This window comes from Fringilla coelebs (genome assembly GCF_963513975.1).
Source record: "Fringilla coelebs genome assembly, chromosome: 1".
Lineage (NCBI taxonomy): Eukaryota > Metazoa > Chordata > Aves > Passeriformes > Fringillidae > Fringilla > Fringilla coelebs.
Window position 1 is genome coordinate 9,110,746 of NC_140028.1, and position 144,179 is coordinate 9,254,924.

The 144,179-nt window shown below is 39.6% G+C and overlaps 1 protein-coding gene across 5 annotated transcripts; it reads right to left on the reverse strand.

Annotated features, from left to right (window-relative positions):
* Positions 1-1,445: 1,445 nt before the first annotated feature.
* EFR3A (EFR3 homolog A) lies at positions 1,446-76,846 on the reverse strand. 5 transcript variants are annotated; one of them, XM_084200965.1, is made up of 26 exons: positions 76,801-76,845; positions 72,371-72,424; positions 66,744-66,824; positions 54,266-54,342; positions 52,297-52,424; positions 50,826-50,976; positions 42,218-42,339; positions 40,385-40,534; positions 35,831-35,968; positions 31,236-31,314; positions 30,120-30,255; positions 28,770-28,934; positions 26,526-26,640; positions 24,643-24,694; positions 21,782-21,954; positions 21,259-21,334; positions 18,473-18,634; positions 17,129-17,260; positions 16,563-16,630; positions 15,367-15,494; positions 10,783-10,871; positions 7,390-7,438; positions 6,344-6,447; positions 5,689-5,738; positions 4,408-4,502; positions 1,446-2,638 (listed from the first exon to the last, which is right to left on the reverse strand). In XM_084200965.1, exons 3-26 carry the CDS (start codon positions 66,754-66,756, stop codon positions 2,634-2,636), a joined length of 2,457 nt encoding a protein of 818 aa, XP_084057091.1. In that variant the 5' UTR covers positions 66,757-66,824; positions 72,371-72,424; positions 76,801-76,845; the 3' UTR covers positions 1,446-2,633. The 5 variants fall into 5 exon arrangements, with proteins under 5 accessions (XP_084057091.1, XP_084057090.1, XP_084057088.1 ...); XM_084200964.1 differs by having other exon boundaries at positions 1,446-4,502; positions 35,831-35,965; XM_084200962.1 differs by having other exon boundaries at positions 1,446-4,502.
* Positions 76,847-144,179: the final 67,333 nt, after the last annotated feature.

Consider the following 144,179-nt stretch of genomic DNA (forward strand, 5'->3'; position numbering starts at 1 on the left):
ACCTTTATGGTTATGCAAATATTCATTCAACTATGCTGAATTTTCTGACTGCAGAGGTAGGGATGGATCATTTAGTCAATCAGGTAAAAGAGAAATAACAAAATAAATATGAGTTTGTTCAGGCAATGTTGTCATTAATTCCTTTGAGCTTTTTTCTCAGTATCTCTATTTCAGGAATTTTAACACCCAAGATGTGCCCCAATTACTACCACATGAATTGTGATGATAAAGTGAAGTCTTAAATAACCTAGTCATGATTAGCTACATTTATTCATAATCAGAGATCACTGCTAAAATAATTTTTAAAAATGACAAGCAGATCAAAAAGAAACATTCAGCATAGCTTTTTTCTTTCTTCTCTCATTCTTATGGTCACTTAACACCATAGTTTTCATAGATTTGAGGCACAGCTGGCCAAAACCTAGCTGTTTCCCAAAAGTAAACAAATTTATTAACTACTAATAAACAAGTATTTCCTACTTCAATATTTTAACTTTTTAATAATTGAATTCTTTGCCTGCCCCATGGGCACCAACACCTTTCATTATAGCAGGTTGCTCAAAGCCCCTTCCAACCTGGCCATGAACGCTTCCAGGGATGGGGCATCCACAGCTTCTGTGGGCAGCCTGTTCCAGTGCCTCATCACCCTCACAAGAAAGAACTTCTTCCTAACATCTAATCTAAACCTACTCTTTCAATCTGGAGCCATTATTTCTTGTCTTATTTGCATGCCCTTGCCCAAAGTCCCTCCTCAACTCTCCTGAATCCCTTTTGGGTACTACAAAGTGCCATAAGGTTTCCCCAGAGCCAGGGGAAATCATGTTCCTCCAGGATGAACAGCCCCAACTCCATCTGTGTCCACAGCAGAGATGTTCCAGCCCCTTGATCAACTTTGTGGCCCCCTCTGGACAAGTCAACATCTTTCTTGTTTTGAGGGCTCCAGAGTGGGATGCAGGACCTCAGGTGGGGTCTCCCAAGGGCAGAGTAGAGGGGGACAATCCCCTCCCTCGCCCTGCTGCTCATGGGGCACTGGGTGCAGCCCAAGACACGCTTGGTTTCTGGGCTGCCAGAGCACATTGCTGGGACATGCTGAGCTTCTCACCCAGCAACACCCCCAAGTCCTCCCCAGGGCTGCTCTCAATCCATTCCTCCCAGCCTGTGTTTGTGCTTGGGATTGCCCTGAGCACAGGAGCAGGACCTTGCACTTGGCCTTGCTGAACCTCATGAGATTCTCACAGCCACACCTCTCAAGCCTGTCCAGGTTTAATAGTAAATAAATGTAGTAGCTTAATAATGATGCAATGCTGTAATATCTGCAAAAAACAAATGGGTGTGCAAATTGAGGGCTATTTTAAATGCTAAAAAAGTAGGAATTGATATATAAATTGTGAGCAATTAAAATTAACTGACACCTTAGAAAATATTAATTTTTAAATTTTGGTTTATTTTATTGCTTAAATATAGATTGCACAGTGTGTTCTTACATTTATTGAAACTGGTTCATTACATACAGTACAGAATATATTACCGTTGGAACAACAGACAAATTAGCCCTACTCTGATTTTGGACAACAGGCTATTTCTACCTTTTAGTATGACCATGAATTTATCTTAAAGTGACTCACTACCAAAAGCTATATTTTTTTCAAGATGACATAATAGGAAAGAGAACCCCAAGCAACAGCTGGAATACATTTAAACTGGGTACCAATTATAACCATTAAGACAGTGCTCAGTGTGTTGCAGATAACACAGGGCCAGTTTGCATAAGGAGCTTTTAAGTTCTGCAGCTTGTCTGAAGAACACAAAGAGAAGTGAAACAAAGCAGCTTTGTACTGTACAATAAACAGCATTCTAAATTCTTTTGGTTTCATTCATAGGTTCATATAACAATAACTACCAAACCAATACATTTTCCAGTCACTCCCATCTCCCATGTGTCTAGAAAGGCCAGAGTGAACCAATTATCAACTTACAGACTCCTCAGAGTGAACCAATTATCTATCAACTTACAGACTCCCTGAATTTCCATAAAGGAAGAAATTAAAACATCATGTGAACACAGAGTGCTACAAACTCTTCAATCCCTGCGCTACACCTGCACAACACCTGCGTTTCCCAAACGAAACACTGGAAACACAGAAACCTACCATTACCATAAAGGAAAAATACTTCATTAACAGAACAGAAAATGAAATGCTGAATCTAGTTTTTTCACATGCAGCATTCATGCAACAGAATTCAATCACAGAAACAATCCTGTATTTACAGCACAGTCTCCATACTGCACAAGTGCAAACAGAAGTACATTCTGTGTTACTTTGACTCCTTCTTTTTGTACAAAAGTGCCAAGTGTTATTCTTAAAAAAAATTACAGTGTGGGTAGGTTTTTTACATTGTATCCCTATGTTGGATTCACTTTTTAAAAAATTACAGTCTTTATACAGGCCAAAAACTATTAGTCTTACCTTAAAAAAAAAAAAGGAAAAAAAAAGTGAAAACTAAAAGCTAGAGTCCTATTTATGTGTAGACTGTGGTCTGATCAGGCTGACACGCTGCAGCAGTAAAAATCACAACGGAATGCTGTAGATAAGGGGTTGTTTCGTCATCCACTAACAGCTGTGATTGCACTGTTAAACTGAAAAGAAGGTCTCAATTACCTTTTGAGCTTTGTGAATGCTTTCTGAAACTCAGCATGTCATCTCATAGGTTTAAGTAGCTGGTATTTCTCTATGTCATGCCACACCAGGCCTTTAAATGTAGTCCAGTTCAATACTGGACTACTGTTCAAAAAACTTAAAATCCTTTTAACAATGGGTTTGTAAATGCTCCAAACAGTCAGCAAATTAGCAGGGCTAATAATCCTTCAGATCATGAGTTATGCAATCAAAGATTAATTTAGGTTGGGACTTCTGAAAGTCATCTAAACCAAGCTTCTGCTCAAAGCAGGCCGAAATGAAGTTCAGTTACTTCATGTTCACTGTTCATCCAAAACAGTTAATTAAATGTCTACATTTATTCTAGATATTTGAGAGCATTCATTCATGTTTACACTGCCCCAGTCAGATTCAGATAAATCAAGGGACTTTAGATATACTATTCATGGCATCAATGAATGCTGTTTTTCTTTTTTTGCTGGCAGGATTTAGTGAGTCATAAAGACAACCTTGATAATTATCATCAAATGTCCATGATTTACTTTATCAGTCTTACTTTATTTACATTTGAATAATATATGCTCAGATACATAAACCTATGAAATTTACCTTAAAGGTTTGAGAAATGAAACAAAAACAAACACAGAGATGCGTCTAAAAATGCTTTTGCTTGAAAATATATGTAATAAATTCTTGATCTTTAAATGCTTTCATTGAGTTTACTTTCAATTTCTAAAATATCACTGAAAAGCTGTTATAAACTACAGAGAAATGTCTCACAGAATATAGTTTTAGTATCTATGATTTAAAATGCCCTCAGTTTATTTTCTGCTATACTAAATATATCTCTCCTGTATTTATACTAAAGCAGACAGTAAAATACTACAGGGTTTTCAAAAGTACAGTCTGTATACCATACATCGTAAGACATGAAATATATTGCACAATTCTGTGCTTCAAGAGGAGATTTCTCCTCTCTTATGCAAAGCTTAAGATTTAACTTTTAGCAAGAAACACAGTACATATACTGGATGTATCTATCTAAAAAGCATGTTATGTGATGCATCAAAATATAGTTAACAAGTGCCCATTAATTCAGTCACTGTATTTGAACACATGTAAGGTATTGGTTTTTCCATCCATTCCAAACCAAACAAGTTGAGCAGGTATTACAGCAGGAACAAGAGGGAGCTCAGGTAGGGCTACCCTGGTTACATTGAATGAGATGAAGCAAGCCAAAAGCATTCTCGTTTGACATAGAATTGAGGTGGAGAGGAGTAAAAAACCAAACAACCAACAAAACAAAACAAAAAAGAACCCCAAAAAACAAAAAACAAACAAACAAACAAAAAAACCCCCAAAACCCAAATCAAACAAAAAAAAGGCTTTAATAGGTTTTTCAGTTACAATATCTCAAATTAAAGGAATTTGAAGTAATACAAATTCCTAGAGTAACTGAAATATTTACCTATATGGCAAGACAAGTTTTAAATCTGACTTTTAAATGTACTCAAATATGAAAATGAAAAAACATGGTCTGTGCAAAACCTAACTCAAAAGATATTACAGAATAAAACAATTCAAGACAGTTTCATGAATTTGGCTAAAGTAATCTGTATTTGGCTCATGTCCATCATTATATTAAAGTTAGATACAATAAACAATAAAATTTGAAAACTCATCTTGTTCTTTCTATTGTACTCTACTCTAAATAATGTCCAGCAGACTTCAGAAGACACTTAATACACACAAAGATCTGGAAACTTCATCTCATAGACTGGAACAGAATGGTAATGAGGATGTCCAGCAGTCATGGTCATCGCTCCTGAGGGACTAGGCGGAGGACTGTGTGAGAAGCACAACCAATACACAGAATTTACACTTACATGGATTGCTTTTATATAAATTTACACACTTACAGGAGAGAAACAAGATTAAACTGCCCCCCCCATATATCTACCAACAGTATATCATAAAATAATAAAGTACCAACAGCATTTTATCCTAGTCTTGAAATTCTAATTAAATTATCATGCTCTGAGGATTTTTATATTCTTGTCTGCATCATCAATTTCACTGATGTTACAGAACTATCAAAATGCATCTTACTGCTAATAAATACTATTTATCCTGCATAATGATGTGCACAACTCTCTATAATAACACCATGTACTACTTGGGGTGCTCAATATCTAATTACTTTCTCAACCAGATGCAGCATTGGGAAAACAACAGCATCCTGGAATACTATTGATAGACACAGAGATACTGTAAGACACAATGACATGATCTCTGGATATTTTCCACTATCAGGACGATTAAAAGAAGTAATAAAATCGAAAAGTACTCTTTTTCCGTGTGCTGGTTTTGGCTTGGATAATTTTTTCTTACAGTAGTTGGTATAGGGCTTTGTTTTGGATTTGGGCTGGCAACAGTGTTGTTAACACGGAGATGTTTTTGTTACTGCTGAGCAGAGCTGACACAGAGTCAAGGTCTTTTCTGCTCCTCACACTGCTGGGCCAGGGTGTAGACTGCAAGTGGGCAGGAAGTTGGGAGAGGACACAAGTGGGACAGCTGACCCCAAATGACCCATGGGATATCCCATGTCATATGGTGTCATGCTCAGCAGTAACAGCTTTAAGGAAAGAAGTAGGAAAAAAGGGACATTCAGAGTGATGGCATTTGCCTTCTCAAAGAGTCCTGCTTAGCTGGAGATGGCTGAACACCTGCCTATCCATGGGAAGTGAATTAATTTCTTATTTTGAATTGCTAGCATGTGTGACTTTTGCTTTACCTATTAAATAGTTCTTATCTCAACCCATGGTTTTTCTTCTTTTACCCCTCCAATTCTCTTCCTCATCATGCTGAAAATGGTGAAGCCAGTGGCTATATAGAGCTACATGGGGCCTATCAGGGTTAAACCACAGCATTCAGTTAAGGCAATTATTTTCTCCCTATCACCATCTGAAAACAGCCACAATTGCTTTATATCATTTTTCAGGTGTGATGTTCTTCTTGCACAAAGCCTTACCGGATGGTGAGTTCCAGTATCTGTGCCAGCCTATCATGAAGCAAATTTGCCTAGGGAGAAAAAAAAAGTTAAAATTAGATTATTAACTCCTAGATAATGAACTGAGCTTACAATGGGTACACCAGGCCATACTCAGGTGAGTGTGTTCCACACTGCCACGTGTAAATCTAGGCCACATTTCTTAATTTCCTTTCTCATTGCTGCAAGGATTCTGAGCTTTAAAGATGTATTTGAGATTGGGTGAGCATGTCCTGGAGTGCCAAGAATTATAGAGCAAATTTTGCTGTTGCAGACAGGAGTTTAACAAACCTGAAATACATTTAGTATTTAAAACACATAGTGGGTTAAATGCTCCTCCAGTTATCCCAGAATGAAACAGGAATGGACTGTGAACCTGGATTTCAAAGAGAGCAAGGAAGAAGAATGAAGGTGAAGAATGTACTAGTTACCCATTACCTTCCAAATGGTCTAGGAACAAACACAAACACACTTCAAATTACTGGAATCTTCCACCATTGATAGCAGTGGACAAAGAAATGAACTTCTAAACAAGTAATAGCAGCAGTGACACGACAACCTAAATCACCTTCAGTCAGCACAAGCCCACTAATGCCTACACTGATATCCTCAGTGCTAACATTTTGCAGAAACTCACTTTGGTTTCACATTGAGCTGCAATTTCTTCAAATGGTGCTTTTTGGAACTTTTCAATCACGAGACGCCTCTTTTCCTTTTCCTGTTCTTCAAGTCCATTGTTATCTTAACAGAATAATGAAAAAAAATTAAAGACAAATGCAATCTTTGCCTGTGAAGTACAAGAAATATCAAATGTGCACTGCAGAAGTGAACAAGGATTGTGCCTGAAGTGATGCAACCATTCTCAAGTGATCTGTCACCTGGCATTGCTCCTAAAGCAAAACGCAGATAAAGTATCACGAAGATGGTTTGAGGGCCAAATTTTCCCCCCTTCTTACTAAGTCTTTAATTAAAAGTAACATCCGGGCTTCCTTCTGCTTTATTGCCTGCACTTCTCACTTACTGCACACAGGTTCAGATTCAAGAGGAAACAAGACTCTCCCAGTGTCATGCTGACAGGTGGCCAGAGTTTTCTTACTGTTCAGAATATGTCTACCATTCTTAACAACAATGTTTAATCCATATTTTAAACAGAATTTTGGTAGACTGAAAAGCATTAATAAGCAATTACTTTTAGTAATATGAAATAAGGAATCTGGACAATTCTGTGATTCACAGCCAGGTCACTTGTCAAAAAAATATTCTTTTAAAAAATCTTAGTACTTTAAAATCCACAATGCGTAATTTACAACCTCTTTTTGAACGCAGTGAAGAGACCCAAAAATCTTAATACAAAAAAAAATACTCAAGTTATCTCATAAGTAATCACTCAATGTAACTTGAATATCTCACATTTATAGCTTTGTCTGTACTGCAAATGTAATAGATGACAGGCATTTCCAGATGCTTTTCATTCAGCCCCATTAACTTCAGAAAATGAATTCACTACCATTACCAAGATAGCATTTCAGAGATTGAGAAATAAATAACTGGAGTTCTAAATAAATTTACTAGCTGAAAAGAAAAAAAAAGAAATATTTTATGTTTTTCTGGCCTCTCCTTTTTCTTCAGCAATTCCATAGTAATAGCAAACTATGCTGCACAAACACCATTGTAACCACTTACCAATGGCTTTCTTCAAAGCTTCAAAGGTGATTTCTTCAGTATTATCAACCTAAACACATAGAAACAAAACTCCTTAATCATCAAATATAACATATAAGCTTCTAAATAATAAGGAATATGATACAACACAGAAGGCCAAAACAACCAGAACTTTTCTGCCTTACAAGTCTCCAATAACTTCATTTGAACTTTCTGTGACAGCCAAGAGATCACTAGTTCACATTTTTAAGCCACTGCAATTAGTGAGGAAATTTTTATCAAATGAGATGAAGGAAAACTTTCCAAATTGTACTCAAGATACTCTATGGCAACAATATAAATGGATTTGGATTTTGGCAGAGGAGTCCTTTAGGTCAGGAATAAGCTACAGTGTTTCAATACTGTAAAATCTCAGTACTGGTTCTTAGGCATTTGTTGCCAATAACATCAACTGCTTCCTGAGGCTCGCTGAGTGTCTTGGTTTGGGGCAAATTTGGGAGAACCCCCAAAGGGGTTCCTCTAGAAATGCAGATTCAATTGGCCCAACTCACTTATCAGAAACGTGATGCTAAAATGGGAGCTGACAGGGGAGTACAGAGTGGAGAATGGTTACTGCTTTAGGCTAACTTTGTACCATGATGGATCCAAATCATTTGGTGCTTATAAACACTGGAGTTAAAGGGCTCTTCATAACAAGCTATGTCTGATGCACTGAGAAAATCTGTTCATCTACTGCTAGGAATATCCATTTGCTGCTGCAGATGCACTTCACCAAGAATTGCTTGAGGATGCAAAATTACCGAAGTGTTTCAATTTGCTATAAATCCAGTATCTACACCAGTAAATATATTTATAGTGAAGCCACGCTCGTGGCATTAGGGGAGAATGCTTAGATGGCAGAAGTCTTCATCTGAACACAACATGGTTTCTTGGCTTGAATTTCCCCACTTCAATCCTTCCAACATGTGAACAGGCAGCAATTTTATTCTTCCTGATAAACACTAACTCTTTAGAATGGTCCAACATGATTTAAGATAAGGGGTAAGGTAGCAAAAAATTCCTTTATTCAATTCAGAAGATTATGAGTTCTTTCATTTTTTAAATTTATTGCCTTGAACTACTGTTAAGGGAAAAGGAAGTAGCTGTTTCCTTTTTACATTACTTATTTCATGAGTTGCAGCTGTAAATTACATTTTTCTAACAGGTTTTACTCAATAAGCATGTATTCTCTACCTCTGAATAAATAAAAATTAATGATTTTTTTTTTGTCAAATATTTGTGAATATGGCTACGTATCAAGTTTTCAGGTTCTGAAATCATCTTTTATACAAATCACACTTGGTAAATGTTAGTTGTTTATGGCTGCCTTTCATAGTGCTAGTTAACCTCCACATTAGCATTAGTTGCTGATATTACCTAGCACTATACTTGATTAATTAATACTCCAGAAGCACTACCTGCATGTACAAGTGCTTTCACCTTATGAATGGAGATAACTATGGAATAACTCACCTTCCTGAACAAAATTCACTAATAGACTTGGCGCCACAAAAAAAACTTTGTGTCTACTGACAGAAGAATTGCATTTGCATTGTATACAGTAACAGCTATTTTATGGATAAACAGTCTTCTATCTCAGTGCAGAAATGATGTCATACATCATTATGTCCTAAAACTTCCACTAATTAAGTAGGCAATCCTCTCAATCATAAGGATTTATGCCTTTTTTTTTTTTTTTTTTTTTTTTTTTTTTTTTGTAACTGAGTTCTGCTAATGGTTATGGATTGCTATACTGACTAATCTACACAGCAAGAAAATGAGATTTCATATATAGGTATGAAGGTACAGTCAGCTAAATGGAAAATACTGTGTTATCCTTTGCCTTGTAAACAAACCTCATAAAGCAAGTAAAGAAGGAATCTTCCTCTGTTCCTGATGAATAAAATTCACATTTTTAAGAGATAAAAGGGAATTCATTATCTAAGACACTGGACTACATTAAGACCATTAAGCTGAGAATCCATAAAAGATTTCATCTACAACCACTACATCCACCTCAAAACAGTCTATGTATCAGTGCTTGACATAACATCAGCATAACTTGAAATCTGAAATGGAAACTTCTTTCATTTAATTCTATTTAAAAGGGAGTTGTTCAATTACACATAACCATATATAATGAGTGATTTTAAAAAAGAATACTTATGTCAAACAGCCTCAGTCCTGTGAGGAGCATTTACTTGCTTCAGAAAGCTAGAGATCTGATTGTCTCACCTATTTTTCAAACACCTCTTTATTCTTTCTACTTTTATCTGTATCCTTGCTAAAGCACAAAAGCAAGAAGTGAACACAAAAGATCATCTGAGGTACAATGAACACAAAGCAGAAAAGAATAATAATAGAAATAACAGTAATAATAATAATAATGATGTAAAACATATCACTTCTGTCTAAAGTAAAGCTTGCTCCTTTGCTATAGCTTAATACTGAATTTTTAACTAACACTCAGGTTGACTCAGTCCACACATTTTGCTTCGTGTCTCCAGGCAGGTTGTGCTTGAAGATGTCAAAAGTAGGAACCATCTGTACCTCATCTGAGGTACAAACACCTCCATTTCAACAGCTCATCTCCATTGCAGCCAGCAGAAATCTACTTAATAAAAATCAGCAGAGCCTTGAAAAATATTCAGTAGAAGTAGAAATTTATTTTAAGAAATACTTCAAATGAAGTGTCAAACGATGTGGGATAATTTTAATTACAATCTGGTCTTCCTAAGGGATAATTAGCATTAGCTCGTGTACCCTACAGATGAACTTGCTACTTTATACTTCCTGTGCTGCATGTCAAAACTCCTCTGGAGAGGAACAGTGACACTGGTGCACACAGCCTGCCCAGTCTTTGTCTGTCCCACTCAGAGACTGCAGGTCTCCCACCAGGCTATTTCTCCAGGCTTGTATCTCACAGCTCCAGGCTGTTGAACAAGTCTCTCAAATACTTCAAATGATACAGGGATACAGATGCTGAAATTTGTTGTATCTCTCAAAAAGCAAAGGAAACATTTTAAAATGTTTACTTATAAAATACCAATTGTTCAGCGTGTAAATAAATGTATTGCTACACCATAATCTGCAGTACTATCTGTAAAAACTGTAGTGACAAATACTTGACTCTTTTAAACAGTAAGATCGTTATTTTTGTATTTTATTTTTATTTATTTATATTTTATATTTATTTCTACAACAAGAGTGTCTTTGACAACACATTTCTGCAAATGCACAACTTAAAAAAACAAACCCCCAAAATATTTAATATTGCTAGAATAATCAGATATTTGACTTCCTGGGAATACTTAATTATATTCCCCCCTCCCTCCACTCAAGACGCTGCTTTAAAATAATCTGTGATTTTCATACCTTATCCTCGATGCTGCAGCCAGACAGAATATCCACCTGAAGAGACACTGTGTCCACAATACTCTTCCTCCGGGAGAGTCTGTCCTCATCTAGCGTAAGAAGAAATTATTTCACTTTTTGCATAACACTCTTGAAACATGTTCAGTCAAATTTCTATCCATCAGAGGCAGATTTATTTCCATATGCCTGTTTAACCCAAGATCATCTATTTTACCATTTGAATTGTGAAAAATGATACATTTAGAGTTACTGCTCTAAATTACTAAACATGAAGAAAAATAACCTTTTCATAGTCCCTCCCTCTTTTCATTACAGATCTTTTCAACTTTCCCTTGAAAGTCCAGACTTTTAAAAACCAACGTCTTATTCAAATGCATAATAATAACAGAGCACACGATGATATGCAGCTGTAAAATCCTTTACAAAAGCCTGACTTTTTTTTTTTTTTTGGTTGTGAAATTGAAATATTAAGGTCTTAATTTTAAGGTACTCTGAAAGAGAAAAGGGCTTACAGAATATGATTCATTGACAGAAGAAACAAAGATTTCTGAATGGAAATGAACAACAATCCTTCCTTATTCTTGTTGCTACAAGTACCATATTCAGCAAGTCTAAAAATCTACTGGGTGAAAAAAATTCTCTTCATTTCTCACTCCTACAAATATTTTAGCAGGTCCAGCTGGCCTACAAAGTTGTAAGAATAAGACCAACTGTGCTGATACTAGAAGAAGCAAAACAATTTAATTAATGCATAAAGAGATTATGATCAAATGATCCATCAGTTGATGGAATCTCCTTCTGTGACTGCAGTCGTAGGACATTGCACCACTAGTGTTTTCTCATTTTTGACATTTAATGTATTAACAAATGATTTTAATGAACAGTAAAAATACATTTTAAGACTTGTCACAAAGATCCTCTGACAAACAGACACCTGAGTGGCCTAACTTCTGCGTGTGTCATTTACAAAACCATGAATTGCAATGTCACATTTTAGATTTTAGCAAAGATCAAGCCGTTTGGACCTTGCTATTATTATCTCATGACTTGCACTGTACGGTTAGAAGCTGCTACAGGCACTTGATACTGAAAAAAAAGAGAAGAACTGTAAAACTCCCCCATAACAAGGCAATTTATGCTGGTTCTTCTTCAACCTTGGTTTAAACCACTTCTAGCCAAGCAAAGTGCTTTTACAGTGCAAATATTGAGCATGAACAAACAGAATTCATTCCAGCAGAGCTGAACATGCTCAGCTTTTAAAAACCAAGAAATAACTTTCAGAAGTCACATAAATGAAATGTCATTTTAAGATCAAGAGGCAGTGAAAGAGCAAGATTAGCGAAAAACACCTGAATTCTACTAATATTTGCCAGGTTCTCAGAGACCCTGAGCATTTGAAACAGCATTCTGAAGGATTTACTGAATTTTTAATCCCTGATGGCTCACTGGTACATGACCCAATACATTCCAAATCTGAGGAAAGCACCTCAGCCTGCAAGAGAAAACACCCAACAAAACCACATCTCTGCTGCCATCTTGCTGCTCTCTCTATAACTGACACACAAACACCCACCAGGAGATACATTTTAGGGACTACTTTGGACAGAATCATTTTTGTAATGGATGCCTCATTAAACTTGCATATGAAATATGCCCATTTATCTCTAATTTCAACATATTAAGTGGGAAAAAAATTGTGACAATTACCATTTTTTTTTCTTATAAAATACAGTGTTCATCCACACACATGAAGGAGCCCAGGGGCTCGAGGACAGTGGTGGAGCCCCAACACCCACTGGTGCAGCCCCTGCCAAGGCTGTCCCAGAAGCCTTGGCCCCATTGCCTGGACAATGGGACCAGCTCTGTGTGTAACCTCACTGACCAAGGTGGGGTCCATCATTTTTGACAAGGGACAATGGCTCTAAACTGAAAGAGGGTAGATTTAGATTAGACATTAGGAAGAAATTCTTTCCCATGAGGCACTGGCACAGCTTGCCCAAAGAAGCTGTGGCTGCCCCATCCCTGGCAGTGTTCAAGGCCAGGTTCGAAGAGGCTTTGAACAATGTGGGATAGTGAAGGGGTCCCTGCCCATGGCAGATGACCTTTAAGGCACCTCTTTTCCTGGGTGAGGGACTCTGTTCTTTGTGCAGTCGTTATCCTGAATGGTCACTGATTAAGATAAATCATTCTTCGAACAACTGAGAGCTTCTTCCAACTTTACAGGTTTTTGAAATGTCACTCAAAGAGGTAATTAGTACCATCACAAAAATGATACCTATGGCTCTACTACCTGCTCAGGAAAAAAAGCCAGGAAACTACTTTTTGGTAGAGTACAAAGTCATGAGCAAACACAACAGCAAATCCCACAGCAGTTAACATTGCTACAGGCAGGTCAAGGAGAGAAACAAGAAGCGTAAGGAAACACTAAGTCCACTAAGTACAACACAATTTCTGGCCTAAAGGTCTTTAGGCCTTCTAAATGCGTTTTTTGACTGCACATCCTATAGGGACACACCACAGGGCAGGAGAGCAGGCTCACCTACAGCTCATTTTTACCTTTCAACTTGTGTTTGCATTTATGAGGTTTTTTGCCTGATGGAAATAGAGTCGAATTAAATATATATATGTAAAAATATATATAGACAAAAAAGATGACGGAAAGTCTTTTAAATTATTAAGTTTTCTCCCTCCCTCAAGTAAGAAAGAGAAACATGTATAAAAATTTGCAAATAGGAATGTCTTTCTAGTTGTTAAAAAGTATCAAGACATGAAACAATGAGAAAATTATGTTCTATAAGTCACTGTTAAGCATTATAACATTGATATTTGGAAATAGCAGAAATAATTAGGATGAAATATTTACTGGCTTTTTGGGTTCAACCCTAGGTTTCACAGGAATATACAAAAAAGGGATTGTTTCTTTATTAAGATTAATGATCTCTTTTGAAACACTACATTCTAGCATTATAATTTTAATAGCAGAAATGTAACATTTCATTGCAGTAAAAAAAGAAAAGCTTAGGAATTCCAAAATATTCACTTGGTCCTGATTCAGCTAAATGAAAAGCTTGGGAAGCTCAACTGTCCACATGATCAGAGATTAATGAACTTAACTGGCTATGGCAATAGTCAAGAAACAAGCTTTGGTTGCTGCTCTTTATAAAAAAATTACAAAATCCCTGAACCCATCTGATTCACATTCACTAAGGATTAAATATGGCAATTTCTCATCACCTGCAGAGGCAGTTAATCACACTTTCAGCTAAACTCAATTAATGTTGATGTCAGAACTTGCGTCTCTTCCTGTGTGGGAACACATTTTTAGCAAAGTATACAAGAAAATCTTACTGAGGTCACTTTGGTACAAATATATCTGAGTTTCCAGAAGAGGCTTAACATAAATTTCAAACCAGGGTATCTTCCTCACTCCATTCTCATTCACTTCAAGCCGGTAACATTTCCTCACTTGCTGCCCACCTCTTCTGCCCATACTAAAATATAACACTAACTGGTTTTAGGTGCCAGAAGAAATAAGCACAGGAACATTATCCTTTTCAGCAGACAACCTGCAACAGAAAACAGACACTATGGCTGTGCTGGAACATATCACTAATGTGCCTACTTGCATTTGGGACAAAACCACACTTGCTGTCTGGAGAACTCAATTCCTCCCACAATAACTATCCAAAAGAGAGATTCAAGAGCAGGCAGCAATGTCTCTGAATCAGACTGCAAGACACAACCGGCACTCACTATCTGTATGTACTTTGGTTCTTTCTATGTATGAGAAAGAAATCACATTTTACTGCTAGGTACTTTAAAAAGGCCACGCTTTGGGCTGGGGTATCCCCCAATCTATTACAATAGCAATCCATTTATATACAGCCACAAAACACACATGGTTAAGAACACATTCTTCAATCAAATTTTTTTCAGTAATTTGCTCAATTTGCTGTTAAAAATATATTAAAAGCCAAAACCACACAAATGTCACATACTAGCTGGTCCTTCTCACATTATTCACTCAGCCTGTGCAGCAACAACTCCCACAAACCTTCTCAGGCAACACTTTACACTGTTACCTGACACTAAGGTATCTGATACATAGGTATCTGATGGAGGAAAATATCTCATTCTTGCTTAAATTAGCATCTGCTCATTGACAGTTTACCTAAGGCAAATAAATCAGCACAAGACCACATGGCAAAAGGATGAAGTATCTTTCATCCAATGTTTACATGAAAAGGATAAAGCAAGCTGACTTGTATATTCTTTCCTCATTTTCTAGATACGTTAGTACAGGTATTCTTTTGAAGCAAAGACTTCATTAAAAAGAGTCAAAATGTGTTCTAAGACCTTCTGCCTCACTTCCATTCCTTAAGGAAAAAAAAAATCTTTGAAACTTCTTAGCAATAATACAGTAGCTAATGAGAAAAAAAAAACAAACACCACCAAGAGAAGACAAAATTATCTGATTAGGTTTTGTTGCCAAGCAGTCACATTACATTTCATTGGCACACAACACATTAGGAAAACATTCTTAAAAACTGGTACTTAGTGGTGTTGCTACTAATTACCACTTACCTGTTACCTGGGGCACATATGGAACTGACAGTCTTTCCACATTGTATCCACTGCCTCCTAATGATTCTGCAATCTGGTTGGTCAGGAAAAATAGATCTGTTTCATCCTTCTCTAAGGATTTTGGAAGACTGTCAAAACATATATTTTAAGTTATTGTCTACCAATAGATATTTGTTGGTTAAGTACAATATTTTTCTAATGTCTTAGCAAGCAAGAAGGGTCAATGGTAATGATTTGATGGAAATAAATCTTGGTCAGTTTTTTAGGAATGAATAACCACCTAATATTAGTCCACTGAAAACCTCTGCAGTATTTTAGATTACTTTAACACTTCTTGTTTATCTGAAATATGTTCTTCACTTATTCTGCTACATCTTGAGAGAATATGACCTCTGTTAAATAAAAAAACTTGCACAGCAACAGTAATACTAATAGCAATTAATTAATTGTAATATTTGTCATTTGCAGCAGTGTGCCCTTGTGGCAAAAAAAGACTGAGGGTATCCTGGGCTGCATCAGGAGGTGGAGGGAGGAGATCCTTCATTGGAGGACTATCTCCAATGAAGACTGAGAGAGCTGGGCCAGTTCAGCATGGAGGAAAAAGTGGATCTCATAAGTTGTACAGTTCCCTTAAGGGAGGGAAGGTGAAAAGCCTCAGAACTAAGCAGCTCTCAATGCTGTTCTGTGACAGAACCAGAGGCAATGGGCACAAACTGACACACAGAAGGTTCTCTCTGAACATCAGGAAACACTTTTTTTGAGCGAAGGTGAAGGTGACCAAGCACTGGCACAGGTTACCCAGAGAGGCTGTGAAGTCTCCATCCCTGGAGATATTCCAAAGCACCTGGATGTGGACCTGCATAGTCTGTTCTAGGTGACCCTGCTTAAGTAGGGGGCTTGGACCAGATGACCTCGAGATCCCTTCCAGCTTCACCCATTCTGTGATTCAGTGAAAATTTATTTTGCTGCATTAGCACACTGAGCATCCTACTGTGTATAAATGCCTCTGACTACTATAAAAATGTCTGAAGCCCACAAGTTTTCATGCTTTTAAAGCTTGGGATTCTTCTGCCTGTCCAGAACACCATAAAACCTCTGATTTTTTTCACATATGGAACATATCTCAATGATGTATGATTTTTAATAGCAAAATAGGGGCTTCACTGTTCACTAATTCCCATTTTCTATCCACTTACTTGGATTTGTCTTTGAATATTGTTTCTGGTAGAAAATAAGCTGCGTCCACACTTCTGGTTTCAATGACCTGAAAAAAAAAAAAAAACAAAAAAACATGTCAAATAGTACAAATGGAATAGTTCCACAGCTGTTTTCTTCAACACCTAACCTTCACTAACATCAACCTCAACACAAATGACACAATTGGGATTTCTTTTAACCAGCGAAAGAGACTGTGGCTCTCACCCTTTACACTAAAAATCTGGTTCTCATGGTTTTGTGCATATCAATACTATTTTACCAAAGACAGTGGGGCTGTAAAGTCTTATACCAGATAGAGATTTGGCCGTTTATATATGGCACCATAAGCAAAATAAAATGCTATATCTTGAGAATAGATAATTTTGTTTATAATCTTAAGAGTCAGCAAGCAACGCCATGAGAGACTGAAGATCAAGAACAATGTCAGTGGACACAAATAGGGGAGATCAACACAAAAAGCAAGCACCTGACACAAGTTATTTACTGATTTTACAGTAGACTGTGTATTGCTCTAAATGACCTGAAGAATTTAACCATGTCTTACCTTGCTGACATGCTGACAGAAGGCAGGCACTGCAATCATCTGACTCAGGAAATTTAGATAGGCTGCAACCAATGCCATGACTCCACAACGATTAAACATTGGCAGATTATCCTCATTAATGATGGCAAGGTCCTGAAATATAAGGAGTAGCGTGATGTTTTCCAAAGTTAGCAGGCTGTCCTGAATACATGGAAGTCAAAATTATCACTGGTAACACTATCTGACATATGATGTTTATCTGCTATTACTTAACATTTGATATCTCTCATCTTAAAATTCTAGTCTTTTAGCTCACTCCTGAAGCAGGAATATATTGATCTGAAGTTAGAGAGCTTAAAAGATTCAACCATTATGAAGAAAAATATATTTACTCAACTCAAAATTCTACTCGTCAGACAGGAAGTACAGGTTAATGACTGGTAGTCTCTTGTCCTTACCACCTGTTGATCATAACATTTTCTCAGGAAAATCAGAAACAGCAGTTTGATAATAAAGATCACCAGCGTGAATCACAGATACAGCACAATAAAGGGAATTATTTAATGCATATTAGCACTTCTATGTTTATTCAGATTGCATTATTTTTGCTCTAGTAAAACTCCTAATGTCATTCCCACCAAGTAAGGACTTGGTTCAATTACATATTTTAAAATTAAGGATGCAAACTGCATTTCACATGTTTTATAATACAGCTGCACATTTGGGAATAAGGTTAATGACAGAATAAACTAGGAAAAAAAGGTATGATTTCATCAAATTTCCAGGGCACATGTTAGCAGTACTTTATTTTTGATTTCAACACAGATAAACTTAATATGTTATCCAGTTTCCCTGAGGACTGCGTGCAAGTATGAGTAAATATTTGAACCTATTAGGAAATGTCAAGGAATAAAGCTTAAAACACTGACAGAATATTACTCTAAGGTAAGACAAAATAGCCTGGTTTAGTAACTATTCCCAACCAATCAATTAATTATACCGAAGTTTTCATCCTGGGTGCAGACAGTCCATACATTTTATATAGAACACCAGCTCATAGGCTGAGAGAACACCTTGCAATCTGCTAATGAGTATCAGTGATTCTAATAAATGTTTCAACAAGTTTCCATATCTGCTGTTTTTCCTGAACAGCACATGTTGTGGAAGTTTGTTGCAAAACTGATTAGATGCAGTTTCGCCATTAGTAAGTGGTATATACAAAGAGCGCTTCCTCAGGGATCAATCAAGTTCAGACCAATTTATGAGATTTCCATTTTGAAGATCAGTATACAAACCCTCCCAGTTCTTCACATCTCCAAATACACATTTGAATTGTCAGTCAATGAACCCTACATAGACTCATACCTGCAAGGCAATAGCTAATCGAATGAGGTCAATAACCACTTCTTCATTGGCCAGTTCTATTGTGGTAAGAGCTAGAGATGTAAACAGAAGTTCAAAGTTTTTCTGGACATTGTCTTCTTCTTTGCATCCTAGGTAGATGTGTCTGTACAACTGCTGACCATGCTATGAAAGACATAAAAGGGAAAATGGGTATTAAATAATAGAATAATTTAGGTAAGAAAGGATATTTAAAGGTCTTCTGGTCCAACTCTACTCCAAACAGGGCCAACTTTGATGTTAGATCAATTGAAAATAAAAAAAACAAAAAAAGGATAAAATATATGGTGCACACATACAGAAAGAAACAAGTACATGATTAATCAAGTAGACCTCAACTTTCTAATAACAGCTTCTTTATAAAACACTGTACTGTTCTATTTTATGCGCAAATGTACAGATATAGAAGACGATACAGAGAATTGCATGATTACTGCACAGTATCGGATGTTAGAATTAATTTCCTGTTGAAATATTAGGAAAAAACCTGCCCGTTTATGAAAAGGAGAAACCAAAAAGCAATCTTGAAATATTTTTCAGTAACATTTGAGACATTTCAAGAACTCATTTTCAAGAACTGATGAGCTCCAAGTGTTATCCTTATCATCATAAGGATAATTTTTTTTCATTAAGCAACACCTCTCAAACAGCAAACCAAGAAAAAATTCTGCTAGAAGGTGTTTCAGAAGGTGAGCAGGGTTCATTTACTGATATGTGTAGGGAGGCTACAGCTCTAGTGAAGAACACAGGGCATTGGTCACTTAATGAAAGACTCTCCACTTCAAAAGTGAATTTCTTCTCATGACACTGTGCCGAACCAAATCTCAGTAACTAAACTATTACCTCAACACAAAAGAAAAATGCAAACACAAGAAACACACGATAAGCAGCAGGTGTTGTATGGAACTCAGAGCTCAGTAACACCCCAGCTTTCCTCATCTGGAGGGGGGTACAAGTCTGTATCGGCTGACACAAATAATTTTCAAGACCTAAATACTAACTCTAGACATATTAATTCAGCTCTAGGAGGAGGAAGAAAAGTAATTCTCAACCTCTCTTTTTCAAACAGGACATACTTACTTAAGAAATAATGATGGCATTGTTGGTCTTTTCACTACCTCTAACATCAAAAAGTTGCCCAAATATATATTGTATTTAGAAAAGAGGGAAACACAGCTATTAGCAAAGCACAGAAGCTGCTATGAAATAAAGGTTAGCTGTTTAAAGACATGGTATATTGGGAAAATAAAAGTAATGAAATTTTTTATCCCACTGATAATGAATGGCACTCAAATAGGAAAATTAATTATTATGTGGATTTTATCAATATGTATCTTTCTAGAAGACTGGAAAATGCAAGAAGTTAAATATTTCCCTTCAAAGAAAGGATAGATATAAACTGAGCAACTGGTCTGAAACAAAGAGTTTTGTGCCTATGTTTGGTTCCATTCCACCTGGGTGTGATACAGAATTGCCTCAGGATCCCCATGTAGCATCAAGCAAGCCCAAATGGTCATCCAGGTGTTAATGAATCTCTGGAGATGCCTCATCCCTGTCCTTTGATTACGCAGAGCATCTGGGAGGAGCAGGCTGCTAACATGCACATCTACATCAGGTGAGTAACATATAATCACACAGATAATCATTGACTGACTCCATTTCCCAGAGTTAATATATTTTTTAGAAGCCTGTATGCTCTTTTCTTGACCTATGAAGAATCTCTTTTCCTCTTCTGCCCTTTTTTTTCAGATCAATATTAACAATTCAAATATTTAGTTTGACAGCTACAACTTTCATCTAGCAAAATACATCTTATCCAAACTGCTTTAAATCATAGACATTAAATCAATGAATTAAAATTTAATTCACTTTTTAAAAGACACATTACTAATAATCGCCAATGTTGGAATATTTTTTATATTTGTATTATTCCAGTTGAACATGTACTGGAAGAATATTAACTGGACTAACTTATTGCAAGAACCTTTATCTTGCAAAGTTACTTGAATTGCCGTACAACTCCAGTTTGCATACTATTACATGCAGTATTTTGGCCTACTTCAGTATTTTCTGGTTTTTGTTTACATACCTACACAGATAAGCCACAGTCAGGAATGACAGTGCACAGTAACAGCTTTATGTATCTTTCCCACATAAAACCCAAGGTGTCTACTGTAAGCCATTTCACTCCACTTAAGTATTATCTAAAAAAACCCTGTTTTTCATTAGAGCCAAATATACTGAGAAGTCACCTAGTACAAAGTCCTGTGAAAACAATCTTTTAAGAAGATAGCTGTTTTGTGCTAAATTATCTTCCCTTGACATCTTTACCTAAAACATAAGGTATAAGTCTGTGTACCACAGTTATAGAAAGATTTCTAAATACAAAATTGTCTAAAAATACAGCAAAATAAAAGCCAAACCAGTGAAAAACAGCTACTGAGCAAAAATTAAATGCTGTACAGGGATCTAACACTAGGGAGATCTTTTCAGAATCATGGTTTTGACATATGCTGTTCTAAGGTCATGCATATAAAGGTTTTAACTGAAGACATAAATTAAAATTGTATTGCATGGAATCATCTTTCAAGTATCTAGAGAACATCAACACTGAAATCACTGTAACTTGATTACAATAATTTGATACTGATCTTTGTGACTTGTTGCAAAGCCACAGCTGTAGAAGAAAAGCAAAACCACTGGTTCAGTTACTTATTTCTAGATAGAAAAGTGATGTTTCATTCTATTACCTTTTTCATGAAGCTCACATCTTGTCTTGAAATCTTGTCTCGTTTTATCTTTAGATCAGAAACATCTGGTATTATTCTACAAATGAAAGAGATGAGTTGTTTCAGAAAAAAAAAAAAGTTGGAAATTAGGAGAATGTGGAATACAGGAACTATTCAAACAGATCTTGACCCAATTCCCATTTTAATTATATCCATGCCTAACAAGGATATTCAAATTTCAGTTGAAGAGGAAGAGCCAGAAAGAGAATTATGACAATCATGTATTTTTTAATCTACATAAAATTAAAATAACATTCTGTCTTCTACATGGCTAAATTATGATATTTATAATGGTTATCTAAGGTACTGTGCTCTGAGGTTTACCTGTAAAACTCTTGCCATGAATAAATGACACTGAGCACTGTGCATCTACCAAAACAGTACATTAATAATTCATATTAGCAAAAACATTTAAAAAACAACAGTAGTTGTCATTCAGGTAACGCACTGGAATTTCAAACAGGCAAAAAATAAAGAGCAGTACCTGATCCCTCTGAGCTTGGCTCTGTTGTCGTGCCGATCAATGAGGTTGTGCAGGATTTCCAGCACCAGCTGCCTCAGCTCAGAGTCCTCCATGAGTGAAGGAGACAGCAACGGGTCCAGAAAGGGGGCAGGAAGTGCATTACTTATTGTTGTGGCTTTGTATCCTGAAGTCACCTGTTCATTGTTTTAAATAAAATTCATGTGGCATTACTGCATTGTAAGAATTAATTGCAGCTGTCACTCACTTTTTAGTGGGATTGCTTTGGCATCCACAAGGTAGATTCAAATTGAAGTACTGTATTAATTTTGAAAATTCCTGACCTCAGTATGAATTTGGAAGGATGTCAGCACACATTTCCAAATTAAGTCACTCATGCTAAAAGGATTTTTCAGGATCCCTTCTTTACAAACACCCCGAAGCAAAAAATAAAGGTAATGGTTTTTTATATGGTCTATGAAAAGTTGCAGGGCATAAATTGAAGATGATAGGAATTCCAGTCAATAATTACAATAGAGATTTTTTTCATTTCAGGTTATGAGCTGTTCACATACGGTAGAGTAAGCTCATGTGAAATAAAAGAAATTAGGGCCTATATGTACACCTCAAAGATTTATGGATACTATTTTATTGCAAACCATGAAGTAAGCAAATACCACTTTCTTAGAAATCTGGTGCCAAAGTGTTATTTTAAAAATTAATACTACCTCTGACTTGTCTCACTCAGTTACCTTTAACTAAAGCAAATTCTGCAGGTACACAAAGAAAAATAAACTTCTACCTAACTACTAATTCAAATTTTAATTAGCTGAACATCTACAATAGCCAGAAATATTTTAAATTTACCATCCCTTAAAATGGAGGTTACCAGAATATTACAATCTCAAAATATTTTACAAAGTATGTATAACCTGTTGAGGATGAGGGGAGCAAAATTATTCCAAATTTAATTATAATAAATGCAATAGTATTGTCATCCAAGGCTTACATAATAATTTATATATCTTCCATACCCTTACAGTTTTTACATGTGTGCTGTGTTTTACTGGTTTTGGCTGGGATAGGCAATTTTCTTGACAGCAGCACACATGCTACTGTGTTCTGGATTTGTGACTAAAGCAGTGCTGGTAACAGAGATGATTTGGCTACTGCTGAGCAGGGCTTACACACCTCCAGAGGAATATCCCATATTAAAATGTGTCATGTTCAGCAGCAAAACAGGAGGCAATTTGTGAGGGCTGCCATTGCTCAGAGACTGGCTGGCTATCATTTGGCCTCTGGTGAGCAGCTGGGATTTTGTTTTATTTTATTATTCCTTCTTTTTCTCATTTCTTAGTTTTGTTTTTCTTGCTTTCCTTTTTTTACTTATAAACTGTCTTCATCTCAACCCACTTCTCCCACTGGTACTGTCCTGGTTCTCTTCCCATGCCCCTGGGGCAGGGTAAGTGAGTGACTGGGTGGTCCCTGGTGCTCTGGGTTAAACCTGAGCTTAGCTGAGGGCTTCCCAGGGACATGGCTGACAGGAGCACCAGGGAACTAGAAGGTATCTGATCAATCATTCTGAAAATGGAAAATGACTGATATCGCAAGCAGCAAGGCTGCAAATCTAAGTGCACACTTTTAATGAAGTGCCAGATTTCAACTGCCTGTACAGCATTAACCTGTCTGCCTGTGTATGCACGACAACAGACTGTTATGAAATGTTATTCTTGTGCAAAGAACACATGATGTAAAATACTAAGTTTTTTCCACAATATTTATCAATTACTAATTTATTAAGCATCAGAACAATGATTTTCACACCTTTGTGCTGTGATGGGATTTTACTTCCATATTCTAAAAGAGATGCGAACCAAAATGTTAAATCCCTTCCATCTGTACACACACAAAATCATTAGAACAATTCTTACCTGTTTTAATGGAATTTTAATATTGGTGAGATGAATATTATCAAGAACAGTTTAGACATACCTGAATCTATGTTTAATGAAGACAATGTGCAAAATGACCACCTGAGGTCCTTCTTAAGAAGTTCTCTATCCCTAAATTGCAACTGTGAATGCCCAGCTCTTTTGCAAACCAGAGTCTAAGATTTCAGATTTGGATAAGCCAAGAATGGTTTAACCTATTTGCCTAACACCATACACGAGTTTCATGTCAAAGCAGGGACAAAAACTCATTTTCCAGGAGGACATTCTTCTGCTTTAGCTTGTGAAATCATTCCCCTGTTTGAGTCATTAAACAGTTCTCAGCTTATGCAACAAAATGGGCCAGGATTCTACTGGCAAGAGCCTCCTTTACTACCCACCTTCTGATTTTTACCATCTGGGTCTATTTCCAGAAATATTCTTTGAAGATTTACTCTTTGAAATACTCTTTGAAGCTGAAAAATGTATTTGTGATAAAAAATTCAATCACACCTTACAAGAAATTTGGGAAACATTAGGAAGGAAAGAACAACTGCGTCTGAGGTATCCATTCCTATGGTGGTTTTAAAAATACTGGCCATTCTACTAATTACCACTTTTCCAGGCTCAGAGATAAGTGATTTCACTTTGATGTTGCCAGTATTGCCGGCAGAACTCAACCTACTCAAGGATGTTCTTTTGGATCTGCAGATCCAACTATGACTGACATTCACTGAAGTGCTCTAAGAGGTGGAGGCGTATTTCTTGTGCTGCTTTTAATGTAAGTTGGAGAAATGCTTTCACAATATTACACAATAGAATTACAGGTCTATGCAATATGAATGTATGTTTATTTTCATAGTCCAGTGTTGTTATACTGTACTTTTATATGTAATATATACATCAAGTGGAACACTGTGTGTTTATAACATAGTATACTCATCACAGAAGGCTTACCATAAGTAAAGATCTCAATAACATGATTTGAATCCTCCTGGTTCCCAAATCTCTACAATTGGAAAAAAAAACAACAAATTAGGTTTTCTTGAATATCTTTGAAATATTATTCTACTCTAGACATTATTCTCATTTTTGAAAAGTGAATACAGCAGTCTTGGAAGGAATGCTGGATGATAACAGATCATCTCCAACTGAGTTGCAATAATTAAATATTTCTGAAAGACACATTCATAGGAAGGCTTGAAAATTGGAGCACATTCAGTTGAAGAAAAAATTAAATTGTACATGTGAAGCAGGTATAAATCTTCATGTTTTAATCAGAAATCTCTAAAGTGTTTGACCACTATGAGCTTGATGTCATTTTTACAAGAATCAGCACTGAAAATTTCTTCTGGACTAAAATGCAATTGAGTACTTTAATAAATGCGGACATTTCTTCTTTAAGTCACATCCCAAAACTTTGAGACTGGAAAAAAGTTTTCGCAAAATCAGTAAGAAAAACTGAAAGATTCCTCAGCTTTCATATCACAGAAAGGTACATGAAACACTACTTGACCTGTTCGTCATCTGTTTTCATTTCCCTCCTGCAGGTACTAAAAGTAGCCGAATAGCTAAAGATATTTAGTCACTATTCTTGCAAGGTCTTAGGACATAAAAGTGCACTTAGAATAAATTGCTCCATTCACAGAGATACTTTCAGGAAAGTAAAAAAGGTACAAGCCATTTTCTCCATTAAATAGTATAAAGGAAGATCAACACTCTTCACAAAAGCTGGCCTCTATGTAACAGTGGAAACTTCTACCTTAATGGGCTACAATCCTGGCTGTCTGTATCATTCAAATGTCTTGGGCAGCTGAAACCAAAATTCTAAGTAATGCCAGACTTTATAAACAATCAGAAAACCTTCTTTGCTCAGAGTGACATATGCACATCATACTAACACACTGCTCAGGCACATGTTTACACAGAATCTCATAAATGAAAAATTATACAGTTATAAAAAAAACAACCACCACCCACAACTGTTAATCCAAGTAGAAAATTTCATATGGATTGGTTCTTTAAATACCTCCACAATGAGTGACAACTGCCTAGTGCAGACTTGTATCTTCCATGGAATAGCATTCCCATGCTGCAGGGATACTGTATGAAAAGCTATCAAGAAGCTGGAGAATGACAATGACTTCCTACTTAATCTATTAGGGGATCACTTATGTGGTGCAAAGTGTCTGCGCACATCTGGAAAGCACAGCTGCAGCCTTTTCAGTGAATTCCTCATACTGAGGAAATGCAAAACCATAATTTTAAACAAAATTATTCCTGTTACAAGGAAGAGTATTTAGTGTAGGGTGACTTTTAAATTGCATGTTTATTAAGTCTGCCCACTTACAACTTTTTCCTATTTCCAAATACATAGGGAAAATCCAAAATTCCATGGAATTTCTGCAGTTATTTCTTAATCTGAAGTCAACTTGTACAGAATTTAAAAAAAAAAAAAACAGCAAACCTTAAACATAGTTTGTAAATTATGCAATTTATAATTGAATTCCTCTCATTCTCAAAATCCACATATAAAAAGTTATGGAATTAACAACCATAAAATGCATAATTTCAGAAAAAAAATTGTATAAATGCAGGGAGAGCGTTTTAGTGAAAAATAAACTGACTCCAAATCAGGTAATTTTTATCAGTAAAATGTCTGTAGGTTGATTTCATATTGCTGACACTGAGCTTGTCTTGGTTCTGCACATTATTTAATACAGCGCCTAAAGAGTTAGAATTTGCATTTCGCTTTTCTTAATGTTTTTCACGTCTTAAATTATCAGTATTCTAAAATCTCGATTTTTAATTTGAAATTTAAAAATGTAAGATATACAAACCCAAGGTTACTGGGATCCAGCGATTGTGAAGTTGCTCCCAAAACAGGTACTTTGCTCATAATGAACATCATAATCTCTGACCTCTGGTAGTCTGGAAGATTGCTTCCAAAAAATCCTAAATAAAAAGAGAACAAAATCACAGAAGAAAAAGAGATATAGGGCCCTTCTCTTTATAAGAAAACCCTTTAAGGCACAAGGAATGTATTAACAGGTCAAAATAGATGAAGAATAAACATATGAGTTGTTTTAGGGCATAATCTCATATTTATTTTTGCTGAATTATTTTAGTGAGTCTTTTTCATGATACTTTCATCTTTGAATACTAAAACATAATTTCATTCTCCTCTAAATAAACAATTTAAAATTTAAATATCTGCAGTCTATTAACTTGTACCTAGTGAAGAATTGGAAGTGTTTCTCATGGCACACAGCATAGTTACTTTTGCCTGTTAAGTCTCCAATAAATATTGCAAGTGAGGGGACAGAAATCCCAGAGACATAAAAGTATTTTAGGGCGGTCGCTGTTCTTGGGGAGTGATGAGGTGAGCAGCTTCTGTGCCAGCATCATGGGAAGAGGAGCACTCCAGCATGGGGTACAGGGAGGGCTCCTGGACCAGGGGAACCTAATGGGAGCAGAAAGAGCTCAATGGCTCAGGGAACCTGGGCAGGGCCAGGAGTAATGTCAGGCACATATACACCGAGTGCTGGCATCAGCTGGCAGGAAGGGCACTGCAGCTCTGCCAGCTCCACCAGGGAGAAACGGTTTCCACTCAGAGAAGACCCTGTCCTCTCTCAGCTTTGCACCCACCACAAATGAAGCAGCTGCCCAGACACAGCTCCAGTGGGAACAGCTGCCATCCCAGTGCCAGCGCACCTAAAGAACTGAGATAACACCATTACAGCCAACATTCCCCAAGGAAAGAGATTGGGGAGACCGGGTTAATGGCAAGTCCAATGTGAATGAAGTGTACCCTGGCAGCCAAAAGAGCCAACTGTGCCCTGTGGTGCAGCAGGCACAGCATCACCAGCTGGCTGAGGTGACTGTCCCATTCTGCACTGCACCGCTGCAACCCCTCCTTGAGTCCATGCTTTGGGTGCCTCCATCTAAGAACATCAAACACCTTCAAGGGGGGCAGTGAAACAGGAGATGCTGATTTCTCTCTGGTGACCAGTGACAGGACATGAGGAAATAGGATGCAATTGCATCGGGGGAAGTTCAGATGGGACATTAGGAAAAGGTTCTTCACTAAAAGGAAGGCTGGCCACTAGATCAGGCTCCCCGGAGAAGTGGTCACAGCACCAAGCCTGAGAGAGGTCAAGCAATATCTGGACAATGCTCCCAGGCACATGGTTTAGTTGAAGCAGTCCTGGGAGGAGCAGAGAGTTGGACTCAATGATCCTCCTGTGTCCCTTTCAACTCCAGATATTCTATTTAATTACTATGAAATAGTGTAACATTAACTTCAGCAGAAAGAAGCTTCACTTTTAAAAGGTACTGGAGTTTCTGGGATTTTTTTTTTGGTGGGAGTTGAACATTTTAACTTGGAAGCTTTTCTGAAATGGTGAGAAATAATTTATTACATACTTGCTACTGCTCTTCAAGGCAAGCAAAGGTACAGATCAGTGAACAACATTTAAGCTACATCTCCCTTGTTCTTTAAGAAAAGGAATGCATATCATAAATGCACCCCAATATATAACATCACAGTCATAAAGGGAAAATCTGAGAAAGGGGGAGACACTGTTGAGAAAATAATTTCAAGTGCTGCGCATTAATGTATTTCAGCTAAGTCATGGTAGCACAACTGGCCATTAGGTGTCATTGTTGCTACTATGTTTATCATTCATTTCTATCAATTTTAAAGCACTACCTATGAAAAAATGTATTACTGTAAACAACTGTTTGCAGCGATTTTCATAAAAGGACTAATAGCAGTTCTGTACCAAACATAGAGATTTCTACATTTCAAGGGCCACATAATAATATTATTAAAATTAATTTTAAGTCCATCAACATTTTTAGTTTTCATAACCTTCCTGGCTATGTGTTCAGTTAACGCTTAAAAGAAAAACCTTTCAAAAATCAAACACATAAAGCAAGCCTGAGATGAGAGGCAAACACAATCAGAGAAACCACACTTGGTAGTATTCCTTCATGATTCAAGCGGGTCCAATATCATCTCATTGGGGAAGAGTGAAAAGGGGCGAACTTTTAAGTGAGCCTGTGCCAATTGTATTACTCACCAATTGTTTGAATAATTGCATTCTGGACAATCCTCTCATCACTCTCCTTGGAGCTAATGCTTAAAGTGGTGCTTTCACAGGAACTGCGCCTGTCACCCAGCTCAAAGTCAACGCTAATGCGCAGGTGCTTCAGCAAGGTATTAAAAACCTCCAGAACTGTTGGGCCTGGAAACAACAAATAACAGTGATTGCAATTGTCAAGGGGGAGATGTCTGCAGAAAGTGAAAACTGGGCTTTTCAATCCATTTTCACAAGTAATGAGAGTAGGATGGTGAAGAGAACAAAGTGTATTACAGTCTTTGAGGCATCATGACTAGAGAAAAACTTTTGAGGTGTGCCTCCACTTTGATACATTAGAAATTAACTTGGAACCAGGAAATACAGTCAGGAATGTATGCATGATCTGTTATAATCCACTACTGGGTCTGGTCAGGATGGAGGTAACCTGATTTTCATTGTGCTTGCAGCTTTTGCTCCACCCATCAAACTGTCTTTATCTTGATCCATGAAACTTCTCACTTTCTTTCTACATTGTCCCTGTCCTGTGGGAAAGGGGAGTGCAAACAGCCCAGAGTCAACTCACCATGCAAGTTTCAGATACAAAACAGAAGTGGTTGCTGAAATTAAGCATCAGTAATGGATTTAACTGGAGGTATTGCCCCTGAACTTCAGTTATTTCAAAACCTGTAACTAAAATCCAGATTGGATCTAATCATGAGCTCTTTTCGTCAAACACTAAAAGATTTCACAAGTCTGTGCATGCAAGTGGGTCTCATATAAATATGAAGGACACATTCAGGCTCAAGCTAATGAAGCAAAACAATAATATTTCAGCAGGACACCAAAAAACAACAGGAAAAGAGCACTAGAGTGTACATCTCTTCATAACTACTCTTATTTCGAGGAACTATCCTAATTTTAAATGACCTAGTTCACCTTATTTTAGCTGCTTCACAGTCAATAAGGTAACATTTCTCAAAGACCATTCTACTCCTGCAATACTCAGGTCACAGCTGTATCACAAAGCAACAGTGCTCTTGATATTTTGTAGTGACACACAGTTCTCTCAGACTTTATGATTTCTTTCCAAACAGGAATACCTGCCTTTCACAATTTTTTCAATCATTTTTTCAATGCAAAGGATTATATAAGAGTCAAATAACCAAGTGTATATGCTTGGAGTAATTGCAAACCAAGTAAGACTTCAAGCATTTACCAGCACAAAAGAAAAAAAAATTATACACAAAACCTTCTCAAAATATTTCCAATCAGTCTGAAATCAAAGTGAAAATGAGCACTACCCTGCAAATTTATCCTTTGACCAGATGCCTTTAATTTAATACAACTTACCTATTGATCCTTTAGCTGCTATTGCAACTGCTTCCAGAAGAACCTGAATAATGCCAGCACGAACTCGTGGTGAATCCCTTTTGCGGATATCAAGGTGTCCAAGGATTTCTTGTATTACATGATGGGAATATTGTGCCTATTAAGAAAACAGACAGCAAATCTTCATCTGTGACTTTAACAAGAATAAGCTCATACATCACTCAGCTACGGTCATGACCACGTTCCCATTCCGCAACATTTTCATGCAGAAATTTATCAAAATTACAATCAATTCATGACTAAATACAGATTCAAAAAACTGCCATGGCAGATGAAGAAATACAGGTTCATTCAGCCAGCCCAGTGTACAAAAGAGTCCTTTAAAATATCCAGGAACACAGAGGAAGCATGAAATTGACCCTCACTCAGCTAACTGCAGTTCAAAGAATTCAGCACTATTGATGTAAATGGTGAGAAAACTCAGCTGTCTCCCACAAACCTGGAATTTTACACTTTTATCTTCTGGGCATCTGTGTTTGATGCAATCAAAGAATAATACCTTGAGGTTTACAGCAGACAATGAGAGCCATAGAATGGCTTGAGTTGTGAGAGATCTTAAAGACCATCTTGTCCAAAGTCCCCTCAGCTCAAAGCCCCATCCAACCTGGGTTGCTCAAAGCCCCATCCAACCTGGCCTTGAACACTTCCAGGGATGGGGCACCCATAGCTTCCCAGTACAAGCTGTTGCAGTACTTCACTCCTCTTCAGGTAAAGAATTTCTTCCTAATATCCAATCTCTACCTTCCCTCCTTCAGCTTAACGCCATAATACAGGTTTTCCACTATTGAAAATCCTCAGCACAACAGTTGCATGTGAAGTTGGTCTCTTGGGTTGGAAAACCAGAACAGCTGTATTGGCATGGAAAATAACCAACCTGAGATATTTCTTTGTCAGGCATCATGTCCAGCACCCTGCTCCTTGCTCTGGAGAAGAACCACCCCACTACCTTCCCTTGAATCTTTTGGATTCTTTGACTTCATCTACTGTCTACCATTAGCATGGTGAGATAAGCACTGAAACCTCTCTCATGTGCTTGAAACATGTATGCTAGGAAAAAAATCCAGGAGAAAATCCTACCTGTATAGAATACATGATGATTTTAAAGCAGGAAACAGCAAATTCATTAGGATCCCATAGTCTATGATGGTCTAAATGCCTGTAAGCAAAAATTAAGATATAACAAAATAATTACATTCTGCAGATATAGTAAATGGTATTTTATGAATTTTCTCAAAATTCACCTCTAAAGGATTATTTACTAACTTAAAACTTCTATACAATGACTTATGAACCAGGTCGGCAGAAAAGCACATGTTTTCTAGGTTTAGGATATGATCACAAAACATTTGGCTGAAAAGAAATTCCTGTTCTGGAAATTAAAGGAACCTAGAAACATATATAGTTAAGAATACATTGTTTCCACACAGAGCGCTGGGACATTAGATGGTTACCTACATGAAAGGGATCTGCTGAAGGTTGTAACACCTTGAAAATTTATATTTTACAGAGGATAAGTAAAGTTGGTTTGAATTACAAGCTGGAAAATAATTAGGACTGAATGCTCCATCCAGAATAGAAACTATGAAAAATATTTTTGTTTTCATGGTGGTTTCAGAAATAAAATATATGGAAAACAAAAAAGAGGTGTTCTTCGTGTGTATATGCCTTTATACTCTGAAGCATTTCAACATCTACTGCAAGAACGATCAAAACAAAATCTCAATAAAAATGCGCCAGTTTCTCTTTAAATGGAATAGGAACCACAAATGAGAAAAAAAATTATCTGTGTTTCAAGCAAATACAAAACAATCTGCTTAAGCAGAAATGTTGAAAGCTATGAGTAGGGCCCACAGATTTTTGCAAAAAAGAGATCTGTGTCCCTGAAAAAGCATTAAAAAAATAACTGTGTTTTTTCAGTCTAGAAGATTGAAGAAAAAGTAACTTTGAATGCATTTTAATTCATATGATTTAGGTTTTAAAAAAATTTTTAAAATCCACAAACAAATTCACCAGTGAATAGCAAATATACCAAATCAACAAAAAAACTTTGTAACAGAAGATGAATTCAAGTTCTGTTCCTCGACAGGTATCTCAGCTACAGAATCATTACTGCTCTCCCTTTTCTCAAAGAACTTAGGAAACAAAGTTGCTTGAAACAACAAAGTGAAAAGCTCTGGAGGTGAAAGAAGCCAGCACTGTGAACACAGGAGGACTGCCTGGATGCTGTAACTTAGTCTGACTACAATCTGGAGATCTCAATTCCCTCACTGGGCAGCTGCTCCCAGCCCAATCACCTGTACAAAGGTCTCCTTCAAGGCTGATTAAACCAGATGACACAAAGCATCTCCTATGCCCTAAATTATCTTGCACACCATTGCAGAGATTAAAAAAAAATTCTGCCATCTTGACACATCATATACCTTTAACAGAAATCCCTACAGGAAAGAATGTCAGGAATTTTTGCCTGCCAAGACAACAGCAGATTTACATTACTAAATATCCAACTTGAGTGACTCTTGGGAATAGCTGCTTTTCTTGTGCACAGGTGTCACTGAATGGAAAATCCTACTCTTCACTATCTTCCCCTGATTGGAACTTATCCTTTAATCTTTCAGGGCACTGTGTTCTCTGTTATCGTCAACAGTTCCTATTCATCTGCCCCAAAGATCCATTCAGGAAGATTATGGTCAAGCGCATCCCATATCAAACAAACAAAAAATTCCTCTCTAAACAAGACATACAGTTTTATATTGCCAGAAAGGCCAAGTATTAGCTACTTCAGGTAGATGAACTGCTGAGAAGACAGCAGGGGGAAGACGACAGACTTGGCTAAAGCTTTGTGTAACAGCTCAGTGGGCAGCATACTTTGTATACTGGAATTTTCCTCCTAAGGACAGTAGGATTAGATTCCTGTAGATGATGCATTTTACTGACTGTAACAAGTGTATTCAAGGTAGTTTTGTTTTTGCAAAAGACAGTAAAGGGTATTTTTAGCATGGTACATTTACTTCAGTTAAAATCAAGTCACACCTTAACTCTTTTTTTTTTTTTAAATGACATTTCTTTCAATAAAGAATATCTACAGAAGGTTGCAAAACATTCTATTGCTGGATTAACAAATACCAAACTCTGCCTTCCACTGAGATCTTTGTACATATGTGGACAATTAGGTCTCTCAAAGGAACAGCAGAACCAATAATGCAAGTTTCTGGGGAGAGTGCCACTAATGATCCCTGAATTCTTTCTCAGTGCCACACATGCAAGTAATCCTTAAAGCAATCATGATAAATTGGTACCAAGGATCAGAAAGCATAACTGAGTCATGCATGTATGGGAATATATAAAATATTCATCATGTTTGCTGAAAGAATATTGAACACCAGTCTGTTAATATTCCAAACCCCTTCACACGTGATGTGATAACTGACAAGAATGGAAATGCAGTTGTTACACTTGGGAAGTTTCACCAGATTTCTGGATCTCTCTGAATCTGTCTATTCACCATTGCAAATCTATGCTAACTATGTCTCAATAGCTTCTGACTGTTGACACAACAGAAAATTTTTTTTCAGGTAATATTAATGTAACATTTTTTGACTTTCATTAAGCAATTAGTGAGATTGATCTGTAAGATTTTATTGCAAATTATTATTTGAGAGTTTCTAGCTAGTGCATGCTGACATAACTATGGAGATTTTCTGCCTAAGGCAAGGAGAATTAATGTCAATCCAAACCTATACCAGGAGACTGACTGCAGATTTCTATCTTCATTATATTTAAACCCCTCAATCACTAAATAAACCCTGCCTTCATGATGCAAGCAGCACTGCTTTCTCAGTTTTGCAAAGAAGTGGCAGCATGTTGCCTGATATTACAGTGTCACATGAAGCAAGCCTTCAGGTGGAGAACTGAACCTGCACCTTCATGTTAGCATTGTAATAAGAGGCCCTATCTATATTTCCAGTTTCCTTAAAACCTGTGAAAGAGCTGAACATTGTTAGAAGAAACTGTTTTCTAATCAGAAGGTAAGTCAGGTTTTTCAGTCCAATAAAGTGCAATAGAATCTCTATCTCAAACTTTCATTCTAACTGTTCTGTCATTCACAAAGTAAAGCTAATTAGAGCACTCCCTTTTTGTTTAGGAAAAACAGCTTGAAACTGCAGTTTCTGCATCTCTTGTTCTTCAAAAATACTAAACCTTTACAGCAGTCATTTCTAAAAAGACATATTTGGCAATTTGCCCTCAAAGTGGAACACAAAAATGGCGACTACAAAGACTCTCTATTCATAGAGGAGATAACATTCTGAGTAACTGGTCATTATCTACTCATTTCAGTGCACAAATGCAGCACGTGGCACGCTGAGGTGCACACAGACCAACTGGCTCCTTACAGTCACAGCATGTAAGAAATGAAAATAGGCTGGAAATAAACTTTAGAGGCTTTAGGTTTTAGATTAGCCACAGGATAAGCAGCTATGACACCTTCTCAAATCACAAACCAAGAACTACCTCTATCTCTGGAATCAGGAATTATTCATAGGAAATTTCCCTGATACTAAAATGATTCAAAAGACTCAAACCACTGCAAATGATGATAAAGTTTTGAGATAAACCCACTAAAAGAACTAAGAAGTGGTCAGAAAGCAGCTGCAGTGTAGTACCAAGTAGTCCATCCAGACTGTGTAGTAATGAGGTGCTCACTGTGATCATAGGTATTTTGGAAGAATGCAAATTTTAAATCTAGGAAAGAATGTTTTTTTAATAAAACACTCAACTTTGCAACAGAAACTCCTCCCAGGTTGGTATAACATATACATACAGAAATTAAGGGAATGGTACAGCTCTTTGTAGTCAATGTTTTTCAGGATAAACAAGGGGTTACAAAAGTTTTCTGCCTTCAACACCAACCCTATCTTTTTTTTAGTAGTAACTAGTAACTTGAAAATGGCTTTTGATAGATTGAAGGTCATTCAGTGTATAAATAAAATGCTTAATCTCTGTGGGAATAACTAGGCTATCGAAGAGAATGTATTCCTGTACCTGGGATGTACCTTGAAAAATCTACAAGAAGAAGCAAGCAGGCCTCCTCATCACCAGGAAAAGCCAGGGTTTGAAAGTGATATTACTGAGTGTTAATACAAGAGATATAATTTATAGTGTGTGTTTTTGTGCATAATGTGCATACTGTGTACATATCTGCCTCTCACTCCTAAATGAGTTGTTAAAGATATCAATCAAAGAATATTGAAACTGGTCCTGGAAGAAAATGGCAGGAAAACATAAATTTTAACTTTATGGGGCACAGTATTCCTTTGTGCTACTTGTACTTTACTTGGTTTGTCTCTCCACTGATTGCAACACTCATCTATGGGACATTAATAGCCTGGACAAAGTTTCATATTGGGAAAAAAAACGCCAGCTGAAGCAACAACTCATGTAAGCTACTGTATTTCACTTGTAAAAATCAGTAAAACGGGACATGCATTCCTCCATAACTGCCTTCAAGTTTATAGACAGAGGAGAGAGAAGAGGACAGATTAAAAGAGGGGCAATTTTTTAAAGAAACGTGAATGGAAACCTTTGAGCTGAAAAGTAGGAAAAAATTTAACGCAACAGAGTTAAGGATGAAATAAAGAAAACCTCTTAAGATCTTCCACAAATTTTCAACTTACGCAAAAACTGGTCTGACAGCATTGTTCATATTTCCATAGGTTGCTCGTCCTAGTAGTTCCCTGAAACAATTCTCAGCCAGCACAGAGGGATTTTCTTCTTTCACTCCTACTGCAGGAGAGGATGGGGGGCCTATTCTGCTGAAATAAGACAAAATGAATTGATTATACTACTAATATTCACCTTTTCTTTACTGTATCTACCCTTAGTATTAAAACATTCACAAGTCGAGTCACAATCTTGAAATAGGCAAGAACTGCATTTCAAATATGCATCAAACCAGAATTCTGAATAACATATTCTATTCTCTTATAGCAGAACCATAGATCATCATCTGTTCACTCAGTACTGACCACTATATTAGTAAATATTTATATGGCAAACACAAAAGCTGCTAATATTCAGTTAAGTTGTTACCTACCACATTTTGACAAAACACTATGTATTGCTAACAATGACCAAAGGCTGTGAAACCACTAAAAAAATTTAGACAGAATCTTTGTAATATTGCTCAGATTAATGATCTCATTCACCTGCCCACTACTGAGTCCATACTGTGTGGGTGATAATTAAATGAAACTCCAGTACTTCTGCACAAACAGATGGTTGGTGAGTTGAAAAAAAATGTCTGAGTGAACAGATTAGAACATTATCACCCACACAGTTACCTCTAAATAGACACTGTAGAAGTTGGTCACCCTCAGCCTGAGTGTCTTCCATCATTACTATGGACAGGACACTGCTGAGCCCCTCCCTGTGGGCACACAGTGAACACAGGTTTCAGAAAGGAAGCAAACAGCTCCCCCTGAGGTACCTCCATTACTTACCAAGAGTCACTGGACCTACAAATGGCAACCTTTTCCTCTCACAAAATACATTGTAGGAACTTAAGTGAGGATTCATTCATTTACATTAACATTATGCATCTTTAATTTTAGACTGCAGAAACCAGTACACTAAACCCTTAAACATAATTTCAGTTCTGCAGTGCAAGCTTGTGTGTTAAATACATTTGAAAGTGTCAACCAAGAGCATTCAGTTTACTTAAGCATCATAAAAGCTTTAGAGTATTATAGAAAATTGCAAATTGTAATATCAGTAGTCAAATGAACATGCTAACATCATAGTTGTAATTTATCTTTTGATGGCAAATGATTTGAATGAAATCTAAAATTGGCCATATGAAAATCCTGTTGCCTCTGAAAACATCAGTGTTTCAGGAGTTACCACAACAATGCTAGCTTGTCAGATTTTAATAATGGAGGAGCCTCAGGAACCATGTTAGATAAAAGAAATAACTTTACAAGTGCAGCATGATTAGAATTTTAAAAGGTGTGACAATTTGTATATAATCCACCATGAGTACCACAAAACTCCAGCTTTATCAACTGCTGTGCCACTCATGCTCCCTTTTTTTCCTTCCCCTGTACTACCTAGACTCTGATCTAGGGAGATGGGCACCTTTTTCAGCACAGAGAAGGTACAGGAGACAGTGTAGGACTGTCATTTCCATTGCTGTTTTGACACAGATTCCCTAAAATACAACAGCATTGCAAAGGTGGGTGTGTGGGGAGGAAAGATGAAAGCATACTGCACAGCACTCAGAGCTTAGCCTGTCTGAAAGAATTCCAGTTAAAATTAAGTAAAATAAGTAATATTTTAAGTGCTTGTATATGCAAACCCACAGAAGGTGACTTCTCAGCACTGCTTGGGAGTCTTTTTTTAGATGAATCTTCCTAGTATAAAATGTTACTCTTTGACTGCATCAAAATGTCTAAAATTATCCTGTATCATCTGTGGGTGTAACATTTTATTTGAACTTAAACAGCACCTACCTCAAGGTATTTCTCAGTAAGCTTCCTTGGCATTGCAGATAATAGACAATGAATATGGAATATTCTCTTTAGTTTTATAGGAAAGCTTTGTACAGCCTCTTAAGTTTCTAGATTCAAATGAGTATCTCATACTCATTTTGTTTCACTGACTTGGTTTGTACAGAAATATCAGAAAACCTCTGAGAAATCCAACTGCAACAGCTAAGAAAAAAACAGTAGTATTCCTCTGCACCTAAACCTTTTGTACTACCACAAGAGGGCTGAAAATGTGTTTTACAATGAAGTGGGCAAGGACAACTCCCTGCAGCTGCTCTACTGGCTTTTTTCTGGGTAATCTCTATCAGAAGTGGCAACAAGGAACTGGAAAGAGGATGTGTTGAAGTACAGCAGTTTCCATAGCAAACACCTAATCACAGACTTAAACTAGCTCACAGTAACACAGCATGAGACTTCTTAAATGCCAAAAAACCATGACTGGCCAAAGATAGGACAGGACATGTAAGTAAGACCTAAGCATCACTTTTGAAAAGAGTAGGTACAGGAATGTTTGACTATGATTCACACACCCTGAGAAAGAAATAAATTCTAACTTTCCTCTAAAACAGAATTTGTATGAACATTACAGATGTATCAGAAGGATTTGAAGTCAAGTTTACATTAAGTGCTAGGGTCCCTCTGCCTGAAATAAGGCTGGCAGGTTTAGCTCCACAGTTATGAAGAATATGTCACAAAGCAAGGGAATTACTAATTTCATGCATCCCCTCCCTATTTTGGAGATGCACATAAATAGGTATACACATAACATCTGACAGGCACGTAACTAAAACATGCACTCAGATATATGAACAAATGACATCCACAAACACAATAATATTTTTACTTGTTATTTAAATAGTAAATTCTCAACTCCAAGAAGTGTCTCATCTGTCTCATCTCATATGTACTCAAAAGAAGCTTGAATTAAGCTGTGAAGTTCCATAACCTAAAATTACATTACTTCCAAGGTATGTACTTCAGCTTTAATCAAAAATGGTTTTTCTTCTATGGATTTAGGCTGGGGGTATTTTCTGGAATTTCTGCTCTTTCTCAAATAATGCTTTGGCTCCATCTGCCAGAACAATATGCTTCTTACTCCTACTCTTCAAGATGTATCTGTGCTCCACAAATATGAAGTCACACATAAAATAAAATGAGAAATTGTCTGTAACATCATTTAAGACCAGCAGGTAATAATTTACAAACACTGTTTTCAGCTTTTCTGTCATATGCACATCATAAAAGGCTCCTGCTTACCGCTAGGAAAATCATTAGTCTTTTTTTTTTCATGTTCAATAGGACAAGTTTCAAGCACAAGAGTTCAGAAATTTAAGCTGCTTTTTGACAGATTTGTTTTTCTACCACTACTGTTACCTTGCTCCACAGATGATAAAAAACATTACTGCAGTACATATAAACTGATCCACTCTAAGTGGTTAATCCAAATCCTACTTCAATCAGTTTTTCCATCAGTAGTTAATTTACTTCTGCTATAAAAAGGAAAGTGTATGCCCAAGGGCCCTGTAAAGAGTACCAAAGGAAAGGGCCCACCTGCAGTTAGAAGCCCTTTAAGAGTAAGCAAAGACAAACCAGGCTCTCCTTGCTCAAAGAGCAGCTTCAGAAACCTTTCTCTCTTATTCAGTTCACTCTTCAGATGTAAAATTCAAGTGGATATTTCTATAAATATTGTGTGAGTCCTCAGTTTTATACAGTAAATAGATAAGACATGGACAGAGAGACAAGTATTGATTTTAGCTATTTGGTTTGAAAATTTGTTTTAGAGATGGGACAAGCACTGGCAGTCAGAAATAACACAACAAAAATAAAGCTGAGGAATTGAAAAATAAATGCCAGAACTCAAATGAAAAAAGAGAAACTGACAGAGCTAGAAAGCTGAGTGAAAGCATGAAAAGCTCGTTGTTATAGGAAGGCTGCTGAGCCTCTTAGCAGGCAAGTTTTGAAGCAGCCAGAATTGGACATGGAATTAATATTTCATTTGCTTGCACTGCTGGAGTTCATTTTATGGAAATTTCCCAGTGCTACCAATAAACAGTTTTTACACCTACATAGTGTTTAAATAGGGACCAAAAAAAAGTGACTTTTCAATTTTAAGGTGACTGGCATCTCCTCAACCTTAATTGTCACAGAGATCTTTTTGAATATCTTTTTGCAAATGTGGCAAGTAATACGCCTAGGAGTCACTGAAAGCAAAAAAGAGTAAGGTGATCTACATATACATAAAACTTTAATTCCTTACTCTAAGTACTGTTTCAGCCAGGACAAGCAGTTCTTACTAATGGCTAAAGGAATTAAAACCTCAATTTCTAACAAATCTAAGTAGCAAAATCATTTGAGTCACCTAAAAGCCTTTGCTTACTCATCTCTGCATCTGATCCACTAAAACACAGTCTTACAATTTTTATCAAGTCAAAATATGGATATATAATTTTTATAATAACTTGTAGGCCAACAGAATCTTGAACAAGTGGATAAATGAGGTTGAAAAGATTTTAAGACAAGAAACATTAAGAACAATTATGCCAACCAATACTATCAATTTCAAGAAGCCTCAGCTAGGTAAAGGTGAGTTGTTTCTTCAACTGAAAACAAAAAGGATATTCACCATAAACACTTAGCCTAGAGATCGTTTAAAAAAACCACATCAGTGACAAGGAATACACTTACCTGTCAATATCTTCTATTTTCTGCATGTTGAACAGCAGTGATGGCACTATCTTGTCCATGTGCTGAGGTTCCCATATGGTTGCTCGAAGCTCATCATTAACTGCTTTTCGAACCACTCCCTGAATGCCCCTGATTCCAGCAATTCGGATCCTGAGCAAGGAAAAGAGGAGTTACTGAAGCTGAGCAACACAGCACCTCCCAGCAGGGCTCTGGGCAGCAGTAATGAAGTGCTGTGGAATTCCAGTAAGTTCTCACAAGCAGCAACTGGGAAAACTGGCCAACCATTAAGATTGCCCTTGCTTTCTTTGAACACCTTTAAAGCCAGTAAGGAAGCTGACCAAACAAACAACTGAACAGAAGATGGCCTGTAAGGCTAAAGCTGACACTACTCAATGAAAACTCAAACTTTGTGCATCACCTCTGACAAAAGTCCCCTGGATAAAATCCACCAATCTACCACCCATCAGTTGAAACTTCGCACAATCTCAGCGTATTCCAGAGCTGAAGAAAAATGGGAAGCTACCACAACACAGTTGAATTAATATCTAGAAAAGCCATGTGACTGTGCCATTAGAAGTTTTAATAAAGGCTGGCTATGGATTAGTCAGAAAGCATCTTCAAAGATTTCTGAAAGATTCACAAGATGGAAACCAAAGGATTTAAGCCAAATGGATGAAAGGAACCACCACTTTCATTCTAAAACCATTTGAATGAAATCAACTGAGAAGTAATCAACAACAATGAAATAATAAAAAGAAAAAAATTAAATAAGATCAAAAAAAGACTTGGTCTGGCTGCTAGCTGTTGTCATCATTTTATTAAACAAAAATAGCTTGCAGGAGACTCTGTGCAATGACATGAATGGCAAAATACTATTTTTTGAAGTGATAATAGCAAATTATCCATTGTAATAAATGGCAGGAAGAGAATTCACTTCCTGAAAACAAGTAGAAGCTAGTACAGCTATCAAATGAAATAAGCACAAGCCTCACTAAAATTCTGAATTATTTCTCTTAAAATCTACCCCTCATTTTTTAAATCTAGATTCAGGTATGGACAACACTTAACAAGCCCTTGCTCAGTCAAATTCCCTGAATTAAAACACTTCTAAGATGAACTACAGAGGTAACCAAGTTCTGTAATAATTTTTGTTTGCATTTCAATTTGTAAATATCGAAATCTGTAGCTGCTTAGATCTTAGCTATTTCTGAATGAAATTTTGTGCATTCAAGATGAACCCAATTCCATTTTAGATCTTTTGAGATAGTTTCAAAAGGATTACACACAAAGCAGGAGAGAAGAGGGATGAACAAACAAAGAGAACAACTGCTGCTGGGAAGGACACATCCTTCAGGGGGGAGCTGCAGGAAAACAAACTGTAGCACTTACATAAGAATGGGAAAAATAGAATTCCCATTCATGGAGGCTCTTGAGTTTGACACACATGAACATACTTCAGACATTTAAGAAATCACAGTTTTAATGAGTAATTCTCAAAGACCAGACTAAATATATGCTTTTGCTTTTCATATAAGTAGCCTCCTTAATATCTCAAGTAAGTTATGAACTCATGCATTTACAATAATAAGTGGTGCCTTTCTGGAGAAAATCCACATAATCCAATGTGCATTATTAACGTAAAATTACACCTAAATACCCTAGGAGTTCCAGCTACCTAAGATTTGCAATATTTGGTGCTACTCAAAAAGCCAGACTTTCATTTTCTTCATATGGAATGAACTAGTCCAATAAACACCTTAATAAAAGCTGTGTTACAGACGACAGTATTAATGTGTCAACAGTTTTCAGTAATTCCTGCAGAATGACTCTTACTTGTTTTGTATTTCTGGATCGGGGTCACGGGAATGACACATGGCACTGAAGCGGGACACGAAGAAGTCATAGCGTCTGTGATATGAAGGTGTGTCTTCTTCAATGTTGGCAAATTTGACAAACTGGAAAATGAAACACATTAAAAAAAGCTTTTAATACCAATTTCCTAAAATAGAATAATGAATAATAAGCTTAATCTAAGCTTAATTTTACAAGTAACATAAAGTAACTGCATTAAGAACCCAATTTAGACAACACTTTAGAACTTCAGAGAAGAAAAATCTGAATAGGAGGGTTTTCTTTTTAAAGTTTTCCCACAAGAACTTCATTTAGATAGCTATGGAAGCATGAAACTGTATGAAATGCAACATACTCTGCACTATGGAAACATCTAACACTTGAACATTGAGTCATCAACTGGCAGAATAATTTAGGTTGGGAAAGACCCTCAGGATCATCAGGTCCAACCATTTCTCTAACACTGTCAAGTCCACCACAGAACCTTGTTTTACATAACTCCAGGGATGGTGACTCAGCCACTTCCCCAGGCAGCCTGTTCCAATGGCGGTAACTCCTTCAGAGAAGAAATTTTCCCGAATATCAAGTCTAAACCTCCCTCGACACAACTTGAGGTCATTTCCTCTTGGCCTATCTCTTTCAGCTTGGGAGGAGAGCCTCACACCCACCCTGCTACATCCTCTCTTGCGCAGCTGTAGAGAGCAGCCCAAGCAATCAAACACAATCCTGTCACTACCAGGTCACCTAGCAACATTCTGATGTAGCAAAATTCAAGAGAAATAAACTTGGAGGCATTCTGTCAATTCTGACTAGAGAGAAAGGAAAAAGGAGGAGTCAGGGAATTATAATCCAGTCAACTCTAGTCCATTCACAGAAAAACACTGGAAAAAAATGCTAATTTGCCAACATCTACAAAGTCTCAAAAGGGTAACAGTCAACATGGATTTGTCAGCAACAAGTCACATCAATCCATCTTATTCCTACAACAAGTAAAAAACTTCTGTGAATCCAGATGAAGCAGCATCTGTCAAAACTTCAGTGATGCTGTTGACAAAAAAATACACCAAATTCTCAAAGGAAAGCTAGAAAAACATGGTCAAAAGAACACTCCCCATAAGAGAGATGTACAAGAGTTCGGAAAAAAATAAGAAACACTTGTAAATCATCACAGTACAAAAATATGATTTGAGCTTCACTAGAGACTTAGATGAGCAGACTGGGCTCATCAAATTTGCAAATAACACTAAGCTGGCTAGAGCTGCAGGCACACTTGATTTTTGAACAATTGGAAATGGACCTGAAAAACCAGGAAAGCAATTTGGGAATGGTTATTGCAAAACAGCATTTTAGCCAGAAACAGCTGAATGAAGAAAAGGAACTTAGTCAATACCAATACAATGGCATTGTAAATACAACAATATACTAAGACACATCTGCATTACTCATGGCACCTATGAAGAAACTTTTGCTATCTAACTGGGCCAAATAAGCACTTAAATGAACTGGTGCATGCAGCTGAAACAGACCAAAATGGTGACTAACTGATACAGTTCTCAAATTATTCAAGAGATGGACAAAGCTTCAGATAAGCATCTGTAAAGGAAGAACGAAATACACCAAATTACCTTAACTACAGCTGCCTAAAAGGTATCAGTCTTAAAAGGTACAGAAGACAGCTATAAAAACAGAATAAATAGTTTTCTTTGTCCAACGGTAATAAGAAAACCAATAATAGGCTTATATTGAAGCAAAGTCTAAGTTAGCCATTAAAAGTCCTCCTTTCTAAAGTGACCAGACTGCCTAAAGACCTTTTGGATTCTCCATCACTGACACTTCTAAGAATAGACTAGAGAGGGAAATAAAAAGCAAAACAAAACACTGTCAGGAAAGGTCAAACACCGTGCTGGCTCTGCCCTGAAGCAGAGTGATGTTCTATTAAGATCCCTCTGCTTTTACTCACTTCATTTTTACCAATTCCTAAGCACAGGCTGAGGCATTTCCTTTGTATTTTTCATGATGTAAAACTTACTTTCATCAGCACATTACCCATAGACATCCAGACAGGCCCAAAGCCCTTTAGCATAATTTACAACACAGTGATTTGTATTTTTTCTGAAATACACAAAGCTGTGTATTTCAGAAAAAAAAAAAAAAAACTTCATTTTTTTTCTACTCTTTTGTTTAGTCTTTTTTCCTGTTTTCTCTAGAACAGTTATCCCTTCCAGCTGCACTACCAGTTCACCCTCTAAAAGCTACAGGAACAGCTGAAAATTATGTAGTTCATAAAACTACATTCTCAGCTGTTACTGAAAATGGAGCAAAATTGTATAGTACGAGTCCATTTTACAAGTCCTTCTGTTAGGAATATCCTGTATTTCAGGTGGTAAAAAAGTAACAGAAGTCAAAATCTAATTCTGTATGGTCCACTGCGATAAACTGAAAGATGATCTACAAACAGTACCCCTATGTTTTCTCCAGTAGAGTGAGTTATAAAAATGAACATTTCCTTCCCAAGAGACCCTGGCAAGTGCTTCATGTGTACTGTGGCTCCCTAGTTTGTTTCATGAAATTGTTACTAGCAAAACAGAAATAATTTTTTTTTTCAGAGAAGAGTTTTATTAGTCCTTACATCTCAATAAGGTACCAAGACCAAGGATTTAGTAAACCCCAAACAATATTATCTTAATATTTTCTGGATGTTCAAGTGCTCAAGTCGACAAATGATTCACCCAGAAAACCTCCATAAAAGCATGGAAAAGAATGGAAATAAAGTATGAAGAACACAGAACACTGCAGGAGTGGTTTTTGAGAATGAGAATATTAATTCATGTTGCTAATTCATGTTGCATTTAGTATCAGCCTTTAATATTATTATTATCTGCAGTACTAATTATTTGATTGACAGGATCTCCCAACAGGAAAGCTTAATACACTCTAATAACTGTTTTGCTAACAGAAAGATTTATTGTACCAAGAAACTGCTTTGTAAGAGCAAATGATGAATTTAGGCTAAGCAAGTACCAGAGACTCCCTCATCCTGAGTACCTCTCCTGTATCAGGGGGCAGCTTTGCAGCAGGGACACAAACATGTGAAAGTCACACCTTTCAAAATGGCATGCATAGTAAGAGATCCAGAAAAGGCACAGGTTTTTTATGTCCTCATGTGTATAACAAAACACAATTTCACCCAGTGGACATACAGCATTTCTGAAGCACAATCCAGGACTAGCATTCAGATGACTGAGCATTTAGGCCACGGGAAAGCTGTCTATGGTAACAGTTTTGAGTTGTGCACTGTCATTCAGTAAAGTGTAAAATTCCATTCCATCATAGAAATGTTACGTTTTTACAGTAGACATCATTCTGTACTTTGCAGTGGTGGTGTTGTTGTTACAGAATATTTTACTCTTAAGCACATATTTTCAAACAGACCTCAAATATAGCACTTATTCAACCTAAAAAAGGATAAAACTCTTATGAAAGTCCAAACACTTGCCTAGGAATTATTTACAAAGCTTTTATAGATGTAAACATGTCAGTCAGTCACAGTAAATGCTTTCAAGCATCCAATGGTAACTTATGGAAGTTTTACCAGTACAAGCATCTTCTATATTTTATAGTACAGAAGGTACAGAAAGGAACTTACATTGGTAGTACCTTATTTCCATTTATTTTGAAACCAATAAAATTCAATCAGTATAAAAACATATAAATCTACCACAAAATAAAGAAGAAACATATTATTTATTCAGAAGATGTTTGTTCCAGACTGAGTAGAGAAATTTGGATCATATTACCAGGGAGAGAGAGAGAGATTGTGCAAGCCCTGCAAGTAAATCCTACAATTTCTCAAGGACAAAACTTCTTCTATGCATTTATGCTGTTTTATCACTGTTATGTAGTAAATACATGAGGAGAAAAAGCATAACTTTTAATGGTCCCTGTATGTCTTTAAAGAAGGTCAGTTTTATTCAAGAATAATCGCCACGCACCATATTTGAGTTTGAGTCATGTTATTTAAAGTATCTCCCTGTAAGAATACTAAGCTCCACCTGAAAATTTTTTTTTCATATCTGAGCTCCCCAATTTGTCTTCTGCAGCCTGCAATTTTCTCTTGTTTCAAACACAGTGCTGATACTGGCAGTTATCACCTTTCACAGGCCAAGGTACTGTGTTTCATTATTATGAAACTGCCACATGGGAAGTCATGATCTCCTATAAATGTAAGACTCTTACAAACCACACAGCACAGCCTTAATGAGAAGTGTGAATGTTATATGTGCACTACAACAAATAAATGCCAGAAGGACAAGCACTTCAACTTTCCCGCAGAGAAAAGCTTCAAACACTGGATACATTAACTTCACACTGGATACATTAACTTTACAAAGACAGCACGAAAATGATCACAAGGTTCTCAGCAATGAAAACTGGTGATTTAGTTTACTTATTAATACCTGGGATCACCTGACACTTTCAGTTTTATTGGAACAGGATGGATAATGTCATATTCTATTTCAGTTTGTGCCCTGCGGATGAAAATTCTCCTGACCACCACATGTACAGTTGTGTAACAAAATCAGCAATGGAATGTTGGCTTACAGGGTCACAGTAGTGTGGAACTGCAAAGCCAGAGAGCACAAGCACAAGTGGGGGGAAGCAATACTTAACTTTGAGTGACCTAAAGGACTTAAATTCTAGCAGATGCAGATACACAATTTCTAAGATAATTTAATAACCCACAAGATGAGAAAGAGCGTTGTGTGTTAATCTCTCTCCCTGAGATTTAAATCCTTCAAAAAAAGACAGAAGAGGCATCCTAGAAAAGGAATTGTCCCATTGTGTATTAAATCCCTACCAGCACATAATTCTGTATTGGTACATAGAATGAAAGAAGCATCTTGCAATAAGGGTAAGTTTTCATTGCCTGCTTCCAGATTGCCTGCAGACAAGGCAAACAAGTATCCTGCTGGGAATATGAATTCTGACATAGCTTAATTTCAAAGTGTTGACATTTTATACTATTTTTACATACATATGCACTGAATTCTGCCCAAACCAACTGCTTTTAAAAGCCAACACTAACAAATATGAAAGTCTTGTCCCAGGCACTGGTTGATCACTTTTCCACTCGGGAATCTGTCTATCTTCCTTTAAATTACAAATGATGACAAAATTACAAATGATGACAACCAGCAATAACAGCCACCTTCTCATGCACAGGAAACTCAACACTGTCACTGACGGGATCATTACTTCACTGCTCCTACAAAGGAGATGCCTTTATAAAAGGAAGCACCCTATCAACTAAAGAAGAATTTGTGGTACATAATTAAAATGTGGTAATACTGGGTTCCACATATTATCTGCTATTTTTCATACGAAACCCCAATACCTTACTGACAAAACACAGAGAATTCGCCTCATCCGCATTCCAAATTAGCTTACAATGTTTTGTATTTAACAGAGTTTTGTAAATATGGATTAAGATGAAAGTTTTACTAAATTATGTATCCAATTGTTCTTGACCAGCTGCCCACTAAAGAAATTTTCTGAACCTTCTTTAAAAACTTTAGAAATAGGCATAAACTGGATATAGATTTACAGATATAAATTGGATATCTTATTCCAAGAAGTTTTGATCACAAGATGAAAGATTTTAAAGCTTGTCACTTCTGTCCTAGTAATAAACACTACAGACCGAAGAAATACATTTAATTCTTTGTACTTGAGCAATAGAGATGCTTTACATGACACTCAGCTACTGAAATTCTGCAAGAAAATTAGAGAGAGAAATACAGTATTGTCATAAATTTCTAAGGAAACCAGAGAGAGAAATACAGTATTGTCATAAGTTTCTAAGGAAAAGCTTATTGCAATCAGCCTTCAGATCCTTAACACATAAGCCAAGGAGATATCATTTTTTTCCCACCACATTTTTTCAGTTTCCTCACCAGCATATGCTATCCTAGCACATGGTCTATAAAAACATCTTCCATGTGAAAAAAAAAGCTATTTTGAACCTCACAGACATTAGCTGTTTGAAATCTGTCTATATAAAAAAAAAAATCCCAACACCTATTCATTATATCCACTATTGAATTTTACCATTTTTAAGTATATGCCTTATTTAAATAGATTTACAATTATGTTATTAGGAAAATAAAAAAACAATTACTGTAGGAAACAAGTTAACATAATTTATAAATGCAATATAGAAATGCAACAAATGAATTATATGTAACCAGAAGATCAGGCTTAAAAATGCATAAATAAAACCCAAACAATTATTTAACTAAAATAGTCATCTTCAGGTTCACTTTTCAAAAACAAATTGACTTTTTATTATAAATTAAATGAAATTTAAATTCCAAAATTAATTTAAGATGACAAACATCTAAGTAAAAGTTTTGGGGTTTTTCCCTGAAATATAGGGCCAAAATAGAGTAAGTTCTGCATCCAAAACCAAATAACGGAAGTCAGCAAAACACGATCAGAAGGCAGTGGGAGCTTCCAAATCTTTCCAAGCCTTTAACTATCCAAAGATGTTCTGTACAGAGATTTGCTTCATTTGAAACCCTTTTAATCAATCACAAGAGTCCCCACAGCTGAAGCAAAATCTGTGAGGCTGAAAAAACCCTACAGCTCAAGCAAAGAGGTTTGAATTTTACTTCAAAGACATCACTGCTTTTCTGTATCAATGAATCTTTGGGTAGAAAATAATCAAAATCTACTTAGAGCCACAATCATACTCCATATATTTTAAATGTAAGCAGACTATAAATTCATAGGGGCCTTAAAGTGAGTTTCCTAAAAATACTATGTAAAATTTTCCAAAGGTTGTCTGACTTTTCACCAGTTAAAAACATTTACTTCATATACAATCCATTCTTCTCTTCTAGACAATACCAGTTCGCACTCCAAAGTGGTTCATCAGCTAAAGCACATGAATCATTATTCAGTCACCAAACCATCTCCTCTTGCTTTCTGGTTTTTGTTTGTTTGCTTATTTCCTTCTGAAGGAGAGAAAAAAGGCTGAATACAGCAGTAAACTTTCTTTGTTAATGTAATAAAATCTATTTAAGAACACAGTAAGGCAGTGCCCTTGGCAACAGACAAGCTGTTACCCTTATTCCTTCTAAGTCAATACAAATAGACTTGTATCCTTTGTATTCATTAACTCTAGAAGGCACCTAGGGAAATTAGCAGAGTTAGGTTAAAATAAGGTTTTGGAATGCGGTTGAAGAGCCATAAAAATTCTTTCTCCTCACAGAGTTGCTCCTCTCATTTAGGGAAACCTTTTTTTGGTGAGTTTTATAGAAGACAAACTCAAATTATCTCCTAATTCAGGAAGTCTCATAATCTCCTTTACTCACAAAAGACTTAGGAACCAACAGGAATATCAAATAGATTACCCTAAGTGAAGTCCTGTTCAGTAACATGCATTTTGAAGTGACACATGCCTTGCACATCAGAGTGGAGGTTGGCACTAACCAATGATTTTAAACAGCTGGAAAGTGATGCACACCTTGCCACTTGGCAGCCTAGGAAACAATTCCAAAGTCATTTCCCTAAAAGGACTTGCCCAGGCATTATTATACAAGCAGATCAAAAGAAGCAGGGTAGCCTGGCTCAATGATATTTAAATAAATAAGTAAAATATTATATGTATAATGAGATATAGATCTCATTATCCTCAGTAAAGCTGCCCTGCTAGTGGGGGAACTAGGGACACTTCTACCCTACATTACAGAAAAACTTTCTTTATTTCACCATAACAAGAAATCCTGCTCTGGGGTAACATCAGTTTACTACGCCCTCCGGTCTTCCTGAGCTGCAACTCCATTTAATTTCATCAGCTAGGAACCAAACCCAAAAGCTTTACTGATTCCACAAAAAAATCCCCCACTGTTAGCAACGGCAATAATTTACATGACAAGCAAGTACTCTATACTCATGTAAGAGCAGTAACTCTAAGTGAAAACAATCCACATCACAATCCTGGAATTTATGAGATTCTAATTTTACCAGTTGGAAAATACAGTATTTAGAAGGCAAATATAACAGAGCTATACCCTTGATTGCACCCATCATTCTAATTGGAAAACTAGATCACTAAACCTTCATTTTGACACTTTTAGTTATGCACTTCAAGCCTGGACCTGAATCCTGAAATATTTAAGCTGATAACACAGTGAGATTGCAATACGCAAAGCTACTTTTCAGCTAACAAGAATCTTTCTTTGTAGCTTAAGCTGCCAGAAAACAAAATACTGTCCTACCTATATACTGGCTCCAGGAGGCCTGCTTAAAGACCCAAAACATGAACTCACAGCACAGCTTTCCTGTTCCTTCCAGAAGTTATTTTTGGAGGGAATGAGCCCACACATCAAAACAATTTGGGATACTGCAGGGAAACAGTCTATCTGCCTCCAGCTGGTATCCGTTCTGTGTTTTGGCCCAAAGGATACACCCTGCTACAGACAGCATCTTTCAATTTATGTCAATTGGCAGACCCTTTAAGACTTTTCAAACTACTTTTCCAAGCAAAGAGTAACTCTGATTTGATTTAGCATCTGAGCTTACTCACAGAATTAGTCCCAAGGACTTGCAGCTTTGGTTCGCCTGATTCCAGAAGCTTGGCCACCATATGAAGGAAACTTTCCACAAATGGTTTTATGCTTTGAGAATGGCAAGCCATTAGAAGTTGGTCCAGTGCCTCCATGGCAATTAAAACATAACTGAAAAGTAATTAGAGAGACGCATAAAGATGTGTTGCATTTATCATTAACTCAATTAGTTCTACTTAGGATCTTACCATAAAAAACAGAAAGAAAGAACGGAAGGCGTATATTTCCCATTGCATACAAATGACAGTTGGAGCTATTTTCTACATCCATATTTTCTCTCTTTTTTTCTGTTTTTGGGAGGAGATGGGGTGGTGTAGGAGGGAGACCCTTTCTATAAAGTTATAAAAACAGCTTTGGATGCCATGAAGGCCAAAAAATGGTGGTCTGTGATGGATGTTGCTTTTCTTTAACAATTCCTGACATTTCTTAGACTTAATATTTCTCACTTAAATATTTAGCCAAAAGGGCTGATAAGAAAGATAATGCTATATCCTCACTGACATTCAAGGGTTTATTTGGCTTACATAGCCAGGTTTTGTCAGCAAGGAGCTGCAGGGGTGGTTTCTGTCAGAAACCAGATGCCCCCATGACACACAGAGCCAGCTCCAAGACTGACCCCCAATTCCCAAACCTGAGCTCCTCAAGGACACTGGAAGTGCCCACAGGGAAGCAGATATCCACAGTGCAGAGCATGGAGGACCCTCTGCTGGAGCAGGTGGCTGTGCCTTGAAGGAAACTGCTGCCCCCAGAAAGGCCCTGCTGGAACAGGTTTCTGGCAGGCCCCATGGAGAGCAGACCATGCAGGAGCTCTTCTGGCAGGATCTGTGATCCCATGAGGGACCCACGCTAGAGCAGCCTGTTCCTGAAAGACTGCACCCTGAGGAAAGAAGCCATCCCAGAGCAGTTCTTAAAGGAATGCTACAAGGACAGAGCCAAGGCCAGAGAAGGGTAAGAATGTGAGGAAGAAGGAGCAGGAGACATAAGATGGTACGAGCTGACCACCGTCCCCAGTCCTAATCTGCACTGCTTGGTGGGGGTGGAGGAAATGGACTTGGGAGTGAAGTTGAGCCTGGGAAGAAAGATGGCCGGAAAAAAGATGTTTTTAAGCTGTGCTTTAATTTCTCATTATCCTACTCTGTCATTAACTGGCAATAATTAAATCAATCCTCCCCAAGTTAAGTCACTCAGTTCCATCATAGGGAAAAAGAGATCCCCCTGTCCTTATCTCAACCCACAAGCTTTCCATTTTATTTTCTTCTCCATCTGGCAGAGCAGGAGGAGTGAGAGCAGCTGGATGGGGACCTGGCAGTCAGACAAGGGTAACTGACCACAAAGGGACTGGGTCTGTTTTGCTTTCCAGACTTGATTAGAACAAACATGATGAAATTCCATGACTTGTTGGCATCTATTTTTAATGACTTCTCTCCTTACCCATAGCGATGTCTGGCCACATCCCTGGTCAGTCTCTCTGCCAGGTAAGCCCCAATTCGATCCAGCTTCTCTGGTGCAGAAACTGCATAGAAAGTCAGTTTCTCCATGTCAGCTTTAACAAGACCATCCTAGAAACAGAAATACAAAATAGAAAATTAAAGAGTTCATACGATATATAAAGCTTTGCAAGTGTTCTTCCTTTTTTTCTAGTTAATATTTAAAGATCAGAGCAATCAGAGCCATACAAATGGAAATAAGCTACTGAAAAAACTCCAAAACTATTGAGCAAAACTGCCATAACCTTAGCTCAAAAATCAGCAACATGAAACAACTAAAATATTTTTAAAGGAAATGAAGCAACTAGCTTGCTCCACCCTTTTTTTGCGAGGGAATAAGTATTTTAAGAGAAGGTATGTAGCAAGATATGTGACCAGTTCTAAGACACACTTCTTTCCTAATAGCACAATGTAATTTTTTTCTCTTCCCATCCCCCCACCAAGTATATTCAACACATAATTTTGATAAAATATACAAACAAGGTTGTAGTTTGAAAAATTTATTATTGTGGTTTAAATGTTTTATTTCTTCTGTGTCAGCTCTTGAACAAGGCTGACTCCCAGGCATCTGAGGGCTAATTATCAAACAAGATGGAAGATTAAGATATTAGTTCCAGCATGAACTGTAACACAGATCTGCTCAGATGAGGCTATAATCATAATTATCAGGTAAACATGATAAGGCTTTTTGTCTTTTTTTTTCCTCTGGAAGTTCATAAAAACATTTATTTTTCAAATAAATTACTTTAAAGTTTTTAAGACATTCATTATTGGTTTATGAACTTTATCAAGCAAATCTTCTGATACTATAGAGAAGGTGTGCAACTGAAGGGAAACATCATGAACTGGCCTGTGTCCTCCACTGACCCTATAAATAACTAACCAAAGCAGAGACTAAGAAATGCCAACTCAGATTCAGATTTCAACTAAAACACTACAGTTAGTTGTAGCATTTCCAGGTTTTTCCACACCTGTATCAAAAACTAGATTAGAACAAATAAACCTATAAACCCATACTATTCCACTATGCGTTCAATATATTGTATACACAGAAAACATTTCCTTTAAAGCCAGTATTATGCACTTACATAATACCTGGCACTCAGTAACAACATCATTTAAAAAAAAAACCAACATACTTTGTAAACATATAAGCCAAATATTATGCAAATAATGACTGTGCTGCTTACTTCTACTATAACAAAAGACATAAAATTTTGGTAACACACTTAAAAAAGCAGAGCAGCAGAAACATAAGCTCTTGATCAGTCTGAACTGTCAAATGATTATGTACAGACACATGCATTCCTCCATGGTAAAAAGAAGTTATTTATTTTCACAGAGAGTAAGAGTTAGACTTTAATATAGCTCTAAGACTGTTACAGTGAAATGAAAAAATAAAATTGTAGATTAGTACTGGAAAAATTTTAAAAAAACACCAGAAAAATCTTTTTGGGTCACAACTATAGTCTACCAGAACTATAAAAATGATCACAGTCAGTAAGTCAAGAGTTAAAAAATTAAAATCCTGTAGAAAACCAGAAAATGTTGCCACCTGCAACCACAAGAAAGCAATTGTTCGTGTTTCTGAAAAGTGATGAAGTGCTACCTCTGCAGCAGAATACTTTGTTTAATGAAATCTCTGTTTCTCTGAGCAAAACATACTAATTTTATTCTTCAGTGCGCATCCCTGCTTTGGAAATGGAATTAGACGAGATGATCTCCATGGATCACTCTCTAGATAAACTATTCTACTAACCTTTCTTAAAGCTATTAAGCGCTAAAGGAGAATTTATGGTAAAATGTAAAAAGAGAAAAGAAAAAAGGAAATTTTTAAAAAACCTGCTGAATCACAAGGTGTAATCACAGATTTTCAAACATCAATCCCTTAAAATTTTAAAGTCATAACTCACTTTTGGATCTTCAGGAAATATGTTGTCTACCAGACGCTTGTAGCGAGGTCGCAGCGCAGCACAGCAGCAGCAAACTCCTGCAGAGAGATTTACCCAACGGGATTTAGGATGCAGTTCTAGGGACTCATTTGAAGGGACAAGCTGACAAGCATGGAGGAAGAAGATAACACTGAATTCAGCTTGCTATCAGCAAGAAAGCAAAACCAAGGGAATTGAAAGTAAGTACAACTAAGTCAATAAGCAAAATGACTATCACACTGCAATACATGAGAAAATATGCAAGGATCTCGGGTACCAGAAATGCACCTGCCATCCACACTTAAAAACATGCAGAAAAGTCAAGGCATTTTACAACTGAGTCATATTAAAACCAAAGCTACTTCATTTGCAGGCTTATCTTCACTCTGAATGACTGTTTCAAAGCACCGAAATGTGCATTATGTGCATTATTCTAAAAAAAAAGAAAACAAAAATGAAATATATACCATATATACCCATATAAACCAATATAAACCATAATACACAAAACAAGCTCTGCCTTCCTTGTCCCTTATCCTTCCTTTTACTGAACATCAGTGAAATGACAGAGAATGACTTTTTTTGATCTAATTTCTACTCTACTACTAATCCATATAACCAGAATAATGATAACTTCAATTTTATTAATTTTAAAAGTCATACTGCCTGCATTAAAAAGGTAACAAACTTGCAAAACATTGTTTGGTCCTTTTTCTAGCACTAAGAACTAGCAGAAGTTCAGAGTTAGGTTAAAACTCAGCACAAAACCCAAAAAAGTTTCTAGGTCTCTATCCAACTGTTTATCAGGGTAGACTTAATACCTTGTTTTTAATGCAGATCCTGTCTTTCAAGTTGCAACACCTCAAGGATTCAGAGCAGCTAAATACCGTACAAATATCTTATTAAAGTTATCCATTTACATACTCAAAAAAATCTTTTAACACTGCTAAAACCAGTAAAAAAATGCAAACAATAAAGGGTATCTTGGCATAAACTTTTGATGATTACAATTCCTCTGCAGAAGCATCAAGACTTGTACTTCCTTACTTAAGATATTAAGTAATCAGTAGTTTTTAACCACACTTATCAGAACATATGGGAGGTTCATAACAAAGATTTCACCTGCTGTACTTCGTTTTAATTACAAGTCTGTACAGGAACAGACATTCTCCCCCAATCATAACTGTTTTTTGATCCTACTGTCTCTTGGACAAAAAATGCATTCTGCTCATATTTTGACAACTTAATTCTTGCCACTTATTTAATCAAAAACAATTACTGAATATAGATCTATAAATTTAAAACTGTGCCTTAACTCCAAATTCTCCCCAATGGACTTGAATTCTGCCCTCTCTTGAATTAGAGTCCTGTACCACCAGTAACATCAACACTGACTTATGACTTCAATACATAATTATGAAAACAAAAAGCACTCAAGGAATAAACAACTGAAATATTGAGATTTTTTTTGTTAAACAGTACTTTGTTACTACTGTCAAGTTCTTCATATCACTCCTGCTGATGTCTTACTCATGGAGGTCTAACAAATGTAAAAATCAACATTTACATAAAAGCTGCAGGTATAAAGCAGATAAAATCAAAATTCTTTAATATGCTGTAAAATGAAAGGAGGCTATGAAAAGAGGTATGAAAAGAGGCTAAAATCCTACTTGACTTAAAACAGAAATAATTTAGAGAGTTCTACAAAAATATTCTATTGAGAGCAATGCTATGCAACATCTTAGAAGTAAGGAAAACAATAATAAGAAAGGAGTACTGTATTAGTGTCTTGTATACCACCACTCTGTATTGGGAAATTCAACACTCTGGCCAACACTCTTTGTAGTTGGTTTTCTACCTTATGGTTGACCATTACCTCTCGTCCACAGTAAACAGTATATTTGATTACTACTAAATATAACAAAATATTCTAACAATATCTGTAGCATACAACTAGCTAAAACATAACAAAAGCAGGAAAACAATCTAAAATATTCCAAGATAGGCAATTAAAAATACTTTTTAGAATTACTTTCTACCTCTTTAAGTGACAAAAGAAGAAAATCTTTGCAAAAAACTGCAACTGTAATCTTAAAAGGGTGTTTCAAACCTGTGTTAATTACATAAATTTAACATAAAATCTGGATCCAGTTACTTCTTTGAGATGGATAAAAATGATCAGATAACTGTACCAACTCATTTTGACAGCCTTACCAGATGGTTTCACTTAATGGAAACATAATATTGCTCTTTTGAAATATTGCTCTCCAAATGTATGGAACATAGTGAATTTGAACACCAAAAAAAGGCCTAACAGTAAGTATGCATAAGAATTGAAATTTCCTCCTCATCTTGGATTTTGGTTGTATTGCTATGTATTTAATTATGAAACTGTTTACATGGAAAAAAAACCATAAACTTTTCAAAAATTCTTTATCATCAAAGTATAAACTTAAAACTATGATGTTAATACCATCAAAAGAACTTCCTACATTAAACAGAACATTCAAGTATCAGAAAGATACTGTGAGATTTAATCTGTCAAAGTTTTCAGCCTCCAAGCAGAGCACTGTCAGAAATAAAACTGACAGGCACTCCAAACAACACAGAAATAAATGACAACCTAAATCAAAAACCAGAATAGTTAACAGTCATGACACAGATTTTGTGGGAAAACTACGAATCATTGCTCAGTTATATTATTTTGATATAAGCATGAAAGGTTAAAAAAATCATAGGAATAGGTTTAAAGAATGTAAGAATATTTAAAAAACAAACAAACAAAAAAAAAAAAAGACAACAAAATCGCCACAAGATCAAGTCAACAAACTACATTAAAAGTAACCCATAAAATTTAGAAACATTTTACTACACAGACCAAAAAGACGAATCTTGTCAAAGATGGATAGAAGCTGAGTAACTGAAAATGGATTCCCTACTTCTTGGATACCAATTTAACACAGATAAAAATTTATCCAAATAAACACATCTGCTTCACATAAACTGTTTTGTAGGTCTATAGAACACAGTCAGGTAAAAAATACCTGGTCCATTTTATGCAGGTTTATTGAGGAAAAATCCTATGACAATTCCTTTTTAGTGTTAGACAAAATTTACATTTTAATGGCCTCCCCCTTGCACACATATTTACATCATTTTATGTAAGTAAATATAAAGGTTAAAGCAATATCTACAGAGAATTCTGCACTGTAATGTGAAAGTTAATGCATAAGGTTTAAAAAATATTGTTTGCTTCTCCAATAGTGGGATTTTTATCAAGTTTAAACATGCACATTCTCTTCTCCTAAAGAAGTCCGATAATCTGCATTTTTCATGTAATAGCTACACACATTTACCACCTGCACAGGTACTTCTTTTTACACATATTTATTCTACACAAGAGCAGCATGACACAGCCCCCACCATCAGAAAATGGTAATTCACCTACCCAAACACATACACGGCCTCGGCTCAAAAGCAGAATTATAATCATAGGCTTTTTCTTGCTCAACAGTTGGAACTGGCACATACTGCCTCATCCTGGATATGAATTCACTGTCGGGGAACTGTCTCCTTTCCCAGAAATGTGCTCTCTCACATTCTCATAGCTGCGGTTCCTTCCTGCCAGGGCTCTGCAACTCTGTAAGCTTATCTGATCAGCTCAGTGACATCTGCATAAAGCCACCAAACACGTGAAAAACCTCAGTATCAAATTCTGTTAACAAGGCCAGGCACAGGAAAAGAGCAAAGAATAAAAGATATATTGTCAATTCAAACACATTCCTCCAATGAAACTGCACAGACAGTTTCATTTCTTCAACTTCCCTGGAACACACAGCTCATCATTTCTCAGACAAGAAGCAAAAAATCTATAGTTTCAGGTAAAACTATCCTCAGATAGCCACATACCACTGTAGAGTGATAAATATTTTAGCAAAACCTACTGTAAACAGAAAGGTTTACATCTAAGATTAAAGGAACAATCTAAAAAAAAATGAAATTAACATTATCTCTAATAATGCTTCCTAGTTTAGGAAGCAAGGATTACAGAACTTAAATCATTAGCATGATTATGATCCAGCAGGTAGAAAATAAATTTTCAGTTAAGCAATTCTGAAGTTACTTTCCAGCTTCCCATTAATTCTTTTCAGTTAAGCAATTCTGAAGTTACTTTCCAGCTTCCCATTAATTCTCAGCATTTTATTGTTTCACTTCCTACATTTCATCCACTTGGGATACACAAATACAAGATTTGCATAAAGACATTTTTATAAACCCTGGAAATTACAAGTATTATTTTTAATAAAACACAGCTAATAACTTCCACTACATAAAAATTCCATACCAATTCAACATTTAAAAGATTAGTGCTAATAAACTCAGAGAAAACACTGAGCTGCACAGAAGTGCTCCCATAGAATTTACTACAGGAAACCCTATGTTGTAAATTAGAAAAATCACATTACAATAAAGCTGTATTTCAAAATAGTGTGTCTGAATATTTGTGCTCTATTTTATTCATACACAATTACAGGAAAACAAAAGTTTCATAAAACATAAAAGACTATGTTCTGCCAATTGAGTTTAAAACTGCCATATTTTCTTCTATCAAAACCTAGGAAAGGAAATAATCTGTTTTTATCTAATGCTGGGATTTCTTCCGTAGTTTTGTCATGCTGTCTAATATTGTTGTCAACTGTTTACAGAGCATTAATAACCTGAAGCAAGATTTCATGTTCACTCCCTGAATATTTTTATTATGACCCAAGCTTGGATGTGGTCATCCCTAACTTTATTTGCAATTGTCCAAGCTTTTTTAAAAAAATCATATTCTATCAAAAAATGGTGCAATTAACATAGAAGTTTCAATCTACAGAAAAATGCATGTTTTGCTAATATAAAGCAACACAGCAATATTAAAATGATACTTGGTTGTTCAATGTACTTAAATATAACTATATAAAAATGCATTTGACTGTAATACATTTAACTTTCATTTTACTTATTTTTCTGTATCTGAGATGAGAAATATAAATAAAATCAATTTCTTTCAAATATCCTGATGAAAGTGCATAAAACAGCACTTTAACCATCACCACTTACTATACTGGGTTATTTCTGAACTGTTAATATCGGTTGATGCATTTTATTCAGAATTAAAATGACTTTCAAGGGTACTCTCATTCCACTAAAAAAAGAGCTCAGACATTTTATAACAAGGAAATTATTCCAGCCATATAAGGGAGTTAATTAAAAATATTCTTCAACCTGCTATAAAAAGAGCAACTGCTGTAAGGACGCACTGCTCAGCCATTGCAATGTCCCTGGAATGCACTCCCAGAGGGCACAGTGGGCTCTTCATTTAGAGAGGACGAAGCCTCATCCCCCAGATGAGCCTCTCCTCCCCTCACCCAAAGCCAGCTGACTTTCCAAGGGCCTAGTTTCCAGCCTCTCTCCACCAAAATGCACCCAAGAAAATGTTCAACATGCAGATGAAATCTTTGTCTTGAGAACAGGATATTTATCTTGTAATGTGAACTTCTGGCCCCCATGACAGCACACCCGCAGAAAGACCTAATGGGGAAAATTCCATCCATACCTAGGTTTGACAATTTTACATTTATTTTAAAAAATATTTTGGTGCACAGTTTATTTGAAACAAACGAAAACAACACCTAAGAAACAACAGCTTTCTGTGTAAAATTTCTCACAATAAGCTTAAAAGTTCAAGTTAATTCTGATGTGATATGACTTCAAGAGTTCTTCTAAACTGGAATCATATAATCATTAAGGTTGGAAAAAGACCTCTAAGATTATTAAATTCAAGTATCCACCCAACCCATTAAACCATGTCCTGAAGTACCACATCCACATGTTCTTTGAACACTTCCAGGGATGGTGACTCCACCACTCTCCTGGGCAGCCTATCCCAGTGCCTAGCCACCTTTTCTGTGAAGATTACTTTTTTAATATCAATCTAAACCTCCCCTGGTGCAACTTGAGGCTACTTCCTCTTGTCCTGTCTCTTGCAGCCTGGGAGAAGAGACTGACCCCCACCTGAGTATAGCCTCCTTCCAGGCAGTTGTAGAGAGTGATGAGGTTCTCTCTGAGCCTCTTTCTCTCCAGGCTGAACAGCCACAGCTCCCTCAGCTGCTCCTCACACTTGTGCTCCAGACCCTTCACCAGCTCAGCTGTTCTCTGAACACATTCCAGCCCCCCAATGTCTTTCTTGCAGTGAGGGGCCCAGAACTGACCACAGAATTTGAAGCATGGCCTCACCAGTGCTGAATACAGGGGGAGAGTCAGTGTCCTGGTCCTGCTGGGGACACTGTTGCTGACACAGACCAGGGGCCACTGACCTTCTTAGACACCTGGGCTCACACTGGCCTATGTTCAGCCACTACTGACCAACACCCCCCAGGTCCTTTTCTGACATCTTTCCAGCCACTCTTCTCCAAACCCCTAGCACTGTGCGCTAGAATCAATGTGGAGAGATGCACATTTTGCTATGGTGAAAAACCTGTAAAAATAATTTGAATGTAAACTTTTTATGAAAGCAAGAAATGACAATCCACGTGAAGTTACTAATAAGAAGCAGGAAAACCCCCCCAGCTAGTCAAATAATGCTCACCACCAAGCTTCTTCAATGAAGTATTCTTTTCAGAACCAGTAGCAATTAGAACAAACCCTCAGGAGGAGATTCTTTTTGGGATAGCGTGTTTTGCAGACTTCTAATCCATTAAAAGAAAGTTTTCCATTACATCAGGTTCTCGAGTTGCATTTCTTAAGTTCCACCACTGGTAGTGTGTCCATACTATCTCTCCTTTCACCCACCTTTGCTGGTTTCACATAGTAACTTTGCTTTACTTGCTCATTTCTGTTCTCCTCAAGACAATCTCTTCCTTTCCTGCTTTGAGATAGTAAGGTCACTCTCTATTTTTAATACAGCATTAAAATGACCTAAAACTAATCTGGTTCCAGTGGAAGATGCTCTATGATGAGTTTTGCTTCTTAATTCCTGTCCTTACTTATATTCCTACTAAGCTGGCCACTGTCATTTACTTCTCTGACTTCTATCACTGAAGCAATACAAAAAAGAGACTTCAGAAGACAAGAAAGACACATTTACAAAAATCTCCTTGACCCCTCTTCCTCACAGCTGGCACTGATAATCTGTTCAGGGAAAAAAATGACCAGGCAAAGTCCAACTTTCATTCCTGCCTTCAGTATTTGGTTTGCAGTTGGGAAATGAGTTCTAGGTGATAAATCCAGCGGACAGAAAAAAAAACCACAGAGTGTTTGTTTCATTGTACCTTTATTTCTAAAGGAACACTGATTTCATAACAACGTGTTTCATAAATCAGTGAAAAATTTGATGTAAATAAACAACTGGACTAAAGGAGAGAGCGAGTGAAAGAGAGGCTCAAGTGCTTTGTGTGTTCTCTGAAGACATTAACTGCTTTTGTTCCTCCATCCAGGCAAAGAGCAGAGCATGGAGCAGACTCCTGGCACTGACAAAACACCCACTGCGCACATCCAGTAACACACTGAGCCAGCAGGACATTCTTTACCTACTATTAAATTCAGAATAAAAGAAGTAAAGAAGGATAGGCATTATCACAGTGACCTTGTTCTACTCCTGCTACTTATCCCACCTATCTGCTTGCCCAAATGCCTGGCTCCTCCCAACATCCATGGGTACCAGAGAATGGAAAATCCCCAGCACAGTGACGATTCTGGCATAGAAGCAGCCTCTGAGCTCCAGACAATTCTGCTCAAAGCCTGCTTTCACCGTGACCCTAAGCTATTCTATTACCCAGATGAGTCATTTTCAGAATGCTGCATCCTTGAACACTTGCCAGGTGCAGAAGACAGTTGCAGGTGACAGAGAAGAGAACTGTAAATGTCACATGTGCTCAAAGGCCAAGACCCCTAACTTGCTTAACACTCCACTGAGAAGAGGGGCTGCAACACCTGCACCTCTCCTACCACTTTGTTCCCTGTTTGTGGCAGGTTAGGGAGAAACATCAAACACAGAAGACCAGAAGAGGCTGGTGCACCTCTGGATTGAGACAGACACTGAAGGAGAGGAAAGATGCTACACAAGGCATGCTTGAAAGGTATCAGGCCAAACAGCAACACTTAGCCTATCTCCAGGGTGGCCAGAGGTGAGTAAGAAGCAGTTCTAGAGGATTGCCTGAGGCAAAACTATTCCAAAGGGCTCACTGTCTGCCTCAGGAGCCTTCAAACCATACCTCTGATCAGTTGGTAGGCCAACTACTGGTAAAAATATATATATTTGTCTAAAAGGTTCAATACTTTGGTCACTAAGTCCAGGCTACAGAATGCCTCCCAGATGCTTGAGCTGGTCAGACCTTTTCGTCTCAGTTCCAGCCCCAGGCAGCACAGCAGACTGCTGACAGGGACTTTCTTTGTGCCTTGATGCCCATGCCCAGTTAGTTTCAAAATTTCTACTTAAGTTGTTCCATAATTCCCCTTCCATTGCATTTCCTCATAGTACTGGACACAGCAAGGAAAATAGTTATCTTTTCCAGCAAGGAGAAGAGTTATTTTAATACTTGCTACTTGCTTCTGTTTTGCTACAGAACTCATGTGGATTAAGCTACTGCCTTTAGAGGAACACCCCCTTGTATACATGAGAATGAGAAGGGAATCAATGGGAAGCTGGACAAGAGCACAGATCTAGATACAACTCAAGGAGTTACAATTAACGGAACCTTGAAGTTTTCAAGCTCAAGGCAGCAGCACATAGGGATTACTTGGCATCTCAGAACACAAACACCATGAACAGCTCTGCTTTTCAGCAGTTGTTTCAATTCCAGAGTCAGCGTCCCAAAAGTAACTGGAATGGCTCCTGACACATAGTAAAGTTGCCAAGATGTCTAAAGTTTTATCTTCTTGGTCAACTGAAATCTGCATTACAGAGTACTGTCTTCTGCTTTGGAAGCTGTTGTTTCCCTACACCAGGAAACTGATAGAAAAGTGTCAAACACTCTCTACTTTTAGAATATTATGAAGATTTTGTCACTATTTCACATCTTTATTGTTTGAAGAGAGCTATAAGGATGGCACTGAAAAACTATCACCTGCCCTACAGACCACAAGCCCACTTCAAACCAATGAGTAACTGGTCAGCAAGTGCCCAGGGTTTCAAGTCTTCTTAGAAGGAAAGCACCTGAACCTTTGCACATTGAAAAACCTGAATGTAAAGCCACATGAAGAATTTTTCTGATGATTGCTACTTTTTCCATTTCCTTAAGATGATGCAGTTTGCCTTCTTAGTCCAATCCACAGGGAAGGAATACAGCTGTAGTGGTAAGAAGTCCCAGAATCTTATACTGCTGCCCATCTTTTTCCTTAGAAAATGGATGCTCAGAACCATTGTGTCACCTCCTCACTGCAGTATGTGGGCTGCGATGATTTAATTCTGCACTCCTGCCCAACGGTGCCTTGTAGCTCACCTGCCCAAACACACAGGGCTGAAACACATCAGGGGAGTAGGTATCACACTGCCACTTGAAAAACAAGGCACGAGAAGGTTTTTCTGAGTGTAACATGCATGTACGTCATGATTAAAAGTCCTGATGATGAGGAAACAAAGGTTCACAGGCCTCCTCTCTGGAGCCCTCAAAGCCAATGGAGAAGATAAGCTTAGCTTAGGAAACTAGAATTTAAACTAGTTCAACATAAAGCACCAACCTGTTCATAGGACACATAAGAGAGTGTTGTTCGATAGAGCCTTTCTTCTATTAAAACATTCCAAATACCAATATAAGCATAGCCAGAGCTTCAAAAAAAAGTTTTACCTTCATTTGAGCAAACCCAGCTATAGGCTTCAATAAATTTGCACAGATTTTGAAAAACATTTCCTAATTAAAAGAAAAATGTTCTGTTCACAAGTAGTTTAAGACCACATTACATACATTTTATTTCCTGCACACATACACAAGGTGCACAGAAAGTAACATAAGAGTGGATGAAAGTCTTTCTGTGAATCTAGAATCATACTGTGATATTTATTCTGAGAAAATAGTGGAGCAATTCTGCTGAGGCACATACACAGAGCTCAAAACACAACAAGCATCTGTTCCTGTTCAGAAACAAAAGTCTTTAAACTGTATTGACATTAATGAAAAATAAAATGCTAAACAAAAATGTTATAATGTTACTTTGAAAAACAGTCATAGAGGATACTTAGGCCTCAGAATTAAAATTCTTGTTTAAATATCACCAATCTTCAACTAAGTGCTCTGCTTGTGTCTATTCCTAGCTGTTTCACTTTCCCAGAAAACATTTACAAAATGAGATATTGCATTTGGACTAGGAAGCATACATGTTTCCATTAAAAAAAAAAAAGAACATTAAAAGAATATGGAATCAAAAATTTGAAACAAAAATCTCTTTACATATTACCAAGAACAGGTCCTTGGAGCTTCCAATACACTCCATGTTTCATGTCTTCCTTTCTCTGCAAACAGTTTTACCTCACTCATCCTGCCCTCACAGACGAGCAGCTTTTGAACAAACCAGCAAACAGAAGTATATGCAACAGTTTTAAACACAGACATGAAAGACATTAAGTTCAAAGAAAAAAAACCCCTCCTTCTAGGTCAATACGAATTATAAAATATTCTCATGTGTATCTTTCCCATTAGCTCTAAAGAGTATTTCATCTTGAATTCAGGTTTCCCCCAAGAACTGCAATGCAGCTCTTCTCCCAAGCAGTGGGATATAAGGTTGGAACATTATCCCTATCTAGAACCACATATCCCAGCTGATTAAAAAGCAATTTCTCCCCTCCTGTAATGTCTAATGAGTTAGAGAGGAACACAGACACAGTGACTTGCTCTTCTGGGCACCTTCAGTGCCTAAAGACTGTGTAGGTCCTTTTTCCACCACAGCTTTTGTTCCCCACTGGACTGAACTGGCCAGTCTAGAAGATAGTCAGTGGAAGAGACAGACAGCTTCGCATCTAGACACAAAAAAGTTGTTTTGTAAACACATCTTGTTAAGCAGTAAATCTTGAGTGTCTCAGCTTTCTGTAGAAACCAGACAGGACATCTGTAGGCACACAGGCTCACTGGTTTCTGCAGCAATCCAGCAGTTCTTGCCCACAACCAGCACTTCTAACCACACTGCAATTCCAACATCAGACTCAATTTGCACAAATTATGTTTTGTCAGTTCTGAGGAACTTCAAGCTCATGTCTAAACCAACGTCAGTAATGGATCACAAACTCATTTAATAGAAAAACCACAAGCACATAGAATGTCTTGAAAATGGCCTGCACTGCATTTATTATGAGACAAGAGAATTCTGCCAGCTCAATCACGTCTGCCATAGATCAATTATAACTATTCATATTTTATTACATATAAAGTCCATAAATAGGGTACCATGATCCTAAAGCCCTTTCCTAATCATGACACAGTTACACTCTAGTTTAAGGAACACAGGAAATTTTTTTTTTGTAGCATAAATTATTGGGTATTTGTTAGTGCACTTCTAACAAAATATCCATGAAGCTTTATCTTCACCAACTTCCTTACGCATTAACACCTTTACAAAAGTATCAGGAAAGAGCACTGATTTAGTATAATTATATAGCTTAGTGTTAGATTGGAATTCATTTCTCATTCTCTTACTAAGGAATGAGTAAGCATTCTCAAAGCACAATTAAAGACTCAGGGTGCCCATTTCCAGCCAAAGTACAGACTGTTATCAACAAAACACCATAACAGGTCTAAGTACAATTTAGAATCACAACTGTGCTCTTGAAAAATGAAAGGACTGAGACCTTCAACAGACCTCAAGCAGGACAGAAATTATACAAGCACCAGCTATTTTTGAAGTCTTGGGGTCTACAAGTTGTTAGACTAGGAATCATAGAATTGTAGAATATTCTGACTCCAAAGTGTTGCAACAAAGATCAAATCCAACTCCTGGCCTTGCACAGGACAGCACCCCAAGAATCACACTGTGTGCCCGAGAATATTGTCCAAATGTTTCCTGAACTCTCAGAAGACTTGGAAGAGTTTCATTCATCTACCTACACTGCCTCTTATAAATTTCTGTCTAATTCCTGCATGAATTAATCTTGAATAATGTAACTTCCTAGAAATGAAGCAGCGTTCTTTGAAAGCCAAGAGTGGTGTACACAGATAATTTTTAATCTTCAGCAATCCACAAGGAACATGATTCCCCAGAGAGCTACTGAGGTTCACAAGGGCCAATGGTGGGAAGGAAAGTCCATATATCAAGGAAAGGAAAAGCCAAAACACTTTTAAAAGGCGCTCACCCTGGCTTTTCTAGAGACATGCATTTAATTACATTATGGAAATCTTACCCCCGCTCCCCAAAATCAATTCTGCTTTGTTGTCATGCACAAAAAAAAAAAAAATAGGACACTTGCATGCACAATCAGCATGAGCCTTCTTACCCTTTCGTCCCATGATTCAGAAATCAATAGCAAACAAGGCTGCACATGAAGATTAATCGACTGATAGCTGCAAAGTGATTTCTGTAAATAACAACGACAGCCATATTTTAATAAAGCCCCAGAAAATTACTAAGCTACATTTTAATATTTGGGGAAATGTCCACGTACAGTTTGAAAACACACAAAGGCTTTGATGGGCACTGAATGAAGCTCATCTCTAAAGAATATAATTTTTATGAAATTTAGATGCCCAGGTTGTGCATACAGAAGTAACAACAACTGAAAAAATTAATTCTTCAGGTTTTAACAAGGAATGGATGAAACACCATTGTTCATTTCTTGGCTATATTAAAGTGTGTTCCAAAACAAATGGAAGAAATGGAAGGATGAATGATAATGATATCACCCATCATGGAACTACTCCTCAACATTAACTTTCCCAAACGGGGCCAGGATGTGTACATAGAAATGACAGCTAACAGACAACAACAAAAGGAACACTTGCTCCAAATCAACAAGACTTAAAGAAATCCCGATGTATTCATTAAATAAAGAAGCACCAATTTGGTGGGACACAAAGCTATTTAAAGTACCATGAGTTAAATAAACAGATGCACAAAGAGCTACAGTTTTCCAGCTGCAAGTTCCTGTTTTGTTTCTTTTCTTATCTAAATGAAGGATACATTTGGAGAAGTTACTACTTTTTCTTTTCAATGCAGTCACCTAAAAATCAGCTGAAAAAAACCTGTAACTGTTATCATATTGAAAGCAATTCTTGCATATTATCATGCAAGTAATCTATTATATATTCTGCGACGATAGCATTATAATAGTTACAGACATCCTGAAATACAGTTATTTCCCTTTTCTGGCCTAGTCCTAGCAAGTGGCAAACCGCCAAAGGAAGCCCAAAAACATGACCTTCCCCTAGCAGCTGTTTTCCAAGTTCCCATAGTCCCTTAGGTTAGTAGTTGAAAAGGACATGATACAGGGCCTCTGCTGTGTCTCATCCTAAAATACCAGAATCAAGCAGCAAACAAAAAATTCAGACACCACCTGATGTAACTCTTCTGTAATAGCTGAAATATTAAAATGTTACAGAATGATAACCTATTTAACACTGTTTTAAGTAGTTAATAATGCTCTCATAAAATTAAGAGGGTTTTTCCTGCCTAAAAAATAAACTAAGAAATTACAAGAACTGCTTTATTAAGTAGCAGGTCCCATTGTAAAGTATGAACGCGACATGAGAAACATATTCCAGATGAGGAAAAAAGCACAATGGTTGGAAAGAGTGGAGACAGTAATTAATGAGAACTATGGCTTGATTTTCACTAAAAACATTAGAAAGCTTAGTCCCTGAAATATTTATATTGACACATCTAGGAACACATCTCCGGTCACTGGTATATCAGAATTTTATTTCACAGGGCAATAAATCTTCCCTTCCCATTACCAATCTCATTAATACTTATTATACATACACAATAAAAACTAGAATCACAAAACACAAATAAATGATATTCCCAAAATTGTTGGGTGAGGAGAAACCAAAATGAGGAAGCTAACTGCCTCTTAAAATGTGTTAAAAATGTTAAATGCCAGTTAAGAATTCACTCATTTCAAATTCCATTTCAAGTGCTGTTTTCCCTCCTACACTTGGCAAGAAAACTCTATGCACATAGAAAAATTATAGTTTTAAAAGTCTGATGGGTATTTTTGGGTTTGAGGGAGGAGGGGGTCATTTATTTGTTTAAAGACCATGAAGTAACACAGGGAAAGAAGCAGCATGCGTGAATAGAGAAACTGACAGGCACTACTCAATTGTTCCATCTTCTGTTGGTTTTCACCTTGCACAAAGCAGGGGAGCCACCAGCACACTCCACCTGCTGTCAGAGGAGCTGCCTCTGCACAGACAAGGGGCAAAAAGCCACACGGTCTTTGGGAGGCTGAGGAAATAAAATAGTATGTAGTTTAGCGAGCATGCTTGGAGCCATTCTGAAGTCACCAAAACTGCCTCTTCACTGCAACCAAGAACAGGCCAAATTATGGAATATTTTCCACATAACTAATATATGTACCTCTTAAATCAGAATTGTCCCTTTCCAACTGACAAATATCTGACAGAAGAGTGTGGGAGGTGTTCATATTACTAGATTTCACAGCCATAAATCAAAGGAAGAATGTGGGAACATTACATTTGGCAAAACACTTATTTTTATTGATTTCTTCTCTTAATTTATATGTTACAGTCAGTCATAAGGACCTGCCAATCAGTTAAAAACAATTCAACTAACAATTATTATACAAAACCTTGAAAACCAAAGATATAGTTATGTTAATGGCATAAGTCAAAGGAGAAAAGAATAAGCTAAGAAAAAGCTAAAAAAATTCAAACACAGCTGCCACAAGTAAAATATATTTTTATAGTCAACAGGTGCTCTCACCTGTGCCACATATAATTCTTCTAGTTCAAGCGATTTCATTTTAGTATAAAAGCTGCCTTTTAAGTTAAACATTTCACTGAAGTCAGGGAATACATCCAGTAAGTAGGTTAGCTGTTTCTAGAAAAGAAAAATCTCACTATCTACCAAGCTGTGTTTCAAACATCTAATTAAGTGCGAATATCCAGAACATAATGTTCAAAAAGAGAGTCTTCAACAATATTTTGATATGACTTAGCTATCGCTTTTTCTCCTTAGCAGAAGCATCTTCAATCCAAATGCAGCCAATAAAAAAACCTACCAAAACCATCCATGCTCCTTAACAGAAGTATGCTAAATGAAATTATCTGCACAAATTATTCAACAGGGAAACTGAGAGCACAAGAGGCAAGTGAGAAAGACATACTGCCTCTACTGCAGAGGCTATCTAGTTATATATTCTTTGGCTTCATTTTTAAATAAAAGCATTATTTAATCTTTTACTCCAGTTTCTTTGTGATAAAGCACACCTTGAACAGTTACTAAAACACTGTGGTTCAAACCTACTCCTACTGTACTCAATCAGAAATGAGAAAACACATTCACTTCCTCGGCATTTCAGAATTTGCATTTCAACTTCAGCTGAAGACACCATCCATGTCTGTAACCATTTGCATCAATATCCATTGTATTTGCACAAGAAAAAATTGTACCATAAAGTTAAACATAAAAAGTATAGGGAAAAGCTACACCTTGGCAAGGTTGATCCAAGTGCTGCAGCAATGACAGAGCACCACACCTCCACTGCAGATGTCAACACAAATGCCTTGTCATGGCTGATCAAAGCCAAGAACTTTTACTTTTCAAAGTAAAGAGAGCAGACTGAGAAATTTTCTACTGGGGCTACTGCAACTGCATTGAGACTAAAATCTTAACATTTTTTAGGACTTAATGCAGCACTAAATCCCCACATTCCTAAGAGAGATTGCTAAGCAGAAACATCAATAGAAAATGTGATAATCCAAATATGCAATGAACAACTCGTGCAGAGCCCAGCAGCCATGAGCTGAGGTTTAAAGAGAAAAGCATTCATCACCTCTGGCCAATGACCTTTGTTCATCTTCCCCTTCCCAGTACCACAGCCCAGTTCTGACTAATGCCTGTTTTTCCACAGTTAATATTGAAGAAGTTAAAAAGCATATTGTCCTGACAATGTTTCACACACAGTAACTTCAATACTGACCTCTAAAGAATCACTAGGTACAGCTGAATTCCCCAGAAAGACTAATTAAACTTTTACTCAGCCTTTATGTAATACCAGTCATCTGGATCTCTCATGATATTCCAGAACACTGCCTTCAAACCTATACATTCATTCAATTACTGTATGAAGGGGAGGAATAAAATTACCACCAGGAACTGCCACACAGACCCAGGAAACAAAGCAGGACAGTAGTGGATATGGGAGTTGGTCAGTGTGACCCAAGAAGTCTATCAAAATTTCCTGTTAATTAGATACTATTTTTTCTACTTCATTTGTAAATAACTCATTGTAACATGACAGAAAACATTTTTTGGAAAATACGTCACCATAACAGCCTTTTGTTTAGGAATAAGTTTTATATGCACTTCTTGATGTGTGGGATGACAGAACTTCATGTGAAAATAAAATAAAATTTAAAAAACACACAAAACCCCGAGCCTTTAGAAACAACTGAGTTTTTCAGATTTCAAGGACAAATACTTTAAGATTTCAAAGTAACATGGCAGCAGCAGCTTGTTTCATCAATATGCTCTGAAAAGAATCCTATGGAACCTTTAGAGAAGCCTAAATTAGACAGCAGAAGATGTCCTTTCCACATGCAACAGAGCTGAATTCCTGAAGGCTAGATCTCTATTGATAAGAAGTACAACCAGCCACTAAAGGATGCTTGCTTGCCTTAAAATCCCATTTTACTTCTTCACTGCCATAACTTTTGGAAGTAAAATATTATGAAAATACTGTTATTTCACAAGAATTGCAATGCACACATCTGTTAGGTTTCCTTTCCTTCACCTTTGGTCTTCTTTAACTCCCATCTGACTGCAGTAATGCAAACTCTACTTGCATTGATATTAATGACCCTAAACATAAGCAGATCTGGTTTACACAAAAACAAACAAACACACAAAACAAAAACAAATACAAAACCAAAAAAACCCCAACCAAAAAAAAAAAAAAACCCACCCCTAAAAACCAAACCCAAAAATAACTCCCCAAAAAAACAAAACAAAAAAAAAACCCAAAAAAAAACCAACAACTTACTTTTCCAGTTTAATTGGTTAAAAAAATTTCAATCACTCCCTCACATGACAGGTGTGACACATCTTACTTGCAGTAAGGTATTTTACATGACCAGGGTTCAAATGACACAACACAGAACAACTGCAAGGCATTTCTAGTGCCCACAGTCACAGCTTATTACAAATCACAGCAATGGACAAATGCTCAAAGACTTCCTCATGAAATTAAGCATTCATGAATTAGAATGCACTCAGTAAGACTGGTGCTGCAACTTTTTTGATAAAGCAAAAAGTCTTTGCTTTATCCAAAGACTGGTGGTAGCAATGTTGCTACTGATCATGTAGAATTTTTTCTAAATAGAAAAAATTATTAAAGGAATAGTTAAATTTATATTTTTCTAACACATTTTATAACTTGACCACTGAGTTAGAGAAATTTGGTACTCTTGAATAATTTGATTCTTAGAAACATTTGCCTCAAAAATCTCACTTTGAATGTGAAAAATTTTAAGTCTTATCACGTTTTATCCTAAATAGCAATTCTACCTTCTAAAAACACTAGTGGTCATATTCCAAAGACAGGATTATAGCTATATCAAAATATAGCTTTTTAATATCAAAAATCTTTTTTAGTTTTTGAATCCAACTATTTCAGAACACAGTCTAAATCACAAAATTAACATTATACTGTGAAGCTGTAATCAAAAGGCAAATGTAAAGCTCATATTATTTTTGTAAAATATATGGAGATTTACAAAGGCAGAGACTATATAATATTAACATCATAAAATTCTTATAAATGACAGAAAGTATAATGCTTCTTTTTCCATTTTTTTTTTTAATTTTTAAACCCAAAGAGAATATCTTAACAGTAAACACCCCTAAATATTGTCTTAATGCACTTAAGATAAGAATACTTACTGCCAGGCATTGTTAATCGGAGATCTGTCTTCAATTTCGTAAAAACATAAGGAACTATGAAGAAAACAAACAAAAAACCAAAGTCAAGGCTATAGCTTAAGACAATTTACATACAAATATGCTCAGTAACTCATGCAGAATGGACATTCTTCAGCTGCAGTACCAGAGGGGCTGTTACCACAGAAATCCAGATATTCTCTTAGCTGACCAGACTAGATGTAGATTTTGCCTGTTCCTGAAATGCAGTCATTCTGTTCTTGTCTTTGATGCTGGAGTAAACATTTTTCGGTTGTATATTGCGACCTTCCCAAGTGCCACTGTTTAGGATGATAAATCCTGCACATCTCACTTCCACTTCAGCTCTAAACTACAGCCCTTCCCTGCTAAAATGCCTAAAAGAGGCTTCTGCTCAACACTACAAAAAACAACCGAAAAACCTGTGTGGTCCTTTCTAGGGCATTTTTCTCCCAGTATAAAAAAAGGCAGATTTTAGACCAGAGTGCAATCTTCTATACACAATAGCTGCTCAAAGGACTTCTGATGCAATTAAATATATTTCTAAAATGAACTCATCTGAAGTTAAAACAATCTATTTTGGATATAAAAGTAGCCAAATCTACTCTTCCTCTAATTAGCACTAAAATGCAAATTATTTGAAGATTTTTCTGTATTAAAGCAGTGTGTTTGGCTTTTACTAATTGCCAAATGCAAACTCCCCATAAATGTACTTCTCCACAAATATCTCAGTTAATGATACTGGGTGTTGCTTTCTTCAAAAATAAAATAAATTTTTTAAATAAAAGATATTCAGCTAATAATTGTATGTATACATACACCAAAAAATTGTAATTCTATGGATGGATAATGTGAGAATAAACATTTCATTTGGTCAATATATGTTTTAATGACTACATATTAAAGCAATGCTCGTAGTTGCTAAAAATAAACTTTATTCTTGTATATGCATTTCAATCAAAGGTTCCAATTTGCTGACAGCAACTGGGATTAAAACTAGTACTTCAAAGTAAGTTATTTAAAATATCCCATCTATTAGCTAGCTGTATGTCCCTCTCCAAGGGCAGCATGAGAAACAGTGCAATTTTATAAAAGGAAACACGCTGCAGATTGTCATGTCCAACAGACATATGGAGAAGCAAAATCCCTGGTTCAGAATGTAGTTATGGAGCTAGCTGAAATATTACAGAAAACAGATTTACTGACATGGAAGAAAATAAAAAAGCAGAGAACCTGGTGAGAGTTTCCAGGAGCCTAGTGCCAGAGACTCAGAAGTGTTTTACTGACCATCTCCAGCAATCAGGAATTCAATACATTTTCCTAAAACATAAACACTGCTGTCAGCAAAGTCAACTCACTTTTACAAGATTTTTAGAAGAATCTTCTGCAGAAATTACTAGAAAAGTTGTATCAACTGAGACATATAGAAAATATCTGTTTTAAAATAATTCACTGGGTTTTTAGTCATTTTATGATCCGTAACAGGACCAAAAATTCCACATGGAGGTGGCCTGGCCTCTACATGCAGAACAGAGCACACAATTTCTTCTCCATAAAGTCTTCAATCACTGTCTCACTTGGCCTAGGACAAAGTTTCATCCACAGATGCTGTCATCTGTCACAGCAGAACAGAACTAAACCAAACCAAGAAGCTTTCCATTCTTGACTTTGCTCAGCTATTTGTCACTGAGCTAAAATTTTACCTAAGAAAAGAGGAAAAACCCCCTCACAGAATTTGATGAAGCAGAACTTAGCTAATTAAGAGAACTGTGGAAAATCATGTGATACCATTTAGTTTCCTAGTCTAACACATTCCAAGTCAATTTGTGACATGTGACAGATCACCAGATGCTTATGGATATCAAATACTATACACTGTTTTCTTCACCAAAGCAACTGACTCCTGGATATTAAGAAGGTAAACAAAATCATACCTACTGCTCTGTGGACGACTAAGTCATTGTGTTTTTTCTAAGGCTACAACAATAGTTAAAAATGTAATTATAATCAAAGCGCAAAGCTAGTGAATGTACCTTTAAAAGGCAGAGGAACACTTGCATGACACATAAAATCATTCTTCTAAAGAAAAGCTTTCAGTTTTCTTTTGAGATGATTTTGCACCATTTGGCTAGGAAACCCAAGGCCAATTTATTGTTCATCACAATAAGGATAAAAATACAGTTTGTTCCATTTTTTTTCCCATTAACTAACCCAGGATCTGAAATTAAAGGATAGTTTATCAAGCACAAATATTTCTTATTATCACAAGATTCCAGAAATGACATTGAAAGCCTAACAGAAAAGCAGAGATTGTTTTCCTGTGGACCCTAATACAATGGACCTCTTTAAAGACCTAAAATGGAAAAATTTATATAACCTTGTGCTACAGGTAAAGAAAGAGAAGTCAGCATACCTGAGATCTTGTATTTTCTTCCAATAAGCCCTCTGTAATGTTATTATGTAACACCATAAATATTTAACTTGATTTTGAGTCTCCAAAATGAAATTGCCATCTGGGCTCCTTTTCATACCTCCAGCTTAAGCCAAATAAAGGCAGAGGCTTAAGCACCTCTCACAGCCACACAGGCATGAACTGAAAAATTAAAAATCCACTGCACATTTACTTTATAGATCACTTAGTTCCCCACTCATATTTCCTCTTTGAAAAATTAATCAATGCCTTTAGCTTTGAAAGTAGGCAAACGGCCAGTGCAATGCAAGATTAATAAATCACATGTTCATTCCTAAGTATAGACCGCTAAGCTCCAACTATGATTCCCAGAACTCAAAAAATGTAATATAAAATGGATTTACATTCCACAGTAATTCTGGGAAAGCACCTGACTTTAATCTGAATTACCTTTCTCAGCTGGAGAGGAAATGCCATGTATGAAACTAGCTCGATTAATGAGACTACCCTGCTCTCTTACCCAAGACAGAATGCAGCAACAGAAAACACGATTTGCTTTCACTTCAAAAAATTACACATCTTCAAATTGTTTAAAAGTTGTGCGGCAGCTTTACAAGGATTACTCCCTTATGGAGCTAGGCTGGGCAGTTAAAAGTCACTGACACCAAAGCTGTTTCTAACCCATACTCTTTATAATTTAGATTTTATCATTATACTTGAATTGCCAACTCTGGTGAGTATTCTCACACCCCCATCAACTTGCATGCAATATAAAATTTGTTCATTCTTTTCTACTGCACAAGGTTGGATTAGAAGTAGAGAGAAGTTACTGTCCCATCATGAACCACAAACATTTGCAATATCTAAACCAGTTGTTTAATCACAAAATGTAGTTTAAGTACATTTTTGTGAGGTTTTTTCTGAACCAAAAATTAATCTCATTCTAGCAGCCTTTTTTAGACAAATATTAAAATTGTTGCCAAAAGGCTTAAATAAAACCTATGGATAAGTTTTCAGGCCTATCAGGGCACTACAATCAAGATTTCCACTCCAAATCACCTATTTCTCAAAGAAATGTTACCATGTTTAAGAGCATTATAACCAAGTCTTCAAGCAAGATATCCTGAAGTTACTTGAGAAAATATTTCAAAATATTTAGAATTAATTATAAAAGCTTTAGGAAGTAACTACCCATAAAATCCCAAAGCCTTGGCTGTTAACTCTGGGTTTAGCTTACCCACTCAGTTTGCACAGCAAGCATTGATGTAGCTTTGCAAAGTGAAACACCTGGGCTAGCAAACTGGGTTTTGATACAGCAACTCAAACACTCGTTTAAAGTTACAGGCTTTCCCACTAGTCCTACAACAGCATAGAGACAATGCACACCACAATATTTTCCTCCTTGTATCTCAGCTCAAAGGACCACGGGATACCTTTCTAGACGTATCCAAAAATGAACATTGTACTATGGTTTTCAGTAAGAAGATTTGTGAGCCCACACCTCAATTACCTAAAGCATGGCTCCGTAATGCACAATTAACTTTAAAGAAGAAGCCAAGAAAGCTCACAGTGTTGCCCTCCTGTCAATTTGCATTGTGTTCAGTTAATATCTCGCTGTCTTAAGGTCCATTTGAAGAAAACCTGCTGAGGGAACCCCCAAAGCCACAGCCCCGCCCGGTAAGAGCGGGGGGATCCGCTCGCTGTCCTCGCAGCTCCTGCGGCGAGCAGACCCGTCCGGCGGCGAGAGCCAGCCTGCCAGCCCTTCCGCCGGGAGCAGCGCCCACAGGGACAGCCCGAGCCGCTGCCACGGCGGGTCCAGGCTGAGGCCATGCCCCGAGGCATCTCCTCTTGGCGGCCCGAGCCTCCCGCCACTCCCTCGGCGCCCACCCCTCTGGCGCCTCCTCCTCGTTCCCAAGCGTGGAGGAGGGGAAAGAAGTGAGAGATCGCGACGAGGAGGCGACTACGAGGGTGAACGCGAGTGGCCGGAGCACTGCTCCAAACTCACCTCAGCCTCCTCTCCAGCTCGGTTTAGCAGCCGCCATCTTCACCCGACCCCCCCCCCCCCCGCCCCGTTGAGTGCTCCGTAGTACAGTGCTCGCCGGGAGCTGTAGTTCAATCTTGAGTAATTTCGCCTCCTTTTCCCCCCATCCCTCCCAAAGAGACAGGACGCCGAGGGGGCGCGACGAACGAAGAAGCTCCCTGACATGGCACAGAGGGACAGCCCCGGGGCATGGGGCCGGCTGAGCCCCGCCAGGCTTGGGCCGGGCGGAGGCCGCCGAACCGGACCACAACTCCCAGAGGCACTTGCGGCGTGGGCTCGCCGGCTCCTGGGGGCGGCGCTCCCCGTGTCCCGTGCCCGGCCCCGCGCCTTGAGGGCGGCTCGGTGCCGCCGGCGGGAGTTGGTCCCGGGTCCGGTGGGTCTGGTCGGGACGGGTGCTGGGCTCTTCTCAGCCATGGACTGAAGGAAGGGGCAGGGGAGGGTGAGTGGTGCTGGACGCTCCCCTGAAACCGGAGTTTAAATTCACTTACACAGACCGTGATACCAAACCCCCGTGAAATTCAGTGAAGCCCAAGGCAGCATAATCTCTTAGTCTGTTTTCCTTTAAATACTACTGCCAGCTTCCAGATCTGATGCCTTTGATGACAGATTTTCCAGACAAGCAAGGGGAAAGCGGAAGTCTTTCACAGAATTGTTAAGGCTGGAAAAGACCTCCAAGATCATTGAACCCTACCTATAACCTTGTCAAGCAGACCATGGCACTGAGTGCCGAGTCCAGTGGTTGAACACCACCCCCTCCCTGGGCACCCTTTTCTAATGCTGAACCACCCTTTCAGTGAAGAACATTCTCCTGATGTCCAACTTGAGCCTCCCCTGCTGCAACTTGAGGCCATTTCCTCTTGTCCTCTTGCTTTTTGCCTGGAAAAAGTGACTGACCCCCACCTGGATGTAACCTACTTTGAGGCAGCTGTTGAGAACAAGAAGGTCCCCCTGAGTCTCCCTTTCCCCTGGCTAAAAACCGTGAGCTCCCTCAGCTGCTCTTTATCAGACTCGTGTTCCAGCCCCTTCCCCAGCACTGTTGTCCTTTTCTGGACATACTGCAGCACCTCAATGTGAATTTGTCAAGAGGAGCCGAAAACTGAACACAGGAGTTGAGGTGTGGCCTCACAAGTGCTGAGTACAGGGCGACACTCCATGCTCTCGCACTATTGCTGATACAAGCCAGATGCCATTGACCTTCTTGGCCACGTGAGCAACACTGGCTCATGTTCAGCCACTGTTGACCAGCACCCCCAGGACCTTTTCCACCAGTATCTTTCCAGCCACTCTTCCCTGAGCCTGCAGTGCTGCATGCAGCTGTTGTAACCCAAGTGCAGGGCCTGGCACTTTGCATTGCTGAACCTCATACATTGGTCTTGGCCCATTTATCCGGCCTATAGCCCTAAAAGCTCATTTCCTGTTGTAAAGAACATGTCAGTCCATTTGAGTTTCTATCTTTCAGTGACTTCAGTTCTGCTTATGTTGCATCTGTTAAAAACTAGCATTTCATTTTCTTATACTTTTGAAACTACTTGAAACTTTCCTTTCACCAATAGTAGAAACAGGATCAGTGTTTCACTTGTGTTCCTTGAAAACAATCCCTAAAAATGTGCAACTGAGGAAGTGAGATGTCTACACGTCTCACAGTTTTCAGCAGTATCCAAAACATGTTAATTCACAAAAACTGGAGAGACTCTCACATGTGGGTGCAACTGAGCAAGTTAAAGGAGTAAACTGCAGTCCTTCTTATTCATTTATATCATTTCTGAAATACAGCTTATGGCTTTGAACTCTTAGGGCCAAACATAATGAAAGTGATAAGACACAGTGAACGTTCAGCCTTCCATAAATATGTGTATTGAGTTACTGCCTGCAAAGCAGAACATGTTAGCATTAGCAGCCAATTTCTTAAGGTTTCTGCCAACAACAGTCAGAACTACATGGATCTACATTTGCCCTTTGTCCTTTAAGTACAGCTGGTGATAATAATCCTCCTTATTTTCTGAAACCTAGAGGAAAGTTGTTTTTTTTTTTTCATCAGCCAAAAATTCAAATGCATTTTTATGGTCTTAACTCATGTCAGATGCAGCTTTAATTCAAAGATTATCTTTCTAACCATCAGCTACAGGCAGTCTGCTCTCTTTACTGAAGTGTTTCATTCCAGCTATTTGTCTCATTTTTCTTTTCTCTGTGCATAAGGGCACGCAGGCTCCAATGTTCTTGTCATGCCATATGGTTTTAGCGGAATGCTGGCAACCATTGCAATTGCTAGATCTTACTAGTTGTCTAAACAAAACAAGCAACAAGCCAGGTTGGAGCCACTGCTCATAGATATTAAATGTAACACTGAGTAGCATCCTGATTTCTCTAAAACAGTTTAAAACCAGTTTAAGTTGCCTGACGTTATAGTTCCTGTTTCTGTGATGAATACTGTTTATTTTCTGAGGGTTTTCAAAATGTTTTCCCCCATTTTTATTGTTTTAAACACATCTGTGTATGTGGAGTAGTCTTACAGAGCTCAGATAACAGAATAAATACAGTGTTGGGATTGAGGTTTGTTTAAAGACAGCTGATATGTTTCAAAGCAGACTCATTTTATTACATTATTACATAAACCATGTGGTATGTAATACTTAATAAAAGTCAATAAAGCCCTTAGCATAATTATAGTGCTGTTGTTTAAAACTGTTTTCCTAATTCAGTTTCAAAACAGAGGAAACAGCTGTAGTCTATGTATATATGTGTTGATCTCTTTGAGCTTCCTTATGTGTTGTGTAATGGGTAGCAAATTTATTTGTGAATTACAAGATTTTTTCATTTAAGTGAGGACATCAGAAGAGTATCTGGACACCTTTTTGTCCAACACTGATTTTTCATTTACTGTCAATGAAAGATGGATCCTTTGACCACATCTAGGCTGACAATCAAACTACCCAGTAAAATTAAGAAAAAGTTGAATTGCATACATGAAACATTGCTGCATAGGTAATTTGCAGCCAAACTATCTATTAAGGTTTTACACCCCCTCATCCCAAGCCCTCAAAGCAGACTGTCCAGTTTTGCTTGAATATCTCCTAAGTCTTCTGGAGCAAGAGTTTGTATGCATGCTAGTCCACATATGCACAAAACTCCATGACCTGCTTTTCCAGCTCTTTAAAAAGTGAAGGTCATCATTTTGGAGCAGGTCCAGTGGATGGCAACAGATGAAATTGGAGGGAGCTGGGCCTGTTCGGCCTTGGGAAGAGACAACTGAGAGGGGATCTCAACAATGTCTGTCAGTGTCTGTAGGGAAATGTCAGAAGATGAACCAGGCTCTGCTCAGCGGTGCCCTGTGGAGGGATAGAATGTAAGAAAATAGTGCAGAAGGTAGTCTCACAGTTGAGGAGTTGCAGCTGTACTAATCACCAAAGATTAGGAACAGGCCTGCCCTTAATAGGCCACAGCTGTATCCAATAAGAAGAGTGCTACAAAAAGAGTGGGTTAGCTGGTTGAGAAGGCAGTTTGGGTTTGTTGGCTGTGCTTTGAGGAAGGAGTTGTGCTGTGAGGAGCTGCCCATGAGAAATCGCCGAGAAGGTATGAGACTTTTGAAATTTGATGGCAACAGTGCCCAGCAATAGGACAAGAGGCAATGGGCAGAAACTGATGCCCAGAAAGTTCCACCTGAATAGGAGGAAGAGCTCCTTTACTGTGTGGGTGGCTGAGCACTGGAACAGATTGTCCAGAGAGTGGGTAGCGTCTCCCTTGCTGGAGATATTCAAGAACTGTCTGAATACAATCCTGTGCCATGTGTTATGGGATGACCCTGCCTGCACAGGGAAGTTGGAGCGGATGACCCACTGTGGTCCCTTCCAGCCTTATCCATTCTGTGATTATTATTATATTAGCAGAACTTTTAGAGCTTTCACTTGAGTGGTATCTAAAGTGTGAGACTGAAACATCTTGTTCAGCAGCCAATAATAAAATGTGAATTGTATGAGTAATTTGGCAGCAGCAGTTCTTCATTTTCTGATTGAATTACTGTCACCTAGGACTGCAATCAAATGTTCTGTATTTACAGCAAGCAGCAAAAAGTACTTCTGTTTGAAGTGCTCATGGAAGTTCAAAGGGTATCAAGAATTAGTTAGCCTTACATTTAAGGCTAACTAAGAGAATAAAACTCCTTGAAGAGCTCAAAGAAAAGTAAAAAATCCAAAAAAATTAATGTACTCCAATAACAATATAATGCAGGAGTAATAGGAAGCTGTTAATGGTTTTATACCTGTGTAAGAAGGATAATGTTAAATGTAAAATGTTGCAGATAAAGAAAAAGAGATAAGGAAATGTTCACTACTCATTCACAGAAAGGAGTAATGGTTGAATTAGTGAACATTAATAATACAGTTGCTGAACAATTATAATCCATTATAATATTAATTTCAGCTTTCAGTAGTGAAAAAACAGGAGTTTTCATAGCAATGTCTCCATTGCTTGCTCAGCCACCACTAAAGAAACCACCACACACAGGCATTTCATGAAATGAAAATGAAATGTTATAACTATATAATGAGACACCAGATAATAATTTTGTTAGTATATTTTTTTGTCTTTTTTTTTTTTTCAACCTTGCATTTTATGGTTGATTCTATAAATAGGTGGCAACTACAACATTTTATTACCATCCAAATGTGGTTGATGATAGAAGATGCTTCTAACAGCCCCATGTAGCCAGTGCAAAAGTGTAATGGGGGTAGAGGCTGATAGTGGACTGTCATGGTCTGAATGAAGTCATGCTGCCTCTGAGTGCTGCTGTGCTGGGCGTGTTGGAATTCCAATATTAGCAGGAGTCAAAGGCAGACAAATGGTGCCACGGTTTATATCACTGATGCATTTTTCTCAGTCCCTCTGGCACCAGAGTGCAGACCACTTTTGCTTGTAGGAGTGTCCAGTATACCTAGAATTGATGACTGCCCCATGGGTGGAAACACAGCCCAGCCATCTGCCATGGACTGATCCAGACTGCACAGGAAAAGGTGGAGCTTCAGAACACCTGCAATACATCGATGATATCATTGTGTGGGGCAATACAGCAGAAGAAATTTTTAAGGAAAAAAAAATCTAAATTCATCTGAAAGCTGGTCTTGCCATAAAACAAAGTAAGCTAAACAAACCTACATAGGTGTGGCAGGACTCTCCTGGCTACTACAGAAGAGCTTATCCATTCTATCAGCTGGTGTGACAACTCTGGGCATTCTCCTCCTCACGTGAATTGGTCAGATAGCCCAGGCCTGGACATTTGTCTGGTAGGGAGTTATCTGTGGTGCCAGAGGTGGAATTTCCAGCTGACAATAAACATCTGGCCTTGAGAACAAGATGTGGGGTGATAAGCTGGACTTTCTGACAGATACTTCACTTTACGAACTATAAAAGCTACACAAAACTTTCACCAAATCAGAAGTCTCCTACACACCTTTGGGAAATGTGTAGGCCTTTTCCCCAAAGTTTGGATGCAAACTTTGTGGTTATTCCCTGGAAACAGAGTGAAAGGATTCTATGTGTACTTCACCATCAATTTGGTGGTAACATTTTTTATTGTCCAAGGTATTTTTTATCTTCTCATAGTTCTTTTTGTTTTATCGTTCTTAGTAAGTTTCTGTTTAAAATCTTATATCTGTTAATCTTGTATCTATTCAATAAATAATTCATTTTATGATAGACTTAATCAGCCATTCTTAAGAACTTGCAAGCAAGAGCAATCTGGGGTGCAGGCTGCATTGAACAGAACAATCCATAAATCCAAGTCAAAGGCAGGACTTGTCTAAGCTTTCACTCCCTTCATAACAATGGGAGATCAAGTTCTTAGGAAATAAAATGGCAGGATGAATGCAATCATGTGCCTATGGAGGTGGTTAACAAAATAGCTGCTATGTTCTCACTGGCTAATAGGAATGAACACAAGCTTTCCTAAGCCTAATGGGGTTTGGGAGAATGCAGATTCCAGGTTATAGTCTGCTTGTTGGCCCCTTTATCAAGTGATCCAGAAGGAATATTTCAAGTGTGGCCTTGAGCAACAGGAGGCCTTTGAGCAGATAAACAGGAAACAGTTCTTGGGCTTGTATTCACAGGACCAGCCATGCAGAATGGCTGCATGCAGCATGGGAGCAGGGTGTCACCTGGAGCCTCTGGTAAAGTGTACTGAAAGCAAACCAGTGGGATAGCCCAAGTCAGAACTACAATTTAAAAATAAATGCAATTGTACAAAACAATGACAGAGTTAGAATGCAACCTGACAATGCTGTCATTAAGGGTGTTGGTAGCAGTCCAATCTAATGGTGGCTGCAGCTTTCTTGGCGTAATAGATGTGGTTCTGTTGCAGCAGTGGTGCTGTAGAAGGGTGTGGTGTTCCTCTGAAGGTCCAGTGGTGGTGTAGATGGGTCTGGTCTTCCTCTGGGAATCCACTGAATAAGGCTTATTGTGGTGTTCCAAACCCACATTATATCCAGGTAGGAATGCTTGGTTCCTCCCCCTGGGTACACCGTCTCAAAATAGGATGATGTAATTTTATCAGTCATGCAGTGAGACTTGATGGCCCATTAATAAAAGATATCTCCCCCAGAGGGAGTTATGAGAGGTGGGTTATGGAAGAGATAAAGAACACTCTCAGATAGAATATATACTTGGTTACATCTTACATTGTAACCTAAGATGCAGAGGACCTCGGGGGAAACCTGAGGTCACTCCAAGAAGCTGGAGTTATCAAGGATCAGAAGCCCACTGTACTCCAAGTCATGGATCTGGAGAGGTGAAGGAAGCCTGTGAAATGGCAAAATATTTATCTGTGAAAGGATGAGGGATAAAGGTTAAAGAAAATCTGTGTCAGGTATGGAGATTTTTTAGGGATGTACTTCAAGTTGTATGTGTGGGTAAGAAGGGATTCCAGTAATGAGAAATAAATTGAATGGACCATTTGGAAGACATATCAATTATGTGGGTTTGAGTATGACTCATGGTATGGAATAAGGGATGGAGACTGTATTGGGTCTGACTGAGGCAGATTTCACTTTTCCTTAGCAGCCCTCTCAGTGCTGTGCTTTGCATTGGTAGCTGGAGGGGTATTGATTAGACAAGCGTTTTGGCTACTGCTTAGCTCTGCTGCCACAGCAGCTGTGCTGTCTCTGTAACATTCCTCCTGTGCTCCCCTGTCAGGGGGCTAGGAGTGGGCAAGATCCTGGGAGGGGCCACAAGTAGGCCAGCTGACCCAAATCATCCAAATGTATATTCCACACCATGTGGCATCATCTCAGATATAAAAGCTAAGGGAGGGAGGAGGAATGGAGGAATTTGTTAGTTAACAAAGTCTGCCTTCCAGAGCAACTACTCCATCTGTTGAAGCCCTGCTTCCTGGAAAGTGGCTGAACATTGATCACCAGTGGGAAATAGAGATCAATTTTTGTTTCCTTTTGCTTATGCACTCACAAACCCTAAACTACCTTATCTCAACCTAGTAGTTGTTTTTCTTATTTTTCTCTCCCCTGCCCTACTGGGGACTGATAGAGCAGTTTGGTGAACACCTGGCATCGAGCCAAGGTCAACCCATTACAGCATTGTTAAACTGCAGAGATAAAATCCCCAGGGCCTGTGTTAGCACTTTCACTCTGCCGTTGTTAATTTTGTCAGGAGCCATGGTGGATGCAAAGTGGCATATTAACCAGCCATGAAAAGCAAAGCAGAGAGTTCCTGCCAATTCCACACCCTAGACCATCCAGCAGTTCCTGGTTGATATCAGGTTTTTTCCCCAGTTTCATCTCAAGTAAGAGTTCTCAGTGACAGCTCTGTTCACTGGGATGACATCTGTCAGAGGCACAGCAAAAATAGATTGGAATGACTACACTTTTTTTGAAATTCCCAGGAAGAGCTGAGCTGCCACTGACAGAAAAATCTCACAGATGTCTTAGAGCAAAAACCTTAAAATTGCAGCCCAAATCCCCACATACCTTTCAAAATCATGGCCATATATACTTGGAGAGTTAATTCCACATCATGCCAGTATTGCAGTATTCTCAGGGGAGTCAGAAAGGTTCTCATGTGACATATATCTACACAGATATGTATTTGGTAACAAATAAGAATAAAACCTCTGAATCATAAATTATGAAGTCTATAATTGCCTTAAAAATGCTTTACAACAAAACTATTCAGAGGAAACATTCTTATTTTATTGGATTACATATTTTCTATCCTTTCTGTCATCAGGAATGTTTATAATTATGATTTTTCTGGCAGAATCAAGCAATCTTGATTGATTTTATTTTTAGAATAGGCAGTGTTTCTATAAAGTTAATGGAGTTATAGTACCATATCCAAATGAGGTCTGTGTGATTAAAATTTAACTTGTCCAACTGAGGGCAGAAGGAGGATGAAGTAGAGAGTTTTCACCAAAGGAGCAGATGACAATGTCATGCCTCAAACATTCCATGTGAAACTCTGATTTCCTGAAATGCTGTCTGTAAGGAGAGCTAGCCACGTGCACAGGTGGTCACACTCAAGTATTTTATACTCCAAAATCAGTGACTTTATGTATTAGTCAAGTTCGCACTCCATTCTACTGAGCTGCTGATGTATCTTGGCATATTCTGTGGATCTTCACTTGAAGTATTCTCTTCCCTTTGTTGTGAAATAGGAAAATAGTGTCAAAATTTTTGATATACAATAATATTCAAAAATAGAATCAAATTATTCTCTTCCATTTTCAGTGTTGGCTAGATTATATTTTTTTGGGGAACCAATTAAAACCCACTAGAAAATGAATGTGCTCCAAGCATCTTTGCTTTTGCTGCAAAAAAAAATTATTGTGTCATTTAAAATACTGGCAACAAATAATGCATAATATGTCCCATGACTTTTTTTTTTCCTTGGTTTCTAAGGCTTTTGCAATTACACTGACCAGTCTCTAACAAGTTGGGAACCAACAGGTCAATTTTAGCCATGCTAGATGTCCTGGTTTAGGGGAAATTTGGGAGAAAATCTCCAAAAGGGGGGCCTTCCATAAAGCAAACCCACACAGCCCTTCCCCCCAACTGGTTCAGGAAGGATTCCTCAGAGAGAAGTGGACAGAACCTGTTTATTTAACAGCCACAGCATCCCCTAACACACAAAATGGACAATACTGGATGACAGCACTTTTTCACCGCTCTGAAAAAGATGACAAATTCAGAAAGTCTCTCTCTTGGGGGTGGTCGCTCTGTTATCGGTCTCTCCGGTGCTGGGGCAGCTGCTGCAGCCACAGGGTGCAAACTTTCTGTGTTCCCAGGTCCCAGTCCGGAGCAGGTTTGAGTAGGTCCAGAGAAGGAAAAGAGAAACAGTCCAGGAAGAAGTTTGGACTGTTTAGCTAAACTGGCTAATGAGCAGAAGCAAGAGCAAGCAGAAGCAAAACAGAAGCAAGAACAAGAGCAAAGCGAAAAGCCAGGCAGAAAGCAAAAGCAGCACTATGTACTGTCCCGTCTGTATGTCCCGCCAGCCGTGGGGGAGCGGCTGATAAGAAACCAAAACAAAACATTCCCTCCTCAGAGCCAGTCTTGAAGGCACAGAACAGAATATGCAGCATAAACAGCACACACGAATGGGGATACAAGCATCCTAATGTCATGATAGACAATGATAGAAGTCTCACAGGTCAAATGGTTCTGGAGGTTTTGTGAAAATCTGTAAAATGGTAGGCAAAAGTAAACTGAATTAATGACCTCACTGAGAAAAAAAAAGCTTCACATGAACTCAGTATTTTTTTGTGGTTTTGGCTTGGCCTTGCTGTGCCTAAGAGCTACAGACACAACCAACAGCAGACAGCGCAGATACAACACCAAGCCAGGCCTCACTGTGCTTCTTTCTTCCCAGATGGCAGTGAGGGAATGTGGGGGCTACTAAAATGTCACGGAATGATATCATTATGAAAATAGGAGAAGAATTTGAATTATCACAGTGCAGGTACAGGTATGCAAACCCATGCAAAATCAAGATTTACTGGTTCCACTGTCCACAGAAAAAAAAAGTTTTTCCTGATGATACCTTTTGGATAAAGATATGTCACATCCATAAAAATAACCAAATACATTTCTAAACCTGTGGCCTGTGGGTGACAGCCTCCACTGACTAAAAAAAGACCTAATTTCCTATCACAGTGGGCCAGATTCTCAGCCTGTGTGAACTGGCAGGATTAATATGAAATTAATTGAGTTGTGCTGACCTAATGCCAGTTTACCCTCTGGTTTAGGATGTTAAAAATACTTCCTAGGAAATACATAAAATAAAAAACATGGGCAGGAATAAGTCTTGGGAAAATGGACATAAAATTATGCTAGGGAAGTAAAATATTGACTATTTTAAGAGTACCAAGACTAAGTAGGATATTCACCCCTTTTTATCCCAAAAAAATTCTCAGGTTTCTTTATACTGTGTCAGTAAATAGAGTCTGGAGAGAAGACCTGGACTGAGGCAAATGCCAGAAGTGTGGATACAAGGAGGAGACTGGGACTGTGCAGAGGGATTGGTGATACCAAGACACACAGAGTGGCACTGGGAGAGCAGGACCTGGGAACCCCTCTTGGTTTAAATGCACAGGTTGAAATGCACGATCTGTGCTCACTACAGCATTCTCCCTCTTGTGCTAGGAACAGACACCAAGGCACAGGAATCCCACTGCCCCTCTGCTGATACCTCATCTTTGTAGGAAATGCTGGCTAATCTGAAATACCGGGGTTAAGAGTAGCTAATGACTGTCTTGGGTCAACTCACATAATATGTTTTAAAAAATAAATTCCCCCCTGTTCCAATTGCTCATAAGTCCAAAAGATTTTTCAGCTGTATTATAATGCTTAACCCACTCCATCTTTTTAAATAAATTTAGAAATAATGCTACATGGAGCAAAAAGTGCAGGAGATTTTGTTTTGAAAATAGCAGTGTAGATGTAATTTTTTTCCTTTTTTCTTTTTCTTTTTTTTTTTGATAGTATTATTTGGTACATATGTCAGATTTGCACTTTCCTGCAAAGTTACAATGTGGGCAATAGATAAATAAGTCACAAGCTCTGTTTAAAAAATGCCAGGAGGTGGTGTGTGCCTACCTAATTTCCTCCCTCAGACTCAAGCACAGAGTTTTGCACTGCACGTACCTAATCATATATATATACATTTGCTTCCACTTGGACTTCTGCTACATTTTAGGTACATAGCAATTAGTGTTTACCAAATGAGAAACTCTTCTCTAATTTGTTGGCTCGTCGCTGTTCAGTGTATGCCCAGGGGACCATTTGTTACCTCTTCAGATTTTGCTTTTGTAACTTAATTTCCTGGTGGACTTTTGCCTTAGTGGTCATCAATTACTATTTCCTCACTAAATGCACTTGCTAATTTGTTTTTTACAGCTCCTTTTTGAGATGAGTAGATAAGACGCTTTTACCTCATTTGAATTGAGGCACAAATAGATTAAGTTTTGGGACACAGAGTTTGCAATGCAGAAAACTTGGGTTTTTCTCTCTGGAATTTGAATGAGGGCTGAGACTTCTTGATGGGCTGATGAGGCCCGTGAGCCAGGAATAGACCCAGGTGTGGAAAAACCTGAGTGGTGTGGGAAATCGAAGGATATGGGCCAAGTCCTGAAGGAATTCTCTGACTCTATGGTCTGGGATTTTCCCCATGAACAAATTCAGAACCCAGCTGAGGTGGGGAAATACCTGAAAGAGAAGTGCCAGGATGATCCTAAGGAGAAAAAGACCATTGCAGTGAGCTGGGCCCTGGCATATGCTTATCGCACACTGCTAGATGCTGTAGGGCAGCAGAGGGAGGGGGCAGGGAGAAAAATGAGCAGTTATCCCAGTCACTCAGGCTGCAACCAACACTCCAGGCTCGAAGCCAGCAGCCAAACTAGATAGTGAGCCTAGGCCAGCAGCTAAACCAATGGCCGTTGCTACCAGCACTAGAAGTGGAAAATGCACGGACAAGACCAATCGACCAGTGGATGATGATGATGATGCAGATGCAGGAGAAGGACCCTCAACTCCTCCTGACATAAAATCAGGAGTCAAAGCAGCAGGTGCAAGATCAGGAGCCCATATTGAGTCCTTTTCCCTGAAGAACCTTCGTGGCCTAAGGAAGGATTACACCTGGCGACCCGATGAATCCATAATTAGTTGGTTAGTCCGTCTTTGGGATGCTGCAGGTGAAGCTACAATTCTGGATGGCACTGAAGCAAGGCATTTGGGATCCTTGTCACATGATCCTGTCATCGACCAAGGAATGATGAGTGGGGCTAATCCTCACAGCCTCTGGGCATGGGTCTTGGAAATTGTAGCACAAGTATACCTGTGTGCAGATGATCTTTATATGCAGCAAATACAGTGGAAGGCCATAGAGCAAGGGATCCAATGCCTGAGAGAAGTGGCAGAGGTTATCTTCTCAGATGATGTAACAACTAGGAACTCAGACTTGGTACCATGCATGTCTGTGGTGTGGCAAAAACTTGTACGACTTGGGCCACATGAATATGCTTCTACCTTAGCCATAATGAAGCGGGATGAGAGGGATGAGACTGTGCTTGATATGGCAAAGAAGCTCCGAGCGTATGCAGGTGCTGTACATGGCCCAACACATGCCAGAATCACAGTGGTGGAAACACGTCTGCAGAAATTAGAGGACAAGATAGAGGAGAATCACAAAAAGCTCAGAGAGGAGATTAAAGAAGACCTTCTCCAAATGTCAGCAGTACAGATCAGAGGTTCTGGTGCCCAACGCAGATGTTCTCCAGATGGAACCACAAGCTGAGCTGTGGTTATTCCTGTGTGATTGTGGAGAAAACATGAGGAGATGGGATGGAAAACCTACAGCTGCTCTGGCGCAACAGGTGCGTCAATTGAAGTAAGACAGGGCTCAGAGAGGGAGTTCCACCAAAAGGAAAGCAGCTCCAGTTGCCCATAGCCAAACTGCCAGGTATGATGATGATGACATGTCTGATTCCCTTGAAGGAACCTCCCAGACATATGCCCAGGGAAAGAAGGATAACCAGGCTTAGAGGGGCCCCGCCTCTAGCCAGGTAGAGGCTAGGGGAAATCCTGTTTTCTGGTGTGTGTGGATTCGTTGGCCTGGCACATCGGAACCAAAAGAGTTTAAACTTTGGTCGATACTGGTGCACAATGCACATTAATCCCATCGAGACATGTGGGGACAGAGTCTGTTTCTATTGCTGGTGTGACAGGGGGACCGCAGGATTTCCCTCTGGTGGAAGCTGATGTGAGCCTGATTGGAAATGAGCGGAAGAAACATCCTATTGTGACTGGCCCAGAGGCCCCCATGTATTTTGGGCATAGACTACCTTCAAAGTGGGTATTTCAAAGACCCAAAAGGACTCAGGTGGGCATTTGGGATAGCGGCTGTAGTGACAGAGGGCATGACGCAATTGAACACCTTGCGTGGACTGTCTGAGAATCCATCTGCAGCAGGGCTTCTGAAGGGAGAAGAGCAACAGGTACCAATTGCCACTTTCACAGTGCATCATTGATAGTATAGAGCCACTCGAAATGCTGTGACTCCCATCCATAAAATGATCCGAGAGCTGGAGAGCCAAGAGGTGGTAAGCAAAACCCACTCACCCTTCAATAGCCCCATTTGGCCTGTGCCTCGTAAATCTGAAGGAAAGTGGAGATTGACTGTGGACTATCATGCATTGAATGAAAGTGACTCCGCCACTGAGTGCTGCCATGCCAGACATATTAGAGCTCTAGTACGAGCTGGAGTACTAGGCAGTGAAGTGGTGTGCCACTATTGATATTGCCAATGCATTTTTCTCCATTCCTCTGGCAGCAGAATGCAGGCCTCAGTTTGCTTTCATGTGGAAGGGAGTGCAGTATACCTGGAACCAACTGCCCCAGGGGTGGAAGCACAGTCCGACCATCTGCCATGGACTGATCCAGACTTCACTAGAAAAGGGTGAGGCTCCAGAACACCTATAGTACATTGATGACATCATCGTGTGGGGGAACACAGCCGCGGAAGTGTTTGAGAAAGGAAAGCAAATAATCCAAATCCTCCTGGGAGCTGGTTTTACCATTAAAACGAGCTAAGTAAAGGGACCAGCTCATGAGATTGAGTTCCTAGGAGTAAAGTGGCAAGATGGACGGTGTCAGATTCCTACAGATGTCATGAACAAGATCACAGCTATGTCTCCACCAACCAATAAGAAGGAGACTCAATCTTTCCTAGGTGCCATAGGCTTTTGGAGAATCCATATTCCTGAGTACAGTCAGATCATGAGCCCTCTTTACCTGGTCACCCGCAAGAAGAACAATTTCCACTGGGGCCCTGAGCAGCAACAAGCCTTTGCCCAGATTAAGTAGGAGATCGCTCATGCAGTAGCCCATACTCCAGTCAGGACCAGATGTGAAGAACATGCTTTACTCTGCTGCTGGGAGCAATGGCTTGTCCTGGAGCATTTGGCAGAAGGTGCCTGGGGAAACTTGGGGTCGACCACTAGGATTTTGGAGTTGAAGCTACAGAGGCTCTAAAGCCAGCTATACTCCAACAGAGAAAGAAATCTTGGCTGCCTGTGAAGGAGTCCAAGCCACCTCAGAGGTGACTGGCGCAGAAGTGCAACTCCTCCTGGCACCTTGACTACCAGTGCTGGGGTGGATGTTCAAAGGCAAGGTTCCTTCCATTCACCACGCCATCAGTGCTACATGGAGCAAGTGGATTGTTCTTATCACTCAGCGCGCCCATATAGGTAAACTGATTCGCCCTGGGATTTTGGAGGTAATTACAAATTGGCCCGAAGGTGAGAATTTTGGTGTCACAGATGAAGAACAAGAACCAGTGACACGGGCTGAAGAGGCTTCTCCATATAACCAACTGCCACCAGAGGAAACACGCTACGCTCTTTTCACTGACGGTTTCTGTCACATTGTAGGGATGAAGTGGAAAGCAGCTGTATGGAGCCCCACACGACAGGTCGCACAAGCTACTGAAGGAGAAGGTGGATCAAGCCAACTTGCTGAACTCAAAGCTGTTCAGCTGGCTCTGGACATTGCAGAAAGAGAGAAGTGGCCAAAGCTCTATCTTTACACTGATTCGTGGATGGTAGTCAATGGTCTGTGGGGATGGCTGGAGAGGTGGAAAGACACCAATTGGCAGCGTAGAGGAAAACCAATTTGGGCTGCTGATGAGTGGAAAGATATCGCTACCTATGAAGGTCTGCCATGTAGATGCCCATGTCCCCAAAAGTAGAGCTAATGAGGAGCACCAAAACAGTGAGCAGGTAGACTAGGATGCAAAGATAGGGGTGTCTAAGATAGACCTAGATTGCGAACACAAGGGACAGTTATTCCTAGCTCGATGGGCCCATGATGCCTCAGGCCATCAGGGCAGGGATGCCACCTAAAAGTGGGCATGAGACCGAGGGGTGGATTTAACCATGGACGGTATTTTGCTGGTTATCCATGACTGTGAGACGTGTGCTGCCATCAAGCAGGCCAAGCGAGTGAAGCCCCTATGGTATGGTGTGCGGTGGTCCGAGTACAAGTATGGGGAGGCCTGGCAAATTGACTACATCAGGCTGCCCCAGAAATGCCAAGGCAAGCACTACGTGCTGACCACGGTGGAAGCCACCACAGCATGGTTGGAAACCTACCCTGTGTCTCATGCTACTGCCTGTAACACCATCCTGGGCCTTGAAAAGCAGGTCCTTTGGAGGCATGGTACCCCTGAGAGGATTGAGTCAGACAATAGGATTCATTTCAAGAATAGCCTCATCAACACCTGGGCTAGGGAACATGGCACTGAGTGGGTGTACCATATCCTCTACCATGCACCAGCTGCAGGCAAAGTGGAGAGGTACAATGGACTACTAAAAACCCAGTTGAAAGCCTTGGGTGGGGGATCTTTCAAAAATTGGTAGCAGCATTTAGCAAAGGCCACCTGGTTAGTTAACACCCAAGGTTCCACCAACCAAGCAGGTCCTGACGAGTCTGAGTCTCTGAATATAATAGATGGAGATAAAGTCCCAGTGGGGTTGTCTTTGCCCACAGACCAGGTTGCACCTGGTGGATAATGCAAAGAGATGGAACGACATGATGTGTACCTCAGGGAGATCTGATTGTGGGATAAGAATGATATGCAAATATTACTGTTCGTTGGATGTTACTGCCATTGTCTGTACATTAAATTGTACAGACATGAGATAGAAGGAAATGTGTAAGTGTCAAAGGTCTGAGCAGGTAAAAAATGGAGAAGGAAATGTGTGTCGAAGGTCTGAGCAAGTGGAAGATGGAGTTTTGAGTGAGTAAAGTGAAAGTGGGGAATCCTGCAGCTCTGTAGCGTGGGGCCTGGATTCAGTGGTCCGGTGTGGGGATGTGCTGAGGGCATGATGGGTATTGCATGTAATGTTTGGGGAACAGATAGAAGTTTTATGTGAATAAAATGCATGATGTGTGGCAGTATATTGACGATATGGGGATAAGGGGTAGAATGTCCTAGGGTGACATTATGAGGCTTGTATCCCCATTCATGTGTGCTGTTTATGCTGGATATTATGTTCTGTGCCTTCAAGACTGGCTCTGAAAGGTGAATGTTTTGTTTTGGTTTTTGCTATCAGCCGCTCCCCCATGACTAGTGTGACACACAGATGGGGCAGTGCATAGTGCTTCTTTAGCTTTTGGCCTGGCTTTTCCCTTTGTGCTTGCTCTTCCTTCTGCTTTGCTTCTGCTTTGCTCTCGTTTTTCACTTCTGCTCATTAGTTTAGCTAAGCAGTCCAGATTTTTTCCTGGACTGTTTCTCCTTTCCTTCTTTGGACCTACTTGAACCTGCTCCAGACTGGGACCTAGGAACACCGAGAATTTGCACCTTGTGGCTGCAGAGCTTCCCCAGCACCGGAGGGACTGATAAAAGAATGACCCCCAGGAGAGACTTTCTGAATTTGTCATCTTTTTCAGAGCAGTGAGAGTGCTGTCATCCAGTATTGTTCATTTTGTGTGTTGGGGGATGCTGTGGCTGTTAAATAAACAGGTTCTTTCCACTTTTCAATGAGGAATCCTTCCTGGACCAGTTGGGGGGAGGGGCCATGTGGGTTTGCTTTATGGAAGGGCCCCATTTTGGAGATTTTCTACCAAATTTCCCCTAAACCAGGACGCCACCCAAGCTGTGTCTTTCTCCTTTATTTTTTCACCTGCTTCTGCAACATCTGTGAGCTTAGTTTTGGCCTCTTTTGGCCCTTTGCATTGCACCTGATTTAATCCTGGTCCATTTTCCTGTAATCACTAAATTTCCCAATTTTCTTTTTTTGTTTTCTTTCAATTGCAATTCATTTGATGGTATCTCCACTCCAGAGAGTTAGTAAGTCCTTCTTTACTGTTTCAGCCTTCAACGGGGATCAGTTGTGGCACACTTTGGCGCATATCCCTGCCATTGATGGAATGCCGTGCCTTTTCATGCCTTTGACTTTGGCAAAGATTTTTTTTTAAGTATTCATGCCATGTCCCTCATACCTTCTCTTCCAATTTGTGTCTTACTCCTTGATTTTCTCCCCTGCTATTGCAAAATCTATGAGGTTAGTTTTGGCATCTATTGGTCCTTTGCACTACACCTCTTTTCCTCCCAGACCATTTTCTTGTGCTCTCTAAATCTCCTGAATATCTGGGGTTTTTTACTTTTTTTTTTATATAACACTTCAATTGGTCATGTCTCCTTTCCAGAGGGTCATTAAGTCTTTCTTTTCTGTTCCGCAAGATATTGCTTCCCGTCCCGACAAGAAAAACCATTTCCTGTCGAGAAGGGAAGCGACTCCTTGCGATTTCAATGGGAATCAATTGGGCATAATTTGGTTGGTGTCCCTACACTTGATGAAATGCCATGCCCTTTGAAGGCTTTATTTTGGCAAAAATTTTTATTTTATTTAGTTTTTAATTATCCAGGCCATGTCCCCCATATCTTCCCCTCAAAGTTGTGTCATCCTCCTTGATTTTTTCCACTGCATTCACAACATCTGTGACCTTAGTTTTGGCCTCTTTTGGTCCTTTGCACTACAGTTGTGTTCCTCCCAGACCATGTTCTGCAAGTCACTCAATGTCCCAATTTTGGGGTTTTTTTCACTTACATTTCATTTGACCCGATCTCCTTTCCAGAGTGTTTGTGAACCTTTCTTTTTCGGTTCGCAAGATTCCCTTTCCCTTGGCGAAAGGAAATGAAATTTCCTTTCGGGAAGGGAAACGGAATCTTGCGATTTCAATGGGGACCAATTGGGCAATCTTTGCTCCATGTCCCTGCACTTGATGGCATCCCATGCCTTTGCATGGCTTTTGCTTTGGTGACAATTTTTTTTTTTTTTTTTTAACCACACATGGCATGTCTCTCATATCTACCCTTTAAAGTTCCGTCTTCCTCCTTGATTTTTCACCTGCTTTTGCAGCATCTGTGAGCTTAGTTTTGGCATGTTTTCGTCCTTTGCGCTGCACTGCATGTAATCCTGGCACATTTGCTTGTAGTCACTCAATTTCCGAATTTTCGGGGTTTTGTTCCTTCAGTCGCAATTCCTTTGATGCTATCTCCATTCCAGAACGTTTGTAAGTCCTCCTTTTCTGTTTGCAGGATTTCAATGGGGATGAATTTTGGCGAGCTTTGCTTCATGGCCCTGCACTTGATGGCATCCCTTCCCATTTGATGGCGTTCATTTTAACAAGGAGTTTTGTTTTTTTTTCTTTTCGTCTCCTGCATCCATACAACGTCTCTCCTATCTTCCCCATAATGTTGTGTCCTCCTCTGAGCCTTTTGCCCTGTTTTGCAGCATCTCTGACTATACCTTTGGCATGTTTTCACCCTTTCCACTGCACCTGATTGCCTCCCAGACCATTTTCTGGGTGTCACTAAATGTCCCAATTTTGGGGTTTTTTATTTTCCATTTCATTCGGTCCTAACTCCTTTCCAGAGGGTTTGTAAGCCTTTCTTTTGCGATTTCAATGGGGACCAATTGGGTAATCTTTGCTCCATGTCCCTGCACTTGATGGCATCCCATGCATTTGCATGGCTTTTGCTTTGGCCACGAATTTTTTGGTTTTTTTCCGCCATCCATGCCATGTCTCCCATATATTCCCTTGAAAGTTCTCTCTTCCTCCTCAATTGTTTCCCCTGCTTTTTCAGTATCTGTGTGCTTAGTTCTGGCATGTTTTCATTCTTTGCACTGCACTGCATGTAATCATTGGACATTTTCTTGTAGTCACTCAATTTGCAAATTTTCTTTTTTTTTCCTTCAATTGCATTTCTTTTGATGCTATCTCCATTCCAGAGAGTTTGTAAGTCCTCCTTTTCTGTTTGCAGGATTTCAATGGGGATGAATTTTGGCAGCTTTGCTTCATGGCCCTGCACTTGATGGAAATGAAATGAAATTTCCTTTCGGGAAGGGAAACGGAATCTTGCGAACCTCAAAAGAAAGGTTTCCAATCGCTCTGCAAAGGAGATAGGATCAAATGAATTGCAACCGAAAAAAACACAAAAATCCCAAAATTGGGACATTTAGTGAGTACCAGAAAATGCTCTGGGAGGAAATGAGGTGCAGCACAAAGGACCAAAACATGCAAAGCTGAGCTCACAGATGCTGCAAAATCAGGAAAAATGTCAAGCAGGAAGACACAACTTTGAGGGGAAGATATGAGAGACATGAAAGGGAGAGGGAAAAAAAAATTTTAAAAAATCGTTGTTTAAGTGAAAGCCATCCAAAGGCATGGGATCCCATCAAGTGCAGGGACATAGAGCACGGATTGAAAAAATTGGAGCCCACTGAAAGTCTGGAAAGAAAAATGAAGGCCTTACAAATGCTTTGGAATGGAGCAATCATCCAAGGAAATGCAGTTCAAGAAAAAACCGAGAAAAGTGGTAAATTTTGTGACTAGGAGCAAAAGGACCAGGATGACATGCCGTGCAGTGCAAAGTACCAAAAGATGGCCAAAATTGAGCTCACTGATGCTGCAAAATCAGGAGAAGAAGACATGGAAGAAGGCACAACTTTCATGGGAAGATATGACAGACATGGCAGGCATACTGAAAAAAATCAGCAAAAATCAAAAAATTGCTCGCCAAAGTGAAAGGCATCAAAAGGCATGGGATGCCAGCAGGTGCAGGGACATGGAGCACAGATTGCAAAAATTAGACCCCACTGAAAGCCTGGAAAGAAAAAAGAAGGACTTACAAATGCTCTGGAATGGAGCAATCACCCAAGGAAATGCAATTCAAGAAAAAACCGAGAAAACTGGTAAATTTTGTGACTAGGAGCAAAAGGAGCAGGATGACATGCCGTGCAGTGCAAAGGGGCAAAAGATGCCCAAAATTGAGCTCACTGATGCTGCAAAATCAGGAGAAGCAAACATGGAAGAAGACACAACTTTCAGGGCAAGATATGACAGACATGGCAGGCATACTGAAAAAAATCAGCAAAAATCAAAAAATTGCTTGCCAAAGTGAAAGGCATCAAAAGGCACGGGATGCCATCAGGTGCAGGGACATGGACCAAAGATTCCTGAATTGGTCTCCATTGAAATCGCAAGATTCCGTTTCCCTTCCCGAAAGGAAATTTCATTTCCTTTCGGGAAGGGAAACGGAATCTTGCGAACCTCAAAAGAAAGGCTGACAAACACTCTGCAAAGGAGATAGGATCAAATGAAGTGCAAGCGAAAAAAACCCCAAAAATCCCCAAATTGGGACATTTAGTGAGTACCAGAAAATGCTCTGGGAGGAAATGAGGTGCAGCACAAAGGACCAAAACATGCAAAGCTGAGCTCACAGATGCTGCAAAATCAGGAAAAATGTCAAGCAGGAAGACACAACTTTGAGGGGAAGATATGAGAGACATCCCATGGAGAGAGAGAAAAAAAAATTTAAAAAAAATCATTGTTTAAGTGAAAGCCATCCAAAGGCATGGGATACCATCAAGTGCAGGAACATAGAGCACGGATTGAAAAAATTGGAGCCCACTGAAAGCCTGGAAAGAAAAAAGAAGGACTTACAAATGCTCTGGAATGGAGCAATCATCCAAGGAAATGCAATTCAAGAAAAAAACCCGAGAAAATTGGTAAATTTTGTGACTAGGAGCAAAAGGAGCAGGATGACATGCAGTGCAGTGCAAAGGGGCAAAAGATGCCCAAAATTGAGCTGACTGATGCTGCAAAATCAGGAGAAGCAAACATGGAAGAAGACACAACTTTCAGGGCAAGATATGACAGACATGGCAGGCATACTGAAAAAAATCAGCAAAAATCAAAAAATTGCTCGCCAAAGTGAAAGGCATCAAAAGACACGGGATGCCATCAGGTGCAGGGACATGGACCAAAGATTCCTGAATTGGTCTCCATTGAAATCGCAAGATTCCGTTTCCCTTCCCGAAAGGAAATTTCATTTCCTTTCGGGAAGGGAAACGGAATCTTGCGAACCTCAAAAGAAAGGCTGACAAACACTCTGCAAAGGAGATAGGATCAAACGAAGTGCAAGCGAAAAAAACCCCAAAAATCCCAAACTTGGGACATTTAGTGAGTACCAGAAAATGCTCTGGGAGGAAATGAGGTGCAGCACAAAGGACCAAAACATGCAAAGCTGAGCTCACAGATGCTGCAAAATCAGGAAAAATGTCAAGCAGGAAGAGACAACTTTGAGGGGAAGATATGAGAGACATCCCATGGAGAGAGAAAAAAAAAAAATTAAAAAAAAATCATTGTTTAAGTGAAAGCCATCCAAAGGCATGGGATGCCATCAAGTGCAGGGACATAGAGCACGGATTGAAAAAATTGGAGCCCACTGAAAGCCTGGAAAGAAAAAAGAAGGACTTACAAACGCTCTGGAATGGAGCAATCATCCAAAGAAATGCAATTCAAGAAAAAAACCCGAGAAAATTGGTAAATTTTGTGACTAGGAGCAAAAGGACCAGGATGACATGCCGTGCAGTGCAAAGGGGCAAAAGATGCCCAAAATTGAGCTCACTGATGCTGCAAAATCAGGAGAAGCAAACATGGAAGAAGACACAACTTTCAGGGCAAGATATGACAGACATGGCAGGCATACTGAAAAAAATCAGCAAAAATCAAAAAATTGCTCGCCAAAGTGAAAGGCATCAAAAGGCACGGGATGCCATCAGGTGCAGGGACATGGACCAAAGATTCCTGAATTGGTCTCCATTGAAATCGCAAGATTCCGTTTCCCTTCCCGAAAGGAAATTTCATTTCCTTTCGGGAAGGGAAACGGAATCTTGCGAACCTCAAAAGAAAGGCTGACAAACACTCTGCAAAGGAGATAGGATCAAATGAAGTGCAAGCGAAAAAAACCCCAAAAATCCCAAAATTGGGACATTTAGTTAGTACCCGCAAATGCTCTGGGAGGAAATGAGGTGCAGCACAAAGGACCAAAACATGCAAAGCTGAGCTCACAGATGCTGCAAAATCAGGAAAAATGTCAAGCAGGAAGACACAACTTTGAGGGGAAGATATGAGAGACATCCCATGGAGAGAGAAAAAAAAAAAATTAAAAAAAAAATCGTTGTTTAAGTGAAAGCCATCCAAAGGCATGGGATGCCATCAAGTGCAGGGACATAGAGCACGGATTGAAAAAATTGGACCCCACTGAAAGCCTGGAAAGAAAAAAGAAGGACTTACAAATGCTCTGGAATGGAGCAATCATCCAAAGAAATGCAATTCAAGAAAAAAACCCGAGAAAATTGGTAAATTTTGTGACTAGGAGCAAAAGGAGCAGGATGACATGCCGTGCAGTGCAAAGGGGCAAAAGATGCCCAAAATTGAGCTCACTGATGCTGCAAAATCAGGAGAAGCAAACATGGAAGAAGACACAACTTTCAGGGCAAGATATGACAGACATGGCAGGCATACTGAAAAAAATCAGCAAAAATCAAAAAATTGCTCGCCAAAGTGAAAGGCATCAAAAGGCACGGGATGCCATCAGGTGCAGGGACATGGACCAAAGATTCCTGAATTGGTCTCCATTGAAATCGCAAGATTCCGTTTCCCTTCCCGAAAGGAAATTTCATTTCCTTTCGGGAAGGGAAACGGAATCTTGCGGACCTCAAAAGAAAGGCTGACAAACACTCTGCAAAAGAGATAGGATCAAATGAAGTGCAAGCGAAAAAACCCCCAAAAATCCCAAAATTGGGACATTTAGTGAGTACCAGCAAATGCTCTGGGAGGAAATGAGGTGCAGCACAAAGGACCAAAACATGCAAAGCTGAGCTCACAGATGCTGCAAAATCAGGAAAAATGTCAAGCAGGAAGAGACAACTTTGAGGGGAAGATATGAGAGACATCCCATGGAGAGAGAAAAAAAAAAATTAAAAAAAAAATCATTGTTTAAGTGAAAGCCATCCAAAGGCATGGGATGCCATCAAGTGCAGGGACATAGAGCACGGATTGAAAAAATTGGAGCCCACTGAAAGCCTGGAAAGAAAAAAGAAGGACCTACAAACGCTCTGGAATGGAGCAATCATCCAAAGAAATGCAATTCAAGAAAAAAAACCGAGAAAATTGGTAAATTTTGTGACTAGGAGCAAAAGGAGCAGGATGACATGCCGTGCAGTGCAAAGGGGCAAAAGATGCCCAAAATTGAGCTGACTGATGCTGCAAAATCAGGAGAAGCAAACATGGAAGAAGACACAACTTTCAGGGCAAGATATGACAGACATGGCAGGCATACTGAAAAAAATCAGCAAAAATCAAAAAATTGCTCGCCAAAGTGAAAGGCATCAAAAGGCACGGGATGCCATCAGGTGCAGGGACATGGACCAAAGATTCCTGAATTGGTCTCCATTGAAATCGCAAGATTCCGTTTCCCTTCCCGAAAGGAAATGAAATTTCCTTTCGGGAAGGGAAACGGAATCTTGCGAACCTCAAAAGAAAGGCTGACAAACACTCTGCAAAGGAGATAGGATCAAATGAAGTGCAAGCGAAAAAACCCCCAAAAATCCCCAAATTGGGACATTTAGTGAGTACCAGCAAATGCTCTGGGAGGAAATGAGGTGCAGCACAAAGGACCAAAACATGCAAAGCTGAGCTCACAGATGCTGCAAAATCAGGAAAAATGTCAAGCAGGAAGAGACAACTTTGAGGGGAAGATATGAGAGACATCCCATGGAGAGAGAGAAAAAAAATTTTAAAAAATCATTGTTTAAGTGAAAGCCATCCAAAGGCATGGGATGCCATCAAGTGCAGGGACATAGAGCACGGATTGAAAAAATTGGAGCCCACTGAAAGCCTGGAAAGAAAAAAGAAGGACTTACAAACGCTCTGGAATGGAGCAATCATCCAAAGAAATGCAATTCAAGAAAAAAACCCGAGAAAATTGGTAAATTTTGTGACTAGGAGCAAAAGGAGCAGGATGACATGCCGTGCAGTGCAAAGGGGCAAAAGATGCCCAAAATTGAGCTCACTGATGCTGCAAAATCAGGAGAAGCAAACATGGAAGAAGACACAACTTTCAGGGCAAGATATGACAGACATGGCAGGCATACTGAAAAAAATCAGCAAAAATCAAAAAATTGCTCGCCAAAGTGAAAGGCATCAAAAGGCACGGGATGCCATCAGGTGCAGGGACATGGACCAAAGATTCCTGAATTGGTCTCCATTGAAATCGCAAGATTCCGTTTCCCTTCCCGAAAGGAAATGAAATTTCCTTTCGGGAAGGGAAACGGAATCTTGCGAACCTCAAAAGAAAGGCTGACAAACACTCTGCAAAGGAGATAGGATCAAATGAAGTGCAAGCGAAAAAAACCCCAAAAATCCCAAAATTGGGACATTTAGTTAGTACCAGCAAATGCTCTGGGAGGAAATGAGGTGCAGCACAAAGGACCAAAACATGCAAAGCTGAGCTCACAGATGCTGCAAAATCAGGAAAAATGTCAAGCAGGAAGACACAACTTTGAGGGGAAGATATGAGAGACATCCCATGGAGAGAGAAAAAAAAAAAATTAAAAAAAAATCATTGTTTAAGTGAAAGCCATCCAAAGGCATGGGATGCCATCAAGTGCAGGGACATAGAGCACGGATTGAAAAAATTGGAGCCCACTGAAAGCCTGGAAAGAAAAAAGAAGGACTTACAAACGCTCTGGAATGGAGCAATCGTCCAAAGAAATGCAATTCAAGAAAAAAACCCGAGAAAATTGGTAAATTTTGTGACTAGGAGCAAAAGGACCAGGATGACATGCCGTGCAGTGCAAAGGGGCAAAAGATGCCCAAAATTGAGCTCACTGATGCTGCAGAATCAGGAGAAGCAAACATGGAAGAAGACACAACTTTCAGGGCAAGATATGACAGACATGGCAGGCATACTGAAAAAAATCAGCAAAAATAAAAAAATTGCTCGCCAAAGTGAAAGGCATCAAAAGGCACGGGATGCCATCAGGTGCAGGGACATGGACCAAAGATTCCTGAATTGGTCTCCATTGAAATCGCAAGATTCCGTTTCCCTTCCCGAAAGGAAATTTCATTTCCTTTCGGGAAGGGAAACGGAATCTTGCGAACCTCAAAAGAAAGGCTGACAAACACTTTGCAAAGGAGATAGGATCAAATGAAGTGCAAGCGAAAAAAACCCCAAAAATCCCAAAATTGGGACATTTAGTGAGTACCAGAAAATGCTCTGGGAGGAAATGAGGTGCAGCACAAAGGACCAAAACATGCAAAGCTGAGCTCACAGATGCTGTAAAATCAGGAAAAACGTCAAGCAGGAAGACACAACTTTGAGGGGAAGATATGAGAGACATCCCATGGAGAGAGAAAAAAAAAAAATTAAAAAAAAATCATTGTTTAAGTGAAAGCCATCCAAAGGCATGGGATGCCATCAAGTGCAGGGACATAGAGCACGGATTGAAAAAATTGGAGCCCCCTGAAAGCCTGGAAAGAAAAAAGAAGGACTTACAAACGCTCTGGAATGGAGCAATCATCCAAGGAAATGCAATTCAAGAAAAAACCCCGAGAAAATTGGTAAATTTTGTGACTAGGAGCAAAAGGACCAGGATGACATGCCGTGCAGTGCAAAGGGGCAAAAGATGCCCAAAATTGAGCTCACTGATGCTGCAAAATCAGGAGAAGCAAACATGGAAGAAGACACAACTTTCAGGGCAAGATATGACAGACATGGCAGGCATACTGAAAAAAATCAGCAAAAATCAAAAAATTGCTCGCCAAAGTGAAAGGCATCAAAAGGCACGGGATGCCATCAGGTGCAGGGACATGGACCAAAGATTCCTGAATTGGTCTCCATTGAAATCGCAAGATTCCGTTTCCCTTCCCGAAAGGAAATTTCATTTCCTTTCGGGAAGGGAAACGGAATCTTGCGAACCTCAAAAGAAAGGCTGACAAACACTCTGCAAAGGAGATAGGATCAAATGAAGTGCAAGCGATAAAAACCCCAAAAATCCCAAACTTGGGACATTTAGTGAGTACCAGAAAATGCTCTGGGAGGAAATGAGGTGCAGCACAAAGGACCAAAACATGCAAAGCTGAGCTCACAGATGCTGCAAAATCAGGGAAAATGTCAAGCAGGAAGACACAACTTTGAGGGGAAGATATGAGAGACATCCCATGGAGAGAGAAAAAAAAAAAATTTAAAAAAAATCATTGTTTAAGTGCAAGCCATCCAAAGGCATGGGATGCCATCAAGTGCAGGGACATAGAGCACGGATTGAAAAAATTGGAGCCCCCTGAAAGCCTGGAAAGAAAAAAGAAGGACTTACAAACGCTCTGGAATGCAGCAATCATCCAAGGAAATGCAATTCAAGAGAAAAAACCGAGAAAATTGGTAAATTTTGTGACTAGGAGCAAAAGGACCAGGATGACATGCCGTGCAGTGCAAAGGGGCAAAAGATGCCCAAAATTGAGCTGACTGATGCTGCAAAATCAGGAGAAGCAAACATGGAAGAAGACACAACTTTCAGGGCAAGATATGACAGACATGGCAGGCATACTGAAAAAAATCAGCAAAAATCAAAAAATTGCTCGCCAAAGTGAAAGGCATCAAAAGGCACGGGATGCCATCAGGTGCAGGGACATGGACCAAAGATTCCTGAATTGGTCTCCATTGAAATCGCAAGATTCCGTTTCCCTTCCCGAAAGGAAATTTCATTTCCTTTCGGGAAGGGAAACGGAATCTTGCGAACCTCAAAAGAAAGGCTGACAAACACTCTGCAAAGGAGATAGGATCAAATGAAGTGCAAGCGAAAAAAACCCCAAAAATCCCAAAATTGGGACATTTAGTGAGTACCAGAAAATGCTCTGGGAGAAAATGAGGTGCAGCACAAAGGACCAAAACATGCAAAGCTGAGCTCACAGATGCTGCAAAAAGGAAAAATGTCAAGCAGGAGGAGACAACTTTGAGGGGAAGATATGAGAGACATCCCATGGAGAGAGAAAAAAAAAATTAAAAAAAAATCATTGTTTAAGTGAAAGCCATCCAAAGGCATGGGATACCATCAAGTGCAGGGACATAGAACACGGATTGAAAAAATTGGGACATTTAGTGAGTACCAGAAAATGCTCTGGGAGAAAATGAGGTGCAGCACAAAGGACCAAAACATGCAAAGCTGAGCTCACAGATGCTGCAAAAAGGAAAAATGTCAAGCAGGAAGAGACAACTTTGAGGGGAAGATATGAGAGACATCCCATGGAGAGAGAAAAAAAAAATTAAAAAAAAAATCATTGTTTAAGTGAAAGCCATCCAAAGGCATGGGATACCATCAAGTGCAGGGACATAGAACACGGATTGAAAAAATTGGAGCCCACTGAAAGCCTGGAAAGAAAAAAGAAGGACTTACAAACGCTCTGGAATGGAGCAATCATCCAAAGAAATGCAATTCAAGAAAAAAACCCGAGAAAATTGGTAAATTTTGTGACTAGGAGCAAAAGGACCAGGATGACATGCCGTGCAGTGCAAAGGGGCAAAAGATGCCCAAAATTGAGCTCACTGATGCTGCAAAATCAGGAGAAGCAAACATGGAAGAAGACACAACTTTCAGGGCAAGATATGACAGACATGGCAGGCATACTGAAAAAAATCAGCAAAAATCAAAAAATTGCTCGCCAAAGTGAAAGGCATCAAAAGGCACGGGATGCCATCAGGTGCAGGGACATGGACCAAAGATTCCTGAATTGGTCTCCATTGAAATCGCAAGATTCCGTTTCCCTTCCCGAAAGGAAATTTCATTTCCTTTCGGGAAGGGAAACGGAATCTTGCGAACCTCAAAAGAAAGGCTGACAAACACTCTGCAAAGGAGATAGGATCAAATGAAGTGCAAGCGAAAAAAACCCCAAAAATCCCAAAATTGGGACATTTAGTTAGTACCAGCAAATGCTCTGGGAGGAAATGAGGTGCAGCACAAAGGACCAAAACATGCAAAGCTGAGCTCACAGATGCTGCAAAATCAGGAAAAATGTCAAGCAGGAAGACACAACTTTGAGGGGAAGATATGAGAGACATCCCATGGAGAGAGAAAAAAAAAATTTAAAAAAAATCATTGTTTAAGTGAAAGCCATCCAAAGGCATGGGATGCCATCAAGTGCAGGGACATAGAGCACGGATTGAAAAAATTGGAGCCCACTGAAAGCCTGGAAAGAAAAAAGAAGGACTTACAAATGCTCTGGAATGGAGCAATCATCCAAAGAAATGCAATTCAAGAAAAAAACCCGAGAAAATTGGTAAATTTTGTGACTAGGAGCAAAAGGAGCAGGATGACATGCCGTGCAGTGCAAAGGGGCAAAAGATGCCCAAAATTGAGCTCACTGATGCTGCAAAATCAGGAGAAGCAAACATGGAAGAAGACACAACTTTCAGGGCAAGATATGACAGACATGGCAGGCATACTGAAAAAAATCAGCAAAAATCAAAAAATTGCTCGCCAAAGTGAAAGGCATCAAAAGGCACGGGATGCCATCAGGTGCAGGGACATGGACCAAAGATTCCTGAATTGGTCTCCATTGAAATCGCAAGATTCCGTTTCCCTTCCCGAAAGGAAATGAAATTTCCTTTCGGGAAGGGAAACGGAATCTTGCGAACCTCAAAAGAAAGGCTGACAAACACTCTGCAAAGGAGATAGGATCAAATGAAGTGCAAGCGAAAAAAACCCCAAAAATCCCAAAATTGGGACATTTAGTGAGTACCAGCAAATGCTCTGGGAGGAAATGAGGTGCAGCACAAAGGACCAAAACATGCAAAGCTGAGCTCACAGATGCTGCAAAATCAGGAAAAATGTCAAGCAGGAAGACACAACTTTGAGGGGAAGATATGAGAGACATCCCATGGAGAGAGAAAAAAAAAATTTAAAAAAAATCATTGTTTAAGTGAAAGCCATCCAAAGGCATGGGATGCCATCAAGTGCAGGGACATAGAGCACGGATTGAAAAAATTGGAGCCCACTGAAAGCCTGGAAAGAAAAAAGAAGGACTTACAAATGCTCTGGAATGCAGCAATCATCCAAGGAAATGCAATTCAAGAGAAAAAACCGAGAAAATTGGTAAATTTTGTGACTAGGAGCAAAAGGACCAGGATGACATGCCGTGCAGTGCAAAGGGGCAAAAGATGCCCAAAATTGAGCTCACTGATGCTGCAAAATCAGGAGAAGCAAACATGGAAGAAGACACAACTTTCAGGGCAAGATATGACAGACATGGCAGACATACTGAAAAAAATCAGCAAAAATCAAAAAATTGCTTGCCAAAGTGAAAGGCATCAAAAGGCACGGGATGCCATCAGGTGCAGGGACATGGACCAAAGATTCCTGAATTGGTCTCCATTGAAATCGCAAGATTCCGTTTCCCTTCCCGAAAGGAAATTTCATTTCCTTTCGGGAAGGGAAACGGAATCTTGCGAACCTCAAAAGAAAGGCTGACAAACACTCTGCAAAGGAGATAGGATCAAATGAAGTGCAAGCGAAAAAAACCCCAAAAATCCCAAAATTGGGACATTTAGTTAGTACCAGCAAATGCTCTGGGAGGAAATGAGGTGCAGCACAAAGGACCAAAACATGCAAAGCTGAGCTCACAGATGCTGCAAAATCAGGAAAAATGTCAAGCAGGAAGACACAACTTTGAAGGGAAGATATGAGAGACATCCCATGGAGAGAGAAAAAAAAAATTTTAAAAAAATCATTGTTTAAGTGAAAGCCATCCAAAGGCATGGGATGCCATCAAGTGCAGGGACATAGAGCACGGATTGAAAAAATTGGAGCCCACTGAAAGCCTGGAAAGAAAAAAGAAGGACTTACAAATGCTCTGGAATGGAGCAATCATCCAAAGAAATGCAATTCAAGAAAAAAACCCGAGAAAATTGGTAAATTTTGTGACTAGGAGCAAAAGGAGCAGGATGACATGCCGTGCAGTGCAAAGGGGCAAAAGATGCCCAAAATTGAGCTCACTGATGCTGCAAAATCAGGAGAAGCAAACATGGAAGAAGACACAACTTTCAGGGCAAGATATGACAGACATGGCAGGCATACTGAAAAAAATCAGCAAAAATCAAAAAATTGCTCGCCAAAGTGAAAGGCATCAAAAGGCACGGGATGCCATCAGGTGCAGGGACATGGACTAAAGATTCCTGAATTGGTCTCCATTGAAATCACAAGATTCCGTTTCCCTTCCCGAAAGGAAATTTCATTTCCTTTCGGGAAGGGAAACGGAATCTTGCGAACCTCAAAAGAAAGGCTGACAAACACTCTGCAAAGGAGATAGGATCAAATGAAGTGCAAGCGAAAAAAACCCCAAAAATCCCAAAATTGGGACATTTAGTGAGTACCAGCAAATGCTCTGGGAGGAAATGAGGTGCAGCACAAAGGACCAAAACATGCAAAGCTGAGCTCACAGATGCTGCAAAATCAGGAAAAATGTCAAGCAGGAAGACACAACTTTGAGGGGAAGATATGAGAGACATCCCATGGAGAGAGAAAAAAAAAATTTAAAAAAAATCATTGTTTAAGTGCAAGCCATCCAAAGGCATGGGATGCCATCAAGTGCAGGGACATAGAGCACGGATTGAAAAAATTGGAGCCCACTGAAAGCCTGGAAAGAAAAAAGAAGGACTTACAAACGCTCTGGAATGCAGCAATCATCCAAGGAAATGCAATTCAAGAGAAAAAACCGAGAAAATTGGTAAATTTTGTGACTAGGAGCAAAAGGACCAGGATGACATGCCGTGCAGTGCAAAGGGGCAAAAGATGCCCAAAATTGAGCTCACTGATGCTGCAAAATCAGGAGAAGCAAACATGGAAGAAGACACAACTTTCAGGGCAAGATATGACAGACATGGCAGACATACTGAAAAAAATCAGCAAAAATCAAAAACTTGCTCGCCAAAGTGAAAGGCATCAAAAGGCACGGGATGCCATCAGGTGCAGGGACATGGACCAAAGATTCCTGAATTGGTCTCCATTGAAATCGCAAGATTCCGTTTCCCTTCCCGAAAGGAAATTTCATTTCCTTTCGGGAAGGGAAACGGAATCTTGCGAACCTCAAAAGAAAGGCTGACAAACACTCTGCAAAGGAGATAGGATCAAATGAAGTGCAAGCGAAAAAAACCCCAAAAATCCCAAAATTGGGACATTTAGTTAGTACCAGCAAATGCTCTGGGAGGAAATGAGGTGCAGCACAAAGGACCAAAACATGCAAAGCTGAGCTCACAGATGCTGCAAAATCAGGAAAAATGTCAAGCAGGAAGACACAACTTTGAAGGGAAGATATGAGAGACATCCCATGGAGAGAGAAAAAAAAAATTTTAAAAAAATCATTGTTTAAGTGAAAGCCATCCAAAGGCATGGGATGCCATCAAGTGCAGGGACATAGAGCACGGATTGAAAAAATTGGAGCCCACTGAAAGCCTGGAAAGAAAAAAGAAGGACTTACAAATGCTCTGGAATGGAGCAATCATCCAAAGAAATGCAATTCAAGAAAAAAACCCGAGAAAATTGGTAAATTTTGTGACTAGGAGCAAAAGGAGCAGGATGACATGCCGTGCAGTGCAAAGGGGCAAAAGATGCCCAAAATTGAGCTCACTGATGCTGCAAAATCAGGAGAAGCAAACATGGAAGAAGACACAACTTTCAGGGCAAGATATGACAGACATGGCAGGCATACTGAAAAAAATCAGCAAAAATCAAAAAATTGCTCGCCAAAGTGAAAGGCATCAAAAGGCACGGGATGCCATCAGGTGCAGGGACATGGACCAAAGATTCCTGAATTGGTCTCCATTGAAATCGCAAGATTCCGTTTCCCTTCCCGAAAGGAAATGAAATTTCCTTTCGGGAAGGGAAACGGAATCTTGCGAACCTCAAAAGAAAGGCTGACAAACACTCTGCAAAGGAGATAGGATCAAATGAAGTGCAAGCGAAAAAAACCCCAAAAATCCCAAAATTGGGACATTTAGTGAGTACCAGCAAATGCTCTGGGAGGAAATGAGGTGCAGCACAAAGGACCAAAACATGCAAAGCTGAGCTCACAGATGCTGCAAAATCAGGAAAAATGTCAAGCAGGAAGACACAACTTTGAGGGGAAGATATGAGAGACATCCCATGGAGAGAGAAAAAAAAAATTAAAAAAAAATCATTGTTTAAGTGCAAGCCATCCAAAGGCATGGGATGCCATCAAGTGCAGGGACATAGAGCACGGATTGAAAAAATTGGAGCCCACTGAAAGCCTGGAAAGAAAAAAGAAGGACTTACAAACGCTCTGGAATGCAGCAATCATCCAAGGAAATGCAATTCAAGAGAAAAAACCGAGAAAATTGGTAAATTTTGTGACTAGGAGCAAAAGGACCAGGATGACATGCCGTGCAGTGCAAAGGGGCAAAAGATGCCCAAAATTGAGCTCACTGATGCTGCAAAATCAGGAGAAGCAAACATGGAAGAAGACACAACTTTCAGGGCAAGATATGACAGACATGGCAGACATACTGAAAAAAATCAGCAAAAATCAAAAACTTGCTCGCCAAAGTGAAAGGCATCAAAAGGCACGGGATGCCATCAGGTGCAGGGACATGGACCAAAGATTCCTGAATTGGTCTCCATTGAAATCGCAAGATTCCGTTTCCCTTCCCGAAAGGAAATTTCATTTCCTTTCGGGAAGGGAAACGGAATCTTGCGAACCTCAAAAGAAAGGCTGACAAACACTCTGCAAAGGAGATAGGATCAAATGAAGTGCAAGCGAAAAAAACCCCAAAAATCCCAAAATTGGGACATTTAGTGAGTACCAGCAAATGCTCTGGGAGGAAATGAGGTGCAGCACAAAGGACCAAAACATGCAAAGCTGAGCTCACAGATGCTGCAAAATCAGGAAAAATGTCAAGCAGGAAGAGACAACTTTGAGGGGAAGATATGAGAGACATCCCATGGAGAGAGAAAAAAAAAAATTTAAAAAAATCATTGTTTAAGTGAAAGCCATCCAAAGGCATGGGATGCCATCAAGTGCAGGGACATAGAGCACGGATTGAAAAAATTGGAGCCCACTGAAAGCCTGGAAAGAAAAAAGAAGGACTTACAAATGCTCTGGAATGGAGCAATCATCCAAAGAAATGCAATTCAAGAAAAAAACCCGAGAAAATTGGTAAATTTTGTGACTAGGAGCAAAAGGAGCAGGATGACATGCCGTGCAGTGCAAAGGGGCAAAAGATGCCCAAAATTGAGCTCACTGATGCTGCAAAATCAGGAGAAGCAAACATGGAAGAAGACACAACTTTCAGGGCAAGATATGACAGACATGGCAGGCATACTGAAAAAAATCAGCAAAAATCAAAAAATTGCTCGCCAAAGTGAAAGGCATCAAAAGGCACGGGATGCCATCAGGTGCAGGGACATGGACCAAAGATTCCTGAATTGGTCTCCATTGAAATCGCAAGATTCCGTTTCCCTTCCCGAAAGGAAATTTCATTTCCTTTCGGGAAGGGAAACGGAATCTTGCGAACCTCAAAAGAAAGGCTGACAAACACTCTGCAAAGGAGATAGGATCAAATGAAGTGCAAGCGATAAAAACCCCAAAAATCCCAAACTTGGGACATTTAGTGAGTACCAGAAAATGCTCTGGGAGGAAATGAGGTGCAGCACAAAGGACCAAAACATGCAAAGCTGAGCTCACAGATGCTGCAAAATCAGGAAAAATGTCAAGCAGGAAGACACAACTTTGAGGGGAAGATATGAGAGACATCCCATGGAGAGAGAAAAAAAAAAAATTTAAAAAAAATCATTGTTTAAGTGCAAGCCATCCAAAGGCATGGGATGCCATCAAGTGCAGGGACATAGAGCACGGATTGAAAAAATTGGAGCCCCCTGAAAGCCTGGAAAGAAAAAAGAAGGACTTACAAACGCTCTGGAATGGAGCAATCATCCAAGGAAATGCAATTCAAGAAAAAACCCCGAGAAAATTGGTAAATTTTGTGACTAGGAGCAAAAGGACCAGGATGACATGCCGTGCAGTGCAAAGGGGCAAAAGATGCCCAAAATTGAGCTGACTGATGCTGCAAAATCAGGAGAAGCAAACATGGAAGAAGACACAACTTTCAGGGCAAGATATGACAGACATGGCAGGCATACTGAAAAAAATCAGCAAAAATCAAAAAATTGCTCGCCAAAGTGAAAGGCATCAAAAGGCACGGGATGCCATCAGGTGCAGGGACATGGACCAAAGATTCCTGAATTGGTCTCCATTGAAATCGCAAGATTCCGTTTCCCTTCCCGAAAGGAAATTTCATTTCCTTTCGGGAAGGGAAACGGAATCTTGCGAACCTCAAAAGAAAGGCTGACAAACACTCTGCAAAGGAGATAGGATCAAATGAAGTGCAAGCGAAAAAAACCCCAAAAATCCCAAAATTGGGACATTTAGTGAGTACCAGAAAATGCTCTGGGAGAAAATGAGGTGCAGCACAAAGGACCAAAACATGCAAAGCTGAGCTCACAGATGCTGCAAAAAGGAAAAATGTCAAGCAGGAGGAGACAACTTTGAGGGGAAGATATGAGAGACATCCCATGGAGAGAGAAAAAAAAAATTAAAAAAAAAATCATTGTTTAAGTGAAAGCCATCCAAAGGCATGGGATACCATCAAGTGCAGGGACATAGAACACGGATTGAAAAAATTGGGACATTTAGTGAGTACCAGAAAATGCTCTGGGAGAAAATGAGGTGCAGCACAAAGGACCAAAACATGCAAAGCTGAGCTCACAGATGCTGCAAAAAGGAAAAATGTCAAGCAGGAAGAGACAACTTTGAGGGGAAGATATGAGAGACATCCCATGGAGAGAGAAAAAAAAAATTAAATAAAAAATCATTGTTTAAGTGAAAGCCATCCAAAGGCATGGGATACCATCAAGTGCAGGGACATAGAACACGGATTGAAAAAATTGGAGCCCACTGAAAGCCTGGAAAGAAAAAAGAAGGACTTACAAACGCTCTGGAATGGAGCAATCATCCAAAGAAATGCAATTCAAGAAAAAAACCCGAGAAAATTGGTAAATTTTGTGACTAGGAGCAAAAGGAGCAGGATGACATGCCGTGCAGTGCAAAGGGGCAAAAGATGCCCAAAATTGAGCTCACTGATGCTGCAAAATCAGGAGAAGCAAACATGGAAGAAGACACAACTTTCAGGGCAAGATATGACAGACATGGCAGGCATACTGAAAAAAATCAGCAAAAATCAAAAAATTGCTCGCCAAAGTGAAAGGCATCAAAAGGCACGGGATGCCATCAGGTGCAGGGACATGGACCAAAGATTCCTGAATTGGTCTCCATTGAAATCGCAAGATTCCGTTTCCCTTCCCGAAAGGAAATGAAATTTCCTTTCGGGAAGGGAAACGGAATCTTGCGAACCTCAAAAGAAAGGCTGACAAACACTCTGCAAAGGAGATAGGATCAAATGAAGTGCAAGCGAAAAAAACCCCAAAAATCCCAAAATTGGGACATTTAGTGAGTACCAGCAAATGCTCTGGGAGGAAATGAGGTGCAGCACAAAGGACCAAAACATGCAAAGCTGAGCTCACAGATGCTGCAAAATCAGGAAAAATGTCAAGCAGGAAGACACAACTTTGAGGGGAAGATATGAGAGACATCCCATGGAGAGAGAAAAAAAAAATTTAAAAAAAATCATTGTTTAAGTGAAAGCCATCCAAAGGCATGGGATGCCATCAAGTGCAGGGACATAGAGCACGGATTGAAAAAATTGGAGCCCACTGAAAGCCTGGAAAGAAAAAAGAAGGACTTACAAACGCTCTGGAATGCAGCAATCATCCAAGGAAATGCAATTCAAGAGAAAAAACCGAGAAAATTGGTAAATTTTGTGACTAGGAGCAAAAGGAGCAGGATGACATGCCGTGCAGTGCAAAGGGGCAAAAGATGCCCAAAATTGAGCTCACTGATGCTGCAAAATCAGGAGAAGCAAACATGGAAGAAGACACAACTTTCAGGGCAAGATATGACAGACATGGCAGACATACTGAAAAAAATCAGCAAAAATCAAAAAATTGCTTGCCAAAGTGAAAGGCATCAAAAGGCACGGGATGCCATCAGGTGCAGGGACATGGACCAAAGATTCCTGAATTGGTCTCCATTGAAATCGCAAGATTCCGTTTCCCTTCCCGAAAGGAAATTTCATTTCCTTTCGGGAAGGGAAACGGAATCTTGCGAACCTCAAAAGAAAGGCTGACAAACACTCTGCAAAGGAGATAGGATCAAATGAAGTGCAAGCGATAAAAACCCCAAAAATCCCAAAATTGGGACATTTAGTGAGTACCAGAAAATGCTCTGGGAGGAAATGAGGTGCAGCACAAAGGACCAAAACATGCAAAGCTGAGCTCACAGATGCTGCAAAATCAGGAAAAATGTCAAGCAGGAAGACACAACTTTGAGGGGAAGATATGAGAGACATCCCATGGAGAGAGAAAAAAAAAAAATTAAAAAAAAATCATTGTTTAAGTGAAAGCCATCCAAAGGCATGGGATACCATCAAGTGCAGGGACATAGAACACGGATTGAAAAAATTGGAGCCCACTGAAAGCCTGGAAAGAAAAAAGAAGGACTTACAAACGCTCTGGAATGGAGCAATCATCCAAAGAAATGCAATTCAAGAAAAAAACCCGAGAAAATTGGTAAATTTTGTGACTAGGAGCAAAAGGACCAGGATGACATGCCGTGCAGTGCAAAGGGGCAAAAGATGCCCAAAATTGAGCTCACTGATGCTGCAAAATCAGGAGAAGCAAACATGGAAGAAGACACAACTTTCAGGGCAAGATATGACAGACATGGCAGGCATACTGAAAAAAATCAGCAAAAATCAAAAAATTGCTCGCCAAAGTGAAAGGCATCAAAAGGCACGGGATGCCATCAGGTGCAGGGACATGGACCAAAGATTCCTGAATTGGTCTCCATTGAAATCGCAAGATTCCGTTTCCCTTCCCGAAAGGAAATTTCATTTCCTTTCGGGAAGGGAAACGGAATCTTGCGAACCTCAAAAGAAAGGCTGACAAACACTCTGCAAAGGAGATAGGATCAAATGAAGTGCAAGCGAAAAAAACCCCAAAAATCCCAAAATTGGGACATTTAGTTAGTACCAGCAAATGCTCTGGGAGGAAATGAGGTGCAGCACAAAGGACCAAAACATGCAAAGCTGAGCTCACAGATGCTGCAAAATCAGGAAAAATGTCAAGCAGGAAGACACAACTTTGAGGGGAAGATATGAGAGACATCCCATAGAGAGAGAAAAAAAAAATTTTAAAAAAATCATTGTTTAAGTGAAAGCCATCCAAAGGCATGGGATGCCATCAAGTGCAGGGACATAGAGCACGGATTGAAAAAATTGGAGCCCACTGAAAGCCTGGAAAGAAAAAAGAAGGACTTACAAATGCTCTGGAATGGAGCAATCATCCAAAGAAATGCAATTCAAGAAAAAAACCCGAGAAAATTGGTAAATTTTGTGACTAGGAGCAAAAGGACCAGGATGACATGCCGTGCAGTGCAAAGGGGCAAAAGATGCCCAAAATTGAGCTCACTGATGCTGCAAAATCAGGAGAAGCAAACATGGAAGAAGACACAACTTTCAGGGCAAGATATGACAGACATGGCAGGCATACTGAAAAAAATCAGCAAAAATCAAAAAATTGCTCGCCAAAGTGAAAGGCATCAAAAGGCACGGGATGCCATCAGGTGCAGGGACATGGACCAAAGATTCCTGAATTGGTCTCCATTGAAATCGCAAGATTCCGTTTCCCTTCCCGAAAGGAAATGAAATTTCCTTTCGGGAAGGGAAACGGAATCTTGCGAACCTCAAAAGAAAGGCTGACAAACACTCTGCAAAGGAGATAGGATCAAATGAAGTGCAAGCGAAAAAAACCCCAAAAATCCCAAAATTGGGACATTTAGTGAGTACCAGCAAATGCTCTGGGAGGAAATGAGGTGCAGCACAAAGGACCAAAACATGCAAAGCTGAGCTCACAGATGCTGCAAAATCAGGAAAAATGTCAAGCAGGAAGACACAACTTTGAGGGGAAGATATGAGAGACATCCCATGGAGAGAGAAAAAAAAAATTTAAAAAAAATCATTGTTTAAGTGAAAGCCATCCAAAGGCATGGGATGCCATCAAGTGCAGGGACATAGAGCACGGATTGAAAAAATTGGAGCCCACTGAAAGCCTGGAAAGAAAAAAGAAGGACTTACAAACGCTCTGGAATGCAGCAATCATCCAAGGAAATGCAATTCAAGAGAAAAAACCGAGAAAATTGGTAAATTTTGTGACTAGGAGCAAAAGGACCAGGATGACATGCCGTGCAGTGCAAAGGGGCAAAAGATGCCCAAAATTGAGCTCACTGATGCTGCAAAATCAGGAGAAGCAAACATGGAAGAAGACACAACTTTCAGGGCAAGATATGACAGACATGGCAGGCATACTGAAAAAAATCAGCAAAAATCAAAAACTTGCTCGCCAAAGTGAAAGGCATCAAAAGGCACGGGATGCCATCAGGTGCAGGGACATGGACCAAAGATTCCTGAATTGGTCTCCATTGAAATCGCAAGATTCCGTTTCCCTTCCCGAAAGGAAATTTCATTTCCTTTCGGGAAGGGAAACGGAATCTTGCGAACCTCAAAAGAAAGGCTGACAAACACTCTGCAAAGGAGATAGGATCAAATGAAGTGCAAGCGATAAAAACCCCAAAAATCCCAAAATTGGGACATTTAGTGAGTACCAGCAAATGCTCTGGGAGGAAATGAGGTGCAGCACAAAGGACCAAAACATGCAAAGCTGAGCTCACAGATGCTGCAAAATCAGGAAAAATGTCAAGCAGGAAGACACAACTTTGAGGGGAAGATATGAGAGACATCCCATGGAGAGAGAAAAAAAAAAAATTAAAAAAAAATCATTGTTTAAGTGCAAGCCATCCAAAGGCATGGGATGCCATCAAGTGCAGGGACATAGAGCACGGATTGAAAAAATTGGAGCCCACTGAAAGCCTGGAAAGAAAAAAGAAGGACTTACAAATGCTCTGGAATGGAGCAATCATCCAAAGAAATGCAATTCAAGAAAAAAACCCGAGAAAATTGGTAAATTTTGTGACTAGGAGCAAAAGGAGCAGGATGACATGCCGTGCAGTGCAAAGGGGCAAAAGATGCCCAAAATTGAGCTCACTGATGCTGCAAAATCAGGAGAAGCAAACATGGAAGAAGACACAACTTTCAGGGCAAGATATGACAGACATGGCAGGCATACTGAAAAAAATCAGCAAAAATCAAAAACTTGCTCGCCAAAGTGAAAGGCATCAAAAGGCACGGGATGCCATCAGGTGCAGGGACATGGACCAAAGATTCCTGAATTGGTCTCCATTGAAATCGCAAGATTCCGTTTCCCTTCCCGAAAGGAAATTTCATTTCCTTTCGGGAAGGGAAACGGAATCTTGCGAACCTCAAAAGAAAGGCTGACAAACACTCTGCAAAGGAGATAGGATCAAATGAAGTGCAAGCGAAAAAAACCCCAAAAATCCCAAAATTGGGACATTTAGTGAGTACCAGCAAATGCTCTGGGAGGAAATGAGGTGCAGCACAAAGGACCAAAACATGCAAAGCTGAGCTCACAGATGCTGCAAAATCAGGAAAAATGTCAAGCAGGAAGAGACAACTTTGAGGGGAAGATATGAGAGACATCCCATGGAGAGAGAAAAAAAAAAATTTAAAAAAATCATTGTTTAAGTGAAAGCCATCCAAAGGCATGGGATGCCATCAAGTGCAGGGACATAGAGCACGGATTGAAAAAATTGGAGCCCACTGAAAGCCTGGAAAGAAAAAAGAAGGACTTACAAATGCTCTGGAATGGAGCAATCATCCAAAGAAATGCAATTCAAGAAAAAAACCCGAGAAAATTGGTAAATTTTGTGACTAGGAGCAAAAGGAGCAGGATGACATGCCGTGCAGTGCAAAGGGGCAAAAGATGCCCAAAATTGAGCTCACTGATGCTGCAAAATCAGGAGAAGCAAACATGGAAGAAGACACAACTTTCAGGGCAAGATATGACAGACATGGCAGGCATACTGAAAAAAATCAGCAAAAATCAAAAAATTGCTCGCCAAAGTGAAAGGCATCAAAAGGCACGGGATGCCATCAGGTGCAGGGACATGGACCAAAGATTCCTGAATTGGTCTCCATTGAAATCGCAAGATTCCGTTTCCCTTCCCGAAAGGAAATTTCATTTCCTTTCGGGAAGGGAAACGGAATCTTGCGAACCTCAAAAGAAAGGCTGACAAACACTCTGCAAAGGAGATAGGATCAAATGAAGTGCAAGCGAAAAAAACCCCAAAAATCCCAAAATTGGGACATTTAGTGAGTACCAGCAAATGCTCTGGGAGGAAATGAGGTGCAGCACAAAGGACCAAAACATGCAAAGCTGAGCTCACAGATGCTGCAAAATCAGGAAAAATGTCAAGCAGGAAGACACAACTTTGAGGGGAAGATATGAGAGACATCCCATGGAGAGAGAAAAAAAAAATTTAAAAAAAATCATTGTTTAAGTGAAAGCCATCCAAAGGCATGGGATGCCATCAAGTGCAGGGACATAGAGCACGGATTGAAAAAATTGGAGCCCACTGAAAGCCTGGAAAGAAAAAAGAAGGACTTACAAACGCTCTGGAATGCAGCAATCATCCAAGGAAATGCAATTCAAGAGAAAAAACCGAGAAAATTGGTAAATTTTGTGACTAGGAGCAAAAGGACCAGGATGACATGCCGTGCAGTGCAAAGGGGCAAAAGATGCCCAAAATTGAGCTCACTGATGCTGCAAAATCAGGAGAAGCAAACATGGAAGAAGACACAACTTTCAGGGCAAGATATGACAGACATGGCAGGCATACTGAAAAAAATCAGCAAAAATCAAAAAATTGCTCGCCAAAGTGAAAGGCATCAAAAGGCACGGGATGCCATCAGGTGCAGGGAGATGGACCAAAGATTCCTGAATTGGTCTCCATTGAAATCGCAAGATTCCGTTTCCCTTCCCGAAAGGAAATGAAATTTCCTTTCGGGAAGGGAAACGGAATCTTGCGAACCTCAAAAGAAAGGCTGACAAACACTCTGCAAAGGAGATAGGATCAAATGAAGTGCAAGCGAAAAAAACCCCAAAAATCCCAAAATTGGGACATTTAGTGAGTACCAGCAAATGCTCTGGGAGGAAATGAGGTGCAGCACAAAGGACCAAAACATGCAAAGCTGAGCTCACAGATGCTGCAAAATCAGGAAAAATGTCAAGCAGGAAGACACAACTTTGAGGGGAAGATATGAGAGACATCCCATGGAGAGAGAAAAAAAAAATTAAAAAAAAAATCATTGTTTAAGTGAAAGCCATCCAAAGGCATGGGATGCCATCAAGTGCAGGGACATAGAGCACGGATTGAAAAAATGGGAGCCCACTGAAAGCCTGGAAAGAAAAAAGGAGGACTTACAAACGCTCTGGAATGGAGCAATCATCCAAAGAAATGCAATTCAAGAAAAAAACCCGAGAAAATTGGTAAATTTTGTGACTAGGAGCAAAAGGACCAGGATGACATGCCGTGCAGTGCAAAGGGGCAAAAGATGCCCAAAATTGAGCTCACTGATGCTGCAAAATCAGGAGAAGCAAACATGGAAGAAGACACAACTTTCAGGGCAAGATATGACAGACATGGCAGGCATACTGAAAAAAATCAGCAAAAATCAAAAAATTGCTCGCCAAAGTGAAAGGCATCAAAAGGCACGGGATGCCATCAGGTGCAGGGACATGGACCAAAGATTCCTGAATTGGTCTCCATTGAAATCGCAAGATTCCGTTTCCCTTCCCGAAAGGAAATTTCATTTCCTTTCGGGAAGGGAAACGGAATCTTGCGAACCTCAAAAGAAAGGCTGACAAACACTCTGCAAAGGAGATAGGATCAAATGAAGTGCAAGCGAAAAAACCCCCAAAAATCCCAAAATTGGGACATTTAGTTAGTACCAGCAAATGCTCTGGGAGGAAATGAGGTGCAGCACAAAGGACCAAAACATGCAAAGCTGAGCTCACAGATGCTGCAAAATCAGGAAAAATGTCAAGCAGGAAGACACAACTTTGAGGGGAAGATATGAGAGACATCCCATGGAGAGAGAAAAAAAAAAATTTAAAAAAAATCATTGTTTAAGTGAAAGCCATCCAAAGGCATGGGATGCCATCAAGTGCAGGGACATAGAGCACGGATTGAAAAAATTGGAGCCCACTGAAAGCCTGGAAAGAAAAAAGAAGGACTTACAAATGCTCTGGAATGGAGCAATCATCCAAAGAAATGCAATTCAAGAAAAAAACCCGAGAAAATTGGTAAATTTTGTGACTAGGAGCAAAAGGACCAGGATGACATGCCGTGCAGTGCAAAGGGGCAAAAGATGCCCAAAATTGAGCTCCCTGATGCTGCAAAATCAGGAGAAGCAAACATGGAAGAAGACACAACTTGCAGGGCAAGATATGACAGACATGGCAGGCATACTGAAAAAAATCAGCAAAAATCAAAAAATTGCTCGCCAAAGTGAAAGGCATAAAAGGCACGGGATGCCATCAGGTGCAGGGACATGGACCAAAGATTCCTGAATTGGTCTCCATTGAAATTTCATTTCCTTTCGGGAAGGGAAACGGAATCTTGCGAACCTCAAAAGAAAGGCTGACAAACACTCTGCAAAGGAGATAGGATCAAATGAAGTGCAAGCGAAAAAACCCCCAAAAATCCCAAAATTGGGACATTTAGTTAGTACCAGCAAATGCTCTGGGAGGAAATGAGGTGCAGCACAAAGGACCAAAACATGCAAAGCTGAGCTCACAGATGCTGCAAAATCAGGAAAAATGTCAAGCAGGAAGACACAACTTTGAGGGGAAGATATGAGAGACATCCCATGGAGAGAGAAAAAAAAAAATTTAAAAAAAATCATTGTTTAAGTGAAAGCCATCCAAAGGCATGGGATGCCATCAAGTGCAGGGACATAGAGCACGGATTGAAAAAATTGGAGCCCACTGAAAGCCTGGAAAGAAAAAAGAAGGACTTACAAATGCTCTGGAATGGAGCAATCATCCAAAGAAATGCAATTCAAGAAAAAAACCCGAGAAAATTGGTAAATTTTGTGACTAGGAGCAAAAGGACCAGGATGACATGCCGTGCAGTGCAAAGGGGCAAAAGATGCCCAAAATTGAGCTCACTGATGCTGCAAAATCAGGAGAAGCAAACATGGAAGAAGACACAACTTTCAGGGCAAGATATGACAGACATGGCAGGCATACTGAAAAAAATCAGCAAAAATCAAAAAATTGCTCGCCAAAGTGAAAGGCATCAAAAGGCACGGGATGCCATCAGGTGCAGGGACATGGACCAAAGATTCCTGAATTGGTCTCCATTGAAATCGCAAGATTCCGTTTCCCTTCCCGAAAGGAAATTTCATTTTCTTTCGGGAAGGGAAACGGAATCTTGCAAACCTCAAAAGAAAGGCTGACAAACACTCTGCAAAGGAGATAGGATCAAATGAAGTGCCAGCGAAAAAAAACCCAAAAATCCCCAAATTGGGACATTTAGTGAGTACCAGAAAATGCTCTGGGAGGAAATGAGGTGCAGCACAAAGGACCAAAACATGCAAAGCTGAGCTCACAGATGCTGCAAAATCAGGAAAAATGTCAAGCAGGAAGACACAACTTTGAGGGGAAGATATGAGAGACATCCCATGGAGAGAGAAAAAAAAAAATTAAAAAAAAAATCATTGTTTAAGTGAAAGCCATCCAAAGGCATGGGATGCCATCAAGTGCAGGGACATAGAGCACGGATTGAAAAAATTGGAGCCCACTGAAAGCCTGGAAAGGAAAAAGAAGGACTTACAAACGCTCTGGAATAGAGCAATCATCCAAAGAAATGCAATTCAAGAAAAAAACCCGAGAAAATTGGTAAATTTTGTGACTAGGAGCAAAAGGACCAGGATGACATGCCGTGCAGTGCAAAGGGCCAAAAGATGCCCAAAATTGAGCTCACTGATGCTGCAAAATCAGGAGAAGCAAACATGGAAGAAGACACAACTTTCAGGGCAAGATATGACAGACATGGCAGGCATACTGAAAAAAATCAGCAAAAATCAAAAAATTGCTTGCCAAAGTGAAAGGCATCAAAAGGCACAGGATGCCATCAGGTGCAGGGACATGGACCAAAGATTCCTGAATTGGTCTCCATTGAAATCGCAAGATTCCGTTTCCCTTCCCGAAAGGAAATTTCATTTCCTTTCGGGAAGGGAAACGGAATCTTGCGAACCTCAAAAGAAAGGCTGACAAACACTCTGCAAAGGAGATAGGATCAAATGAAGTGCAAGCGAAAAAAAACCCAAAAATCCCAAAATTGGGACATTTAGTGAGTACCAGAAAATGCTCTGGGAGGAAATGAGGTGCAGCACAAAGGACCAAAACATGCAAAGCTGAGCTCACAGATGCTGCAAAATCAGGAAAAATGTCAAGCAGGAAGACACAACTTTGAGGGGAAGATATGAGAGACATCCCATGGAGAGAGAAAAAAAAAATTAAAAAAAAAATCATTGTTTAAGTGAAAGCCATCCAAAGGCATGGGATGCCATCAAGTGCAGGGACATAGAGCACGGATTGAAAAAATTGGAGCCCACTGAAAGCCTGGAAAGAAAAAAGAAGGACTTACAAACGCTCTGGAATGGAGCAATCATCCAAAGAAATGCAATTCAAGAAAAAAACCCGAGAAAATTGGTAAATTTTGTGACTAGGAGCAAAAGGACCAGGATGACATGCCGTGCAGTGCAAAGGGGCAAAAGATGCCCAAAATTGAGCTCCCTGATGCTGCAAAATCAGGAGAAGCAAACATGGAAGAAGACACAACTTTCAGGGCAAGATATGACAGACATGGCAGACATACTGAAAAAAATCAGCAAAAATCAAAAAATTGCTCGCCAAAGTGAAAGGCATAAAAGGCACGGGATGCCATCAGGTGCAGGGACATGGACCAAAGATTCCTGAATTGGTCTCCATTGAAATCGCAAGATTCCGTTTCCCTTCCCGAAAGGAAATTTCATTTCCTTTCGGGAAGGGAAACGGAATCTTGCGAACCTCAAAAGAAAGGCTGACAAACACTCTGCAAAGGAGATAGGATCAAATGAAATGCAAGCGAAAAAAAACCCAAAAATCCCAAAATTGGGACATTTAGTGAGTACCAGCAAATGCTCTGGGAGGAAATGAAGTGCAGCACAAAGGACCAAAACATGCAAAGCTGAGCTCACAGATGCTGCAAAATCAGGAAAAATGTCAAGCAGGAAGACACAACTTTGAGGGGAAGATATGAGAGACATCCCATGGAGAGAGAAAAAAAAAAATTAAAAAAAAATCATTGTTTAAGTGAAAGCCATCCAAAGGCATGGGATGCCATCAAGTGCAGGGACATAGAGCACGGATTGAAAAAATTGGAGCCCACTGAAAGCCTGGAAAGAAAAAAGAAGGACTTACAAATGCTCTGGAATGGAGCAATCATCCAAAGAAATGCAATTCAAGAAAAAAACCCGAGAAAATTGGTAAATTTTGTGACTAGGAGCAAAAGGACCAGGATGACATGCCGTGCAGTGCAAAGGGGCAAAAGATGCCCAAAATTGAGCTCACTGATGCTGCAAAATCAGGAGAAGCAAACATGGAAGAAGACACAACTTTCAGGGCAAGATATGACAGACATGGCAGGCATACTGAAAAAAATCAGCAAAAATCAAAAAATTGCTCGCCAAAGTGAAAGGCATCAAAAGGCACGGGATGCCATCAGGTGCAGGGACATGGACCAAAGATTCCTGAATTGGTCTCCATTGAAATCGCAAGATTCCGTTTCCCTTCCCGAAAGGAAATTTCATTTCCTTTCGGGAAGGGAAACGGAATCTTGCGAACCTCAAAAGAAAGGCTGACAAACACTCTGCAAAGGAGATAGGATCAAATGAAGTGCAAGCGAAAAAAACCCCAAAAATCCCAAAATTGGGACATTTAGTGAGTACCAGCAAATGCTCTGGGAGGAAATGAGGTGCAGCACAAAGGACCAAAACATGCAAAGCTGAGCTCACAGATGCTGCAAAATCAGGAAAAATGTCAAGCAGGAAGAGACAACTTTGAGGGGAAGATATGAGAGACATCCCATGGAGAGAGAAAAAAAAAAATTTAAAAAAATCATTGTTTAAGTGAAAGCCATCCAAAGGCATGGGATGCCATCAAGTGCAGGGACATAGAGCACGGATTGAAAAAATTGGAGCCCACTGAAAGCCTGGAAAGAAAAAAGAAGGACTTACAAATGCTCTGGAATGGAGCAATCATCCAAAGAAATGCAATTCAAGAAAAAAACCCGAGAAAATTGGTAAATTTTGTGACTAGGAGCAAAAGGAGCAGGATGACATGCCGTGCAGTGCAAAGGGGCAAAAGATGCCCAAAATTGAGCTCACTGATGCTGCAAAATCAGGAGAAGCAAACATGGAAGAAGACACAACTTTCAGGGCAAGATATGACAGACATGGCAGGCATACTGAAAAAAATCAGCAAAAATCAAAAAATTGCTCGCCAAAGTGAAAGGCATCAAAAGGCACGGGATGCCATCAGGTGCAGGGACATGGACCAAAGATTCCTGAATTGGTCTCCATTGAAATCGCAAGATTCCGTTTCCCTTCCCGAAAGGAAATTTCATTTCCTTTCGGGAAGGGAAACGGAATCTTGCGAACCTCAAAAGAAAGGCTGACAAACACTCTGCAAAGGAGATAGGATCAAATGAAGTGCAAGCGAAAAAAACCCCAAAAATCCCAAAATTGGGACATTTAGTGAGTACCAGCAAATGCTCTGGGAGGAAATGAGGTGCAGCACAAAGGACCAAAACATGCAAAGCTGAGCTCACAGATGCTGCAAAATCAGGAAAAATGTCAAGCAGGAAGACACAACTTTGAGGGGAAGATATGAGAGACATCCCATGGAGAGAGAAAAAAAAAATTTAAAAAAAATCATTGTTTAAGTGAAAGCCATCCAAAGGCATGGGATGCCATCAAGTGCAGGGACATAGAGCACGGATTGAAAAAATTGGAGCCCACTGAAAGCCTGGAAAGAAAAAAGAAGGACTTACAAACGCTCTGGAATGCAGCAATCATCCAAGGAAATGCAATTCAAGAGAAAAAACCGAGAAAATTGGTAAATTTTGTGACTAGGAGCAAAAGGACCAGGATGACATGCCGTGCAGTGCAAAGGGGCAAAAGATGCCCAAAATTGAGCTCACTGATGCTGCAAAATCAGGAGAAGCAAACATGGAAGAAGACACAACTTTCAGGGCAAGATATGACAGACATGGCAGACATACTGAAAAAAATCAGCAAAAATCAAAAAATTGCTTGCCAAAGTGAAAGGCATCAAAAGGCACGGGATGCCATCAGGTGCAGGGACATGGACCAAAGATTCCTGAATTGGTCTCCATTGAAATTTCATTTCCTTTCGGGAAGGGAAACGGAATCTTGCGAACCTCAAAAGAAAGGCTGACAAACACTCTGCAAAGGAGATAGGATCAAATGAAGTGCAAGCGAAAAAACCCCCAAAAATCCCAAAATTGGGACATTTAGTTAGTACCAGCAAATGCTCTGGGAGGAAATGAGGTGCAGCACAAAGGACCAAAACATGCAAAGCTGAGCTCACAGATGCTGCAAAATCAGGAAAAATGTCAAGCAGGAAGACACAACTTTGAGGGGAAGATATGAGAGACATCCCATGGAGAGAGAAAAAAAAAAATTTAAAAAAAATCATTGTTTAAGTGAAAGCCATCCAAAGGCATGGGATGCCATCAAGTGCAGGGACATAGAGCACGGATTGAAAACATTGGAGCCCACTGAAAGCCTGGAAAGAAAAAAGAAGGACTTACAAATGCTCTGGAATGGAGCAATCATCCAAAGAAATGCAATTCAAGAAAAAAACCCGAGAAAATTGGTAAATTTTGTGACTAGGAGCAAAAGGACCAGGATGACATGCCGTGCAGTGCAAAGGGGCAAAAGATGCCCAAAATTGAGCTCACTGATGCTGCAAAATCAGGAGAAGCAAACATGGAAGAAGACACAACTTTCAGGGCAAGATATGACAGACATGGCAGGCATACTGAAAAAAATCAGCAAAAATCAAAAACTTGCTCGCCAAAGTGAAAGGCATCAAAAGGCACGGGATGCCATCAGGTGCAGGGACATGGACCAAAGATTCCTGAATTGGTCTCCATTGAAATCGCAAGATTCCGTTTCCCTTCCCGAAAGGAAATTTCATTTCCTTTCGGGAAGGGAAACGGAATCTTGCGAACCTCAAAAGAAAGGCTGACAAACACTCTGCAAAGGAGATAGGATCAAATGAAGTGCAAGCGAAAAAAACCCCAAAAATCCCAAAATTGGGACATTTAGTGAGTACCAGCAAATGCTCTGGGAGGAAATGAGGTGCAGCACAAAGGACCAAAACATGCAAAGCTGAGCTCACAGATGCTGCAAAATCAGGAAAAATGTCAAGCAGGAAGAGACAACTTTGAGGGGAAGATATGAGAGACATCCCATGGAGAGAGAAAAAAAAAAATTTAAAAAAATCATTGTTTAAGTGAAAGCCATCCAAAGGCATGGGATGCCATCAAGTGCAGGGACATAGAGCACGGATTGAAAAAATTGGAGCCCACTGAAAGCCTGGAAAGAAAAAAGAAGGACTTACAAATGCTCTGGAATGGAGCAATCATCCAAAGAAATGCAATTCAAGAAAAAAACCCGAGAAAATTGGTAAATTTTGTGACTAGGAGCAAAAGGAGCAGGATGACATGCCGTGCAGTGCAAAGGGGCAAAAGATGCCCAAAATTGAGCTCACTGATGCTGCAAAATCAGGAGAAGCAAACATGGAAGAAGACACAACTTTCAGGGCAAGATATGACAGACATGGCAGGCATACTGAAAAAAATCAGCAAAAATCAAAAAATTGCTCGCCAAAGTGAAAGGCATCAAAAGGCACGGGATGCCATCAGGTGCAGGGACATGGACCAAAGATTCCTGAATTGGTCTCCATTGAAATCGCAAGATTCCGTTTCCCTTCCCGAAAGGAAATTTCATTTCCTTTCGGGAAGGGAAACGGAATCTTGCGAACCTCAAAAGAAAGGCTGACAAACACTCTGCAAAGGAGATAGGATCAAATGAAGTGCAAGCGAAAAAAACCCCAAAAATCCCAAAATTGGGACATTTAGTGAGTACCAGCAAATGCTCTGGGAGGAAATGAGGTGCAGCACAAAGGACCAAAACATGCAAAGCTGAGCTCACAGATGCTGCAAAATCAGGAAAAATGTCAAGCAGGAAGACACAACTTTGAGGGGAAGATATGAGAGACATCCCATGGAGAGAGAAAAAAAAAATTTAAAAAAAATCATTGTTTAAGTGAAAGCCATCCAAAGGCATGGGATGCCATCAAGTGCAGGGACATAGAGCACGGATTGAAAAAATTGGAGCCCACTGAAAGCCTGGAAAGAAAAAAGAAGGACTTACAAACGCTCTGGAATGCAGCAATCATCCAAGGAAATGCAATTCAAGAGAAAAAACCGAGAAAATTGGTAAATTTTGTGACTAGGAGCAAAAGGACCAGGATGACATGCCGTGCAGTGCAAAGGGGCAAAAGATGCCCAAAATTGAGCTCACTGATGCTGCAAAATCAGGAGAAGCAAACATGGAAGAAGACACAACTTTCAGGGCAAGATATGACAGACATGGCAGACATACTGAAAAAAATCAGCAAAAATCAAAAAATTGCTTGCCAAAGTGAAAGGCATCAAAAGGCACGGGATGCCATCAGGTGCAGGGACATGGACCAAAGATTCCTGAATTGGTCTCCATTGAAATCGCAAGATTCCGTTTCCCTTCCCGAAAGGAAATGAAATTTCCTTTCGGGAAGGGAAACGGAATCTTGCGAACCTCAAAAGAAAGGCTGACAAACACTCTGCAAAGGAGATAGGATCAAATGAAATGCAAGCGATAAAAACCCCAAAAATCCCAAAATTGGGACATTTAGTGAGTACCAGCAAATGCTCTGGGAGGAAATGAGGTGCAGCACAAAGGACCAAAACATGCAAAGCTGAGCTCACAGATGCTGCAAAATCAGGAAAAATGTCAAGCAGGAAGACACAACTTTGAGGGGAAGATATGAGAGACATCCCATGGAGAGAGAAAAAAAAAAATTAAAAAAAAATCATTGTTTAAGTGCAAGCCATCCAAAGGCATGGGATGCCATCAAGTGCAGGGACATAGAGCACGGATTGAAAAAATTGGAGCCCACTGAAAGCCTGGAAAGAAAAAAGAAGGACTTACAAATGCTCTGGAATGGAGCAATCATCCAAAGAAATGCAATTCAAGAAAAAAACCCGAGAAAATTGGTAAATTTTGTGACTAGGAGCAAAAGGAGCAGGATGACATGCCGTGCAGTGCAAAGGGGCAAAAGATGCCCAAAATTGAGCTCACTGATGCTGCAAAATAAGGAGAAGCAAACATGGAAGAAGACACAACTTTCAGGGCAAGATATGACAGACATGGCAGGCATACTGAAAAAAATCAGCAAAAATCAAAAACTTGCTCGCCAAAGTGAAAGGCATCAAAAGGCACGGGATGCCATCAGGTGCAGGGACATGGACCAAAGATTCCTGAATTGGTCTCCATTGAAATCGCAAGATTCCGTTTCCCTTCCCGAAAGGAAATTTCATTTCCTTTCGGGAAGGGAAACGGAATCTTGCGAACCTCAAAAGAAAGGCTGACAAACACTCTGCAAAGGAGATAGGATCAAATGAAGTGCAAGCGAAAAAAACCCCAAAAATCCCAAAATTGGGACATTTAGTGAGTACCAGCAAATGCTCTGGGAGGAAATGAGGTGCAGCACAAAGGACCAAAACATGCAAAGCTGAGCTCACAGATGCTGCAAAATCAGGAAAAATGTCAAGCAGGAAGAGACAACTTTGAGGGGAAGATATGAGAGACATCCCATGGAGAGAGAAAAAAAAAATTTTAAAAAAATCATTGTTTAAGTGAAAGCCATCCAAAGGCATGGGATGCCATCAAGTGCAGGGACATAGAGCACGGATTGAAAAAATTGGAGCCCACTGAAAGCCTGGAAAGAAAAAAGAAGGACTTACAAATGCTCTGGAATGGAGCAATCATCCAAAGAAATGCAATTCAAGAAAAAAACCCGAGAAAATTGGTAAATTTTGTGACTAGGAGCAAAAGGACCAGGATGACATGCCGTGCAGTGCAAAGGGGCAAAAGATGCCCAAAATTGAGCTCACTGATGCTGCAAAATCAGGAGAAGCAAACATGGAAGAAGACACAACTTTCAGGGCAAGATATGACAGACATGGCAGGCATACTGAAAAAAATCAGCAAAAATCAAAAAATTGCTCGCCAAAGTGAAAGGCATCAAAAGGCACGGGATGCCATCAGGTGCAGGGACATGGACCAAAGATTCCTGAATTGGTCTCCATTGAAATTTCATTTCCTTTCGGGAAGGGAAACGGAATCTTGCGAACCTCAAAAGAAAGGCTGACAAACACTCTGCAAAGGAGATAGGATCAAATGAAGTGCAAGCGAAAAAACCCCCAAAAATCCCAAAATTGGGACATTTAGTTAGTACCAGCAAATGCTCTGGGAGGAAATGAGGTGCAGCACAAAGGACCAAAACATGCAAAGCTGAGCTCACAGATGCTGCAAAATCAGGAAAAATGTCAAGCAGGAAGACACAACTTTGAGGGGAAGATATGAGAGACATCCCATGGAGAGAGAAAAAAAAAAATTTAAAAAAAATCATTGTTTAAGTGAAAGCCATCCAAAGGCATGGGATGCCATCAAGTGCAGGGACATAGAGCACGGATTGAAAAAATTGGAGCCCACTGAAAGCCTGGAAAGAAAAAAGAAGGACTTACAAATGCTCTGGAATGGAGCAATCATCCAAAGAAATGCAATTCAAGAAAAAAACCCGAGAAAATTGGTAAATTTTGTGACTAGGAGCAAAAGGACCAGGATGACATGCCGTGCAGTGCAAAGGGGCAAAAGATGCCCAAAATTGAGCTCACTGATGCTGCAAAATCAGGAGAAGCAAACATGGAAGAAGACACAACTTTCAGGGCAAGATATGACAGACATGGCAGGCATACTGAAAAAAATCAGCAAAAATCAAAAACTTGCTCGCCAAAGTGAAAGGCATCAAAAGGCACGGGATGCCATCAGGTGCAGGGACATGGACCAAAGATTCCTGAATTGGTCTCCATTGAAATCGCAAGATTCCGTTTCCCTTCCCGAAAGGAAATTTCATTTCCTTTCGGGAAGGGAAACGGAATCTTGCGAACCTCAAAAGAAAGGCTGACAAACACTCTGCAAAGGAGATAGGATCAAATGAAGTGCAAGCGAAAAAAACCCCAAAAATCCCAAAATTGGGACATTTAGTGAGTACCAGCAAATGCTCTGGGAGGAAATGAGGTGCAGCACAAAGGACCAAAACATGCAAAGCTGAGCTCACAGATGCTGCAAAATCAGGAAAAATGTCAAGCAGGAAGAGACAACTTTGAGGGGAAGATATGAGAGACATCCCATGGAGAGAGAAAAAAAAAAATTTAAAAAAATCATTGTTTAAGTGAAAGCCATCCAAAGGCATGGGATGCCATCAAGTGCAGGGACATAGAGCACGGATTGAAAAAATTGGAGCCCACTGAAAGCCTGGAAAGAAAAAAGAAGGACTTACAAATGCTCTGGAATGGAGCAATCATCCAAAGAAATGCAATTCAAGAAAAAAACCCGAGAAAATTGGTAAATTTTCTGACTAGGAGCAAAAGGAGCAGGATGACATGCCGTGCAGTGCAAAGGGGCAAAAGATGCCCAAAATTGAGGTCACTGATGCTGCAAAATCAGGAGAAGCAAACATGGAAGAAGACACAACTTTCAGGGCAAGATATGACAGACATGGCAGGCATACTGAAAAAAATCAGCAAAAATCAAAAACTTGCTCGCCAAAGTGAAAGGCATCAAAAGGCACGGGATGCCATCAGGTGCAGGGACATGGACCAAAGATTCCTGAATTGGTCTCCATTGAAATCGCAAGATTCCGTTTCCCTTCCCGAAAGGAAATTTCATTTCCTTTCGGGAAGGGAAACGGAATCTTGCGAACCTCAAAAGAAAGGCTGACAAACACTCTGCAAAGGAGATAGGATCAAATGAAGTGCAAGCGAAAAAAACCCCAAAAATCCCAAAATTGGGACATTTAGTGAGTACCAGCAAATGCTCTGGGAGGAAATGAGGTGCAGCACAAAGGACCAAAACATGCAAAGCTGAGCTCACAGATGCTGCAAAATCAGGAAAAATGTCAAGCAGGAAGACACAACTTTGAGGGGAAGATATGAGAGACATCCCATGGAGAGAGAAAAAAAAAATTTAAAAAAAATCATTGTTTAAGTGAAAGCCATCCAAAGGCATGGGATGCCATCAAGTGCAGGGACATAGAGCACGGATTGAAAAAATTGGAGCCCACTGAAAGCCTGGAAAGAAAAAAGAAGGACTTACAAACGCTCTGGAATGCAGCAATCATCCAAGGAAATGCAATTCAAGAGAAAAAACCGAGAAAATTGGTAAATTTTGTGACTAGGAGCAAAAGGACCAGGATGACATGCCGTGCAGTGCAAAGGGGCAAAAGATGCCCAAAATTGAGCTCACTGATGCTGCAAAATCAGGAGAAGCAAACATGGAAGAAGACACAACTTTCAGGGCAAGATATGACAGACATGGCAGACATACTGAAAAAAATCAGCAAAAATCAAAAAATTGCTTGCCAAAGTGAAAGGCATCAAAAGGCACGGGATGCCATCAGGTGCAGGGACATGGACCAAAGATTCCTGAATTGGTCTCCATTGAAATCGCAAGATTCCGTTTCCCTTCCCGAAAGGAAATGAAATTTCCTTTCGGGAAGGGAAACGGAATCTTGCGAACCTCAAAAGAAAGGCTGACAAACACTCTGCAAAGGAGATAGGATCAAATGAAATGCAAGCGATAAAAACCCCAAAAATCCCAAAATTGGGACATTTAGTGAGTACCAGCAAATGCTCTGGGAGGAAATGAGGTGCAGCACAAAGGACCAAAACATGCAAAGCTGAGCTCACAGATGCTGCAAAATCAGGAAAAATGTCAAGCAGGAAGACACAACTTTGAGGGGAAGATATGAGAGACATCCCATGGAGAGAGAAAAAAAAAAATTAAAAAAAAATCATTGTTTAAGTGCAAGCCATCCAAAGGCATGGGATGCCATCAAGTGCAGGGACATAGAGCACGGATTGAAAAAATTGGAGCCCACTGAAAGCCTGGAAAGAAAAAAGAAGGACTTACAAATGCTCTGGAATGGAGCAATCATCCAAAGAAATGCAATTCAAGAAAAAAACCCGAGAAAATTGGTAAATTTTGTGACTAGGAGCAAAAGGAGCAGGATGACATGCCGTGCAGTGCAAAGGGGCAAAAGATGCCCAAAATTGAGCTCACTGATGCTGCAAAATAAGGAGAAGCAAACATGGAAGAAGACACAACTTTCAGGGCAAGATATGACAGACATGGCAGGCATACTGAAAAAAATCAGCAAAAATCAAAAACTTGCTCGCCAAAGTGAAAGGCATCAAAAGGCACGGGATGCCATCAGGTGCAGGGACATGGACCAAAGATTCCTGAATTGGTCTCCATTGAAATCGCAAGATTCCGTTTCCCTTCCCGAAAGGAAATTTCATTTCCTTTCGGGAAGGGAAACGGAATCTTGCGAACCTCAAAAGAAAGGCTGACAAACACTCTGCAAAGGAGATAGGATCAAATGAAGTGCAAGCGAAAAAAACCCCAAAAATCCCAAAATTGGGACATTTAGTGAGTACCAGCAAATGCTCTGGGAGGAAATGAGGTGCAGCACAAAGGACCAAAACATGCAAAGCTGAGCTCACAGATGCTGCAAAATCAGGAAAAATGTCAAGCAGGAAGAGACAACTTTGAGGGGAAGATATGAGAGACATCCCATGGAGAGAGAAAAAAAAAAATTTAAAAAAATCATTGTTTAAGTGAAAGCCATCCAAAGGCATGGGATGCCATCAAGTGCAGGGACATAGAGCACGGATTGAAAAAATTGGAGCCCACTGAAAGCCTGGAAAGAAAAAAGAAGGACTTACAAATGCTCTGGAATGGAGCAATCATCCAAAGAAATGCAATTCAAGAAAAAAACCCGAGAAAATTGGTAAATTTTGTGACTAGGAGCAAAAGGACCAGGATGACATGCCGTGCAGTGCAAAGGGGCAAAAGATGCCCAAAATTGAGCTCACTGATGCTGCAAAATCAGGAGAAGCAAACATGGAAGAAGACACAACTTTCAGGGCAAGATATGACAGACATGGCAGACATACTGAAAAAAATCAGCAAAAATCAAAAAATTGCTTGCCAAAGTGAAAGGCATCAAAAGGCACGGGATGCCATCAGGTGCAGGGACATGGACCAAAGATTCCTGAATTGGTCTCCATTGAAATCGCAAGATTCCGTTTCCCTTCCCGAAAGGAAATTTCATTTCCTTTCGGGAAGGGAAACGGAATCTTGCGAACCTCAAAAGAAAGGCTGACAAACACTCTGCAAAGGAGATAGGATCAAATGAAATGCAAGCGATAAAAACCCCAAAAATCCCAAAATTGGGACATTTAGTGAGTACCAGCAAATGCTCTGGGAGGAAATGAGGTGCAGCACAAAGGACCAAAACATGCAAAGCTGAGCTCACAGATGCTGCAAAATCAGCAAAAATGTCAAGCAGGAAGACACAACTTTGAGGGGAAGATATGAGAGACATCCCATGGAGAGAGAAAAAAAAAAATTAAAAAAAAATCATTGTTTAAGTGCAAGCCATCCAAAGGCATGGGATGCCATCAAGTGCAGGGACATAGAGCACGGATTGAAAAAATTGGAGCCCACTGAAAGCCTGGAAAGAAAAAAGAAGGACTTACAAATGCTCTGGAATGGAGCAATCATCCAAAGAAATGCAATTCAAGAAAAAAACCCGAGAAAATTGGTAAATTTTGTGACTAGGAGCAAAAGGAGCAGGATGACATGCCGTGCAGTGCAAAGGGGCAAAAGATGCCCAAAATTGAGCTGACTGATGCTGCAAAATCAGGAGAAGCAAACATGGAAGAAGACACAACTTTCAGGGCAAGATATGACAGACATGGCAGGCATACTGAAAAAAATCAGCAAAAATCAAAAACTTGCTCGCCAAAGTGAAAGGCATCAAAAGGCACGGGATGCCATCAGGTGCAGGGACATGGACCAAAGATTCCTGAATTGGTCTCCATTGAAATCGCAAGATTCCGTTTCCCTTCCCGAAAGGAAATTTCATTTCCTTTCGGGAAGGGAAACGGAATCTTGCGAACCTCAAAAGAAAGGCTGACAAACACTCTGCAAAGGAGATAGGATCAAATGAAGTGCAAGCGAAAAAAACCCCAAAAATCCCAAAATTGGGACATTTAGTGAGTACCAGCAAATGCTCTGGGAGGAAATGAGGTGCAGCACAAAGGACCAAAACATGCAAAGCTGAGCTCACAGATGCTGCAAAATCAGGAAAAATGTCAAGCAGGAAGAGACAACTTTGAGGGGAAGATATGAGAGACATCCCATGGAGAGAGAAAAAAAAAAATTTAAAAAAATCATTGTTTAAGTGAAAGCCATCCAAAGGCATGGGATGCCATCAAGTGCAGGGACATAGAGCACGGATTGAAAAAATTGGAGCCCACTGAAAGCCTGGAAAGAAAAAAGAAGGACTTACAAATGCTCTGGAATGGAGCAATCATCCAAAGAAATGCAATTCAAGAAAAAAACCCGAGAAAATTGGTAAATTTTGTGACTAGGAGCAAAAGGAGCAGGATGACATGCCGTGCAGTGCAAAGGGGCAAAAGATGCCCAAAATTGAGCTGACTGATGCTGCAAAATCAGGAGAAGCAAACATGGAAGAAGACACAACTTTCAGGGCAAGATATGACAGACATGGCAGGCATACTGAAAAAAATCAGCAAAAATCAAAAAATTGCTCGCCAAAGTGAAAGGCATCAAAAGGCACGGGATGCCATCAGGTGCAGGGACATGGACCAAAGATTCCTGAATTGGTCTCCATTGAAATCGCAAGATTCCGTTTCCCTTCCCGAAAGGAAATTTCATTTCCTTTCGGGAAGGGAAACGGAATCTTGCGAACCTCAAAAGAAAGGCTGACAAACACTCTGCAAAGGAGATAGGATCAAATGAAATGCAAGCGATAAAAACCCCAAAAATCCCAAAATTGGGACATTTAGTGAGTACCAGCAAATGCTCTGGGAGGAAATGAGGTGCAGCACAAAGGACCAAAACATGCAAAGCTGAGCTCACAGATGCTGCAAAATCAGGAAAAATGTCAAGCAGGAAGACACAACTTTGAGGGGAAGATATGAGAGACATCCCATGGAGAGAGAAAAAAAAAAATTAAAAAAAAATCATTGTTTAAGTGCAAGCCATCCAAAGGCATGGGATGCCATCAAGTGCAGGGACATAGAGCACGGATTGAAAAAATTGGAGCCCACTGAAAGCCTGGAAAGAAAAAAGAAGGACTTACAAATGCTCTGGAATGGAGCAATCATCCAAAGAAATGCAATTCAAGAAAAAAACCCGAGAAAATTGGTAAATTTTGTGACTAGGAGCAAAAGGAGCAGGATGACATGCCGTGCAGTGCAAAGGGGCAAAAGATGCCCAAAATTGAGCTCACTGATGCTGCAAAATAAGGAGAAGCAAACATGGAAGAAGACACAACTTTCAGGGCAAGATATGACAGACATGGCAGGCATACTGAAAAAAATCAGCAAAAATCAAAAACTTGCTCGCCAAAGTGAAAGGCATCAAAAGGCACGGGATGCCATCAGGTGCAGGGACATGGACCAAAGATTCCTGAATTGGTCTCCATTGAAATCGCAAGATTCCGTTTCCCTTCCCGAAAGGAAATTTCATTTCCTTTCGGGAAGGGAAACGGAATCTTGCGAACCTCAAAAGAAAGGCTGACAAACACTCTGCAAAGGAGATAGGATCAAATGAAGTGCAAGCGAAAAAAACCCCAAAAATCCCAAAATTGGGACATTTAGTGAGTACCAGCAAATGCTCTGGGAGGAAATGAGGTGCAGCACAAAGGACCAAAACATGCAAAGCTGAGCTCACAGATGCTGCAAAATCAGGAAAAATGTCAAGCAGGAAGACACAACTTTGAGGGGAAGATATGAGAGACATCCCATGGAGAGAGAAAAAAAAAAATTTAAAAAAATCATTGTTTAAGTGAAAGCCATCCAAAGGCATGGGATGCCATCAAGTGCAGGGACATAGAGCACGGATTGAAAAAATTGGAGCCCACTGAAAGCCTGGAAAGAAAAAAGAAGGACTTACAAATGCTCTGGAATGGAGCAATCATCCAAAGAAATGCAATTCAAGAAAAAAACCCGAGAAAATTGGTAAATTTTGTGACTAGGAGCAAAAGGAGCAGGATGACATGCCGTGCAGTGCAAAGGGGCAAAAGATGCCCAAAATTGAGCTGACTGATGCTGCAAAATCAGGAGAAGCAAACATGGAAGAAGACACAACTTTCAGGGCAAGATATGACAGACATGGCAGGCATACTGAAAAAAATCAGCAAAAATCAAAAAATTGCTCGCCAAAGTGAAAGGCATCAAAAGGCACGGGATGCCATCAGGTGCAGGGACATGGACCAAAGATTCCTGAATTGGTCTCCATTGAAATCGCAAGATTCCGTTTCCCTTCCCGAAAGGAAATTTCATTTCCTTTCGGGAAGGGAAACGGAATCTTGCGAACCTCAAAAGAAAGGCTGACAAACACTCTGCAAAGGAGATAGGATCAAATGAAGTGCAAGCGAAAAAAACCCCAAAAATCCCAAAATTGGGACATTTAGTTAGTACCAGCAAATGCTCTGGGAGGAAATGAGGTGCAGCACAAAGGACCAAAACATGCAAAGCTGAGCTCACAGATGCTGCAAAATCAGGAAAAATGTCAAGCAGGAAGACACAACTTTGAGGGGAAGATATGAGAGACATCCCATGGAGAGAGAAAAAAAAAATTTTAAAAAAATCATTGTTTAAGTGAAAGCCATCCAAAGGCATGGGATGCCATCAAGTGCAGGGACATAGAGCACGGATTGAAAAAATTGGAGCCCACTGAAAGCCTGGAAAGGAAAAAGAAGGACTTACAAACGCTCTGGAATGGAGCAATCATCCAAAGAAATGCAATTCAAGAAAAAAACCCGAGAAAATTGGTAAATTTTGTGACTAGGAGCAAAAGGACCAGGATGACATGCCGTGCAGTGCAAAGGGGCAAAAGATGCCCAAAATTGAGCTCACTGATGCAGCAAAATCAGGAGAAGCAAACATGGAAGAAGACACAACTTTCAGGGCAAGATATGACAGACATGGCAGGCATACTGAAAAAAATCAGCAAAAATCAAAAAATTGCTCGCCAAAGTGAAAGGCATCAAAAGGCACGGGATGCCATCAGGTGCAGGGACATGGACCAAAGATTCCTGAATTGGTCTCCATTGAAATCGCAAGATTCCGTTTCCCTTCCCGAAAGGAAATGAAATTTCCTTTCGGGAAGGGAAACGGAATCTTGCGAACCTCAAAAGAAAGGCTGACAAACACTCTGCAAAGGAGATAGGATCAAATGAAGTGCAAGCGAAAAAAACCCCAAAAATCCCAAAATTGGGACATTTAGTGAGTACCAGCAAATGCTCTGGGAGGAAATGAGGTGCAGCACAAAGGACCAAAACATGCAAAGCTGAGCTCACAGATGCTGCAAAATCAGGAAAAATGTCAAGCAGGAAGACACAACTTTGAGGGGAAGATATGAGAGACATCCCATGGAGAGAGAAAAAAAAAATTAAAAAAAAAATCATTGTTTAAGTGAAAGCCATCCAAAGGCATGGGATGCCATCAAGTGCAGGGACATAGAGCACGGATTGAAAAAATGGGAGCCCACTGAAAGCCTGGAAAGAAAAAAGGAGGACTTACAAACGCTCTGGAATGGAGCAATCATCCAAAGAAATGCAATTCAAGAAAAAAACCCGAGAAAATTGGTAAATTTTGTGACTAGGAGCAAAAGGACCAGGATGACATGCCGTGCAGTGCAAAGGGGCAAAAGATGCCCAAAATTGAGCTCACTGATGCTGCAAAATCAGGAGAAGCAAACATGGAAGAAGACACAACTTTCAGGGCAAGATATGACAGACATGGCAGGCATACTGAAAAAAATCAGCAAAAATCAAAAAATTGCTCGCCAAAGTGAAAGGCATCAAAAGGCACGGGATGCCATCAGGTGCAGGGACATGGACCAAAGATTCCTGAATTGGTCTCCATTGAAATCGCAAGATTCCGTTTCCCTTCCCGAAAGGAAATTTCATTTCCTTTCGGGAAGGGAAACGGAATCTTGCGAACCTCAAAAGAAAGGCTGACAAACACTCTGCAAAGGAGATAGGATCAAATGAAGTGCAAGCGAAAAAACCCCCAAAAATCCCAAAATTGGGACATTTAGTTAGTACCAGCAAATGCTCTGGGAGGAAATGAGGTGCAGCACAAAGGACCAAAACATGCAAAGCTGAGCTCACAGATGCTGCAAAATCAGGAAAAATGTCAAGCAGGAAGACACAACTTTGAGGGGAAGATATGAGAGACATCCCATGGAGAGAGAAAAAAAAAAATTTTAAAAAAATCATTGTTTAAGTGAAAGCCATCCAAAGGCATGGGATGCCATCAAGTGCAGGGACATAGAGCACGGATTGAAAAAATTGGAGCACACTGAAAGCCTGGAAAGAAAAAAGAAGGACTTACAAATGCTCTGGAATGGAGCAATCATCCAAAGAAATGCAATTCAAGAAAAAAACCCGAGAAAATTGGTAAATTTTGTGACTAGGAGCAAAAGGACCAGGATGACATGCCGTGCAGTGCAAAGGGGCAAAAGATGCCCAAAATTGAGCTCCCTGATGCTGCAAAATCAGGAGAAGCAAACATGGAAGAAGACACAACTTGCAGGGCAAGATATGACAGACATGGCAGGCATACTGAAAAAAATCAGCAAAAATCAAAAAATTGCTCGCCAAAGTGAAAGGCATAAAAGGCACGGGATGCCATCAGGTGCAGGGACATGGACCAAAGATTCCTGAATTGGTCTCCATTGAAATCGCAAGATTCCGTTTCCCTTCCCGAAAGGAAATTTCATTTCCTTTCGGGAAGGGAAACGGAATCTTGCGAACCTCAAAAGAAAGGCTGACAAACACTCTGCAAAGGAGATAGGATCAAATGAAATGCAAGCGAAAAAAAACCGAAAAATCCCAAAATTGGGACATTTAGTGAGTACCAGAAAATGCTCTGGGAGGAAATGAAGTGCAGCACAAAGGACCAAAACATGCAAAGCTGAGCTCACAGATGCTGCAAAATCAGGAAAAATGTCAAGCAGGAAGACACAACTTTGAGGGGAAGATATGAGAGACATCCCATGGAGAGAGAAAAAAAAAAATTAAAAAAAAATCATTGTTTAAGTGAAAGCCATCCAAAGGCATGGGATGCCATCAAGTGCAGGGACATAGAGCACGGATTGAAAACATTGGAGCCCACTGAAAGCCTGGAAAGAAAAAAGAAGGACTTACAAATGCTCTGGAATGGAGCAATCATCCAAAGAAATGCAATTCAAGAAAAAAACCCGAGAAAATTGGTAAATTTTGTGACTAGGAGCAAAAGGACCAGGATGACATGCCGTGCAGTGCAAAGGGGCAAAAGATGCCCAAAATTGAGCTCACTGATGCTGCAAAATCAGGAGAAGCAAACATGGAAGAAGACACAACTTTCAGGGCAAGATATGACAGACATGGCAGGCATACTGAAAAAAATCAGCAAAAATCAAAAAATTGCTCGCCAAAGTGAAAGGCATCAAAAGGCACGGGATGCCATCAGGTGCAGGGACATGGACCAAAGATTCCTGAATTGGTCTCCATTGAAATCGCAAGATTCCGTTTCCCTTCCCGAAAGGAAATTTCATTTTCTTTCGGGAAGGGAAACGGAATCTTGCAAACCTCAAAAGAAAGGCTGACAAACACTCTGCAAAGGAGATAGGATCAAATGAAGTGCCAGCGAAAAAAAAACCATAAATCCCCAAATTGGGACATTTAGTGAGTACCAGAAAATGCTCTGGGAGGAAATGAGGTGCAGCACAAAGGACCAAAACATGCAAAGCTGAGCTCACAGATGCTGCAAAATCAGGAAAAATGTCAAGCAGGAAGACACAACTTTGAGGGGAAGATATGAGAGACATCCCATGGAGAGAGAAAAAAAAAAATTAAAAAAAAAATCATTGTTTAAGTGAAAGCCATCCAAAGGCATGGGATGCCATCAAGTGCAGGGACATAGAGCACGGATTGAAAAAATTGGAGCCCACTGAAAGCCTGGAAAGGAAAAAGAAGGACTTACAAACGCTCTGGAATGGAGCAATCATCCAAAGAAATGCAATTCAAGAAAAAAACCCGAGAAAATTGGTAAATTTTGTGACTAGGAGCAAAAGGACCAGGATGACATGCCGTGCAGTGCAAAGGGCCAAAAGATGCCCAAAATTGAGCTCACTGATGCTGCAAAATCAGGAGAAGCAAACATGGAAGAAGACACAACTTTCAGGGCAAGATATGACAGACATGGCAGGCATACTGAAAAAAATCAGCAAAAATCAAAAAATTGCTTGCCAAAGTGAAAGGCATCAAAAGGCACAGGATGCCATCAGGTGCAGGGACATGGACCAAAGATTCCTGAATTGGTCTCCATTGAAATCGCAAGATTCCGTTTCCCTTCCCGAAAGGAAATTTCATTTCCTTTCGGGAAGGGAAACGGAATCTTGCGAACCTCAAAAGAAAGGCTGACAAACACTCTGCAAAGGAGATAGGATCAAATGAAGTGCAAGCGAAAAAAAACCCAAAAATCCCAAAATTGGGACATTTAGTGAGTACCAGAAAATGCTCTGGGAAGAAATGAGGTGCAGCACAAAGGACCAAAACATGCAAAGCTGAGCTCACAGATGCTGCAAAATCAGGAAAAATGTCAAGCAGGAAGACACAACTTTGAGGGGAAGATATGAGAGACATCCCATGGAGAGAGAAAAAAAAAATTAAAAAAAAAATCATTGTTTAAGTGAAAGCCATCCAAAGGCATGGGATGCCATCAAGTGCAGGGACATAGAGCACGGATTGAAAAAATGGGAGCCCACTGAAAGCCTGGAAAGAAAAAAGAAGGACTTACAAACGCTCTGGAATGGAGCAATCATCCAAAGAAATGCAATTCAAGAAAAAAACCCGAGAAAATTGGTAAATTTTGTGACTAGGAGCAAAAGGACCAGGATGACATGCCGTGCAGTGCAAAGGGGCAAAAGATGCCCAAAATTGAGCTCACTGATGCTGCAAAATCAGGAGAAGCAAACATGGAAGAAGACACAACTTTCAGGGCAAGATATGACAGACATGGCAGGCATACTGAAAAAAATCAGCAAAAATCAAAAAATTGCTCGCCAAAGTGAAAGGCATCAAAAGGCACGGGATGCCATCAGGTGCAGGGACATGGACCAAAGATTCCTGAATTGGTCTCCATTGAAATCGCAAGATTCCGTTTCCCTTCCCGAAAGGAAATTTCATTTCCTTTCGGGAAGGGAAACGGAATCTTGCAAACCTCAAAAGAAAGGCTGACAAACACTCTGCAAAGGAGATAGGATCAAATGAAGTGCAAGCGAAAAAACCCCCAAAAATCCCAAAATTGGGACATTTAGTTAGTACCAGCAAATGCTCTGGGAGGAAATGAGGTGCAGCACAAAGGACCAAAACATGCAAAGCTGAGCTCACAGATGCTGCAAAATCAGGAAAAATGTCAAGCAGGAAGACACAACTTTGAGGGGAAGATATGAGAGACATCCCATGGAGAGAGAAAAAAAAAATTTAAAAAAAATCATTGTTTAAGTGAAAGCCATCCAAAGGCATGGGATGCCATCAAGTGCAGGGACATAGAGTACGGATTGAAAAAATTGGAGCCCACTGAAAGCCTGGAAAGAAAAAAGAAGGACTTACAAATGCTCTGGAATGGAGCAATCATCCAAAGAAATGCAATTCAAGAAAAAAACCCGAGAAAATTGGTAAATTTTGTGACTAGGAGCAAAAGGACCAGGATGACATGCCGTGCAGTGCAAAGGGGCAAAAGATGCCCAAAATTGAGCTCCCTGATGCTGCAAAATCAGGAGAAGCAAACATGGAAGAAGACACAACTTTCAGGGCAAGATATGACAGACATGGCAGGCATACTGAAAAAAATCAGCAAAAATCAAAAAATTGCTCGCCAAAGTGAAAGGCATAAAAGGCACGGGATGCCATCAGGTGCAGGGACATGGACCAAAGATTCCTGAATTGGTCTCCATTGAAATCGCAAGATTCCGTTTCCCTTCCCGAAAGGAAATTTCATTTCCTTTCGGGAAGGGAAACGGAATCTTGCGAACCTCAAAAGAAAGGCTGACAAACACTCTGCAAAGGAGATAGGATCAAATGAAATGCAAGCGAAAAAAAACCCAAAAATCCCAAAATTGGGACATTTAGTGAGTACCAGAAAATGCTCTGGGACGAAATGAAGTGCAGCACAAAGGACCAAAACATGCAAAGCTGAGCTCACAGATGCTGCAAAATCAGGAAAAATGTCAAGCAGGAAGACACAACTTTGAGGGGAAGATATGAGAGACATCCCATGGAGAGAGAAAAAAAAAAATTAAAAAAAAATCATTGTTTAAGTGAAAGCCATCCAAAGGCATGGGATGCCATCAAGTGCAGGGACATAGAGCACGGATTGAAAAAATTGGAGCCCACTGAAAGCCTGGAAAGAAAAAAGAAGGACTTACAAATGCTCTGGAATGGAGCAATCATCCAAAGAAATGCAATTCAAGAAAAAAACCCGAGAAAATTGGTAAATTTTGTGACTAGGAGCAAAAGGACCAGGATGACATGCCGTGCAGTGCAAAGGGGCAAAAGATGCCCAAAATTGAGCTCACTGATGCTGCAAAATCAGGAGAAGCAAACATGGAAGAAGACACAACTTTCAGGGCAAGATATGACAGACATGGCAGGCATACTGAAAAAAATCAGCAAAAATCAAAAAATTGCTCGCCAAAGTGAAAGGCATCAAAAGGCACGGGATGCCATCAGGTGCAGGGACATGGACCAAAGATTCCTGAATTGGTCTCCATTGAAATTTCATTTCCTTTCAGGAAGGGAAACGGAATCTTGCGAACCTCAAAAGAAAGGCTGACAAACACTCTGCAAAGGAGATAGGATCAAATGAAGTGCAAGCGAAAAAACCCCCAAAAATCCCAAAATTGGGACATTTAGTTAGTACCAGCAAATGCTCTGGGAGGAAATGAGGTGCAGCACAAAGGACCAAAACATGCAAAGCTGAGCTCACAGATGCTGCAAAATCAGGAAAAATGTCAAGCAGGAAGACACAACTTTGAGGGGAAGATATGAGAGACATCCCATGGAGAGAGAAAAAAAAAATTAAAAAAAAAAATCATTGTTTAAGTGAAAGCCATCCAAAGGCATGGGATGCCATCAAGTGCAGGGACATAGAGCACGGATTGAAAAAATTGGAGCCCACTGAAAGCCTGGAAAGAAAAAAGAAGGACTTACAAACGCTCTGGAATGGAGCAATCATCCAAAGAAATGCAATTCAAGAAAAAAACCGAGAAAATTGGTAAATTTTGTGACTAGGAGCAAAAGGAGCAGGATGACATGCCGTGCAGTGCAAAGGGGCAAAAGATGCCCAAAATTGAGCTCACTGATGCTGCAAAATCAGGAGAAGCAAACATGGAAGAAGACACAACTTTCAGGGCAAGATATGACAGACATGGCAGGCATACTGAAAAAAATCAGCAAAAATCAAAAAATTGCTCGCCAAAGTGAAAGGCATCAAAAGGCACGGGATGCCATCAGGTGCAGGGACATGGACCAAAGATTCCTGAATTGGTCTCCATTGAAATCGCAAGATTCCGTTTCCTTTCCCGAAAGGAAATTTCATTTCCTTTCGGGAAGGGAAACGGAATCTTGCGAACCTCAAAAGAAAGGCTGACAAACACTCTGCAAAGGAGATAGGATCAAATGAAGTGCAAGCGAAAAAAACCCCAAAAATCCCAAAATTGGGACATTTAGTTAGTACCAGCAAATGCTCTGGGAGGAAATGAGGTGCAGCACAAAGGACCAAAACATGCAAAGCTGAGCTCACAGATGCTGCAAAATCAGGAAAAATGTCAAGCAGGAAGACACAACTTTGAGGGGAAGATATGAGAGACATCCCATGGAGAGAGAAAAAAAAAATTTAAAAAAAATCATTGTTTAAGTGAAAGCCATCCAAAGGCATGGGATGCCATCAAGTGCAGAGACATAGAGCACGGATTGAAAAAATTGGAGCCCACTGAAAGCCTGGAAAGAAAAAAGAAGGACTTACAAATGCTCTGGAATGGAGCAATCATCCAAAGAAATGCAATTCAAGAAAAAAACCCGAGAAAATTGGTAAATTTTGTGACTAGGAGCAAAAGGAGCAGGATGACATGCCGTGCAGTGCAAAGGGGCAAAAGATGCCCAAAATTGAGCTGACTGATGCTGCAAAATCAGGAGAAGCAAACATGGAAGAAGACACAACTTTCAGGGCAAGATATGACAGACATGGCAGGCATACTGAAAAAAATCAGCAAAAATCAAAAAATTGCTTGCCAAAGTGAAA

What these genes read in the sequence shown, in the direction of transcription:
- EFR3A (XM_084200962.1), bottom strand. An exon ending in TATTTCCTGAAGATCCAAAA is followed by an intron (nt 52,425 to 54,265) that starts GTGAGTTATGAC and finishes TTCTGTTTCTAG; the next exon opens with GATGGTCTTGTTAAAGCTGA. An exon ending in ATATTCAAAGACAAATCCAA is followed by an intron (nt 15,495 to 16,562) that starts GTAAGTGGATAG and finishes ATGTTTTGACAG; the next exon opens with TCTTCCAAAATCCTTAGAGA.